General features: G+C 39.8%; 7 protein-coding genes, 1 long non-coding RNA gene and 1 pseudogene across 12 annotated transcripts in view; 5 read left to right on the forward strand and 4 right to left on the reverse strand.

The window, feature by feature from the left end:
* The first annotated feature begins 6,154 nt into the window (after positions 1 to 6,154).
* LOC127766685 (calcineurin B-like protein 3) lies at positions 6,155 to 12,864 on the forward strand. Its single transcript, XM_052291801.1, has 8 exons — positions 6,155 to 6,635; positions 6,781 to 6,863; positions 6,989 to 7,048; positions 7,307 to 7,415; positions 8,446 to 8,498; positions 9,803 to 9,883; positions 10,845 to 10,957; positions 12,404 to 12,864. The coding sequence occupies exons 1-8, from the start codon at positions 6,515 to 6,517 to the stop codon at positions 12,459 to 12,461; spliced, it is 678 nt and encodes a 225-aa protein (XP_052147761.1). The 5' UTR covers positions 6,155 to 6,514; the 3' UTR covers positions 12,462 to 12,864.
* Positions 12,865 to 16,007: 3,143 nt separating this feature from the next.
* Positions 16,008 to 16,547, reverse strand: LOC127766346 (pentatricopeptide repeat-containing protein At5g48910-like). Its single transcript, XM_052291413.1, has one exon. It carries the CDS (start codon positions 16,545 to 16,547, stop codon positions 16,008 to 16,010), a length of 540 nt encoding a protein of 179 aa, XP_052147373.1.
* A 7,486-nt stretch (positions 16,548 to 24,033) lies between these two features.
* Positions 24,034 to 29,575, forward strand: LOC127765058 (iron-sulfur protein required for NADH dehydrogenase, mitochondrial). The gene is made up of 8 exons (XM_052289858.1): positions 24,034 to 24,300; positions 24,447 to 24,570; positions 24,912 to 25,034; positions 26,556 to 26,653; positions 27,609 to 27,735; positions 27,816 to 27,901; positions 28,067 to 28,192; positions 29,115 to 29,575. Exons 1-8 carry the CDS (start codon positions 24,277 to 24,279, stop codon positions 29,283 to 29,285), a joined length of 879 nt encoding a protein of 292 aa, XP_052145818.1. The 5' UTR covers positions 24,034 to 24,276; the 3' UTR covers positions 29,286 to 29,575.
* Positions 29,576 to 41,858: 12,283 nt separating this feature from the next.
* On the forward strand, positions 41,859 to 50,381 carry LOC127766972 (flowering locus K homology domain-like). The gene is made up of 7 exons (XM_052292164.1): positions 41,859 to 42,006; positions 42,658 to 43,124; positions 45,720 to 45,966; positions 46,775 to 46,923; positions 47,016 to 47,300; positions 47,397 to 47,591; positions 49,952 to 50,381. Exons 2-7 carry the CDS (start codon positions 42,663 to 42,665, stop codon positions 50,144 to 50,146), a joined length of 1,533 nt encoding a protein of 510 aa, XP_052148124.1. The 5' UTR covers positions 41,859 to 42,006; positions 42,658 to 42,662; the 3' UTR covers positions 50,147 to 50,381.
* Positions 50,382 to 55,952: 5,571 nt separating this feature from the next.
* Positions 55,953 to 61,346, reverse strand: LOC127766638 (uncharacterized). Of its 5 annotated transcripts, none has more exons than XR_008016258.1 (6): positions 60,935 to 61,346; positions 59,926 to 60,004; positions 57,090 to 57,345; positions 56,821 to 57,008; positions 56,615 to 56,746; positions 55,953 to 56,532 (listed from the first exon to the last, which is right to left on the reverse strand). It is a non-coding gene; the product is annotated as an uncharacterized LOC127766638 (long non-coding RNA). The 5 variants fall into 5 exon arrangements; XR_008016256.1 differs by having other exon boundaries at positions 55,953 to 56,319; positions 56,402 to 56,532; positions 57,090 to 60,004; XR_008016257.1 differs by having other exon boundaries at positions 55,954 to 56,532; positions 57,090 to 57,181; positions 57,290 to 60,004.
* Positions 61,347 to 61,352: 6 nt separating this feature from the next.
* Positions 61,353 to 63,071, reverse strand: LOC127766637 (uncharacterized). The gene is made up of 4 exons (XM_052291745.1): positions 62,602 to 63,071; positions 62,441 to 62,534; positions 62,113 to 62,248; positions 61,353 to 61,834 (listed from the first exon to the last, which is right to left on the reverse strand). The coding sequence occupies exons 1-4, from the start codon at positions 62,888 to 62,890 to the stop codon at positions 61,829 to 61,831; spliced, it is 525 nt and encodes a 174-aa protein (XP_052147705.1). The 5' UTR covers positions 62,891 to 63,071; the 3' UTR covers positions 61,353 to 61,828.
* A 20,680-nt stretch (positions 63,072 to 83,751) lies between these two features.
* On the forward strand, positions 83,752 to 85,283 carry LOC127766347 (uncharacterized; annotated as a pseudogene).
* Positions 85,284 to 87,161: 1,878 nt separating this feature from the next.
* On the reverse strand, positions 87,162 to 91,307 carry LOC127766348 (protein FAR1-RELATED SEQUENCE 5-like). The gene is made up of 3 exons (XM_052291414.1): positions 91,284 to 91,307; positions 88,924 to 89,134; positions 87,162 to 88,738 (listed from the first exon to the last, which is right to left on the reverse strand). The coding sequence occupies exons 1-3, from the start codon at positions 91,305 to 91,307 to the stop codon at positions 87,162 to 87,164; spliced, it is 1,812 nt and encodes a 603-aa protein (XP_052147374.1).
* A 46,650-nt stretch (positions 91,308 to 137,957) lies between these two features.
* Positions 137,958 to 144,179, forward strand: part of LOC127767578 (calmodulin calcium-dependent NAD kinase-like) — an 8,913-nt gene continuing 2,691 nt past the window's right edge. Inside the window, exons 1-6 of the mRNA XM_052292959.1 lie at positions 137,958 to 138,192; positions 138,361 to 138,570; positions 139,671 to 139,894; positions 141,088 to 141,155; positions 143,474 to 143,716; positions 143,850 to 143,979. Of these exons, the coding sequence (XP_052148919.1) occupies positions 138,159 to 138,192; positions 138,361 to 138,570; positions 139,671 to 139,894; positions 141,088 to 141,155; positions 143,474 to 143,716; positions 143,850 to 143,979 (909 nt within the window). The 5' untranslated portion in view covers positions 137,958 to 138,158. The remainder of the gene's footprint in view (positions 138,193 to 138,360; positions 138,571 to 139,670; positions 139,895 to 141,087; positions 141,156 to 143,473; positions 143,717 to 143,849; positions 143,980 to 144,179) is intronic.

The raw sequence follows: 144,179 nt of genomic DNA on the forward strand, positions 1-144,179 counted from the left end.
GTTGAACAGGTGGTTTATACAGGTTTGAGCCCCACAAAAATGTAAACCCTATTTATATTATGTTCTTTCCTCGATATCTTTAGTTGAAATCTTACAAGATGTAGGAAGTGTTTGCTCTGGCTAGTCCTACTGAAAGCTGAGTTGGGTCCAATCTAGCAATCCCTTTCTCAGTGGTATTGGTCCTTCCCCTTATAGCTGACATTGTTTGGGGATACCACAGTGATCGTCACTTACACGTAAAGGCTGGAGCCCACATTAGTCAAATTAGGTGTATTAGTTAATTAGTTAACTAGCTCGGATATGACCATGGTTACCATCTATATTCATAAACTAAAGGTGTATGCTTTCTACGTGAGATTTACATGTTATATATTTAAACAAACATTATTGTACTATGAGTTTTATGTGTTCATATGCAATTGAGTTGCTATCTACCTTGTTTTTACTTATGTTCTTCGATTCACATATAGGGATTAGCCTTCTCGGTGAGGTCAATCGGGTTTTAGCACGGTGATAACAGAGGAGACATAGTGCTGCGATTGCAGTGTTCAAATCGTGTTGATCGGAAACCGGATCGTGTTTTTTAAGTTTCCGCTAAATCAATAGTTATCAATACCTATCGGAAGATCGGGACCTAGTTCCTCATCAATGTTTGGGCTTGCTCCGTGCTCACACTCTTGAGTTCGGGACACTGCCAGTTGAAATAAGATACTGAACCCTAGGCCCCACTGATGAGTGGCGAGGCGTGGCGCCACGTGGCTTGTTCGGGACATCTCTCTGATGCTCCTAACAGCCAGAGTGGAGATTCGGGTTCTCAATGTTTTTATTTTTGAGAGAAAGGTTCTCAATTATTTGACAGCATAGGATACGTTGTTCTCTAAATAGCTGAATTTATGTGTGCATTCTTTCTTCTTCTATAAGTGATGTGACCATCAAGTATATGCATACAACCAAGCATGAGAAATATAAAACATTTCTAAATAATACATCGGATGAATGAAGGATCTACAAATTCTTAAACAAGAGTTGGATTAAATTTTGGATACTCGTGGCACGCTTTTCAAACTGCTAAACGGTATGTTTTGTGTGAAAACTTTCTATACTAAAGTTGCTCTAAAATATCAGATTAATCATTTCTCAAATTTGTAATAATTAAAGCTTAATTAATCACACGTTTCTACCACCTTGTTTTGCGTGAAACACTTAATCATCATCTTCAGGAGATTCAAACACCACCAAAATATTAAAGTCCAATGAGTTTTGGAATCCAGTTTAACTTCAAACGGACCTAGTGCCTTCATACCAACTTCGATTTGGGTGATCTTGGACTTAATTGGAAAGCTTATCTCGCTACTTTTCAAACGCATCTGGTCTCATATCCAAATTCATTCCGAGTCAACGGGAATCGTCAAAACAAGACAGTGTTGTTGTTGAAACCGAACTTGGGCCCTATTTGGGAAGTGTCTCCCTTCACCTCCACGAATTAGCACTTAACCCTAGATCTATTTTCCTTTATAAATGTCTACGTACACCCTTTAGAACAATTGAGTTTTGTTTAGTTGAATTTTGCCAAGTGCCATTCACCTTGTCTCTAGTCCTCGTTCTATTAGTCGGCGATTATAAATTCAAAGCCTCCAATAGTTGGTGTGTTGATTTGGCAGGTCGATTAGATCTACCACTTCAATATGTTTAATCAACTATTCGCAATATTTAGATTGCATCTTATCTTGTTCTTGCAGTGTTCTCTCGTTTGCATTGCAGGGATCATCTACCGCACGTCACGGTTGGTACGATATCGTTTGTGGTGTAATGATTGCACGGTGTTCTGGACTTGTTTTGGTTGGTAGCCACGTCGTAAACATTGTAATTGATCAAAGCGAGAGTTATCCCCTCGCCGGGAGATTGGGCCAAGAGAGAGAGAGCGCGCGATATTCTTTCTGGTATATCACCACCGAGTTGTTGGGTAGAATCCGGCGCCGTTCCATAGCTTTTGGGGACAAAGATTACTGCCTCCGTTTCAAAGAACACAAGCTCTGCTCCTGCCCTGTCACTGTATCAGTGTGGCTGTGAGTTCACGAGTAGTGGAATAGTGGAAAATAGCCCATCTTTTCTGAACTTCTGTAGGAAGAAAATACGAGCATATCATCCGCTTTTTTCTCATTCAGACCGGGAAAGAGAGGGAAAAGAAACTTCACAGATGTTTGCTGATCGATTGGGTGGCAGTGAAAGATACTTTCTTGCATAGCACTTTCAGAATAAGTTTATTTTTAATCCTTCCCGTTTGTCTCAAAACAAATTTACTTCGGTATTTGTTAACATATGAAATAAATACATTAGAAGCTGATAAAGAGAAAGATAATTATATCAAAATTTAATAAAATGATAGTATCATTTTTTATTGGTATGTGTGAAATATATATAAAAAATAAACTTATTTCTGGACGGTGGGATCAGTACATGGGATCTGATCCGACAAATTGCTGAGTTTGAAATAAAATTCGACCTAAAGCTAGCTGTATCGTTTTCACATAGAATATGCCACCGCATATGGCACGTGTGACACGACATCAGAATTGTATCATCTTAATTAAGCTTTCCATGTACTGAAGATTCTTAACTTGAAACTGAAAGCATCACCATTTGAAGGTACAATTGATTCTTAGTTATTTGTTCAAAGAAAATGTTCCTTGCTCAGTTGTCAATTCTTCTACTACTACTTGACTCCATCTAGATCAAGATGGGAGAGAAAAAAAACTACTACTGGTACTTCTATTTTTTTTCTTTTTGGAAAAAAAAGAACAATTAGTACTTGACTATGTGGAAGGACTCTGTCTTTGAGAAAAAGAAATAGCAGTGAGCGTACTGTCAACGCTTCACCTAACCACATCTTAGTTATGACATCATGGGATTAGCCTGCCTAATTAGTCTAGTTTGTTGCAGCTACGCTCTTTATTATGTGGATGAAACCGCTCACAGATCCATGCATATTTGCATGGAAATTCAATGAGGTCAACTAGCTAGGTTTCGTTCCAAATTACCATCATTTCTCTGTGTGCCGTGTGCAATCATACAGCTAGTTAGCAGCCCTGATACGGATTAATCAACATTCTTTTTTCCTTGCATAATTAATTAACCTAACTCGACTCTGCATATATACTACTTGTGGTTGTGGATCGAGTTTATAACTGGCCAAAGAGAACTACGTCTATTACGCACGAGTGACTCAACACTGTCGTCATCTTTAATCAAATTTAATCTGACCGAAAAAAAAATAAATTCAGAGAGTGAAGCATGTGTATAGTATTAGTAGTGCAGGTGCAGCCACATCACATACATACATTTGTTTTTTCTTTTTCTTTCAGATGCCAATAATGCCAAATACATAAACTGGGATACATGCAGAAGATAGCAAGATTGTAAGACGGCCGGGAGAAGGCAATCTTAAACCTGTTTTTTTATACTCGGCAATTAATTAAACTGGAGTACCTGTAAATCTATGTTTGGTTTGCGGAATTGGGCCGATGGGCCAAAAGAAATACTACTAGTATAAACCGGGCTGGTCGGCTGGACGCAAGGACCAAATCTATCAGGCTGGGTGGTCTGCAAAGCAGGGAGATGGGTCGGAATCGGAAGAGCCCTCGGCATACGCCATCCAAATCCATACTATTGATTTGTCTTTTTTGTTTTTGTTGTCATCAGGTATAATCTAGTTTCGACAATTCTGCAAGTGTTTCATTTTGTACTTGTGCTTGCTTTGCTTAAAAAAAAGACAAATCAAACCAGTCGGCAAATAATTTCGATCCCCTTTTGCTCACACTCCTAAAGATTGAGCCAGGGGCACATTGGTCAGTACACATGCTAATTCTTGGCTCAATCTAGTGAAAATGCAAAAAAAAAAAAAAAAAAGCAGCTTGTTGGCAGTGGTTGACGATGGCATTTTAACAAGCCATTTTGCGGTGTGGCATTACAGCGAAACCCACTCTTGAAAGGCACGATGTCAATTTTCTCCTCATCTACATGGATCGAATTGTTTCTAAATGAGAAATTTGAAGATAAAGAAAGTTTGTATTCTGTTCGGATTTGACTTGGACAGCCTGGACAGTCATACGATAAAACAGTCATGAAATTCGCATACAGATTCCGTTTTGGACGTTTGAGTACTTGTTGAAAAGCTAATTTAATAGCCCCGTCAAGGTTTTGATCCCACCTTCATATTCCTCATGGTTTATCCACAATCTATAAAACCAGTCGATGGTTGTTGCAATAGAAGTTTCTTTCTTCGTGTCCAAGTCATGTAACGGGTTTGTTTCTTATTTGGAGGTTTTAGGATTGCTATATAAGCAATAGGTGTGCATTCATTGTAAAAGAGACTCGAAATTATGAATTAAAAAAATAGTTTCTATCTACAACCATGTGGGTGTCTCACCACCTATTCTTTCTATGATTTCACGCGATCACATAGAGGAGAATAGGATGATCATATCAAGATCGTACTTACTTTCTGCTGGGATTAAGGGTTCGATAGTTATGTTTCATATGTTGTGGTTTTGTGATGGCGAGATGAAAGGTGTGCTACATGGATAGCGTGTTATTCATCCACTTCGTCAAAAGTGCTTGGTGTTTTAGATGGTTTGGCCCATCTCTCATATCACTCATGTTTTAACCATTTATGCTTCCTTAGGAATAAACCGTTAAATATATTTTTTTAGAAACACATTATTAACTCATACGCTCACAATACATACTCACCCTTATGAATATATACACACACCATGTACCTATGAGCACACTAAAAGACTGGATTGATATATTTTGGCATATCTTGGAATTGATAAAGTCATCACGGATGTCCTATGATCACCTTTAAAAGACTAGACCTGCATAGTTTGGTATATCTCGAGATTGATGAGGTCACTATGGACACTTTACTATCGATGGTACGTCACCTATCACTAAAAGTATAATTAATCGAAAATATGAGTACCCATGGCAAAACTAGAATCCGAGTTCAATAAAATCATTGGAAGCAACTTGGGGGTGTTTAAATCCAAGGATGTAAAGTTTTGGCGTGTCACATCCGATATACGAACACACATTTGAAGTATTAAACATAGTTTAGTTTAATAATAAAACAAATTACAGAATCCGCCTATAAACTGCGAGACGAATTTATTAAGCCTAATTAATCTGTCATTAGCAAATGTTTACTGTAGCACCACATTGTCAAATCATGAAGCAATTAGGCTTAGACTCTGTTTTAAGTCCCTATCACATCGGATATTTGGACACTAATTATAAATATTAAACGTAGACTATTAATAAAACCCATTCATAATCTTGGACTAATTCGTGAGACAAATCTATTGAGCCTAATTAATCCATGATTAGCCTATGTGATGCTACAGTAAACATTCTCTAATTATGGATTAATTATGTTTAAAAAATTTGTCTCGCAAATTAGCTTTCATTTATGTAATTAGTTTTTGTAGGTAGTCTATATTTAATACTCTAAATTAGTGTCTAAATACAGAGAGTAATTTTTAAGTCTGTGGATCCAAACATCACCTTAAAAAGATTCGTCTCGCAAATTAGCCGTAATATGTACAATTAGCTTTGCTTTAAGCCTATATTTAATATTTCATACATGTGTTTAAACGTTCTATGTGACAGGATGAAAAATTTTGAGGTGGGATTTAAATAGGGTTGGATGGAAGAACATCCGGGTAGTTGTGTCGTGTCTGCGTTCTATACCCATGGTTCCCAACTTCCCTCCCTCGTTTTCCGCGGCACGCTTTTCAAACTACTACACGGTGTGTTTTTTGCAAAAAATTTCTATACGAAAGTTGCTCAAAAAATTCATATTAATCTATTTTTTTTAAAAAAGTAAATACTAAATTAATTACGCGCTAATCGTTGCTCCGTTTTTCGTGCAAAAGAGTGAGGTTCCCAACCCTCACTCCCAAACAGAGAAGATCACGAAAAGCTCGGCTTGGCGATAGCCACATGCATCCTCCGGGGTGGGCTGTTCGTGGGCCTCTCCCCACGTTGCGATGCGACGAGCTAATCATCAACCCAACAAAATTGATTAAACAAAACATTGTTATTAATAATAAAAATAATGAAGAAGTTCACAACTCACAACAGAACAACGGAAAACACACACAAAAAGGGGAAGAAAATCACGCAAAGAAAGGGAAAAAAAATAACTCGAAGAGTCCGTTTTTTCTTCCTCCTACTCGCCCCAATCCAATCCACTCCACCGTACCACTCGCCGCCGCCGCCGCCGCCGACGACGAAGCCGGCGCCGCCGCCGGAGCCGATCCCCCGCGGGCCCATCCTCCTACTTCGCGCTTCCTCGGCCGAAACCCCTACCGGGTCGAATCGCCCCGCGGCGCGCCGCTGATCCGCGCCGCCGCGCCCTAGCCATCCCGGGGACGGGCGGCGGCTGCTGCTGCTGCTGCTGCCGATGCATGGTTGGTGGTGGCGGGTAGGAGAGTAAGAGAGTAGGCGTACCATGTTGCAGTGTCTGGAGGGGGTGAAGCAGCTCTGCGGCGTGCTACTCAAGTGCTGCGACCTCGACCTCAAGCAGCCCAAGGGGCTCGAGGATCCCGAAATCCTCGCCAGGGAGACCGTCTGTACGTCCTCTCTCTCTCTCTCGCTTGCTCGTGCAGTGTACTTGAGTGTCGATTGTTTCACTTGAACTGAAATTAATTGTGTTCCCTTTTTGTTGCGCGGCGCATGTGGCATTGGGGGTGGTGGTCTGCTCGTTTGTGCGTGCAGTTAGTGTGAGCGAGGTTGAGGCGTTGTATGAGCTGTTCAAGAAGATCAGCAGCGCGGTGATCGATGACGGACTGATCAACAAGGTCAGTGGGCTAATAATGCCCATCTGTTCAACTGAAAAAGGATGTCGTTTGTTATGATGATTTCATGATTCTTATGTTATATGGCCCTCTGGGGATTGTGATCATTTTGGGTTGGTATGGTGCAGGAGGAGTTTCAGTTGGCGCTGTTCAAGACCAACAAGAAGGAGAGTTTATTTGCTGACCGTGTAAGACCAACAATAATATAACTTGCCTACCATGGAAAATATCCTGTAACTGTCTACATTTGAAGTGAAATCAATTATGAAATTAGTTTGGTTATGCTCTGTAGCATCTTGATGATGCTATACATTGTCCAAACAATCAATAGAGAATGATGTTGCTGCATAATTTGCTTTCTGCTAACATCAGTCAAACAGAGAATGATGTTGCCACATAATTTGCTTTCTGCTAACAACGAGTGCATTTCTCTCCCTGTCTTGCAGGTATTTGATTTGTTCGATACAAAACACAATGGTATTTTAGGATTCGAAGAATTTGCCCGTGCGCTCTCAGTATTTCATCCAAATGCACCTCTCGACGAGAAAATTGACTGTAAGTGTAAATATTTAGGGCATCTGGGTGGGTAGCTTAACTACAAAATATAGCGCCTTACTGATAGGGAAGTCTATAACCTAAAAATAGAAAAGGACACATCTATGGTTGAAAATAGATAATGATCACTTAACATAATGCAACATGCTCATATGTCACAAATGCTACTACCTATTATGTACTTTGCAAGTTTCCTTAAAACCGCAATGCATAGATTCAGCTTGCTCTAATTGCATAAATAGTAACTGTTCATACTAAGGAACAAATTAAAGGCTAGAAAGGCACAGTTTAACTACAAATAAGAACACTCATGCTTTTTTCTTTTTTTCTTTTTGGTCTAGTCTCCTTTGTGCTGGATGTATTAATTGTTTGTCTACTGACAGTGGCTGACAAAATTTCACAATTAGACAAATGGGAAAGTACTACATGGTGCTACAGTTAATTCACATTATGCAAACATGTACTGTAGCATCTTAGCATTAACCGAAAAGAAGCTCATAGTTATATATTGTGCAATGTAAACTATAGCATGTGAGATATCCTACCATTTTGTCTATCTGATTTCTGTTTAAATCATGTAATTTTTAACCATTACCGCTTGTCATGTATAATATACACGCCTTCATACCATGTGGAGCCGGCAAACTATATTTAAGTTAGCCCTCTTATTTACTTGATCCTCTGACATGTATTATGCAATTCATTTTTGTGCCATCTCAATGGATATAAGACTAAAATGCAACAAAACAAACAGTTCACAATATCCCTGAGATCAGACTTAACACCTGTATTTTATTACCCTTTTTGGGTTATTTTGTGCTGATCCGAGAGTGGTCTTTATTGGAAGAAATGTTAATTAGGGGTGTTAATCTCTCTGCTTGGTTGATAATGCATCACTATGCATTGAAATAAACCGGTTGCATGTTTTATTAGCATATGTTATGCCCTTTTTTTTTTCTGTGTCTCTTGCTTTTATCTTCAATGTTGTGTGTGAAAAGAAATTCTTGCATTAACTCAATAATCCTTGCAGTTTCTTTCCAGCTATATGACCTCAAGCAACAAGGGTTCATTGAAAGACAAGAGGTACTTCTCTAATCAGCATGTTATGTTTCTCTCATAAAAGTCAGCATGTAGTATCTGTGAAGGTAACTTTACAATTAGAGTAAATTTCATATTGGACCATCGTTTTTTACCCATGTTGCAACTTGGACCAGGGCTAAACTACTTTGGTCTAGTACTCTTACAAAATATTTCACCTTAGGCCCTGTTCTTCTTCAACTCTCCTTCCTCTCTTCTTCCTCTCTTTCGTCTCATAGAGCCATGTGTGCCATGGCCCATGGCAGATCTAATCAACACTGCTATGACCTGGGCATACAGATCAAAGCTCAAGCTCCATCCACAAGCCATCCCTGTGCTCTCGCTAGTTCTTCTCTGATGGAAAAAAAAATGAGGAAGTGAAAGGTCACTGTGTGCTGCTCGCTTCCTGGCAAGGGGCCTCAAATTTCCTGTACGCAGTGCCTCTACTCACTGGCTATTGGGGCTGCCATCTTCCATGGAAAGAGAGGGATCCCATTGGTGTTGGTAGAGCTCTCACCAGCCTCAACCAAGATGCTGTGCGCTCAAGCTTGAGCACCGGCCACACGGCCTCTATGGGTGTTAATCTGACACTCGAGCTCAAATCCATTCTTTGTTGGTGAGCCCAAGATCCTCGAGCTCCTCTGCCTTTGGCTGCGTCGCTGACTTGCTGGCATGGGAGGCTCACCATCGTGGGTGAGTTGACGGAGAATAAGACTGGCGGTGAATTAGGATCGGAGAGGACTGGGGTATCGGTCACTGCCATGCGGGCTAACTAGTCCAAGGTGCAAAGGTTGGTAAGAAAACCCAATCTTAATTGAAAACATCTTCAATTGCATAGTCCAATATGCAATTTAGGTAATAAAAATTAGTCCAAAGTTCAATTCACTCTTTTAATTATGATCGTACCATTTAAAAGTCCCGCTATTGGCTAGTATGCTGGAAAACCAACCAGATGCCAGCTCATTTTCTTCTGCAAGACCTCCCCTCTTCTCCCTTTGCATTTTTTTTTTACATTTTTTATGGGTGCTTTCATTGTCTTCTCTATTCACTAATGATCATGTATTATGAAAAATGCTATGGAACTAACCCAATTCAAGGCTACTTGTGGCCATATGCCTCCTTGTGGTTACCCTAGCACCACTTTCTTGAGCAGCGAATAGCATAGTTCAAAGTTTGTGTTCAGTGTAATTGATATATGTGTAAAATATTTGTGTCATAACTCAGAATACCATTTGCCTTCTGCAGATAATGCAACTGATCTTCTATCTTTTTTATGTTATTGCTTAATTGTTTCCTTTTTTGCCTATTAGGTTAAGCAAATGGTTGTTGCAACACTTGCTGAGTCGGGAATGAATCTTTCGGATGAAGTCATAGAGAGCATCATTGATAAGGTAAACATGAGTTGTTTACTTCAACGTATCAATCTGGGGATAGTTTTTTCATGATCATTCAATCAATCATGATGAGCATCATTTTCCCTTTTTATCTGTTCTAAATACAAGATTTTGCTCTCGATATGCTGATGCAAGTACCACACTTGTTTCAACTTATGAACTTATACTCTGAACATGTTTGTCTCTACAATGTGTGCTTGCAAATGGATATTGCTTTAGCTAGTGGCACTCCTAGTGTCATTTATGTTGTGTTTTGCAAATCATAGTTAAGTCTTACTGCCAAAGCTTTGTATTGACATCTTTTGCAGAAATATGATATATTTATAGCAGTGTTGAGCAATCTTACTAAGTTGCCACAAACACAAAAATTGTCTGCCTGATAACACAATTTATATTTGGACCTACAACAGTATTTGTGATGCTACATTAGTACTCCTAAATGGAAATATAGTTATATGCACATATGATTGCAGCGGCTGTAGTATGTATATCTTGTTAATTTACATCATTATTAGACTCATCGTGTTTTTTTGAAGAAGAAAATCTAGCCATACCAAAATAAGAATTATCAATTCTTTTATTTTCGTTCCTAACTAATGAGATGATTTACAGTTACTTTTTTAGTCTTAGTCTTAGTACGACTCCTTTCAAGTTTTGCATTTATATTTTGTCACATTTTTCTTTTGTGAGGCACAATGGTTAAACTATCCATAAATGTAATATTTTCTGTTAACCTTCTGGTTTCTGGTAACTGGGCATTTATTTGATCAATCATACAAAGTGATATTTTCATTGTTTTGCCAAATCCAGCGTGGATCAGGCCAGCCCACTGGCCACGCTATACAGGCTTTGTTGCTAATTGCTACCTTTGTACATTTTACAAACTGACTAGTTGCTGTGATTGTTTATATTATTCTGGCTGTTTATATTATTATGTTTATATTGCACATTTTACAAGACATTTGAGGAGGCCGACACAAAACATGATGGGAAAATTGATAAAGAAGAATGGCGCAATCTAGTTCTCAGACATCCTTCTTTACTGAAAAACATGACACTCCAATATCTCAAGTAAGATATGTTAAACTTGTCTGTGTATTTCTCTATTTGCAACTGATGATCATTTACATTTCTCCCATCTGGAGCTGTATCATAGGACACTATTGCATTTTGAGTTATGGCAAGAAGATTAAAATCTGTATGGCTCACAGGTTGCTCTTGAGCGAAGGATACTAGAGACTATTTGCGAATATTATTCCTAAATTACTAGTACAGTATCTTAGTTGTAAACAGAATATGAAACAGCATGGATTATCTAGATGATATTTGAATACAGTGAAAATAGTATGCTATCCCAGAGCATTGGTATTTAAGTTCTTATTAGTGGTTCAGATTCAACGAAGCCAGTTTGTGGTCAGCCCCTGATTCAAAAGGATATATTAAAGGATCTGTTGTCGGTATTTCAGAATTTGTCTTCCTGTGGAGGGACGCAAAATATAATTTTACACGTACAGTATTAAATACCACAAAACTGTACATATTCTGGACAAACTAATGTTTTTATTTCACAAAATTACACGTAATTTGGTAGGACATTTTGTGAAACTACGTATTTGGTGATTTTATTAAATATGATAGAATCTAAATGCGGAACCACCTATCAGACAACATATGTGTAATTATGGTCATGGTGTAGTTTTCTGATAATATTACATGTGTATGTATAATGTATTTCTCCAAAGTTTACTCCTGCGTATGTGCTATGCATGCATTTTTAGACTCTTAACTTGTTATTAAAAGATGTGGACAGGGTTGTTTCACAACAAGTAGCCAGGGCTTAATATATGATGTTAAAATCTTCAGTTGTACATAAAATAGAGAAATTGTTCTACCTAGAAACTTACCTATTTTTTTTGACTTGTGCTTTGGTAGGGATTTCCCTTCTTCGTTTCTCTGATTGTAGTTTAACTTCAATTGCTATATTGTCAACTTCGGTTACAAACTTTTTTGAATTTTCGTTTTCATTTTTGTGCAGAAAATATAAATTTAGATAATTCCACAAAGTGATTGTTAATTTTGGTTGTTTGTGTTGCTAAATATAACTTGAGAACTTCTCAGTTTTATGATATGTTTTAAATTAATACTAGTAATTGCTTTTTACCACATTTCAGAAAACACATATTTTGTTAAACCTATCAAAAACTGTACTCTTTCCAAAATAACACATGTTTCTCACTGAGGGGTAGGTCTCAGCATACCATCCACACATCTAGGTGGATTTCACATGTTATGTTTGTTGGCGTTTACCATGAATCAACAAATATTTAGTTTACTTAAATGTTTTGCAATTAATTCTTTGAAACACAGACTGAAATAAGTATTCTGATAGCTATGTCAAATAGGTGTATTTTTGTGATGATTTAGTCTGGATCCTTTTTTTCTTCCTATTTTACTTCGATTGCTCTTTGGTTACTCCATTTCACAGACCTAAGTACCTAACCATATCAACTTTGGCAGGGACATCACAACTACATTTCCAAGCTTTGTCTTCCATTCTCAAGTCGACGATACTTGAAATCTGAGAATTTCCCCCTCCAATGGAATGCCAGAAGACAGTCTCGTTGCTTTTGAGGCTTTGCAATGAGTAGTTTTTGGTTCAGCACTTCATCTGAAGCCATAAAGTTCCAGAGATGATCACATATTGCAGTGGAGAAATCAAACATTTCCGTATTGTTAATAATAGTTCTTTTTCTTGCTTTTAGCCGGTGTTGTGATATCTGTCTCAAGTTTCTTTTCCCTATTTTCTGTTTTTTTTTTCTTTCTGTTGGTTTATTGGTTAGTAGTCGATCTAATTGTTTGAAGAAACCTCCGACCGTGTATAAAGCTTCCTTCTAGTGAACTGTATTTAAGTCAGGAAGTTTTCTATTGTATATTGCAGATTAATTGAATGGCTCAGGAATTCCCTAGTTGATTTTTAAGTGTTTTACCGTCTGAATGATAATATTTTACAATCAGATTTCGATATTGTATTTTTTTTTTGGTACTCAGCCCCATACCTTTAGCATTTAAAATTTATTGTAAAATATAGCTAATTATTTCTCTACCTTTCTATCGTTCATTTAATTTCTTCGTTTTTGTCTTGATCAATCACAATCTTTACCTATTTAATTGGTTTACCCTCTAAATAATCATAATAATATTTTACAATCAGTTTTCGATATCTTATATTTTACTTTTTGCAGCAGTTGCGTTCTTTATATTGTTCATTACATGTGTATATTAATTGGCGATGCCGTCATTTGGACCCATGAACATGTTTTATGGGTCTTCACATTTCAGTCCTCACTTTTCAGACCTTTGACTTGCATAGTTTCAGTGTCAAAAGAATCAACAGTTTTTCCCGGGTGCTCGTCTTTACGACCATGCCGACCTCCTCTTGCTGACTGACACGTTGACAAAATCATGACGTCTCAAGCTCATAGATACGTACAGTAACTCATTAATTCCGACATATGTCTACCCAGTGGGGGCATTTGCGAATAAACAGCAATTTAGGCCCTGTTTAAATTCTACCCTAAAATTTTTCATCCTGTCACATCGAACGTTTGACACATACATAGAGTATTAAATATGGATGAAAAAAAAAACTAATTATACAGTTTGTGTGTAAATTGCGAGACGAATCTTTTAAGTCTAATTGCGCCATGATTTGATAATGCGGTGCTACAGAAAACATTTGCTAATGACGGATTAATTAGGCTTAATAAATTTGTCTCGCTGTTTACAAGCAGGTTATGTAATTTGTTTTGTTATTAGACTACGTTTAATACTTAAAATATGTTTCCATATATCCGATGTGACATGGCAAAAATTTTCACCTCTGGATCTAAACACCCCCTTAGACATATTATTCCACGTATAATACATTGATAATATTGTGCATTTCATGGTGTTGCGTTTAATTATAGTTGTTACCTCAGTTATTTGTAAACATTGTTCAAACTTCTAGATTGTGCTTATTTGTGCTGCACACTCCCTCACCATCGAGCTGTGCTGCTACCACCAAATTATCCCCTTCTTGCTCTTTCTCCACGTGGTTGGCTCTTCCTTTCTACTGCACGGATTGGGGGTGGCGTGGTCGACCCAAGCTCATCGCCTCCACCACGCCCTCCCTCGTCTCGTCAGGCTGCTTAGCCCCTTCCTCCTTTTCCTCTTCGTTGTCGGTTCTCTCCTTCCACCCGCATGCGAATCGGGAGTGGCATGACTGACCTGAGCTTGCCGTCGCCACTGTATAACAGCCCTTCCTCCTTCTTCCTCTTCGCTGCAGGTTCTCTCCTTTCACCCGCACGCGAATTGGAAGTGGCATAACCGTCCTGAGCTTGCCATCGCCACTGTGTAACAGCCCCCCTCTAGAACCGTGTAACCAGCCTATCTGATGGGCCACTTACACATACCACCCCACTTACACTTTCATCATCGCTTCGTATAAAAGGGTTATATGGTTGGAGCGAATAGACCTCATAAATTGGTTCCACCCTTACTAAACTAGTAAAATGGTACTAATCATACGCACACAGCTCTCATTGGTCACACAGTATGTCAGCATCCTCCCTCGCCATCGCACCGCCCATGCCGGTGCGCGGCTGCCCCCTTTCACCTACACGTGGATCCAGACGGCGGTGGATGAAGCTGTAGCTAGTGGATCTCTGGTCATAACAGCGGTGGCCTCCCTAAATCGACTCGACACACCGTCGTCTCTCTCTAGCCCTACCTCAAGCACCCACTTGCACGCCATGTACTGTCCTAAGGAAATCAAGGTCAGATCTCGTGTATTGCTTCTTGATTTGCTCGATTGTGTTGCACTGCAATCCTGTGGTTTCCTCCAATCTGATTTTTTTGCGTTATTGCATATGTTTCACAGTCGAAATCGAATCCCCTTCTTCACTTGTTTCTTATTCTTATTTCTTACTATTCCCATGCATATATGGCGCAACCATCGCAATGGCAATGGTTCTGCTTCTGCAACCATCGCAACTATTGTTGTAGCATCGCATGTTGTTCTCTTATATTATTTTCTAATGATTTTATTTTTAGGCAAAATTTGCTATAAGACACTCAAAAAACGTGTAATTGGCTGAGAGACACCGCAAAAACGAGACACGGCTAATAGACACTACAAAAAATTGTGTAATTACCTATAGGACACCGAAGACAATATTTTATAATATCTAGGTCAAAAGAGGTGAGAAATTTTTTGAAATGCAAGATTGCCACTGGCTCCATCTTCCTCCACCTGAAATCACACCTAAAAAAATTAGCAGGGAGCAGCCGCTGGCGAGTTTGTCCTGTGGAGCGGGTAGCGGCAACTGCGCGCCAAGAGCGGCCGACGGCGCGGAGGCGGACGCGGTCGGGGAGGGAGCGCGGGGGCGGCGGCGTGGAGCGCTAGCAGGAAGCAGCTGCGCGCGTGGCTGGCGACGGCTATTCGACGCGTACGTGTTCGACATCAGCACCGAAAACCATTCGACGCGTACGTGTTCGATTAACGCCTAGGCTCAGCCGGAGGAGGAGCAGAAGGGCGTCCACGGCGGCGGTGGCGTCGCCGGAGCACAGGTGGAGGCGGCGCTGAACTGCAAGAACATGGAGGCGCTCCCGGACTGCGCTCCGGCGACGCTGAACCGCAAGAACGTGGAGGCGCTCCCGGAGGACGAGACGGTGGAGGGCGGCCCAGAGGACGCGTGGGTGCCCGACCAAGAGACTGGCGTCTTCGTCCCCGCCGACAAGGCCACCGTCTCCGGCATCGAAAACCATGACCACTGCGGAGCGGCGGCGGCGGCGGCCAGCGGCTCGCCGTCGGTGCTTGACTAGGCTGTGTTCGTCCGCGAGGAGGACATGGAGGACGTCGAGAGGCCGGCCGTCGACATGGCCGCTGCCAATCACAAGCCCAAATGAGCATCAACTTCTTGCAGCAATAACCAATAAAGCCAAATAATGCCTTCTGAAATCTCATGTACAGCTAGAAGTAGAGTGGAAATCTTGCATCCTTGGTTCTATGAATCTTGTTATCTACAGTGATCAATCGATCAATCGGATAACCTGTTCTTTGATGAATCTTGTTGTGTTTTTATCGGATGGAATTTGCTGGGATTGCTTTGAATTCGTGCATGACGCCATCGATCTCGATGAGGCTACAGCAGGGGACCTTGTCGATCTCGTTCCTCCTCATCTGCCTCCTCACCTTCACCGTCTCGCCGTGCCGGCCATTCGACGCGTACGTGTTCGACATCAACACGTAGTCGTCGGCGTCTGCGTCGGCGTCGGTGGTGCGCCGCCGCATCACCCGCTCGGCGCGCTCGACGTCACCGTGCGCGCGGCATGCGATGAGTAGCGAGCCCCAGATGAGCGCGTCGGGGTGTGCTGGCATTGCCGCGACGAGCTCCTCTGCCTCGTCTAGTCTCCCGGCGCGGTCGAGCATGTCGACGACGCAGCCGTGGTGCTTGATGCGAGGTTCCGGCATGGCGTCGAGTTGCTGGAGCCCCTCCTCGACGAGTCCGGCGTGATAGCACGCCGTGAGGATGCCGAGGAGGGTCACCTCGTTCGGCGTCACGCCGGCTCGTTGCATGCCGGCGAATAGAGACAGGGCGTCCTCACCGCGGCCGTGCATTGAGAGACCTAGGATCATGGATGTGTAGGTGTACCGGCGAGACCCAGCGACCGGCGGCCACAGCAAGCCTCATATCGGCCAGCGTTCAACAGCCTCCTTGCGCACGGCCACCTCCTGCTCGTGCTCCGCGCCGCTGTCGCTGCCGCCGCCGCCAGCCTCGCGCGCAGCCGCCTCCTGCTCGCGCTCCACGCCGCCTCCCTCGTGCTCCCTCCCCGACTGCGTCCGCCTCTGCGCCGTCGGCCTCTCCTGGCGCGCAGTCGCCGCTCGCTCCCTTGCCATGGACAACCTCGCGGGCGGCTGCTCCCTGCTATTCTTTTTTTTTTATGTGTGTGATTTCAAGTGGAGGAAGATGGAGCCTGGGGCAATCTTGCCATTTTAAAAAATTTCTCACCTCTTTTGACCTGGATATTATAAAATATTGTCTTCGGTGTCCTATAGCTAATTACATAATTTTTGTAGTGTCCATCAGTCGTGTCTCGTTTTTGCGGTGTCTCTCAGCTAATTACATGTTTTTTGAGTGTCCTGTAGCAAATTTTGCCTTTTTTTATGCGTAAATGAGTTAGACATATTTTTTTTTTATGGTTTACAACTGTTGCATTTCTATTATGCGCCTCTGCTACCAAGGTTAATGTTAATATGGTTTACATTGTTTATACTGGATTAAATTTAATGATGAATTGATAATATTTTCATGAATACCATACAAGCAATAAAACAAATATTTGATGTCAAACACACATCAACCAGACATACATGCATTCTCATCACTATTGCATGCATGTTTATGTGTGTACTACTGTTCTTATGTTCTACCCATGCATGCATGGAGAAAACTTATTAAAACAACAGACACGGTTCCTTAATTAATACAAATGCAGAGATCTATAGGTGCCACTCCATATCAATATAGGAGTACATATATAGTACAATGCCGTGTGTGTGTGTATATATATAGGATATGCTCCCATATATACATATACATATATATATATATGTATATATACATGTCTATATATATATATGTATATGTGTATATATATATATATATATATGTATATATATATGTATATGTATATATGGGAGCATATCCTATATATATACACACACACGTGCATGCATATTTATTTATATGCATGCGTAGCTAGTAAAACTTCATGGATATATAAAATTAATGAATCGGGGCGCCGGTATATATATGTGGATATATATATATATATATTATCTCAGAGATTGATCATGCATAAGATCGATCTAAGGCAGCAACAGTACGTTGTCTTGACTCTTGATCGCTCTCAATATATATAAGTCTCGAGAGGAGATCGATCGATCAGTGATGGATGTTGGGATTGTTGGTGTGATCGGAAGGTCCAGAGCCTTTGGACTCTCCTACGACGTCGTCGCCGTCCGGCGACGCCACCACCAGCCGTCGTCGGCGGCCACCGTGCTGCTGCTGATCATGGCCGACGACGATCAGCAACGTAGAAGGAGAAGCCTGAAGACCGGCCTCCTCGTCGTCGTGCAGCGGCCTCGCCGCCACAACGCCGCCGGGGCAGTACGCCGGCGCCGCCGTGGCTAACAAGATCACTAGCATTATCGCCATCACCAAGGCACGCACAAGCTTGGCCAAATTACGAGCCATTGGCAAACTAATTATTACTTTAATCACCCTCTTTCGATCGATCGATCAGCTGTATGTTTTTGAAAACTTGTAATTTGTGTGTGTTGTTTTTTTTTCTTCTTGATGATGAGTAGAGATCGATTGTGTAGTGCGATGAGGCTATGGTTAATTAGCTAGCATGCATGCATATTTATAGAGAGGGATAAATAAATAATAACTATGCATATATTATTTGCTGTGTGCATGCACGTACATGTACACTAGTGAGAACTTGACAAGGAAGTATGTTGGTCAAGTTCGCACTCTTTTACCAAAAGCGATCAAACGGTAACAGGATCAGCAGATGACGTAGCCCGAGTGATGTGAGATCCAGTCCAAGCGGTGTGTGTGTGAGTTAGCGTCAACAAGTTACGTCCCCAACTGCTTTAGCTACAGTAACTTACTATGTGTTCCCCGCTAGTAAATAAGAACACAGTAATTAATATTTGTGTTTATCAGTGGAGTAAACTAATTACTTGTACCTAAATAATACTCCTTGGTCTAATTAGGTAGGCCGGACCGATCGATCGATCGATCGACATTCAACGTAACTCCTACATTGACACCCCCCCCCCCCCGCCCAAAAAAAAAAAAAAAACTCCTACATTGAACAATAAATTAATTATATATGAGCCTCTTGCGTTACATTACATCATAGCAAATTAAATCAACTTTGCATGCAAGGACGACCTACCAGGTGCCACTATATATGGAGCAACATGCATAAAAAAAGGGGCATGTCGATCAATCGAATAAGATACTCCTATTTAATTTTGAGTATTTAATTAAAACACTGAAAAATATGTAAGGTACATATATCACAATCAAATAAAACTAATCAAGTTCTATACTTTGCAATAAATATGTTGTACTTTTGACCTCGAATAATGTTATGAGAAACAAAAGTTAATTAAATATGTTTTGGAAATTCCATTTCGAAAACTCCATTATAAACTGAAAATATATAAATCAAATCACTTCTCTTTCTAGTATTGACATGATGAAATATATAATCAGAATTCGCAAGCTCACGACATTGCTGGAGAAAACATCTTTACTCCCGATTTGCAATCCCTTTAGTCCCGGGTTGCAAACCGGGAACTCGAATCTGGGACTCATCTTTAGTCCCTATTAAAATAATTGGGACTAAAGATCCATCTTTTGTCCCGATTGATGTTACCAATCGGGACTAACGATGATAGCGCACGTGGCGCTGCTACATCTTAGTCTAGTTTTTGTTTTTTTATTGTTTTTTGCTGCTTGCATTCCCCACGTCAAGTTGCTCCACTAATTCACAAATCATACTATATACTACTGTTAGCAAATTCATCCACAAATTTGAATTTGGGGGGGGGGGGGGGGGAGGAGAAGGAGATAAGGCTTGAGGACAAAGGAGCTGGCGCGCGGCTCAGGGCAGCTTTCTGGATTTTTTTTTTCAATTTTGGTCCCGGTTGTTAAACAACCGGGACTAAAGATAGTGGAGGGTCTGACACCACCTGCTATTTTTTGAACCGGGACTAAAAATAATCTTTAGTCCCGACTGTTAACACTAAGCGGGACTAAGATCAAAAAGTGTCATCGGGTTTTTGAATCGAGACTAAAGATATTCTTTAGTCCTGGTTCCTATTCAAACCGGGACTAATGTGGATTTTGCATGACCCAGCAAAGATTAATTTTCCAGTAGTGCGAGTGAACTTTTATTTTGTTGCTCACTATTTTTTACATCAAGACATTAATTAAGGAAAAAAAAGTTATTTTTCGAAACACAATATAGACACAAGCGCTCATATATATATATATATATACAAGCATGCACACTCAACACTATAAACGCACGCACATATACCATATCTCTTGTGAGCATCTTTAAAGATCAGACTACCATATTTTGATATTGAAGAAATCATCACATGCATCTTGCTATCGATGGATACGTCTTAGGTGTAAATATGTGCACCTATGGAAGACCTAGAACTTGAACCCAGTTAGACAGGTTCCACAACAAGAAGCTTAATCGACTGACGGTTCACATTTCTTTTCTTATTGTATTGGATCAATTGCCTTATAATATATAACTAATGTAATAAATAATGTGTATAATCTTTCTTAAGTTGAGATTCTCCTCCCATTTCATATTGCAAGACACTTTTATTTTTCTAAAGTCAAACTTTTTTTTAAGTTTGATCATATTTATAGAAAAACATAGCAATTAACATATACAACATCAAATTAATTTCTTTAAATCTAACATTGAATATATTTTAATACTATATTCTTTTAAAAAAATATCGTTAAGTTTTTTTTATAAACTGATCAAAGTTAAAAGTTTGACTTATAAAAAAGTTAAAATATCCTGCCCATAATATTAAAGAGAAGTACCTAGGAAGTAAGTGTTAGGCCCCCTTTGTTTAGGCTTAGACTTATTGGCTTAGACTTTTAAGTCAGCTTATTGGCTTATATAATTTATAAGCCGATGGATTTAATGTCCTAAATTTAGTGGTAGAGTCATACATCAACCTCACATAAGCCAAAAAAGCTTCTCCAACCTAGCTTTTGGCTTAATAGTGTGAGAGTGGCTTATGGCTTAAAAAAGCCAAATAAATAAGCTGCTTGTTTGTTTAGGCTTAGACTTTTCGGCTTATAAGTTGGCTTATAAGCCTAAATAAATAGGGCCTTAGTCAGATCGAATCACGATGGACAATCGATGGTCAAGAGAGTTTTGGTTCACCGTAGAAGAATCCTCTGCAGAAAGCTAGCAGTTGCATCAAATTAATGCTAGCTAAGCTAGCATATATGTGTGTGTTGTAAATATATGTCATATAGGAGTATAAAGTTAGATGTTTCGCTGCTAGTTCCTATATTATCTCCTGATGTTTCCCTGCTGGTTCTTGCATTGATAAAGCTCTCTGCATGATAGATGCTATTCGTAGGGAGTTAGAACTTCCTGTACTTTACTTACAACTTCGCCAATTAATTTATTACTCCCTCCGTCCTAAAATGTTTGACGCTGTTGACTTTTTAAAAAAATGTTTGACCGTTCGTCTTATTCAAAAAATTTAAGTAATTGTTAATTCTTTTTCTATCATTTGATTTATTGTTAAATATACTTTTATGTATACATATAGTTTTACACATATCACAAAAGTTTTTAAATAAAATGAACGGTCAAACATGTTTAGAAAAATCAACGGTGTCAAACATTTAGGAAAGAAGGGAGTATTAGTCAAAGTAGTTCCCTTTCAGATAAAAATATAGGTATGGTACTCCAAGAATGTATGAGCATGACTTAAGCTAAGCATTACGTCCTGCTTTAGGCTAATCAACGCATGAACCACGAGCTGAATAGATTAACATTTCACATCTCAATCGGAATCTCTGATCTCATGATGATGTTTTCTTTTTTACGCCTTTTGCCGACATGCACACACCTGCATAAGCAATTTCAGTGTGTTTTCTAGCTTACATACACCGCTCAGTCAAAGGATAAGAACTTAAAAATTATATTATATAAGGAGTAAAAATTCCTTTCTCATTGTACTTGGGTGGAAATGCATGCCAATATTTCTTCACCCGCAACGTACGTCAGGTTGCCTGATTGGGAATTAACTAGGGTGCAGTAAGATTAGAGTGAGGTACGATAAGAATGTAGGACAGGGTATAGCATGAAGCTCTATACGAACAGGGGCGGATCTACCTATTAGATATGGTGGGTTGACCGACCCAGTTACGATCCATGCCGTCCCACATCCCAAGACACCCCTATCTTCTTATAGTAGTTATGGACCATCAAAATTAGGTATAACAAGGTGGAAATGTCCAATAGATTAGTCGTCTCTCTTCACAACGCATGCACGCCACAAACAATATGATCGAGACAATTATGCGATTAAACTATAAATACGATATGTGTTGTGTTCGATTGCTCTTATCGAGTGAGCATCTCCGTTCTCCACCCCATCTATATTTTGAAATTGTGTCCGCCACAATATATGAATATATATGATGGTAGGCTATAAGCCATGAAGGCAACGGTAGGCCACAAGATAAAGCCTTAATTAATTAGGCTTGTAGTCTTGGGTTTTTGTCATAGTGGAGTCTAATTAAGCGGGTCTTATGTAGTTTTACCAACGTTGATATTATTTTTCCTTATCTGATTGGGATGTAATCATCCCTAGCTAATAGTACAAATAAAAGCTTCTCGTGTACATATAATTATTTTTTATGATTACTGGTCTATCTTAAAGTTATAGGGTAGATGTCATCATATTTTTATACATCAATAGTATATTGGGCTTAGCTATGTCAGATTTTAATGCTATAGCACTTTTACCGGCCGTTGAGGTTGGTAGGTTTTGTTTCTTATGTAAGGGTAGAGGTTGATATATAGTTTAGTTTAAGCTTGGTTATAGAGGGGAGAGGTTGTGCTACAGTGATAGGATACATATGAAACATGACACACGGCCATCGATCAAAGGCACGGTACCAGTGTAGAGGAAGTAGGTGGTGACTGGTGAGAAAAGTGACGGCAGCAGTGTGAAGAAGAGGAAGCTGGATTTGTGTACCAATTCACCTCCCGGCCGGGCACGCTCCACTGTTGCATCTTCTTTGCTGATTGTCATCGACGTATGGAAAAATTGGATTGGGATATCCCACACAATTTGAACAGGGACTGCAAGTTTAGCAGTCTTAGGTTTTCACAACCATCATAACAAAGATTTTAACGGCTAGGATTTAGTAGCAGCACTGTTTATTAGCACTTGCTACAGTATGCGCTATAAGATTCGTCTGCTGCAATAATATGATGAACAGTACTTTTGTGTGATCTGAGCCCTTATTATTTGATCCAACAACTGCCGGTGATCTCAATTCGGAAAAATTGGTTGGTAATTGGGAAGCGCTATATATTAATTAATCGATCCAACTTAATTACTTAATAACGCCACTGGCTCTGCGAGGTGCACTTGATAGTGCAGGTGTGTGGTTTCAACCCTAAAGTCCCGTGTTCGATCAATCCCTAACACTCTTATAGTTTCTTCTTAAAAAATGTTTGAAGGGATGTATCTCCCTCCAAATCTTTTTTTTGCCACTCCACTAATTAATTACAACTATTATTATATGCAAGATGCATACATCCAATTTTTTTTCTTATAGTTTTAGTACCTTAGATTAAATTATAGAGTAATTGCACATAAAATAATTTTCAGTTTGCACTAGATTTTGTCATATAACTGAAGGACAATCTTATAAATCATGAGTGAGACTTATGGATTTTTTTTTTTACTTTGAAACACGTTCCATAAAGTCTCATTCACATTTTATAGAATTTGATGAAATTTTCCATAGTCTGATAATGTATATCCTGGTGCTAAGTGAAACTTATTAATTTCAAAGAGACCTAGTGTAAACTGAAAGTATATGCTAAACCTGGGGTAAAGTGAAACTAGATGCACTTTGCACCTTAGAGAGGGAATTGGAGAGAGGTGGTGAGAGGAGAATAGAGAAAAAAGAAACTGTGTCTATGACCTAGGGGTTCCACGTTTATCTTTTATGGTTGTATTGCCACGTCAAATAAAGACCGGGTTAATACGGCATGTGGACGTCACTTCGATAAAAAGAAAAAAAAGTATCCTTAAAACAGTCGAGATAGTCGTTATGAATAGTTTTATTAGTTGAAGGGACGGATATACCGGTTTTGCGATCGAGGGATATAACTTAAAGAATACAACCTATATCTGAGGTAGTCAAATTGGACTTTTTTTCCCTTTTGTTTTTGTTGCAATTGGGCCAGATTGGCCGATCTTCTTCCGGCCCAAATACTCTTCGTTGTTCCCATTCACACTGCGCGAGTCGAAGTCCCAAGCGCTCGCCGCCGCCGCCGCCTCCTCTTCTCCGTCGCCGGCAGCCGGTTGCCGCCACCGCCGCCGATCCGAGCCCGACCGCCAGCCACCCGCTAGCTCCCTCTCTCGAGTTTCCAAACCCCCAAAAAGGTGGTGCCGCCGCCCCGTGTTCCTCAGGCGCTCCCACTAATAACAAACTAGAAGAAAAGGGAGGGTTTCCTGCGATTTCTCCTCGATGCTCCGGATCGCCTCTCGCGCGGTGAGAGAAGATTTCGATTTTTTTTTCCGACCATTTCCCTCTTCAAATCTGGCCCCTTCTATGCCCACTCGCTTGCTGGTGTCCAAGAACCACGAAATGTTTCTCCTCTCTCTCCCGTTCGCGTTTCATTACTGCTCTCGATGTAGGGTTTGCTCGGTGGTAGGAGATGCTACAGCGCCGCCGCCAAGAGCGGCCCCTCGATCGCCGGGGTAAGCGACATCATCGCCGTCGCCTCCGGGAAAGGCGGCGTCGGCAAGTCCACCACTGCAGGTTCTCTTTTCTTTCACCGTTTATTTCAACATTTAATTAATTATGTTGAAATAGATACAGCGCCAGGCTTGTGCAGGCAGATGCCGATTATTGAGGTGCAGAATTTCAGCCTTGTACATTCCAATGTACGTAGTATGTAGTGGCTATCAATAAGGTTAACCTGTCAGGTTTCTGAATTTTGCTGTCCATGCTCGCTAGGCATGTGTATCGAATTTGTACTCAGCCATATTCATTCAATTGAACAAACTTGGGCTAACTTATGGCGCTCAGAAGAAGCAGATTGTTTTGTGGACCTGTTAGATCAAAATTTCCCCTTATCCTAATCATTTGTTTTCCTGCAGTTAACATTGCTGTAGCACTTGCCAAGAAGTTTCAGCTTAAGGTTGGTCTGTTAGATGCCGACATATATGGACCATCCATACCCACAATGATGAATCTCCATGCAAAACCTGAAGTAAGTGAAGGTATCTGCCGTATCACTCTCAAAACATGCAACAAAGTACATAATGTTTTCTTCTTAAATTTGGATGCTACTATGCTACGATTCTTAGCTACCTTTTAGTTGTTTACTTGTTACCCCTAAAGTTTTTGTGTTTTTCTTTGTCATACTTTTGAATGTCTCACAACTACTGAACATTTATTGTTTTGTTCAACTTTCATTTGTAATTTTGATCTATCTGAATCGAACTAAACCCGAAAATTTTAATACATGTTGAATTAATAATTAATATTTACTTTATTGACATAAAACACAAGTCAAAACTACACAGAAAGCAATGACCAGAAGTCTGCCTTTGAAAAAACTGTGCCTGTTTATTGCTATATTGTTTTTGGTAATTCTCACTGAAGAAGTAATCCAGTTAATTTGTGCATGTTTAAATATTACGAAGTATTTATAAATTCTAGTCAGTCTGCAAACTCAGTTTTAAGTGTTTATTAGGCAAATGAAACCAAGGTTTGTCAACACACTTTTTTACTAATGGTGTTTCAGTTTGCAACTGAACTACACTTGTAGTTTCGTTTACTTAGGTGGTTGGGTTCAAATATTTGAGCAGCAGGAACTTGCTATTTGAGTAGTTTCAATTAGTTTGGAACTAATTGCAACACGCTTTTTGACCAACTTTGAGCATAAATTGAACTCCAGGATTCTCCAATTGTAAAAAAGGATTTGTTTTTATCACAATTATAGATATGTAGATTGACTCACTCTAGATGAAGGGGGCAATTTTGGACATGGCTAACATAGACTAGCTGACTAAGAGAGGAGTGTGCATTGGAACTTTGAAACATAGGGAGACTCCTTTCTTATTCCATTGCTAGAACATACTAAAACTTAGGCTTCATTTTTATAATGGAGGATGATTTCACCACTAAAAAAATTATCTATTATTAAGTATTCCTAGTTATTAGATAATCTTCCAAACACTCAAAATTGCAACATCCTGGTGCATGCTGCCCCTCCTGGCTGTGGCTTCCCCTATGTCCATAACAGTACTCCATCAACTTTGTGTGACACTTTCTCAATCTTGACTTACTGAGCATTCAAGAAAATGTATATCCATTCTTTCACCACATTTGCATCAGAACACACATTCAATTGGGTAATAAACATGGTAAGGAAGGGGAGAAGAGGGTGTGACAAAAGACTCTTGTTTATTCCTTGGTTGCTGGAGAAGACAACCCGATCGTTGTTATACGGGATGAGTTAACTCTTAAAAATGTCTTTTTAACTTATCCAATGCCATCTCTAAAACAGCTAACCCACCCATGTGTCACTACATGAACAGTACTATCATTTATGTGAACAATACTGCTGGCCATAGAAAGGTGTGGTGTGACTTTCTTCCATGATGCCCCCAATGGACTTGATATGACATTGTTTGGACCTTGAGTTCTTTATCTCAGTGCAAATATCTTTACCTGACATTTTGCTTGTGTTAGCTATTTCTTCATTGACTGACTGTAATTATCTCTCTTTTGTCCAGATATGAGGATGATTCCAGTTGACAACTATGGAGTACAATGCATGTCCATTGGGTTTCTTGTTGACAAAGATGCACCAATTGTTTGGAGAGGTCCTATGGTTTGTTTTTATGTGCTTCTGTTAACTTCTCATTTAAAGTGTCTATACCCTTAGTGGACGTGTATTTTTCATATAAACTATAAAGTATTTTGTCTGTTCTTTGCCCATCCTTAATGAATATAAAAAAATCTGCAAAGATTTACCATTGGAAGCATGCATATCAATGTGGAAGTAAACTATTGCAAAGTTAGAAACATGATTTAATTTTCTTCCATAAATTTTCAGCCCTCATGCACTAACACAATGATGGGCACATGGAGTACATGTTTTCTTTTGCGTAGCAACAAGCAAGTCCATACGCATGTTATTGAAATATGGTTGCTTTTTGTAATTTTTGTAATCTTCGGGACAACAGTGTTGGTAGGATAGAAAGAGCTAGTGGATGTGGATGTTTTCTTTACCTTTTCATTCCACATTTTTAGTTTTTCTCTAACAAAACTTCAATATATATTGAAATGACTAGTTAAAATTATTTAATATTGCCCCTGAAACCTTTAAATGCTGCATGTTTGATAATTCCATGGCAATAGCACATCATGATTCATGAATTGCAACAAAATAGGCTATTTTCTAGAATTTTCAAAAAAAAAAAAACTCATCTATTTGTCTATGCAAATTTAACAAACAGGTTCAATCCTACGTGTGAGGTAGAAAAAAAAAGACAAATTGTACGTGCAATACCAACAAAAATATATTATTGACATCAATACCACTCTTTTGTAGTATTCCTTTAGTTGTGCAATTGTTTGTGAAATTTTTTGTATGGACGCAAGACATAACCTCACCTATGGCTGTGATTTCTTTGAGAATTTCGTAGAGCTTCTTTGTATGATTCTCTAGGAATATGCACATTGATAATATGTTTACCTTGAAAGACTATTGTTTCATGCTTCCATTTTGGTCTATTGTTTTGTAAAATTTATGTTCCTTATACTACAACATTTCTTGGTATCAGGTAATGAGTGCTCTTGAGAAGATTACAAGGGGGGTAGCCTGGGGTAATCTTGATATTCTTGTTGTTGATATGCCCCCGGGCACTGGTGATGCTCAGCTATCAATGTCCCAAAGGCTTCGGTTATCTGGTATTTATAAGTCGGTCTGTTAAGTTTGAAATGATGGTTTTCTATAGCTTTTTCAGTATTTGGTTTACATGTTTCTGCAGGTGCTTTAATTGTTTCAACTCCCCAAGATATCGCTCTAATTGATGCTAGAAGAGGAGCAAATATGTTTCGTAAAGTTCAAGTCCCTGTACAGTCTATTTAACTTATGTATTGTGATTTTCCAATGACATAAGGCATTGTTCCTTCATGACTGATAAATAATTAGCCTCCATTTGATGCCGTATGGATGAACCATTCCATAATGTTACCCATAGTCTTACCAGCAGCATGACTTAGTGAGGCATTTTGGCAGATTCTGGGTTTAGTGGAGAATATGAGCTGTTTCAAGTGCCCGAAGTGTGGTGAGAAGTCTTACATTTTTGGGGAAGGTGGAGGTCAGAGAACTGCAGAAGAAATGGATATGAAATTAATCGGTGAGGTAAGAGAAATCTAACACAACTTAGAATTGGCATGAAGTTGTGGACTTATTCAGCTGTGAGTTTATGACAATCATCTGCACCTTACATATTTTTCTGTGAGAAAAACTGGACAGATTTTGTAGCACCGTACTGTTGTTTACATGTCTAAGTAACAACCTTTCTAAAAGACAATTTTTTTATGAACATGAAATCATTTTATCATGTTCTTGTGGTAAATTTACTAGTTTTACGCTGTTAAGGAACCGGGCGATTGTAAAATATGTATTATGAGTACCATGTTTGCACAGCTTGGTCCTATCCCTGCCCTGTGCTGCTGATTGAAGTTGACTGAATGAGTTCTGATTATATCTAGTCAATATAATGTTCTGCAACTTTATAGTCGCTAAATACTTCACTATGTGATCATGTCCACTGCCATTTATTTTGAAAATTGTCATTCTTAATTATGAAATGCATAACAAAAGTTGTAGGCTTTTTTAGTTATGAGTTATTACAACAAAGCTGTGATTTTACATAATTTACGCATATATTCTTGAAGCTTACAAAATAATAGGACTCAGAGTGACGAGACCATTGCTGATTAATACCTTAGGGTAGTGGAAAGCATTGAGAAAGATCCAGAATCTTAGTGGCTAGCACCACAAGTTGGTGGGCTAGCTAGCCTGGGTTCGAGACTCATCTCCTCCTTAATACCATTGATATGGAAGTCCTTCCTTTCATATCCACCTTTTTTAAGTAGAAAGCATTTTTCTTTCTTGATGTTTCCTTCCAACTCCATATCATTGCAAGAACTGACTTGCTAGTGAGTTTTCTAGGTTTCTTATGGTACTTTTTCAGTAGTACTGGCCCCGCTTATCCACCATAGGAGTAATTTCTAACTTCCATCTGACTATTTTCCTTCTTTTTTTACTTGTGCAATAGATACCTCTTGAAATCGACATCAGAACAGGTTCAGATGAAGGTACTCCAATTGTGATATCATCACCAGATTCTGCATCGGCACAGGCCTACATACAGGTCGCTGAGAAGGTGATCCACAGGCTGAAGGAGTTAGGCGAGGAACGACAGATGGGACCAGAAATCTTGCTTTGAGAGTTCATACCGCCCCTGTAGAACTGTTCCCGTTCCTCTTCTGGTTCGAGCTGCATCCCAGTAGCTTATAGCCTTTCACTCAAAATAAGAAGTAAACATTTGGTAACATCCTTGTCAGCCCCACAAAGGTGTAGAGGCCGGGTTTGATAATCCTTTATCTAAAAAAACATCCTTGTCACCCATGTACTTTTGCCAAATTTTGTAACATTGCAGAAATATTGTTGAATCCTGGTATAGGATCATATACTCATGTACCATTTTAGAGAAGTAAGGAATTTTCACTGCGTTTATTTATTGGGTTAATTGGATTTATGCCATTATAAATTTTCACGTTTTAAAAAATACCATTACAATTTATAACTAATTGAAACGATGCCATTATAAATTTGTTGAAACCGTATACATACCACTACTTACCCCTTCAATGAATACACATAAAAAAGTTTGGACCAAGTTGCCACCATCTTCAACCTTCATTCCATCGCAGCCCCATCAATTGAAGCCTCACTATTTGCCACACCATATTTCGTTCCTTGCGACGCTATGTGCAGGATGGACTTGCACAACAGGGAAGTCACTGACTAGCTCGTCCATTATGAGCTGCATGGGTTAGTTGACGAGGGGAGGGAAGCCGCATCAGTGAGTCGACGCGTCCAGCATGATGGGGACTGGATCAAGCTCACTATAGATTGGTGTAGAAGAGGGGAGAAGATAGAGGAGGAAGAAAGAAGGCATGGGTAATTTCGTCCAAAAAATTTAACAAATGCATTGGAAAAGTAAGTAGTGGTATATCTTAATTTTTTATAATATTGTAATGGCACCTTTATAATTAATTGTAATGGTATTTTTCAAAACGTGCAAATTTATAATGGCATGAATTGTAATGGCATCTTTACATTGACGTGTGAATTATCGAGTGCTAACATAAAAAAATCTCTTGTCTCAAAATATAGCTATTTTTGGACATCTCCCCCGCATTCTATCCTAGTCACTTCATACCTAGGGAAAAACAAGAAAAAGAACGCTGCTACTACTCCTAAAGTCTTACCACTGCAATTGGGGGTGGATAACGAGTCAACTCGGCTCGTTAACATTAATGAGCTGAAAAGCAATCTTGTCTTGTTAAAGCTCATTAATGAGCCCTATCTCACCTATATCATATTAATACTTTCAATTTTACTATTTTATTATACATTAAAAAAAATAATAAACACTAACTAATAAAGAATGCAGTAAATAGAAATAGTTTAGTTTTGATGGAATTAAAAGACTAAGCACCGATTAAAAAGCAGTGAGTATATAAATATATGGTGATATGTTTTACTAACGAGCTAATGAGCAGCTCACCATCTAAAAGGCTAGCTCAACTTGACTCATTAAGACCACGAGTTTAAACCGATCTAAGCCAAGTTCGCTACGAGCCGTTCGAGCTTCTTTTTTCCACCCATAGCTTCAATAGGCTCTATGAGCTGCAGATGCTGCAATGGGCCCGTTTGGGTGGGCCTCGGCTATTAGATCTAGATTTTCCACATTTTCCATGCTCATAATCTACAACATTGACATAAAAAAATATTAGCTCTATGGCACGCACGTGATTCAGGAACGAGTTCTCCCCTCTTCCGAATCGGGCAGCTATCCCTGCTGCCACCTCCGCCCCCAATCCCTTCCTCGCCCGCTCATCGCAGCTCGCCGTGGTTTCGTCGCCGGGGTCGTCGCTGCCTCATCCTCCTTCTCATCTACCCCCTCTGTCCTATAAAAAAAATCCATCCTAGCTACGAACCTGAACATACATGTCCAGGTTCGTAGTTAGGATTGGTCTTTTTTTGGGACAGAGTAGTAGGTAACCCTTTTCTTCTTACCTCTACGCTCGTAGGCATTCTCCGCTTGATCAGGGCAGAGGAGGGTTCACTTGTCGTGCTTCCCAACTGCAGGGGTTTGGGTATTGTGGAATTGGATGCAATTCTAGTAAAAGGAGATCTTTGGTCTTGCGATTGAGAATAAATTGGGCCTAGTCCATTATTCCAACATTAACTTCGTGAAAATTTGTGAGCACTTGCTTCTTTCCCAAAGTGATCTTTACATCATTTGTTACTCGTGGAGGTTGAGGACTCCTAGACGGCTAGGTGTCATTCTTGAGCCACCGATCTACATGTGGTTGGCCGGAAGAAGTTTGTGTAGGTCGGATCTCGCCTTCGAAAGGGAAGAGATACCACTAGTGGAAGCAGGAGTGCTTTGTGCAACCTCTTGAGGAAAGGGTTAGTGAAAACCTGGCTCTTTGTGAACTCTGCAACGGAGAGTAGAATACCCTCAAGGATTCAAACTTCGGAAACATCTCATATTGCAACAACCTCGGTGATATCCCTCTCTCCCTCCTCTAACTTTGCTTGTTTGTGCCGCTATAAGTCTAGTTGTTGTTTGTGCTAGTATTTCATTATTGTAGGCAACTAGATCTAGCATTTCTTTCGCTTGCGCATACTCTGTGATTTTAGGAATTTCTGAAAGTCCTGCTTCCGCATTTTCTTAAGTTTTTAAATTAACCTATTCATCCCCCTCTAGGCCTAATTGACCCTTTTAATTGATATCAGAGCCTAATCTCCAGATTAGGCTTAACTGCTTGGAGAGATCATGTCGGGTCAAAGGGAGGAAGGCAAGGAGGGTGAAACAAATGGAGCCAAAGTTCCGTTTGATTACTCTTCCATGACATCTACATCTTATATGAGCACCTATACCCTGCTTGGAAGCATAAGATGAAGATGCACTTGAAGTCTATTAACCCGTCTATTTGGAGAATAGTCGAAAAAGGCTATGATTTGCAGAAACCCGATGATCCCACCAAGGAGGACGACGAGAACAAGCACAAGAACGCTCAAGCCGCTAACTCCATACCTAGCGCCTTGAGTGGAAGTGAGTTCAACCGAGTGGATGGCATTGAGGCATCTTGTTCTAAGATTGTCCCAAGCAATGAACCATGCTCAAGGTGTAAGGATATTGATATTGATGCTTATGCTACTAACTCTACATCTTTGAGTGCTTTACAAAAGCAAAATGAGAAGCTTATGGGACTCTTTTACAATGGCCTTCTAAAGTTTCACATCGTAGTAAGGCCCTAAAGGAGTACCTAGGCTATCAAAGGGACAACTTCAATCATGAAGGTTTTTGGTATGTTCCTCCACCAAAAGGCAAGGTGGATAAAAGTGTGATGATCAAGAAGACCAAGGTCTAAACAACTTTGTTAAGGCCAAAAGTATCCTTCCTAATGAGTGTGCTTCACAATGTTCATTTGATTCTTCTTATGTTCTTAGGACGAATGCTAATGGTCGTGTTGTAGCTAAGTATGTTGGCCTAAGGGGCAAGAGTGCTTCTATCAAGAGAGTGCTTTGGGTGCCTAAGGCACTTGTTACTAACTTGAGAGGATCCAACCATGTATGGGTACCTAAAACTAGTAATTAATCTCTTGTAGGAATACATCTTCGGTGGAAGAAGTTGGGCGATTGATAGTGGGTGCACAAATCACATGATCGGAGAAGAGTCAATGTTTTCCTACCTTGATCCAAATGGCACTTCACAAGACAACATAGTTTTCGAGGATGATGGAAAGGAAAAGGTAATGAGATTAGGTAAAATTGCAATATCAAATGATCTTTCCATTTCCAATGTCCTCTTGGTAAAATCTCTTAACTATAATCTTTTGTTTGTTTCTCAACTATGTTCCTTGGGTTACAATTGTCTTTTCAACGATGTTGATGTGACCATGTTTAGAAGGAATGATTCCTCCATAGTCTTTAAGGGTGTTCTCAACGGAAAGCTTTATCTTGTGGTTTTCACATCACATAAAGCTAAACTTGAGACATACTTAGTGGCTAAGACCAACACGGGGTGGCTTTGGCATCGGAGGCTAGCCCATGTTGGTATGAGGAATCTTCACGAGCTTCTAAAAGGCGATGACATCCTTTGACTAACAAATGTGCAATTAAAGAAAGATAAAGTGTGTAGCGCATGTCAAGATGGGAAATTCTAATTGGAGCTCATCAGCCGGCCAAGAATGTGATGACTACCATAAGACCATTGGACCTTCTTAACATGGACCTCTTCGGACCCATTGCTTAGAAGCAATGGAGGTAACAAATATGGTCTTGCTATTGTTGATGACTTTTCATGCTTCACATGGGTGTTCTTTTTCATGACAAGAGCGAAACACAAGCAAGTCAAGAAGTTTGCAAGAAGAGCACAAAATGAGTTCGAACTCAAGATCAAAAACATCCGAAACGACAATGGCAAAGAGTTCAAGAACAAGTGCGTGGAGAGTTTCCTTGATGAAGAAGTGATAAGCATGAATTCTCGGCTCCATACTCACCTCAACAAAATGGAGTAGCCGAGAGGAAGAATATGACTCTCATCGAGATAGCAGGGACCATGTTGGATGAATACAAGACCTCGGACCGTTTTTGGGCCAAAGCCATCAATACCGCATGCCATGCCATCAACCGTCTCTATTTTCATTGTCTTCTTAAGAAGACTCCCTATAAGCTTCTTACCAGTAATAAACCCAATGTCTCATACTTTCGTATTTTCGGTAGTAGGTGCTGCATTTTTAACAAGAAGGCAAGATCTCAATGTTTGCTACTAAAGTGGAAGAGGGGTTCTTCCTTGGATATGGTTCAAATGAATGCGCACATCGCGTTTTCAAAAAAAAATCTCCGGTGTTGTTGAGATCGCGCGAGATGTGACATTTGACGAGACTAACGGCTCTCAAGTATAGCAAGTTGACTCACATGTACTAGATGAAGATAAGGACCCTAGCGAAACTATCAAGAGGTTAGCTCTAGAAGATATTTGTCCTAGAGAGCAATAACATGGGCCTCTTCCTCTACACAAGCGGAGCCATCCACATCCACCCAAGTCAATGATCTCTCACCCTCACACTTGGATCATGATGAAGGAGGCATGCACGTGCCATCTTCACCAATCAACTTTGCACACCCAAGGATACACCAAAGCATGCAACGAGATCACCCCACCAACAACATTCTAGGTGATATCAACAAGGGAGTGTCCACTAGATCTCGAGTTGCAAATTTTTGTGAATATTACTCTTTTGTAACTTTGAACCACTAAGTGTAGAAGAAGCACTCGGTGATCCGGATTTGGTGATGACAATGCAAGAAGAGTTACAACTTACCTCGGAGTGAAGTGTGGACATTGATGGAGAGACCAAGGCAAAACGTGATTGGTACCAAATGGGTCTTCCAGAACAAGCAAGATGAGAATGACGTGGTGATAAGGAACAAGCAAGGTTAGTGGTTTAAGGGTTCACCCAAATCAAAGGTTTGGATTTTGGGGAAACCTTTGCACGGGTAGCTAGGCTTGAGTCAATTCGAATTTTATTAGCCGAACAAGCAAGGTTAGTGGTTCAAGGGTTCACCCAAATCAAAGGTTTGGATTTTGGGAAACCTTTGCACCGGTAGCTAGGCTTGAGTCAATTCGAATTTTATTAGCCGAACAAGCAAGGTTAGTGGTTCAAGGGTTCACCCAAATCAAAGGTTTGGATTTTGGGGAAACCTTTGCACCGTGTAGCTAGGCTTGAGTCAATTCGAATTTTATTAGCCTTTGCTACTAACCTTGATTTCAAGCTCTACCAAATGGAACGTGAAGAGTGTATTCCTTAATGGTCCAATTAATAAGTTGTGTATGTAGAGCAATTGCCAGGTTTTGAAGATCTAAAGTATCCTAATCATGTTTATAAGCTTCACAAGGTGCTCTATGAACTTAAGCAAGCTCTAAGAGCATGGTATGAATGCCTTCATAATTTCCTTGTTAAAAGTGGCTTTAAGATTGGCATTGCCGATTCCACACTCTCTAGACCTAATTCACCCGGTAAGTTTGAAACGAAAAGCTCACTGTCATAACTTGGTTTTTCCTAGCATTTTTTTTTGCTATTTTTAATGAGACGAAAACCGTATTTTTCTCGCGTGTTTTTTTGTTTTTTTTTCTCGTGTGTTTTTTGCCTGTTTTTTCTGACAATCTTTTTCTCGCACGTTTTTGCTTGTTTTTTTCGAGTGTTTTTATTTTTTGCTTTTTTCCAATACAGGAGAATAGATAACGAAACAAAAGCCGTGTAGGAGATGAAAAAAATATGGTGGACCCTATCCGACCCAAACGTCCATTAATTTAGCCTTTTTTCGGTTTTCCAGAGTAGCTTATTTTTTTATAAACGGTGTTTTTTTCTTGTGCGGTTTTTGCAAACCATTTGTTTAACTGCGCATATCGCTCCCTATCCTTTTGTCTTCTTTGTTCATTATGATCCAAGAGTGGGGACAGCGATGTAGATGCCATGTCACCAGTATTTATCATGCTAGCTGGAGCTGTTGATGATAAACAAAAAAGTTACATTCGTTATTTTGCTGCATTATTGGAAAATGAGATGCATGTTAAGAGATGTAACATATATATTCAATTTGTTCATTGGTTGAGTTTTGCTCAAAAGATTGTCTTCAACCTTCATTTCATTGTCTTTTACAGGGAACCACAAGGAAATATGTACTACAGGTAAGGCCCTGTTTAGTTCCCAGAAACTTTTTACCAAAAACATCACATCGAATCTTTGGACATATGTATGGAGTATTAAATATAGATAAATTAAAAAACTAATTGCACAGTTAGGAGGGAAATCGCGAGACGAATCTTTTGAGTCTAATTAGTCCATGATTAGCCATAAGTGCTACAGTAACCCACATTTGCTAATGACTGATTAATTAGGCTCAAAAGATTCGTCTAGTGGTTTCCAGGCGAGTTATGAAATTAGTTTTTTCATTCGTATCCGAAAACCCCTTCCGACATCCGGTCAAACGTCCGATGTGACACCCAAAAATTTTCTTTTCGCGAACTAAACAAGCCCTAATATGTAGTATTATTAACTACACAATCTCACATTCAACCAATGAAGTAAAATGCATATAACATAGTTGTTGGATTACCTAGCATCGACATAGACGCTGAACTCTTGGACTAAAGGAGAGTTATGTGCTGTTTTGCCTTTTACCCAAGTGCTATAAGGCTGCCAGTGATTCTTTGTTACGTGTTATGATTCTTTATGGTTTATGCTATATATGTATGTGTGTGTGTGTGTGTGTGTGTGTATATATATATATATGCACTTTCGCTTAGTGATGCTAACTGAATAGGACTCAGTATAATTCAAACCAAGTCCTATTCGGCCCAAACGGAAACGAACAAATTTGTTTTTTTTCCCGCGTGATAGAATCGGATTCGATTTGTTTTTTTACTGCATCGCATTTTTTTAACCGTGTCACATATAATAGGATTTGTTTTTTTTACCGCGTCACCTGTAATTCATTTTTCTTTAGAATTGGACATATTCTTTATTTTTTTTTTGCCCTTTTTTACCGCGTCGACAGAGTTGGATACGATTTTATCGGACATATTTGAATTTTTTTATCCGTTTTTCGCCCTTTTTCATCCTTTTTTTTGCCGGCTTAAAATTTTGGGAGTATGTGTTGTATAGCCTCACTGGAAAGCTTAGGAACACATCCATATTCGTGGAGATATCTATACATCCAAATCTCAAAAGTCTACTACAACTCCACATCCAAATCTCAAAGTCTACAAATGGTTATTATATCTCCATATTTACATACTTCATGGAGAAAAATCGAACGGAGAAAACTTAAAACACGTTGTTTGTTGAGCCAAAGTTCGTTTTTCGCTCCTGTCGGATTTCCCTAATTTTTCTAGATTTCCGCGGTAGCCACCTTATGTTTATCAACGAACCAAATATTGTACTTAAAAAATATATACATCACAATAGTTGTCACGGACAGTTTTTTCATGCTTCTCAAAACATTGTTGAAAATCTCCACCACATTGCTAGTCATGAAGTTGTATCGACGTCTATCGGTATCAAATGATCTGGCCCATTTAACCTTAGGTGGCATATTGTCTTAAGTGGCCCGTTTAACCTTAAGTGGCAAATTCTAATTTTCATTAAAAAAAACTAATTCCTCTCTTTAAAAAAGGGAAAATTTGGGAAATACCATCGCAAAGATATGTGAGTTGCAAAATACCATCGTACGTGAGAATGACATGTGGGGCCCGGACCCACATGTCAATGACACATACGATGATATTTTCCTACTCCGTGATTTTTGTGATGGTACTAGGCAAATTGGCCAAAAAAAAACCTAAAATACCTCTAAGAAATGTAAAAACCCAACACGTCAGTAATAACTTGACTAGAAATAAACTAAATCATATTTTTATCTCTAGATCCCGTTGTAATGCATTGGTATGTAACTAGTAAATAGTAAATAGTGAAAGTCATAAGTCACTTCAACAATATACTATATATATAGTGCACTATGATAATTGGATTCATAACAAGTGTCAATTTATAATTTATCCAATATATATATATATATATATATATATATGTCTATATATAGTTTCAATATTATTAATCTTTATAGCATTCTAGATTATGTTTAGCAAAAAATATCTTTCCAGTTTTTAAAAATAAATACAATATTATTAACAAATATAATAATTATTTTACTCATGTGAAGGCATAGATAATATATATTACGGAGCATACACACATGAGCTAGTTGGTAGTATTCATGTGGAAGTAATAGTGTTGGCTCTAGGAATATTATTATCGAAAATAAAGAAGAACGAGAAAAAAAGAAAAAAGATGGAACAACAGAAGAATATATGGTTAAAGTTTTAGTTTCACACTGTATTATGATAAAGAACAAATTTAATAATATTAGTATATTATCGATTAATGTGAGCAACTTTTCTCCTCATGTGTGTGGGCTATACTAATCTCCTAGTTTTCTTACCTTCTCTCGAAGTTCTCCTGCCATGTTTAGGTAAGAAATGTCTTGAATGAAATAAATAAATGGTTTAACTGATTATTTTTTATGGTTGTTACTTAACTTGGGGGGCGGGTGTGAATAGGCGATACTAAAAATACATAGCACCTAATTAAAAGTAACCTAAGTCGCTAGGCAGGTGAGGGATACAACTAACAAGCAACTAGATTATATTTTGCAATCCTAGGGTGAGAAGGGCTTAAGTATGTTTCTATGGTAGAAAATTGCACGAAAGTAAATGCAATAAGTAAATGAGACAAGAGACAAGAAATTTTCCACCCGAGGTTCGGAAACTCATCGGTTTCCTACGTCCCCATTGAGACAAACCCAACTTCACCGCTCAAGCCATGAAGCCACCGAACTCCTTCGTCAAGGGGTGGGCATGGTGGGAGTCGGCCTCGAAACCAAACACACTCGAAAATGGGTTCAACCCAACCCGACCCATTCCAACCTTTTAACCGAACGTGTGCGAAGTGGACTACCCAAGCCTCGATCACTAGGGTAGTTCTTCCTTCACTCCGAACAACCTAGGAGGCAACAACCTCCAAGAATAACAAGTATCGACCCAGCTCGGAGATGATCAAGTGTCATACTAGGTCAAACAATGAAATAATGCACTTGTCTTGGCTCAAACAACTCTCCAATACCAACAAGGACGAACAAATGCTCAAGGATTGTGAGAGTGGATGCAAGGAGTGTATGCAAGTGAAGCAAGTGCCAAGAGAGTTCTCTTGCTGCTGGTAGGGGAGTATTTGTACCACTACCCACAAAAACTAGCCGTTGGGGGTGAAATCTCCATCCTCGGATACTTGCCGATCGGACCGCCATGAGGTGGTCGGTCAGACCTACCTCTCATGTAACGTTTAGAAAACTAGTCATTATAGTGCATTTAATGCATAGGTAACGGCTAGCCGGTCAGACCATCATGGGTCGGCCGGTCAGACCACCAGCAGCTTGGTCAGACCGGTGTCGGCTTTGGATCGCCAAGCCGGGGCCAACACCTCGGCTCATCGGCCACCCGGTCAGACCGGCCTAGACATGTCAGTCAGACCGGCATTTAGCCCACGGTCAGACCGGCCTCAAGGAGAAGGAAATATGAATGAAAGAATTCGAACCAAGTGACAATGCAAATGACCTAATGTGGCATTTTGATCAACTCTTTACCTAGGTCATTACCTCTCCTGACAATACGGTAAAGCTAGCAAAAATTTGATCGCCCAACACCTCGATCTATTCAAATAAACTGCTAGATTTATCACCTCCGCTCGTTAACGCTAATGAGCTAAAAAGCTATTTTGTCTCGCTAAAGCTCCTTAATGAGCCCTATCTCATCTACATCATATCAATAATTTCAATTTTACCATTTTATCATATATTAAAAAATAATAAACACTACTCCCTCTATGCCAAAATATAAGGCACAACCACTTTTCTCTCATGTCTCATAATATAAGGCGTGCATGCATGCATATATTAACTAGCACCTCTTGGTCCAATATAATTGATTTGTTTTAAATCCTATACATCAAATCTCCCAATCACATTGCTTGCATGCCTTAAGGTGATCCAACAAGAAGGTGATTAAATGTTTTCTTGGTCTTTGTGTTATGAGTGGTTGAGCCTTATATTTTGGGATGGAGGGAGTAACTAATAAAGAATGCATTAAATACAAATAGTTTAGTTTGGTGGCTCTACCATCGCTCCACCTCCAAGTCCAGTGACTCTGCCACTACTTCGCACACTAACTTTCTCTTTGGAGAATCGCTAGATCTAGCAAGGAGGATCTCGGATCTAGCATCTCTGCTCTCTGCCTGGTCGGCTCCTGCCTCCCCAAGTCCCTGTAAGGCGACAGCTCGGTCTCAGCGGCGACCATGACAATAGCGTGCATGACAACAAGGAAAGAGAAGAGACATTTTGGTGGTTAGAGTGTGCGGCTGTGCATGCGAAAGTGAAGAGGAGAAAGAGGTGTGGTGCAGTGCTTGGAGCGGCAACTAGTGGTTGCTGTTGGCATGAGAAGTTTGCGGTCGACACAATTTCCTACCAAGTTCCTCGTATTTTTTTTCTCTAAGTACTATTGCTATGTGGGTCACCAATCATTATAAAGAACTACTAGCTAAAAGGTGTGTGCATTGCAACATATATTATAAGAGATAAAAGTAAAAGCAAAAATTACAAGTTTATAGACATAACTAATTATTTAGGCATACAAAGCCGGGGATTGCTATCTGGCGCGCGCGCCAGCAACGGAAGTCACGCGCGCACCAGTTGTCACCCTGCCACCGTTTCTTTCCCTTTTCCCGATTTTCTCTCTCTTTTTTCTAGCGTTTTTTTTTCGCGCGAGTTAGCTAATCGATTCGTTTTTTTGCCATATGTTTCCTATTTTAGCGCACCTCTCACGCTATTTCCTTTTTTCGTTTTCTTTTCCGATTTTTGTTAGTTGCTAGCACACGTGTTTTTAAAAATTTTTGAATTGAAAGTTTTCAAATCTTGACTTGAAAGTTTCAAATTTTGAGTTGAAAGTTTTCAAATCAGGGTTGAAAGTTTTAAATTTTGAGTTGGAAGTTTTCAATTTTTGAGTTGAAAGTTTTTAGATGTGAGTTAAAAGTTTTCAAATCTGGTTTGAAAGTTTTCAAATATGGGTTGAAATTTTTCAATTTTTGGGTTGAAAGTTTCAAGATTTGAGTTTAAAGTTTTCAAATATGGGTTGAAAGTTTCAAATTTGAGTTGAAAGTTTTTAAAAATTTGAGATGTAAAATTGAAAGTTTTTAAAATTTGACTTCAAAAATTCAAATTCAAATCTGAGTTGAAAGTTTTCAAAATTTGACACCACCTATAGATTTTTTTTAATATGTTACTTAAAAAAATTCTTATGTTAATTATTGTTATTATCTAAAACTAAAACTAACATATTAGTTATCGTCATTACGTTAATACGTGTTTTCGAAAATAATTCAAAAAAAAAGTCAAACCACCTCTGCGTACGCGCCGGAAAAAGAAGTAAAACAAAGTGAAACCCTCCGCCGCTCCGCGTGCGCGTCGCCGGCGTGTACGCGCGAGGTAGCTTTTCCGTACAATGCCATATACAAAATAAAAGTGTTCACGTGTGAGAATCTTATGACCCCACATATCAGTAAGTATATAGATGTAGGCCCTGTTTGGATGGAATATTTTTTAGCCCTCCCTCAAATAGTCCAAATAGCTCTAAAAGATCCAAAAGGGTGAGCTATCTGAGGGCTATTTGGAAATAACCCACCCAAAAAAACTATCCCACCCAAGGAGTGCTAATTGGGGCTATTTTTGGTGGGGCCCACTGAAAAAGTGTCTTTTTCTCTTTATCTCTCTAGAAAGGTACATAAAGGCTAAATAGCTCTCAAAATAACCCTTGGATCCAAACAACTTAAGGCTATTTTTTTGGAGGACTATTTTTTTATGCTAAAAATAGCTCTCAAAATAACTCTTGGCTAGTTCTCTAAACAGGGCCGTAGTAGTAGATGTGTTGTGATATTAAAGGCAAATTCGGATAACACTTTCAGAAGTACTCCTTTTGGAAAAAAAAGGTAACTTAGATGAGGTCGTTTTTGTTTGTTTTTTTTTTTTTAACGGAGGGAGTATAGTTGTAGTAGATGTGTAACATAGCCTAGGCTTTATAGGGTAGTGAAAAAATTGAGATAAAAGGTGGGGTACTCCGAGTATATTCCCCTTCCTTCCGTTGGCGTAAAAGAAACAGAGAGATCTCCCGTCTCGTCGTCTCCTCCGCTCCTTCCGCCTCCCCAACACGAGTCGCGCCGCCGATCTCAGCAGGGGAGGGGAGGGGAGGGGATCCTGGTGAGGTGAGCATCCACATCCTCTTCCTGATTCATCTCTCTCCCACCCCACCGGGACTACTTTTGTCTGGAATTTGCTCGCGTCCGTTCGTTAAACCCTAGCTTCTCTTGTAGATCTGGAAGAAGCTCTTCTCTTAATTCCAGAGCCTTAACCTTAATACTAGTAACACTTTGTTTGTTTGTTCCCCCAAAAGTTTGGGGGTTCAACTGTCCCAGGTTGGATCCGCCCCTGCCCCCTAGCCAAATGTTTTTTTTTTAAAAAAAAATTCAAAGTCTTGGGTGTTCATGTGCCTTAAATTTATCATCGGAGGGAGGGAGTAGTATGACTCATTGAACGTAAATGCCATTATAATAGCATACATACCTGCTAAGTATTCAAGGAAGTCTTATCTCCTCTAGGTATCAAGGTTACCTGCCCATTCAAGCGTTTAAACATGAGCTGGCCACTCATTAAAACTGCTATGAAGTACACAACTGTAGAAGAGAATAGAATTCTATGTGTAACACCTCAGAAGTAATAAGGAGTAAGGTCCACAGTGGGTTTTGCCTGTCATACATTACATACATGTCTCCCTGATAAACTTAAATTTTGTATCTTCCATAAATTTGATATAGCTTGTGGTTTCAGTCTGACATTCTTGTTTTTTTCGTGACCAGCAAATATGGATGGACTGGTAGAGAATTTTGACGCAGATGATCTCGGCGAAATGCCTCAGAATCATTATAATGAAGAACAACTGATCCCCTACAGCGATGTGTCACATCCTTACAACGAAGAACCCGATAACATGGACAACGTAGAAGAGGGGAACCCATACATTCAGCAAGTGAGTTTGTACAGTGAAGAACCAGAGAATCAGTACAATGAGGAGCCATCAAACCCTTATCAGGAAGAGTCGGATAATGCATACAATGGGGAAGTGAAGCAACAGGATAGCTTGCCGGTAAAGGCTGATAAGAAATGGCCTGGTTGGCCAGGAGAGAGTGTTTTTCGTATACTGATCCCAGCCCAGAAGGTAGGTGCTATCATTGGCCGCAAAGGGGAGTTTATCAAAAAGATGTGTGAGGAGTCTAAAGCTCGCATAAAAATACTTGATGGCCCGCCTGGTGTACCAGAAAGAACAGTAAGTTCTCTATGAAATAAAAAATCGACTATACTCATTTGTTCAAGTAGTAGCACCATATTTCTTATGATGTCATGGTCATTATGTGCTAGGTTTAGGCATGTCCATGCATGAAGTCATGTTTCGTTAATTGTTGACTGCAACACTAAATTTTTTAGTGTTTTTATGCTCTCATCTGGAACTAATCAGCTATAGACTTCATGTTATAAATCTAGAATTGGGATGATTTACCAACATAGCAGCAATTCAAGCACCTCATTTCTTCATCTTACTCTTGATATTTAGGGAGCCAAAGCCACAAGTTTGGCATGCTCGATGGCTCAAATCTAAAGTTGGGCTGTAGCGCTGTTTGGTGGTTGTTTGTTGCAACCTGGAGGGCTCATTGTAACAGGGGGATATACTCATAAGAAAAATAGTTAGTTGAGCACTGGAAGTTCCCATGCTGAAATTTAAAATACTTTACTGAAGTCCTGTTGAACTTGCATGAATTGTAAGATGCGGTTACTGATTAGATATGTGGTTAAACTATGCACTTACGATAGCCTTATATGGTATTAAAATTACATTACATACAGCTGTAATGTACACAGAGGTGCAAATAATGAAGAATTTATTTAGTTTAGTATTGCCAGTGAAAATAATGGAGGATTGGCTGTGTAATTTTCAGGTAGCTTAGCTGAATTCCGGTCTTGGGTGTACTTACATGTACTTATATTACCCTTAAAATAGTGAACAGTTGGTTTATCTTCTGTGAGTAACAACTGTATAATCTACTATTGTACCTTGAGGATGATTTTATAATGCTTTAGGGGAAGCTGGCCATCTTAGTTATAGTTAATAAGATTAAAATCAAGCTTCAATCGTGAAACATAATTATTATCCCATTCCTAGCATTGGCTAAGTTCACATTTGTGAATACATCAATACAAAAGGAGAAAATATATGTCCCGATGAATGATCAATGATTTTCTTTCCCTGTACAACTTAAAATATTTAGTGTTTCAATAAAACAACTTAAAATATTTTCATGCAATGTTAGTGGAAATCGCTAAACAAATATAACTAGTAAAAAGTAATCTCAGAGCATGCATGGCGACAAGTGCATTTGTCTTGGTCACATAAAACATAGTTGTGAAAAAGAAAGCTAAAATTTTCCATGGCATTGTTGCCATGATGTTTATGGTCCACAATATCAGATGGTTTATCAAACATCTGATATATCTGCTGTACCATTAATTCATTCTCCACTGCACTTTTTAAGTTGCAAGACACCTAGCTATGAGTTTCTTCACTTTCTAAACATTCATTTAGTATCTAGGTGTAAAGTCAATATGATATCAAATATTAGCTGAACAACGCTCAGAAAGTGCAGGAAAGTAAGCTCTGCGCACACATTAATAATAACGGCTCTAAAACTAATAAGACTAGAAGATCAAACTCCAAAATTGACTACCTTTCATAATAGTAACACAAATTAATGTTTACAGGTTGTGACTGCAGTCTAAGGCCCCAAATCAAATCACCATTCCCAAAACGATGAACAGACATGGTTTTGAAAGTTGGGATTCGTGCTTCTGTGCTGCAAATATGATCTAGTATTGAGTATTGGATGAAGATTCTTTTCAAGACATGCCACATATTATCTGGTAATTCTACGACCTATTTGATCTTTTGACTGAAAGGAAATCACAATCCCACCATTGGCACAAAGTAAAAGAACAAAAAAATGCAATTTAAAATTGGACTGGATGATGAATTAGATACTAATTTATAACCTGACACATGAAAATGAATACAGTTTTTTGGTATTCCTTCTGGAATTAGCTAAAGTTTTGTACTTTCATGCTATTTAAATTATGAACTAGGGAAGAAATTAAATTTTTAATCACTTGAAAAAAGAACAAAAATATATTTAATCTTTCATCATCTGGCTTTACGATTGGATGAATAATATAATATGACCAGTGTAAAATAGTAAGGTGAACAATAACCATGGGATGTTGAATTTGGTAAAGGAGCATAGTGACAAATAAAAAGTAATGGCGAGTCTCTTGGTTGTGAATACTCCTTGAATTCCGTCTATGTTGATTGTGCTATTCAATGTTTTGTGTTTCGTGTTTCTGTAGTCATTTTAGCATGATATGATCTGTTGCTGCGGGCTGAACTGCTAATTTGACTGCTATAATATGGATTAATATAAAATAAGCTGATGTGGGAGATTATATCTGATGATATTCAGCACCCACAATTAGGTCCTTATTTAATCCTAGCGTAACAAATATTGATTGTTTAGTTTATATGTGGAAAGATTCTTTGCCTAAATATGTGCAGAGAACACTTTCAGCTATTGGGCATTGTGAAGTTTACCTAGAAGAACCTAGTTATGGTACTGACAACATTTTATCGCTCATGTTTCAGTACAGTAGTATCAGCATAGCATATTTCACCTGTTCTGGCGTTCTTGAGTTCATCTTGGTCTGCGTATTGTTTCTCATACCATTATCCAGTACATCTACTATTTAGCTTTGCCTTTGTAAAGTTTTTTTTCCCCTTTTTTACATTAATGTGGTGAACAATATTCTTTCCCATTTTAAGGTAATGATTTCAGCAAAGGATGAGCCAGATGCACCTATATCTCCAGCTATGGACGGGTTATTTAGAGTCTATAAACGAATAACTGATGGTTCAGATGGTGATTCTGGTCAACCTGAAAGAAATATTAGTAATGTAGGACCAACACGACTGCTAGTACCAGCTTCCCAAGCTGGCAGCCTTATTGGGAAACAGGGAGCAACCATTAAATCCATTCAAGATTCTTCAAAGTCCATTGTTCGTATTGTTGGTAAGGTTTTCCATATTTTTCTAGACATTATATTTCTTTCTCTTTCTCATATATCATACAATACATACATTGGATCCTTGAGGTTATATTCTCTGTCTTGCTATTCCTACATAGAGGGCATGGGAGGGAACATATTTTTTGGACTGTCATGAAGAGAAAACCAGTGATACATCTTTTAATGCCAATTTTAACTGACACACCAAATTACAAATTCACGCTTCTTCAATATGCATATAAGCATATTAGATCTCCATTTCTTCATGCCATTGCAGAATTTGGTCTAGCAAGAATAAATTAGAGCAATGTTCTGAGCTGTTAGCTGGTTTCCTGTGAAATATTGAAAACCATATTCAGGTTTTTCTTTGTAAATATTGTTGTTCTTTTGAATGCTAATTAATATCAGAGGAAATAATATTGTTTGTGATGCTTTGGCACATGTCAGTGTAAAAGTCTTATTTTATCTGTGAACCGAATGCCATGATTGTTTTTTCTGTTAGTTGCTATGGTTTGGGACCTATGTTTTGCTTATAGCTGAATATAATTATTTTTTATAGAGAATTGTGAGCTCTTTACCATTATGTTTTATTCAATTCCAATTGTTATTGTTACAACATTTGGTTGTATTATTATAAGTTTGATTGCTGTTGGTTGATCATCTGTATTGGCATGCTGTTATAGCATATGGGGAATTCTTAATTGATACGTATATTGCATGTGCATATGTGATAAATATGCAAAAGGTAGTGTTAATTATCAGTCTTATGCTTATAAAAAAATATTATTATATTATTCCATATTTTCTTTTCAGAGACTTTGCCTCTTGTTGCACTAAATGATGATAGAGTTGTGGAGATACAAGGTGAGCCTGTTGGTGTCCAGAAAGCACTGGAATCGATAGCCAGTCACTTAAGAAAATTTCTTGTTGACCGCAGTGTTCTTCCTCTTTTTGAAGGGCAAGTAAGTTAGATTTTTCTCAGGCATCTGGTGAACCTCTCAGTAAATGGGTTCATTGCAAGCATTCTTTGATCACTAAATTTTCATCTCTACAGATGAAAATGCACAATGCACAGAGGGAACAAGCAATGGCAGCTCCTCAGCCTTGGGGCCCACCTCAACCTTGGGGCCCTCCTCCAAGCCACCTCCCTCCTGGTGGTCCAGGTTATGGTGGACATCCACAGTTCATGCCCCCAAGGCCGCAAGACAATTATTATCCTCCCCCTGATGTCCCCTCTATGGAAAAGCAGCCACACTACGGTATTTCTGCCTATGGACGAGAAGCACCAACTGGTGTTTCTGCTTCTGGGAATCAACCACCATCACATGTGGCTTCTCAGGTCAGTTTTTGTTGCACTTGAGCTAAACACGATAGTACTTTTATCTTTAAAATGCTAATTCACGAGGCAGCTACTGATATGTGCATCCGTCAAAAGGTTACACACAACATGCAAATTCCTCTCTCCTATGCTGATGCTGTGATTGGAGCAGCTGGTGCTAGTATTAGCTATATTCGTAGGCACAGTGGTGCAACAGTAACTATTCAGGAAAGCAGAGGTGCACCTGGGGAGATGACAGTTGAGATAATTGGTAGTGCATCCCAAGTCCAAACTGCCCAGCAACTAGTCCAGGTATATTTTCTTGCATGCTATTCTGTTCCTTACTTGTATTTGTATTGTCCTATGTTCTGCTTCTGCATGCTTCATTTCATTGTTTTTTTCCCTTTTTTCATTTCTGCAAATTCTATTATCTAAATATGGCTCATGGTATATCAGCTATACTAAATGCACTATACATTTCTTGAGTTGTTGACTATTGGATAGCTACAAATAATTTGTTTCATCTGAAAAACATGTATGGATATTACTGCATGTGAATATGCAATTAGTAAGGGCTGAGAGGGAGGGAGAGAGAGAGTGAGACTTAGGGGCTGTTTGGTTGGTTGCCACACTTTGCCACGCCACACTTTAGCCATGCCATAGTTTTTTAGGCATGTGTTTGGTTCGCTGCCGCAATTGTGTTATGCCACACTTTCTTAACTTTGGGACCCACATGTCATGCTCTCAAATTTAGAGCTAAGCATGCCACACTTGTGGCCAACTATTTCTAAGCCACATTTATGCCACCATGCCACAACTAGCCTAAACTTAGTTATGGCAATGTTAGGCATCAACCAAACATCCCCTTAGGCTGCGTTCGTTTCAGGGGTTCCCAACTCCCCCCTCGTTTTCCGCGCGCACGCTTTTCAAATTGCTAAACAGTGCATTTTTTGCAAAAAGTTTCTATGCGAAAGTTGCTTTAAAAAAACATATTGATCCATTTTTGAAAAAAAAAGCTAATACTTAAATAATCACGTGCTAATTAATCGCTCCGTTTCCCGTGTGGGAGGGATCAGTTCCCATCCTTCTGAAACGAACACAGCTTTAGAGACTTAGAAGCCTTAAGAAAAAGGTGCCATCAAAGAGATAGACCAAATGAAAAATATAGGGTATGTTTGGAGCTGCAGAAGGGGCCTAGACTTTCTGTGCAAGGACATCTGCTTGATGAAAGCAAAAAAGAAAATAAAAATCTTGCTTTGAATGGCAACCTAGTCAACAACAGCAAAGAAATCCCATCTCTTTGTGGGGAGCCGAATTGCGGCTCCTACAGAGGAAAGCGAGAGGACAGAAAAAAAGTAGTATGCAACTGTGATTGTGGATCTTGCATGAGTCCTATAACCAAAACGTGGCTTCCCTTCTACCTGAACCTTGCTTAGGATAGCAAAGTGAGGAATCCATGTTCATTTTGATTTCCTGTGTTTTTTCTCACCAAGTGTGGACGGCACTCTTCTTGAGGATGGGGTTATCTGATGTGGCGCCTCAACCTGAAACTGAACCTTTTTTGAGATGGTGGAGCCAAGCTACTAAAGACCGGCTGAAGGAGGTGCAAAAAGGGATTAACTCTTTGGTTACCTTAGTGGCTTGGGAGATTTGGAAAACATCGCAATGATTGTGTTTTCAATGGCGCAGAAAACGAGGGTAATCTTTGGTGTTTCGCAGGAGCAAGCCCTTCAAAAGCTCCTTAGTGGGATAGCAAACCTGGGCAGCTAGTGCTCCCCGGTGTGGTCTTGGGTGTGTGGGTCTCGGTGGGAGGGCTCGGGTCCTCCTACTGTGTTTTACTTTTACTTTGTTTTCTCTTCCCCTTCAATGAAATGCAGTTCTCCTGCGTTTTCGAGAAAAAAAAAACATATAGTCCCTGCTCGCCAGCTAACCCTTGTCTCAGCCCATGAAAATATGTACATATAGATTATATACAATATGATTTGTGAAAAGAAGGAAAATGCCATGGAGAACTGATAAGATGAGGGGAAAATGTTATGGAGACCGATAAAGTGGGTTCACTGAAGATGCATGCTATAAGACTTGCAGATCAAAATGGCTTGTATTAACCTGGGAGAAAGTCAAACTGAACTTCTTTTCTGCCTTCCTTTCATGGGCTTCCAAAATAGTGGTGGTTGCTCCTGTATCAGAAAATGTCGAACACATGGTGAAGTGTCAAAAACATATTGAATGTATTTGGTGATGTGTTTTGGGCATCATTGGCACAATAACTAAACCACACATCTGGTATATCGAACACCCTGGAACGTCTTTGTGGTGACAGTGTTTTGGGGGACGGTCCTTTCGGCATCTCCCATGTATTTATTCTTCTTAATGAAATGAAGCGCAGCCCTCCTGTGTTTATGAGAAAGAAAACTAAACCACATATCGGTTGTTGCTTGCCTACCCCTTTTGGTTTGAAAATAAAGGAAATTAATCTTCATCGAATTATAGCAGTAGGGAGTAGTTTAGGAAAATATGAATTTTGTTGAAAGAACGATTAAGCATTGGCATTGTAACTACATGATCGAAGCAATCACAAAAGAGAGGAAAATGAACATGCGTTACGCCTTGCTACGATGTAATTTCCATCCTTCTACTTCTCTTAAGCTAACACCATCTGTTGCTTGCAGAATTTCATGGCAGAAGCTCCTCAGGGCCCTCCTCCGCCAGCTTCTAACCCTCCGGCTCCAGCAGTTGATCCGAGCTACGGTTCATACCCACCACCATATGGCGCATCCTACGGATCGGCTGCTTCAGGAGCAGGGCCTGCACCTCACAATGGAGGCAGCTACGGTGGCACCACCTACCCAAGCTATGGATACTAAGTATCAGCAACGCTCAGCTTAGCTTTGTGTCGGTTGATGAACAGTAGTACATTTTTGCTGCCGAATAATGACAATCCTGGATTCCTCAGTTGCGACTACCTTAAGCTCTTAGTTTACTTTTTCTACTCTTTTTGCCGTGTGTATGCCCAAGCAGTTTACTTTTGGAATATGTTTATTCTCGTGGTCTGGATTAGTTATATAGTAATCCGATGCTGCCCTTTGTCGTCGGAAACAAGTGGTTGACTGTCTTTAAACTCGATTTTGGGGTGGAAAGTGCTGAAATTTACCAAGCAAGTCGCGCATCAGACTACAGCTCTGATACCTATATCCCCTGTTAAGCTTGGTTTCATCTCTTTATTTTTCTTTTCCAAAAAGGGAACACGCTTGGTTTCATCTCTTTATTTTTTTTCTTCCAAAAAGGAAATACTTTTCTTATGTCAACAGTCTAAAGTCTAAGCTGTACTACAAGTTTTCAGGAAGCGTCGTGTAATTTTCCTCTATTTTCAATCTCCTGCAGGATGGAACCTTCCATAAACACTCTTAAAGCTGTGGCCACGGTGTATCTACATCTGCTCTAGAAGGAAGAAGACTACCAATCGGGCGCCTAATCTAGGCGTGTAAAAATCGGACGCTGACGTCAGTATGACGTTAGCGTCACGCATGCGTGCAAAACCACTTTAAACTATTTATTTTCTTAAATTATTTATCCAAATCATGATCCGATTACACCATTAAATTCGTTGCAATTAAATCTTCAAAACAAGATCACACATATATATTCCAACGAAATTTTTTTTAGTTTATTATTGATTTATGTTTTAAGTATTGCACGATGTTCTACCAAGTATATCGGAATTGTTTCACTAAGTAGATCAAAAATGTTTCGATCGTTTAAATCAGGCATTGTTTCACCTTATATAAAAACAATGTTTCAGCAAATAGCGAAAGAATGTTTCAGTTCACTATAATATTAGATCTATACATAGTGAAACATTGTGAGTAGACTAGGTGAAACATTTTTGGTGGAACGAAAAATGAAACGAATTCCCTTAATAGAGGGTTTCCAAAATATGTCGGTGATTTGTTGGAAAAGAATGTTTCGTTCACTGCAACATTAGATCTATACATAGTGAAACATTGTGAGTACACTAGGTGAAACATTTTTGGTGGAACAAAAAATGAAACGAATATCTTAATAGAGGGTTTCTAAAATATGTGGGTGATTTGTTGCAAAAGAATATTTTAATTTACTGCAACATTAGATTTATATATAATGAAACATTGTGAGTACACTAGGTGAAACTTTTTTTGAGACACGTGGTGGGGCTAGGGGAACGTGCGCACGGGAGGGGGGGGGGGGCGATCTGCTCCACCCCCGCTAGTCGCCAGGCCTGAGCATTTTCGGCTCCAGAATATAAGGATTTTTAGGGGTAAACATGATTATTATTAAGAAAGTAGGTAAAATTAAATGAGAAAGATTAGGATTGGATGGTAGTGCAAGTAGATGAAAAATTAAATGTTGGAGAGTTGTGATTGGTTGCGAAGAAAATATTGGTAAAGATGTTATATTTTTGAATAAATTTTAAAAGTTAAAAGTTGTTATATTTAGAAACGGATGGAATAAGAAATTTACAGCACATTTCGTCGAAGGGGTAGCTTAGCTTGCATTCCATCTGGTGGGTAAAGAATAAATTCCCTGTGTGGCCACGATGGGAACTCTAAATTTGTGATCGCGTTTTGACATTTTTTTAATTAGTTGGAGGTGCCAGTACGTCTGATATCGTATACCAGTCAAGTTTACTAATGCAATTGCTAACGATAATGAAGGAACGGTGCATACTTGTTCTTGTGTGTGACAAAGATGGAGGAATAATAATTAGCATGTAATCAAGCCCTAGCTGATGTCAAAAGAAAGAGCTAAAGAGAAGGGGGCATCGAAAAGAAGAATAATCAAGCTAAAAACCTGAAAATGAAAAGGAATGATCAAGTTAAAATGGGTATTAGTATAGCAATTTCATTAGTATAGCGTGCAACACTGTAAAAGCTATATAGTTGATAAGATTCTTTTACTTGACGACAGCAACCCAAAGTAAACTAAATTGATCTTTAATTTCCTTTCCTTTACTTCTGAATACCTCCCATACTGTATAAAGAATATCTTTTCGGAGGAGGTTAATTAACTTATAGATTGTGCTAACTAGCTAGTCTAGCTAAGTCATGTGAGAATATATTAATTTTAGATAGCGTTATTAAGGCCGGACAAATATTGATTAACTTTTATTTCGAAATTAATTAGTGATAATGCAATATGCATACTGCTGAAGTTCACATTTAGGTAATAGACAAGTACTCCCCCGTTCCTAAATATTTAATACCGTTGAATTTTTTAAATATGTTTGATCGTTCGTCTTATTAAAAACTTTTGTGAAATATGTAAAACTATACGTATACATAAAAAAGTATATTGAACAATGAATCAAATGATATGAAAAGAATTAATAATTACTTAATTTTTTTAATAAAACAAATGGTCAAAAATATTTTAAAAAATCAACGGCGTCAAATATTTAGGGACGGAGGAGTACTAGTTTAGCAAGAGAAAGCAGGAAAGAAAAAAATCCAGCAGTTCCGCAACAACTTGAGATTTGACCTAACTAGTTAATTGTAATCCGGAAAGAGTTAAGAAGGGGTAAAATGACTTGAGGTTTGAATCGCGAGGGAGTATAACTTTCAAAAAATGGAGTGATTACCTCCCTTTGTATGGAAATTTGGAAATAGCAGTTAATAGCAGTTGAGTTGCAATGAAACAGCAGGGAAGTGCCTGGAACTTTTTATCAACGAAAGATGCAGTGAGTAATGCGCATGCATACTGACATCTTTTAGCGACGTATTAAGATCCTATTGGCTAACTACCCTACTCTCTCAGTAAAAAAACAAACAACTACTGATTAAGAATTTAGACATATGTATAATACCCAAATTCATAAACAGAAAGTGATTTCTAAATATAAGTACTCCGATCCATTACTATTTCCCAACTAGTACTCGATCCATTTCTAAATAAAAGTACCTCTAAATTCTGAATTGCTAGGTTCCCCTCGTAATAAGCACATGATTTGATGAAAGTATTTGCATTCTCTGTCTCAAAGATGTTTATATTTTACGAAGCAAGCATAGCTCAACTGATTATATTTCTTGTGATGGAACTAGACTAGATGAGTTCAAGGTCTAGATTTGACACGGTTTTTTAGGCTAATTATTAGTTTAGTGGTAGATGATGTATCCGTCAACAGCGAAGCACCCGTGTTGACTTTGTCAATGTTAATATATGCTAGCCCAATCTTTCGAAGATCCTCATATAGTAGTGTGTACGTTCACATGGGTTTGTGCACGTGTTATGAGCATATGCATTTATACTGTTTTTTTTAAATAAAATGTTATTGTTATGTACATAATAATTTAAATAATAGAAATACTTGTATTTGGGATTGGAGATAGTATATGTGGCTAGCTGATCTCTTAATTTAATCTTAAATTAGATGCAAAGGGCCGGGCCTATCTAAAGACAACACTACTTCTTGCCATGATGTCAAGCTCCTCTATATATACCAACCACCACCCACAAGCATGGCCATCACACACAAAAACGCATGCATATGCAATACTATGTATCAGCCCAATTAATTAAGGTAATCAGGGTGTTAGACGATTGACATGGGTTTCCTCCTGAGGGTTGTGCAGCTGGCCATAGTCATTGCAGCTGCTCTCGTGATCGTCATCACATCATCAGGCAGCCACTACCGCGACAGCGTTGGAGTGACTGATCATGGTGCGTCCATGGCGGCTCGCCGTGATCAATCATTACGTCATTTGTTAGTGCCCGGCGAACACGGCGGCGCCGCCCGCCGCCTCCTCCTGGCAGCGCCGCCGGCGGCGAAGACGACGACGACGACGTCCGACCATCATCGGAACAAGCTGAACGTCGTGGTACGTGGCGCGACGCCATCCAAGGGCTCCAACGACCCCAACAACCGGAATTGATCGATCGATCTCTGATCGACGGCCGGCATTATATATGCAGATGGAGATTTGGCAAGTACGTACGTACTAATTAACTAGCTCGATCCATGAAACATGATCTGTTTGATTTGAACGTCTACTGTATATCGAAGGTAATTAATTAACCACCCTAGTAATTTAACAGAAATGTTTGTTTCTGCCAAGAACGATGATATATGCCAGATCGTGGTTTGTATGGTGTCAAGACTGACGGTGATCGAGCAGAGTATAGCTGGGCAGGCTAGCTAGCTGCTTATGCCCAGTAGTTTGTTTTTCATGTATATATATGTGTTATGTGTACCTCTTATTGTATCAAATATACTTCATACTTCAACCTTCTGATAAAATGATATACTGTTGATTTTATCGATGTATATTGTAAAACAAGGTTGATTATTAGTGATCCTCGGATTTGTTCTCTTAATTTTCCTCCCATAAAAGCAGAGGTGCAAAAAAGTTTAACTCTATCCCTTCGTATAAAAATCACACCATGGAGAAAGATACAGAATATATGGTGAAGCTGTTTCTTTATTAGATCAATCTATGTTTGCATGCATATAAATGTCTCGTCCTGCCCTCTCTGGTGTTGGTAGAAGATAATCCTTATCTCTACCCTGGTTCGTATGAGTCCCACTCCGGTGCTTTCTACTCGGAGTAGAAAGTACTCTGGGCCCTTATCATATTTAATTGTAGGGTTAGATCTAGTTCTACTCCCACCAGAATTAGTGAAAGTAGAAATGTGGATGGGTGTTTTCGTCCAGGAAAAATAATTCGCGTAGGGGTATTATCGTATTTTATCAGTCTCTTACTCACCCTATCCCTATCCTATCGCATCATCGCTATTTCACTCCATCCAGACGCCATTCCCCTCCTTCCCCGCCTCCGTCGCCGTCCATCTCCCTCGCCGCCTCCGTCGCCCGTCCTGGCGTCTCCTCCCCCTCCAGCGCCGTCGCCTTCTCCGCTCCCTCCGTCAAAGTCCTTCTTCACTGCCCTCGCCGCCTTCTCCCCCGCCTGCGTCTCCACGCCGGCTTGTGAGCCCCCTTCATCGCCGTCCGCCTCCCCCGCTATCGGCGCCTTGTGAGCCCCCTCCATCACCGTCCTCCTTCCCCGTCCCCTTCTCCAGTGAGTCGCGTCACGTCGCCGCGCCTCCACCCGCCTCCGTCGGCTCGCCATGAGCCCTCTCCGCCGCGTCGCCTCCTCCCGCCACTGCTGCCACGTCCTCCTCCCCATCAACCGCCGCCCCCTTCTCCTCTCCACCGCTGTCGCCATCGACCTAGCCACTGTCGCGGCTCTCCCCTCCCCATCAACCGCCACTCCCTTCTCCACCGTGCCGCTACCGCCGGCACCCCCTGCATCCGCCGCCCCCTTCTCCAGTGAGTCGCCTCACGTCAATCTCCTCCGCGCCACCAGCGATCCCGTGCCAATCTCCTCCGCGTCCCCCTCTGGCAACCTCCTCCTTGGCTGGTGGTAAGTAAACGGGTCAAAATTTCTTACTGTTATGATTTTGCATATAAAGGTTGTTTGTTCTTCAATCCATTGTATTGTATTTTGATTATTTGCTTGAATGGTTGGGAGCAAGGTCAGTTTGCAAGACGGTGGCATGCGCGAAGGGGATCCGCATGCCCGCGAAGGGGTTCTCGGTGTTCAGGTGCGACATTGAAGCAGATGCACGTCGGTGATGTCGACAGCTTACTTCCCTGAGTCACCCCAAAGCGTAAGGTTTCATATACCGCTCCTTCTCAAATGGATACAAATATCAACTATGAATATTATCTCAAAAAGGCATCAATGTTTGGGATCAGTCAAATACCCAAGTAGTATCTAAATTATTTAATAAGGGGAAGAGAGCATAGTAAGGTAAATGTTGGAGAGATAATCCATTTATATCATGGTTGGTAGCAGTGGACGGTCTTAATCTTGTTCAGTTCGAAGTTGATCAAAATTCTGACTAAGTCCTGCCGAAATGTTTTCATATCCTTCTACATAATGTAAAGGGAGTGCACTGGTGCAAAATATGAATAGAGGTCATTGTAGTTGCCTGTATTTGAATTTTTGGGAGATAAGATCCGCTCCAATGCTCCATGAACTTAAGGGTGTACAGGCCACACGAGATGCTACAAGAATTTAGTCGTTCTGCTAACACGTTACCGTAATTGAAAAATGTGAATATCATGTGGAAAAGTTTGAGTCACCCACCCGTCTCCTTGCTTTGGCAATTTTTGGACTTTGTTGTATTCCCATTCGGTAATATTGAAATCAGGCCAATCATGTTTTAACTGAGGGTGTTGATTCTCTGTCCCGTGTAATCCTCTCTCGATAGCTAGCAGCTGGGAAGTTTTGTGCAACGTTGGTACGGTTAAAAGATAGCAAAACCAATTTGAATTGTACAAGTGGAAGTGTATCGCTTACCACACGCCTTAGATTGGGTCGATCTTCACTGATTGGCTTTGCGAGCGAATCTAGTATTTGCACCTCACGTCACTTGGTGTTAAGAACGGCTAGATACCAGTGTGTTTGTTTAATATTAATTGGGAGGAAAATCTGCAGATGTTCAACAGCAAGATAGGGTCGTAAATTGTATTAGCCATTACATAGATAACTTAAATAAGTATTACCATGTCAAATGCTAGATAGTCGCGTGCCATATCTCTTATCCATCGATGTCACGAGGTTTGCTTGCTTCGACATGAGCTCCCTCTACATTTAGTAGACCTATTTTTAGGGCCAGCTCTAGGAAGGCCTTGCCATCTTCTCTGATTCCTTTCTCTTTATAGCGGAGACATTGGATGTATGCATCCATGACCTGAATTTGAGGTTAGTTCAGTTACATAATAACAAATATAGTTATAAAAGAATAGTAGGCTTGTTAAATAGGCGAACTTACATCATCATTCAAGAATTGTGGTTGTGTTAGTACTTTCATTGATATCTGATTAACCTCCACTTCTTCAATATGCACCATCACTTTGTTAACCTCTGTCTTATTAATGTAGGTAAAGAAAGGGTGTTCTTTTTTAGTCAACACTACAAAGGAAGGACAAATTAGTAATAGATGTATAGGAATGTTAAATGGTTAGGTATTACCTTCTGAATTTTTTAACAGTGTCACGTCCTGACTTTTCGCTTTCTGTTCTTCTCGCCTATTTGCGAAAATTCACATTTGGTTTATTCGTCTAAAATAGCTTAATGAAAATTTCGTTAAATCAAACGGTTTTAAAGTGATTAATTAATTAATTACTTTGTTCGCTTTGTGATTCTTAATTGGAGTTAGTTGGATTTAATTTGTATTTTGGAAGTGGAGCTCAATCCCTAATTCAAATCCATCCAAATCCAATATTCCTTTTCAAATCCTAAATCCTTCCCAAAAATTCCAAATACCTTATATTTGGAATTTTCCAGAGAAGTCCCTGTCTTTTTCCCTTTTTCCTTCCTCTCTTTTTCTCTATTCTGCCCTTTTGCAGTTTAGCCCTTATTCTTCTTTCTTTTTCTTTTTTCCCCCACCTTCTTCTACCTCCAGCTCTCTCTCTCTCCTTCTTGAGCTGCAGGCCCGGGGAGGCCAAGCCCCGAGCCCACGTGCTGCCTCGGCCCGGCCTCCTCCTCTCTGCGCCGCCGACCGAGCCCGCGCCGGCCACGCCGCAAGCCCACACGGCCGCCGCCAAATCCCGCAAGCCGCGCCGCCAAATTCGGAGCCGCCGCCTTTCCAAAGCTTGCGCCGTGCGCCCTAACCCTAGCTACTCCCTCCCCTATAAATACCGTCGGCCACCGCCCCTTTTTCCCCTTTTTCCAAAGCCGCCGCCATCTCCACCGTGAGCAGCCGCCGCGTTGCTTCGTGCCGCCGTCGGGAGCCGCGCCGTCGTCGTCACCATCTCCTTCCCGTGCCGCCGCCGCTGGTAAAGCCCCGAGGCTGAGCCCTCTCTCCCTTTCGTGCCACCGTTTCTCTCTCCACCTCAACTCCGGCGTCCGCCTCTCGTCGCTGTGCGCCATCTCCACGTAGTCCCGGAGCTCGGTGCTGCGCCACCGCGTTGGCCTCGACCTCCTCTGCCTCCGCCGCTGTTTGCCGCAGCCGCTGTGCGCCGTCGCCGACGAACGCCGCCGACGCCGCCGCGCTGGAGCCGCCGGTCCTGCCATGGCCAGAGCACGCCCAGGCCGTGTGATGGAGCAGCTGCTGCTTGCCTTCTCCCCTGTGACACTGACGTGTGGGACCTGCCATCCAAAATCCTCAAATAAATCTAAGCCGTCCAAATCCCTAGATCAAATCCCAGCCGTTGGATCTACATAATCCCTTCTTTTGCCACGTCAGCCCTATATCCATCCACGTCAGTGCCACCTCATCGCCTTGTGTCGCCACGTGTCGTTCCACGTCATCGAGTCCACATACACCGAGTCCACTCATACACTCTATGCCAATGACAGTGGGCCCACATATATTTTTCCTATCCAAAATTAATTCAACTAGAGGCGAACACGCGCCTTGCGCGCCGCACCAGTGGCGTCTAAGAGGGGTGTTTGCTATTACTTCGGAAAAGAGAGTGAATGAATCAGCATTACGGCATATGAGTACCAATTCTATAATGTGTAATTTAAGCTTCATAAAAAAATAAATCTGAATCTATAATATAACATGTCCAAACATCTTCAATCTTCTATGATCAATTTGCCAACACGAACAATAGAGTAGGAATTTCACATAACAGAATCTACAGTAGGAATTTTGACGACAATAGAACAAAAATTTAGAGTATGAAATATGACCTTTCACAAATCCTTTTTTTTTTTGTTTATAATAGCATAAAAGCACAAGAGTAAAATGCGTGCAATGACCTCCTTGGACCAGATGAATAGCAAGGTTGGATGCAGTTGTAATAGACAGCACAAACTTCACCCTTTTTTCTTTGGAAAAACAATAGCATAAAAAAGTATATTGTTGTTTACAAATGAGCTAATACGAATTCCTGCTGTAAATATGCTTGTATGATCAACTGAGACACTCTAAAAAAAGCACATCAATTATAAAGCAACAAGGAATAATACAGTACGAATATTTAAAAATGATATTTCAGCTAGCAGGGAGCAAACTCATCCTCCCACATTTGAAGCTTTGTGCGAGCAAGGCAATGATTAGATTAAATTATTTGCTTTCGGACTAAATCAGTGATTGTCTTAGACAACCAAGAAAGAATTGTTGAGCAAAGTTGTAGACAAATGAATCTAACGACATATTAGGTTGCCCCTTGATGAGTAATTTCATATAAGTTGAACTAAAGATTCTGATAAGAACAAAACTCTTATGGTCTTACCCACCATTACAATCTTAAAGATTATGCACACTAATGCATATAAAAAATGAAATCAAAGTTTTACACGATGAATGTACCGATATATATGTAAAACAAAATCATAGTTTTACATAATAATATGAGATAATCCGATGAAAATTGCTACAAGGAGATTCACTCTACTCGTGCAAGCGTTATCTGACAACTTGGTCAGGAGGGTCAGGCCCTGCTTTCTTTGATGAGCACAAAATATAGCTAAATCATCTGGAGAACCAGGTTTTGGAAACAGAGAGCAAACAATCTGCTGCAAGATGCTTTTTCACAAATTGAACAAATCCAGATGGATCACGTCAACTGTAAAAATATCACTCTAGTCCTAGATTTCCAATACTGAAGACCAGTTATTAGGAACAGTTCTAAAGGAGTTCTAAAGGATACACTCACCACTGAAACTGAAGCTAGTTGTTTGAGATGTCAGGTTGAGGAGATTAATGTTTATTTCTTCAGAAATGACGTTCAAAAACTGCAAGTTAACAACAAATTAGGATGCTCATGAGCTACTAAAAATACATATAAACTATAGCAGAATCAACTGATTGAAATGACAAACATGAAGTATCCATTCTTTAGAAATTGACCATGCTAGGGTTAATCATAAGAACAAAGGGCTTGAAGGGCTTATAAAATTACAAAGAGCAACTGGCTCAAGCTGGTACAAACAAGTCTCAAGATATAGTGCTATCAAGATGGCATTTAGCAGTTTAAAGTCTTCCTGACAAATCTGAACTGTGATTCAGAAATAAAAAACTAAACTTTGAATAGTTGGGTTGTCATCTGGTATGCCAGTTGGCTTTGCTTACTTCCTAGAGGTCAGTGGTTTTGAAGTCCTAGCAGTACATATTCAGAAATTCAGTATTGAACTTTCCAGTCTCAACACTACATGTTAAGAAATTCATACTGATGGTAAAACTCAAAATTTGGGTAGCTGTAGGTTTGGTGATCACACATTATAGTATATACTATGTTGAATATTGCCTTGTGAAATACTGAAGGGGAAATCATAATTAGTTTTCTATATTTTTGGTTGGTATGTAAATAGAAAGTATATGTAGATATTGCTTACTATTTTGCTTTGCTCAATAACTGTCTTATTAATTGCGACAATGCAAAATTTCAGAGAATAGTCTAGGAACAGCAAAGCAGACATTCCGGAACTCCCAACTCTTGGTTCGGTCGAAATTTTGATATGTCTTTTAGCTGTCCTGTTAATTGTCATGATATAAAATTTCTTAGAATAGTCTAGTATTTTTATGAAGCTGCTTGTTTTAGCTGTTATTGCGACAGTATTGGCACAGAAGTAGATGTCCTTAAACATGAATTCTTTTAGTTAATCTGTTTTGGCTGGTATTAAATTTTGAGAAGGTGTGATCATTGGGTAGAAAGGAAGACATACATTTGGTTATCCTGTTAGCTAAGGTCCAATGCTTGCCTCTTATTGTGCTCTCTGCAATGCCAGAGAACGAAAATGGTTAGTGAGAAACTGCCAAATATATATATTGCCACATACAAAAATATATGCTATAGTTTAACTGAACAACAGTTTATGCATACTACTTGGTGCAATAAAATAGAGTAGGGAATGCTGTTCACCAGTACAATCAAATAATGATCACGTATACAGAGATAAAGATTAGAGAACAAATAAGACTTCCCAAGGAACTATAAAAAAAACTGAAAATGGAGGGTATGTGCATTCCGGTAGCACATCAAAGATAGATAAATTACAGCCAAGAAAATGGCATGTAAGATCTGTGACTGAATTTCTCAGAGGAATTCTTCAACCATGAGTTTAATCAGTAAGGCGCCTGACAGAAATGCAGCCAAACTATAGATCAGAAAGACTGGTCTCAGAAATTTCATCAGGGAAAAATATATTCATGTAAAAGTCCATAATGGCTACGCCTACGGTACGCTACATGGTAGAAATAATGATCGATTTTGATCCAGAAAACGTATGGACTTTGTTGGGCATGTACTGAATTATCAATCATCAGGGAGTCAAGAACGAGCAGGGTGGGCTTGCCTTGTCATGCAGAACCTCAGCTCCCATACTTTCATAGGAACAGGGTAGTGGTATCTTCGACAAAGTGTCACGAAGTTGGAGGAACAACTCACGAGCACTGCTTAGTGCCAGGGCTCCGTGAGGACTTCGCGAGGTACCGGCCACCAGCGGCTTCGGCGGCAGGAGTGTAGGTCTCCGCTTGATGAGCGTGAAGACGATGGAACACTCCTCCCGGAGCAGCATGTCGTGCTCCACCGCCAAGCTCAGCTCCTCATCCATCAACAATTATCTCTAGATAGTACATGATAAGAAACAGGTCTCAGCTAATGTAAATTTTTTAGTGTTGGTAATGACAAATCTATCTCTGTATTGAATAGTTTAACAATAAATGTATCATCATAGTAAAGGATGGTTAAAAAAGCTAAACATTAATTTAATGCAAGCATTTGAACCACCCATGGAGTACAAAGTTAATCACCACAGTAGAGGGGCAAAGAAGTTTAAACCAAAATCTACTTTGGCAATTTCAAACCATAGAACAAAAATATTCAGAGAAAAAGAGAACTAACCTCATACTCATGATCGATTGCAGCTTCTGTCATAGTAAAAGCATATCTAAGAACTTCAGAAGCATCAGAGTATGAAAAAACCTTTTCTTTTGTCTCATGCTGACACGAAAGAGTTGACACATTTTCTGGAAGAATCCTATAAATCAGGAGGGGAGAAAACATCAGTTTTTCATGTGTCTATGATGATAAATAATCAGATTACTAATGCAAGTGCCAGTTCCATTAGATATAAGTTAGTAAGCTGCAACTGTAAGGGGAGAACAGGACAATAACAACATGAGCATGTAAAAAGTGAGAAAGAAAAAGAGTGGAGATTGAGATTTCAGACTTATTATTATGTGCCTCTTTGGTCCATGCCGATGACAAAGTCCTGCAGCTGTCGCTGGCAGCACACCATCTCCCCCGCTCCATTCCCAGCGAGACTACAACAACACATGCAGTGAAAAGAGAACTACACAACATCACAACACCACATTCCTCTCGTCTCACCTTCTCCCTCTCCCTCTCCCTCGCCGCCGCCGCTCAGCCATCCTCCTCCTCCGCCATAGGTCCATCCTCCACCCACCGTCGCCTTTGCCGCGCAGAGGTTCCCTCTCTGCCCTTGAGAGAGAGAGAGCCGCATCGCCGCCCGCCATGGCCGTCGAGGCAGGGAAGACGGTGGAGGCGGCGCTGGGGAAGGAGGTAACGGCGGCCACCGACCATGTTGCTGCCGAGTTCGTCGGCAGATCAGCCTGGCGACGGACGGTTCTCCTCTTCTCGCTGCAGCCACCACCTTCATTGATGCCGGCTCTGTCACCACCGTCGCTTCTTGATGGCAGCGGCAACGGAGCGCGGAGCAACGGCCGTTGGCAATGGTGGTGAAGGACGCAGCAAGGGTGCTCGGCGATGGCGACGGCAACGGAGGGTGGGTGCTACGGCGGCGGCGTTCGACAGTGGCAGAATGAAACGGAGGCGGAAGTGGCGACGCTCGGGGACGGCCGAGGCAGAGACGCTGTCCGGCGCACGGGGGGCACTCATATCCGCGTCACCCGACCACATGGACGCCGGCGGCTGGTGGCGTGAGGCAAAGGCGGAAGCAGTGGCGGTCGGCGACGCCGGCCGCCGAGGCGGAGATGGCTGCTCGCCTCGTCGACGGCGGCGGGGCGGCGGAGCCGCGGAGGTGGACGCGACGGCGAAGACGCGAGGGGGAGGTAGAGGCAGAGGTGGCGGAGCGATGGGGAGGCGGCGGCGGCTGCGGCGGGAGAGGGTGAGGGTGAGGGAGAGACGAAAGGGAGGAGGGGGCAGCGGCGGCTAGGGTTTAGGGGTAGTGAGGAGAGGAGGAAAGGAGTTTTTGCGTAAAGGCCCCTCAGTTTCCACGATACAGGGCGCGGTCCTGTTTTCTCTTTTTTGCCTCCTTCGTATAGGATATCGTAGGACTCGAAGGGCCTCAACGAAATATTTTTAAACCGAAAAATTCACAGCGAGGACATATAACGAATAACCTATAAAAGTGAGGACTTTTCTGCACCCTCCAGCGCTCCGGCACGTGTCGCGACGTGGCAACGTCCACGCCAGTCCAAAATTCGGAGGAGCGAGCAGAAGGGGGTAGGTTTTAATCCTTTAAATTAAATTTCCGAAATTAAATATCCAGAGAATATTCTCGGAATATTCCTTTTTCTTTTATCCTCGGATTTTCCCCGAATTCAAACTTCGGAGGCCATAACTTTTCTGTTTGAACTCCGATTTGATCCATTCTTCTTCCTAAATTCTTCTAAAATCGAGCTTTACCTCCTGGTTTAATTGGTTATTTCATTTGATGTTATTTAGTTAGATTTTCTTTGTGTTTTTTTGTTTTTCGTTTGCAATCGTGTAGACGTTGGAGCGGAAGAGCAGTTTGCTTCAGAAGACGCTGTGCAAGGACAATACTGGGATCAAGGCAAGTGCACTCTTTGAACATATTGAACCCATTTGTGAAATGTTTTGTTTTGAATACATGCATTGTTTTGTTTATAAACCATCGATGGGTAGCGTGACCTAATTGTTATTATTATCCTACCTTTAATAATTATTGATTGCCCATGATTCCTTGTCACCCTAGTCTTTGTGAGTTGAACATTGGGCTCAACTCATGGTAGAGTAGTTATGCTTAGCCCGCTCAAGGTTGTTTTACAAGCAAAATATAATTTTGATTAATCATATACTTATAATCACTTTTATATGAACTGTGTGGCTGTGTGCTATCTTTTCGGTAGCATGTGTTGCACCGTGTAAAACAACGGGTGGATAAAACATTTTTGACCGGGGTGATGGGTGGTTCTGTGTGAACCTGGTTAGGTGGTAATGTATCTGTGTGATCGTTGCCGGGTACGGTCTCTGTGTGAGCCTACTGTTGAGCTGTGTGCTATTGTAGTTTGGCAAGTTGCATTGGTCAATTAAGGACTTCACTTCATAAGTCATGGATCTGAGCCTAACGTGCAACCACATGTTCTTATGGGAAGAACCTCGCCCAGTAGGATTCCGAGTCTTGGCACTGTCGGCCCAGGTGGCTAGATGATAGGAGTTTAGGTTCGCCATGGGGACTTTCTTGTCTGTGTGAGGGAAAGGTGTCTCATGGGGGAAGGCAGTGTTGGGACGGAGTTTCTAAAAAGCCTTGTTACAGACTCCTTGGCCGCACACAACCTGAAGTGTGACACTTGCGCATGGCCGTTAAAAGGATGATGTATCTTGTGGGTCAAGCTGTACAACCTCTGCAGAGTGTTAATTAATCTATTCGAATAGCCGCGTCCGCGGTCATGGACATGCTCGGTGATATCTCATGAGGGGTAGTTTGTGAAAACTGGGAATGAACTATGTGCAGGTTAATGAATATAGCTATGTGGTCCTGTGTGGACGAATCCTGTGTGGATGGATAGTTGGTAATACCCGTTATTTATAACTATTGTTTTAAACCTGTTCATAAATTGTTTATAACTGCAAACTGCTGTGTTATGCAAAATAGCCATTGCCTTTGTTGTCAGCTTTGCATATGCATATTTCTGTGTGCTTGCTGAGTATTCCATGTACTCACCTTGCAATTCCTCCAATTCCAGAAGAAAGGTTCCCGCTGTTTCCTGAGGAGTTTGCTGCTAAAGACGAGGAATAGGTTGTGAGTCCCAGTTGACTGCCTGTGGCAAGTTGAATGGAGCTCCTGCGCATTTATCATATTTCCGCTGCTACTTTAATATTTTCCTTAGGCCCTTCGTGGCAGAATAAATGTAAACTTTAGCCATAAGGCTTATCACAGTCATTATTAATATTAAATATTAGGTTTCCTTTGTGATGTTGGCTGTGATATTATCTTTGTGTCTGTGTGTGCTAGCTTGATCCTGGACTAGCACTTATACACAAGAGGTCCTATTTTGGGTCCTCACAAACGGTGTCTGGCTAATCATTTTTTTTCTTCTTTTGACCTCATAAGGCGTTCTTTGGTGGGCTTTTGTGTATGTTTGTTTGGGTAAGATCTTCCTTCTCGATGTACACTAGAAAATGGTAAGTCAAATCAGTAACACACAAACATAGAATAGAAGTAATAAAATTATGGATTATGTAGAGAGTTCGTACATTCAGATATTTCATTCGGTGTTTGGTTGTTTTGTTTCCTCTTTTTTTCACCCCGTAATTCATCTGTGTCTGGCATGCTAGCTTCTTTATTCGTTTGTGCTTGAAAAGGAGGAAAGTTAGTACCATTGACATGAGCATATGTCACGATGAAATAGCATAGTACCTATTGTTTTCTTTGTCTGTGTTTGGGTTCTGACTATGTCCTTTTTATCCCTTGTTTCGTAGATGAAGTCAGTCCGATTTGTTGGTTTGCATGTTCTTCCTGTAGGACCTGTAAGCCTCTTCCTGCTTTGATTACACTGGTTACTGTTGTCCTGTTAGGTAACAATGTTCACGTTAGTATTATGATAAGTTGTAGTAACGTTAGCAAGAGAATTAAATTTCAGTTTACCTTCGTTTCGCAAACCATGTTTACATTTTGGTTTATATAGGCCTCTTCGTGATGATTTGATACAAGCTCCCTGGGATCAATTTGTTCTTGTTCAACATCTTGCAATAGCGTTAACCTTTTTTAGCGGTGTTACATAAGTAATATTGATTAACAGTATAGTTATGATCTTTACCTCAAACACATGCGTAGTATCTTTTCGATCTGGGCATTTTGAATCATTTTCCATGCAATCTAGTATCAATGATCGCATACGTGGCCAAAAATCCTTTGTGAAACTGTTGAAATTATTCTCTAAAGTTTGGATGCTTTCTTGGTAACCTTTCTTGTAAAGTGAGTTCGGCTGATTGTTCAGTGGATGTTATAGAGTGTACTAGAATAGCACAAGTGAGAAAAGGATGTCAAACATATTTTGTTAAATAGAGGTCGTATTAAAACCCCTTATATATACCTCTTCAGAAGTGCATTGAAAATCTTCATTGCTACGTGTTTTCAAGTCTTTGTCCTGCTCTTTTTCATCGGGGATTTCATTGCAATCTGTAGTTCCACTAATGTTGTCGACAACCTATGTTTTAGTCAAAAATGTGTATTAGTGATTTTACAGACAATTGATATAATTAGTACATAGTATTAAAAATGAGATAGTTACCTTCCCTTTTCCAAAAAGGTACGAAAATCGTTTTTTTCTTTTTTGTAACATCCTCAAATTTTAAACTAAAATTTGACTGCATCATGCTGGCTTTTGATTAATTTAGTGTGTTTTAAAAATCTATTTGATTTTTAATTGGTTCAAGTATTACTTCTTTAGAACCCTACTAATTTATCCTAACTATTTCTTTTATTCCAAACCTTAGTGAATTTGAGCAATTCTCTCAAATTTCAATTATAGATTATTTCCTTAGCTTATCCTAATATTAGTGAGGATTTGCTATAACTCCAAACCCTAGTGAAACCCTACCAAATTCATAGATTAAATTCATTCTTTTCTAGGGAAATATTCAAAATTTCTGAAATTCACTGTTTACCGCACTCAAGGTGCTTGATGAAATGCCCAGCCCAGCTAGAGCAGCCCAATCACTACCCAATTTTGTGCAAAGTCTAGAATTGATCCTAGGGGACCACACCCCACTCAAAATCCGTGGATTTCTTTGCCTCTCTCACCCCTTCACGCGCGCTGCCCGGTCGTCCGACTTTGCCGCGCGCTGTGTCACCGCGCGTCGGCCTCGGGGCAGCTTGCGTGTGCCCGATCGCCTTGGCACGCCACTAGCGGTTCGACGCCCTCAGACCGCCGTCGCCGCACCAATCTTGACGACAACAAAGCCAGGATAACGACCGCTGCCAGGAATCGCCGCTCGACGCCGTGCGCTCCCGTCCAAGCCGCCGCCGAGTGCGATTTCGCTTCTACCCAGGATAAATCATGCCAATTCTTGCCGCACGGTTGGATTGAAGATAGACGGTGGTATCCCCTCTCACAATTCAAACCATTCACCCCCGAGTCGGTTGTTTTCACCCTTGCTGCCGCCGCGTGTCGCGTCCGAATTGGCGCCGACACGTCGCCAGCCGATTTCACACGCGGTCAAGCCAATCCTTCGCCGGTAAGTATTCAAACGTGGCCTCCCGCCACTCAAAGTGATCTTGGCCGCCCTCTCACAGCCTCTGCCGCCCCAGCCATATCCAATCTTTAAGCTCATCCATGGTGATGACGGTGCCCGAGCTCATCCACTCCTTCTAGCCCTATAAATAGGACCCCAATCCCTTCCTTGTCCATCATCGATCAACAACAACCATAGCCCCACAACCCCGAAGCTCTGCTTCACCAAACCATCTCATCAACCACCATCATCCGTCGGTCGAACACCTTGTGCGCGATCGACTCCACACTCCTCCATCCATCCTCCGCCTTAAATACCCCTTAGAACACCTTATATCAACCATGTTCTAGTATAGTAGACCCTAACCGAAGCTCTGCGTCGAGTTTTACCTCGTCGCACCAAGCCGAGCACCGCCGCTCCCGCGTTGCTCTGTTCTTCGCCGCTTACTTTGCTTACAATCTGGTTAAAATACCTTATACTTAGATTGGGACAGTACGTAAGATTTGGTTGATTTCCGGGTGGCTAGTACTGTCATGATCGATATAAGTTTTACCAGGTACTTATGTCGAACGAACGGGTACGACCGCAGTTTCTAGAATGGGGACAGACCTAGTTATTATGTTAATTAGCAATATGGCACCTCTGTACAGTGGTTCTTATTTTTAAGTCCTCGTGTAGGAGGCAACTATAGCCGCGAAGGGCAATTTACACCATTACCTTGTACAGGTAATTGGTTTGTTGAGCTCAATTATATTTATGGTATATTTCTAAACCATGATCGAGATGACGTGGTGTCATACGATCAGTTCCCCTTAAATACCTCAGGAACGCCAGAACTCCTCTTATTGCTGTTAACATTACGTTCAGAGCATATGAGGATATAAGTTCATGGAACAGGTGTCACAATTGTTAATAACCTAATACTGGGCCATGACTAAAGCTGATGATTATCAGCAAGTCATGGACTGCGTGTAAAGCGTACATCTGCTGTAGTAGAATATCTTTGAAACTATTCGAATAGCTGTACTCATGGAATTGAGTACCGGGACTCATATGGTACCCTGGTTAGAAATCTAAAGTCTATATGTTTTATAAGTTCTTGCTATAACTCTTCTAGATTGTTTATTACTGCTTTTTGCAAAGAACCCTACTATATACTAATGCATAACATATTTCCATGATAACTTGCTGAGTATTGCGAATACTCATCCTTGCTCTTATAACCCCTTTTACAGATCTGGGTCAAGAGGAGGACCCTTATGACTATTACTACGATGACCCCAATAATTTAGAAAACCCCTAAAGGTTATACCTTCCTAGTCAGAATGTATTAGAACTTCCGCTGTATAATATTAGTACTTATGTTTAATTAAGTAAGTACCTACCCTTGTAAAACCCCTAGTAATGTAAACTTTAACGTATGCAATGAAGAACCAGTTATATTGTATGTATCAAAATTTACTGATCCAGGGATTGATACATTAATCTCAGTCGGATCTAAGTTATTAGTTTCAGGTTCCGACAGGACTGGTATCAGAGCATATGTTTTGACTATAGGATGAACCTTAAGGACTACTAACTAAGTTAAGTTTGAATTTACTTCAAGCTTACCTTTTTAAGGGGGGTAGATTTAATCCACGAACATGCATTATAATGTCATTTGTATATTTCAGGACAATGGCAGAAGAGCATGAGCAAGAACTTGTAGAAACTGCGATTACTATCCATGATAATGACTGCACTGATCAACTAATCAACTTGATGACTAAACTGAAGATAAATGATAAGCCGGAATTCTATTCACATGCCGATCAACAAGGAGAACATTAGGAATATGATATGACCGTGAAGATCAATCCTCCACGAGGTGAACGTGATATGTATTACTTCCGAACACGTCATAGGCGGGATACCGTGCGAGCTGCACTATATGATGTGTCCAGGGAGGCTTTTCTACGTCTTAATCATATTTACCAAGATAGGTTGCAACACTCTCGCTACTCTTATCATCCTATGTGAGAGCCGGGCGGAGATTATTGTACCCTCCAGAACGTGGATTATCATGAACAACCAGTGAAAGCAACTATGTCTATCTGGATGGAAGCCGCGGATGATATGTATGAAGAAGCTTTGGAACACATGGACGTACAACGTAAACGTTTGGAAGGAGCTGAACGTAGAGAAGCTGTTCTAAAACACAAATATTGTATACTTCATGAATTATATGAGGAAAGAGAAAAACAAAATTCTATCCTCAATATTTGTGTTGCAGGAGCAGCCTTTTGTCTTCATCAAATTCCAAATATGGGTAGTGATGACGAGGATGATGATGATGGTATGGAAGGACATATCTCACCAGTACGTGAAGGTGAACCACATGGGCCAAATCCTCAGGATAATGGTGAAGGAGTTTTACAAGGTTCACCACCATCACCACCTCCGTTATATCCTATTCATTCTGATGATGAAGCAGAAGAAATGCATTCAGCTATGGATATCAGTGAACCTAGTCAAGAACCTGAAGTACTCAGGCCAAATCGAGTGTTTCATATCAATGACTTAAATACTGCCCCAATTTGGACTAAATCTCCAGAGGAAGAGGAAGATCCAGAAGAACGAGAGCTTGAGATACAAGAACATCTTTCTATACATGCTGATAATCAAGAAAATAATGAAGACCCTTACTCATGCTCTGCTCCCAATATTACTACATCAACTTCTGCATCTCCTCATGATTTCTCACACTTCGCACCTGCATCGTTATTTGCTAATCCCACAGAAGGCAGTGGTGGATGGCTTGACGAATAGAAGTTATAGATAGTTAGAGGTCTTAAGTGTAGAATAGTTAGTAATCCTACTCTTCTCTAACTTTTATGTGTGATTACCTCTTCTTTTATGGTTGTGGTTTTCTTTGGTTTGTTTCTTTTGTAGCATACACCATGTACAACGTTGTTCATAAATAAAATCTATGTTTAATTATGGATGTTGACTCCCCTTTGAGAAGATATCAATTACCCCATTTTCTAGATGAATGCGGGCAATGGTAGTACGGGTGAAGGAGATACAGGAGAAATCCCTTCACCAAATCCTACCACCTTGGCAGAAGTAATGGCAAGACAAACTCAATTATTACAAGCCATAGCACAAAATCAAGGAAATAAAGGTTACAACGCACATGCATAATTTATGAGAATTAAACCACCGGTTTTTTCTAAATCTGAAGAACCTATGGATGCCGAAGACTGGCTAAGGGCTATTGAAAAGAAACTAACCTTGGTCAGAACAAACAAACAAGAGAAGGTAACCTTGCAACCCATCAACTAGGACCAGCCAATGAATGGTGGGAAGCATATCAAGCTTCTATAGAAGATCCTACACATATTATTACATGGATGGAATTTACTACAGCTTTTAGAGATGCTTTTATACCTACAGCTGTGATCAGGATGAAAAAGAATGAATTTCGAAGATTGAGGCAAGGTTTTATGACAGTACAAGAATATTTGAATAAATTTACACAACTTGCTCGATATGCTGCCTCAGACATTCAAGATGAAAAAGAAAAGATTGAAAGATTTATAGAAGGATTACGTGATGAACTTCAAGGACCAATGATTAGTCAAGATCATGAAAATTTTCAAAGCCTAGTCAATAAAGTGGTTAGGCTAGAAAATGATCGTAGAATGGTGAAAGGACTCCGTAACAGAAGAATGAATTTACAACGACAATCGCCAACTAGAAGTTCACTACAAGTTCGGAGGCCTTATCCATTTAAACCATCTCTACCCAATCCAAAGCCAGGCATGCCACCAATACTACCAAGACCTGGATTAAAAATGGAAGACTCCCCATATTATGTTTGTGGGAATATTGGGCATTTCGCGAGACTCTGCCCTAATCGTCAAAATATGGGTGGCCAAACTTCTTATCAGAAACCATCTACTACAGGTTTTATAAAGAAAAATCCTCCAATTATTAAGAGTGGACCTAATATTAGACGTGGTCAAGTACATCATATTAAAGCAGAAGAAGCTCAACAAGACCCTAATATATTGATGGGTATGTTCACCATAAACTCTAAACCAGTTACTGTTCTATTTGATTCTGGTGCCTCTCATTCCTTTTTATCTGCAAAAGCCAGTTGGAATCAGTCTTTACCTAAAGATAACTTAGATAAGGCTATGCTAATACATTCACCTGGAGGAACCGTATTAGTATCATCTATTTGTAGAAATGTACCGATTAAATTAGGAGATCAAATATTTTTAATTGACTTGATGGTACTACCTACCCAAACTATAGATATTATTTTGGGCATGGATTGGTTAGCCAAGAATAATGGACTAATCAACTGTGCAACAAGAGAGGTTATCCTTACTGATGAATGAGGAATAAATACAAGGATAATAGTTAAACCTAATCTATCCATGGAACATTATATGACAGACATCTATATGCGTATACCAAAACAAGAAGTTCCAGTAGTGCAGGAATATTTGGATATATTTCCTGAAGAACTAAGTACATTACCTCTAGATCGGGAAATAGAATTTATTATAGAGTTACTTCCTAGAACGACACCTATATCAAAAAGACCCTATAGGATGCCAATTAATGAATTGGAAGAATTGAAGAAACAGATAGCTGAGCTACAAGAAAAAGGTTTTATTCAACCAAGTTCTTCACCTTGGGGAGCTCCTGTATTATTCGTAAAGAAGAAAGATGGAAGTTTAAGAATGTGTGTAGACTACCGAGCTCTAAATGAAGTAACTATTAAAAACAAATATCCTCTACCAAGAATTGATGATCTATTTGATCAATTAAAAGGAGCAAGTATATTTTCTAAAATAGATCTTCGATCAGGATATCATCAGTTGAAAATTAGACAAGAGGACATACCAAAGACTGCTTTTGTGATAAGGTATGGATTATATGAGTTTATAGTAATGGCATTTGGATTAACCAACGCCCCTGCTTACTTCATGAATCTTATGAACAAGATATTTATGGAATATCTAGATCAATTTGTGGTTGTATTTATTGATGACATTCTGATATACTCCAAGAATGAGGAAGAACATAAACAACACCTACGATTGGTATTGGAGAAGTTAAGGCAACATCAGTTATATGCCAAATTGAGCAAATGTGAATTTTGGCTAGATCAAGTTGCATTTCTAGGACATATAATAACTAAGGAAGGAGTTGCCGTGGATCCGCAAAAGATTAAAGCAGTAATGGAATGGAAAACACCAACCTCAGTATCTGAGATAAGGAGTTTCTTAGGACTTGTTGGATATTATCGAAGATTTATTAAAGATTTTTCTGCTATTGCAAAACCCATGACTAGATTACTTAAAAGTGGACACCAGAATGCCAGAGTAGTTTTCAAAGATTGAAACATAAGCTTACTACTACACCAGTATTAATCTTGCCAAACATCCAAAAAGATTTTGAGATCTATTGTGATGCCTCTCGACAAGGATTAGGATGTGTTCTTATGCAAGAAGGTAAAGTAGTAGCTTATGCATCAAGACAACTAAGACCCCATGAAGATAATCACCCAACTCATGATTTGGAGTTAGCAGCAGTCGTACATGCGTTGAAGATTTGGCGATACTATTTAATTGGGAATCATTGTAAGATCTATACCAATCATAAGAGTTTGAAATATATCTTTACCCAGACAGATCTTAATCTTCGGCAAAGAAGATGGTTAGAATTAATTAAGGATTATAATTGGGAAATTCTATACCATCCCGGAAAAGCTAACGTGGTTGATGATGCTTTAAGTCGAAAAGCTTATTGCAATTTACAACAAGAAATAATATCAGAACAATTACAAGAGGAAATGCTTAAACTAAATTTGGGTATTATTAAGTATGGAGAATTAAGCACTTTGGAGTTAAAACCTACCTTGATGGACCAAATAAAAGAATATCAGAAAGAAGATTCTGAAATACAAACTTTTAAGGAATGGAAGGTGCATGGAAAGGCTGCAGATATTACCGAAGACTTGGAAGGAATATTATGGTACGGAAATAGGATCATCGTACCACAATCAGGAAACTTAAGGAAGATAATTCTAAAGGAAGCACATGATTCACCCTACTCTTTACACCCAGGTAGTACAAAAATGTACCATGATTTGAAAGACTTATACTGGTGGCCAAATATGAAACAACATATTGCAGAATATGTTGCACTATGTCATGTTTGTCAACAAGTTAAAGCAGAACACCAAAAGCCTATAGGATTACTACAGCCTTTACAAATACCTGAGTGGAAATGGGATGAAATAGGAATGGATTTTATCACTGGATTACCTAAAACTTCTACTGGATATGACTCTATATAGGTAATCATTGATAGACTTACAAAGACTGCTCGATTCATTCCTGTAAAAACAACTTATACTGGAGCACAACTTGCAGAACTCTATATGACAAGGATAGTATGTTTACATGGAGTGCCAAAAACAATTATTTCTGATCGCGGTACTCAATTTACTTCACACTTTAGGCAAAAATAACATTATGAATTAGGAAGTTATTTGGATTTCAATACAACATTTCATCCACAAACCGGAGGACAAACGGAAAGACTGAATCAAACATTAGAAGATATGTTAAGAGCCTGTGCTCTAGATTTTGCTGCTAGTTGGGACAAATGTTTACCTTACGCAGAATTTTCATATAACAATAGTTATCAAGCTAGTTTGAAAATGTCACCACATGAAACCTTATATGGAAGAAAATGTCGAACACCATTGATATGGACAGAAACCAGAGAAAGAAGTATATTCGGAACAAACCTTTCAAAGGAAGCCGAAGAAAAAGTTCGACTTATTAGAGACAGACTTAAAGTAGCTCAATCTCAACAAAAGAGTTATGCAGACTCTAGACGGAGAGAGTTAACTTTTGACATTGGTGATTATATTTATTTAAAAGTTTCACCTTTACGAGGGATAAAAAGATTTAAAGTGAAAGGGAAACTAGCCCCTCGTTATATTGGGCCATATCAAATAATTGCTAAACATGGAGAAGTAGCCTATCAATTGGCTTTACCAGATTATTTATCTGATGTACATCCTACATTCCATGTTTCACAATTAAAGAAATGTTTACGTATCCCAGAGGAAGAAATATCAATGAATACTGTGGAACTGAATCAGGATTTAACCTATCCAGAATACCCTATCAGAATTTTGGAAGAAGCACAGAGAACTACTTGTACTAAGACAATAAGAATGTTTAAAATTCAATGGAATCATCATACAGAGGATGAGGCAACCTGGGAACGGGAAGATTATTTACAATTGGAATTCCCGTATCTTTTCGAAGACTCCTAAGCAAATCTCGGGACGAGATTTCTTTAAGGGGGGTAGGTTTGTAACATCCTCAAATTTTAACTGCATCATGCTGGCTTTTGATTAATTTAGTGTGTTTTAAAAATCTATTTGATTTTTAATTGGTTCAAGTATTACTTCTTTAGAACCCTACTAATTTATCCTAACTATTTCTTTTATTCCAAACCTTAGTGAATTTGAGCAATTCTCTCAAATTTCAATTATAGATTATTTCCTTAGCTTATCCTAATATTAGTGAGGATTTGCTATAACTCCAAACCCTAGTGAAACCCTACCAAATTCATAGATTAAATTCATTCTTTTCTAGGGAAATATTCAAAATTTCTGAAATTCACTGTTCACCACACTCAAGGTGCTTGATGAAATGCCCAGCCCAGCTAGAGCAGCCCAATCACTACCCAATTTTTTGCAAAGTCTAGAATTGATCCTAGGGGACCACACCCCACTCAAAATCCGTGGATTTCTTTGCCTCTCTCACCCCTTCACGCGCGCTGCCCGGTCTTCCGACTTTGCCGCGCGCTGTGTCACCGCGCGTCAGCCTCGGGGCAGCTTGCGTGTGCCCGATTGCCTTGGCACGCCACTAGCGGTTCGACGCCCTCAGACCGCCGTCGCCGCACCAATCTTGGCGACAACAAAGCCGGGATAACGACCGCTGCCAGGAATCGCCGCTCGACGCCGTGCGCTCCGGTCCAAGCCGCCGCCGAGTGCGATTTCGCTTCTACCCAGGATAAATCATGCCAATTCTTGCCGCACGGTTGGATTGAAGATAGACGGTGGTATCCCCTCTCACAATTCAAACCATTCACCCCCGAGTCGGTTGTTTTCACCCTTGCTGCCGCCGCGTGTCGCGTCCGAATTGGCGCCGACACGTCGCCAGCCGATTTCACACGCGGTCAAGCCAATCCTTCGCCGGTAAATATTCAAACGTGGCCTCCCGCCACTCAAAGTGATCTTGGCCGCCCTCTCACAGCCTCTGCCGCCCCAGCCATATCCAATCTTTAAGCTCATCCATGGTGATGACGGTGCCCGAGCTCATCCACTCCTTCTAGCCCTATAAATAGGACCCCAATCCCTTCCTTGTCCATCATCGATCAACAACAACCATAGCCCCACAACCCCGAAGCTCTGCTTCACCAAACCATCTCATCAACCACCATCATCCGTCGGTCGAACACCTTGTGCGCGATCGACTCCACACTCCTCCATCCATCCTCCGTCCTAAATACCTCTTAGAACACCTTATATCAACCATGTTCTAGTATAGTAGACCCTAACCGAAGCTCTGTGTCGAGTTTTACCTCGCCACACCAAGCTGAGCACCGCCACTCCCGCGTTGCTCTGTTCTTCGCCGCCGCGAACTTTTTCTGGCTGCAATCCATCGTTTCAACCGATCTCGGTGAGTTCTTCCATTTCAACCATCTACATACTACCTAGAGTCCACTTTTGCAATCGGTTTGCACTATCATGCTGCCCTCTGGGCTGCCGACGTGAGCCCGGCAGTGGCCTTCCGAGGCGCTCGTCGGCAAGTATACTCCATGCCTTGCCAAAGGTCGGCAAGCTATTGGAATCCATCTAGGTACCTCGTAGATTCTTTAGAACCCCTTCCCTAGCCATGTCTAACTCTCATCGTCCCAATCGCCTTCACGGCCTAACCGTGCCACCGCCGCCCTAGCCGCCAACCCATCCACACATCAAATTAACCCCTCCGCCGCCGCTCACCATCGCCAGAGAACCCTAGCTCCCTCCCCTCCTCGGCCGCAACCACTTTCCCCCTCCATCGCCGCCACAATTGTCAACCCTAGCGCCGCCGGCCCGATTTGGGGAACGGCCGGAGGTAGAAGAAGAGAAGAGAGAGAGAGACTGACTGGTGGGACCCGTCTTTTATTTGATTTTCAAACTTTAGAAGCCCATATGTTCTAAAATATAGATCCAATTCTAGTGAAACTTGGACCAATATTGTTCTAAAATCATTCTCTGTCTTTTGAGCCCATTTTTTGCTATTTTTGCATTTTATTTTATTTTCCTTATTTTTGGATTTTATTTAAACTCTTTTTTAATTTAAATTTTATATGTCTAACCCTAGGTCTTGAGGATTCTCCTGACTCAATAGATAATAGTAATCAATCTCAGGACAACGAGCAAGGCAAGTTACCATATACCTTTTGATCATTTGAGCCTATATTTTGTAAATTATTTATTTATAGCCTTCTATTCAATATTCTATTTTTCTATGCATAAATCAATCATAAAAACCCAGATAATTTAGTATTGCTTACTTTGCTTACAATCTGATTAAAATACCTTATACTTAGATTGGGACAGTACGTAAGATTTGGTTGATTTCCAGGTGGCTAGTACTGTCTCGATCGATATAAGTTTTACCAGGTACTTATGTCGAACGAATGGGTACGACCGCAGTTTCTAGAATGGGGACAGACTTAGTTATTATGTTAATTAGCAATATGGCACCTCTGTATAGTGGTTCTTATTTTTAAGTCCTCATGCAGGAGGCAACTATAGCCACAAAGGGCAATTTACACCATTACCTTGTACAGGTAATTGGTTTGTTGAGCTCAAATATATTTATGGTATATTTCTAAACCTTGATCGAGATGACGTGGTGTCATACGATCAGTTCCCCTTAAATACCTCGGGACGCCAGAACTCCTCTTGCTACTGTTAACATTACGTTCAGAGCATATGAGGATATAAGTTCATGGAACAGGTGCCACAATTGTTAATAACCTAATACTGGGCCATGACTAAAGCTGATGATTATCAGCAAGTCGTGGACTGCGGGTAAAGCGTACATCTGCTGCAGTAGAATATCTTTGAAACTATTCGAATAGCCGTACTCATGGAATTGAGTACCGGGACTCATATGGTACCCTGGTTAGAAGTCTAAAGTCTATATGTTTTATAAATTCTTAGTATAACTCTTCCAGATTGTTTATTACTGCTTTTTTCAAAGAACCCTACTATATACTAATGCATAACATATTTCCATGATAACTTGCTGAGTATTGCGAATACTCATCCTTGCTCTTATAACCCCTTTTATAGATCTGGGTCAAGAGGAGGACCCTTATGACTATTAGTACGATGACCCCCATAATTTAGAGAACCCCTAAAGGTTATACCTTCCTAGTCAGAATGTATTAGAACTTCCGCTGTGTAATATTAGTACTTATGTTTAATTAGGTAAGTACCTACCCTTGTAAAACCCCTAGTAATGTAAACTTTAACGTATGCAATGAAGAACCAGTTATATTGTATGTATCAAAATTTACTGATCCAGGGATTGATACATTAATCTCAGTCGGATCTAAGTTATTAGTTTCGAGTTCCGACATTTTTTTTGTCCCAGTACTGAATTAGTGGCCTTTGACAGCAAGAATAATATATTGTCGCAGCCAATTTATCTATTCGCACTTTTTCCCAATACCAAATCTGTAAGCATTTGTACATAAGATATTGAGTATTGGTATGAAAATATGTTCATGTTAATTTTGTAAACAAACTCAATTTGTGCATTGTTTTGAAACGAACCTGTAAGAGGCATACGTTCCCCTCAATGTTTGTTTTCTTCTCTCTAAATTTTAATATGCATTTCAGTAATTGATTCAGGGTTAGACTAGACCAGTTTAGTTCCCTCATTTTGTCAATGTCGTCGACGAGATTGAGATATTCCGAGCGCACATATCTTTGAGTTGTAGGACATATGAAGGATCCAATTGAGAAAATAATAAATCTTCGAATGAAGTGGTCATCGTAGCTCGAGGAGTTGATTATTGCTTCCCATAATGCTTGTAAAGTAATTGTTGTTTGTCCTTCCTTTTTGTACAGGTTGAACAATTCATGATTATTGATTTTTGGTGCCTCAAATATCTCATCTCCTTTTGATGGCAGTCCAAGCAAACAATCGACATCATCGAGTGTCATCGTTACGAAGGTACCATTAATATTGAAGGCTTTCTTCTCCTTGTCGTAGCTTCTTGTAATCTCATTGCACAAGTTTCGGTCAATATGTATTTTGTTAATCTTTAGCAAGTTGCCAAGACCTGAATCCTCGATAGCTTCCTTTTGATGTGGACTTAGATGGAGTATTACCTCGTACATGGCATGTAGGGAGCAAACTAGAGTTCCCTGATTAACCGAAAAGAGAATAAGAGTTTAGTCCATGTGAAAATTTATGCAATTGCACATATATACAGCAGCCATGAAACCTAATGGTGCACTGTATTGCACATCATAAGGTACTATCACACACACACACTATATCCGTTTATACAATACATGCTCCTAGACTCCTATTTGTTTATCTGATTGCACATTACGAGGATATGGAGCCTGTGAATTTATGTGATGTTTGTGCAAGATATCTGAGGAAGAACATCACTGCATAATTGCTTATAGAAAATAGAGGCATCACGGTGTATAAATTGTTCTTGGCTACTTTGTATTTTTACATTTGTTAATCAGAAAGTAGTGATTCGTGAGAAAAGACTTTTGTACAGATCACCATGACATCATAGCATGGTCTATGAAATTTTGTTTTTACCTAAGAACTCATATAGACTGCACTACAAAAATAAGTCACATTGACTGTTCTACTTTTGTAATAGAAACTTTTCTAAGCTAATCACACTATGGTTAGTAACAAATAATTAAGAAGGCAGAACGAAGCATAGATCGTTGGGATATGGACTTTCAGGATTGAACATCTCAGATTGAAGAATCCTACCATGTAGCACTGTTAGTTTGCAGTAGCAGCAGATTATGTTTCCTGTTGGTCTTAAATTTTTTTTCAAGTTTACCTTCACCATGTATATAGCAGTTGCATAAGAATTTTATTTTTCTGCTCATTCATGCATGCTTTCAACGATGCTGGATAGATTTTCAAAGTGAGCAGTACAAGTTTAACTCTATGCTATGGAAATACATAGCACAGAGTCCTGCGCATTACATTAGAAGTTTTTCACACTGAAAATTCTATAGTTCGACATGGTTGGGTTTATAGCAAACGTAGTGATTCAGATGATATTTCACTACCATGATAAATGTAGTTTCTGTACTATGAAAACTTTTTCTTTGCAATATGGTGGGTTATTCCAGGTTTGTTGGAAACAGAACCTCTTCTTGAATCCTATATATCTATACAATTGATCCCCACTAAGTGCAATAAATTCTATTTTCCTGTTTTGTGGTGCAGTCACGTCATCTACATTATCTCACAGCGTTGGAGCAAAGTTGAAGGGATATTAGATCAATTCATCCCTTCAGTTGAAGATGAGTCCGTTGGATTCTAGCAGTACAAGGCCAATCATCGGATGATCAGATGTGCCTTCTCGGCTTCTCCATGTCCCGCATCCCTGTCCATTGAGTTCCCAGTCCCCACCTGTTGTCACGCATGATTGGTGACCTGCTTCAGGTAATTAATGGATACAAAAGTAGAAACTGACGTAGTAGGCTACTTGAAGAACCTCTGAATCTCTGATCCTGGCTTTATCCAGTGATATGCGCCGGGAATCGATCCTATTCAGAGCTTCTCCTGTTCAGAGGTCTTCGTGATTGTTCAATCCGATTGCAATCTATTTTGACAACAGGTATCTGGTTCGAGTGATCTACCTACGTAGCCGCTTCTCTTCCCTAATGACATGATTATTTTATATCCTGTTTTTCTATCTTAAAGTTGCAAATTTCATTTGCTTTCTTTCCCCTATGAGAATTCGGTTCAGTGTATAAGAAATTAGTTCTCCATTCCCTATTAAGAAGGTTGTTTCTGAATAATTGGGGCCTGTAATTTTTTTCATTTTCTTCGCCATAATACCATCAAGTGATTTTAGGATGAAATCGCATCAACTGATTTGGTCCACCGCTTGCCATTTGCAGTGATGCCTGGAATTCGATTACCCCCTGCTACATCCTCTATACAGTTGCTCCAGAGACTAGCCAGAGCTCAAAAGAGGCACGCAGTTTAATCAGACTATGTTCGTAAATAATCTAATCATATCTGCTATGATATATCATAGTACCTCAGACCTATTGCAATTTTTGCTTGAGGAGTCTTAAGATTTCCAGTAGTGATGTATACAAGAGCTGAGAGTGAAAATCTTATGTAAAAAGACGTACCAGTTTTTTCTTCTGTTGGCTTGTGCCCGTCATCGCTGGATCAGAGTGTTTTCGTTTGCTCCTCATCGGGGGCTCGTAATTTGGCCTGATTTTGTAAAGAAACTGAAAATGTCTCATCTATCGACACACACACACATATATATATATATATGTGTGTGTTACGCGTAGAATAAGCTCGGTACAGAATAATAGGAGATCAATATGTTAGACGTTTATTAGCTATTCTAAATCCGCGGCTACGAAAAACAGAAAATTCGGCAGAAAAAAATATAAGCGTAATTCGGCAGAAAAAAATAACATATAATTCAGCAGAAAAAAATTCGGTAAGACTACGGAAATTCTGTTAGACTTCTATTACCTAATCTCGGCTGTGATCGGTACTGTTAATTGTAAAAACCTCGTGTATTTAAAACAGAATAATAGGAGATCGTTAATATAACACAGGAAGTTCGATAAGTTCCGACAAGATTTTGAACCCGTTGTTTTAGGACATCATTTTTATTTGTCCAAAATAATCCGTTGCGCTATAATATACGAGCGATCGACCGGAAAACCATGTTTTTTTTAAAAGCGACCCGGTCCGGACGGTCGGTGACTTAATTTTTTATTTGTCTAAAATAATCCGTTGTGCTATAATATGCGTGCGATCGACCCAAAAACCATGTTTTTTTTAAAAAAAGCGACCCGGTCCACTTAATTTTTTATTTATCCAAAATAATCCCTTCGCTTTATTCTATGTGTGGTCGACCAGAAATTATGTTTTTTAAAATCGACCTGGTCCGAACCAACTCGAGTAGACGTGAAAAACCATGATTTTGGATCATGCAGGTAGATATATCGATAGAAAATGGAACAACGAAAATATTGGAGCGATCAAGTTGTGCACGTTCACATGTTTATCCGGCCGATTGTACCGGCAACAGTACAAATAGAGATGGATTCCAGGAAAGTAGCTATCTGTTAATATGCTTTTCTTGTTGTCGCTAGATTAGATACAGTCATGAAACCTGCCGATCGCCAGGAGTCTCCGGGTGAAGACGTCGGCAGCGACGCACCCGACTGGGGATTCTTCAGCGCCGTGGTCGACGGCCAGAAATTTTTTTGAAGGATGATACCACTTGCACCGATTCAGATGACCCTGTCGTTACGGGTGTTATCGATGCTTTCTGATCTCCACCGATTCTTCAAAGAACTGTAGTAGTTTGCTCACATTCCTGTTGTCATATATGTTTCTTTTTCTATAATTCTCATTGTGTACTCCAATTTTATTTTGGTAGATAGTCTGCACATCTGTGTCCATATTTTTCATCATAAACTTGCCAATTTTATAAAATTGCCAATCCATGTACTAAAAATTAGATTCTAGTTACACTAAGCACGCACGTGTGTTTTTTATCCACCGTATTAGCACAAATTGATATTTACACAGTGACAATATAAAGCAAATAATTGTGATTGTTTTTTTAGTATGTGATTTTGCATACGAAAATAAATGAATGTTTATTTTGTGATTTTGTATATGAATAATAAATGAATGTTTTTATTTGTTCAGGTCTCTGGTTTGCAAACACAAATTTTGCTTTCACTGGGGAACCTTTCTAGCCAATTTTGTGAAACACAAAAGATGTTGATAACGATGGTCCATGATAACGCTAAATTTCTGGAAAATATTAATAATAGAATGACAAACGTTGAACACAATCAACAACTACAATTACAGCAAGTCACGGTACATTTTCTGAAGATTTATGTTTGTTTTTTCCTCAAGGTAAAATGCTTTTACACAGATCATTCTATTGTGCAGGATTTAACTCATGGAGAACAACATTTTCCAAGGAAAAGATACATCGAGGTAGAGTATCCTACCACTATAGGAAAGAGGGTTCGAGGAGTCAATGGTAGGGCCGTTGTAAGTAACAAGAAGTTTGATTGTTACAAAAGATGTTTAGTAGATGATAAGGACGACTTCGATTTTGTTTGCACTACGGAGGAAAGACACATTATGTTGCGTATATTGTCTGCAAAGCCTACTGAGAAGATCATCCATATTAATGATGTCATTTTGACGAAGGCCGATTTTGAATGTCTTGTACAGGCTTATCCATATGACCATTACGAAAAAAACATTAGCACAAAGGTAAGCCTATGCACTATTTTTGATAAAGTTATTGCAAATTTGTCACTAAGTAATGCTTCATAACTTGCATTGTGGATGCAGATCATTAATGTGTTTGTCAAGCATTTTGGACAAACTAGACCAATTAAATGACATAAACATATTTACCAGGCCTACTTAGAGAACCCATCAGTTGTGCCAATGCTTATCAACTATGGCTATTATGATGGTGTCGAGCTAGGAAACACAAATCAAAATATGTACAAATCCGCTGCAGTCAACTATGTGAATAATGATATGGTAAAACCATGACTTACAAATTTTAATTAATCTTATTATTTAACTATTTTGTAACTTCTATTGGTTTGACATAAAGATTTTCCTACCAATAAGAACTTCAATAGGCCGTTGGTACCTCGGAGTTCTGGACTGTACCAGAAAGGAGGTGTGTGTCCTTGACTCAATGGACACAACTGAAGATGACTTGAAAGAACTTAAGTTTCTGGTACTTTTTCCCAGAAAGTATTAACATTTTCAATGCAACCAAGTTTGCAGTATATTGATTATTACATATTTATTTCATGTAGATGAAAGGCATCCGCAAATGTGTCTGACTTGTCCTCGATGAGAAAATTGTAGAGAACACTAGGTGGGAAGATTACAATGTTCCAACTTGGAAAATCAGGATAAGATATAACTTGCCTAACAAAAAGGGCAGGTACATGATATGTACAACCCAGTGAGCTGACTTTGTCTTTAATATTTATTTGAGAATAAATTTACATCTACTCGTACAGGACATCCAGTGGGCTGTACATAATCAAGTTCATGGAGTTATGGACGGGAGATTCGCTAAGCAAACAATTTTATCAGGTATATATGTTGTACAATTAGCACTGAAGCCTTCCTCTTTATTTCATTTAAAACTAATCATATTCTTGTCAAATACACAGGAAGACATAGATAACTACAGGAGAAAACTTGCAGCAATCTTGTACATGTCTCCGTCGAACAAGCTTCAAAACAATATCGTTCTACCTCAAACGGAAATGTTAATGATGGACAAACTACGAACGGCAGGCGTATGATTGAAAAAGATTTTTTTAGGGTTTTGATAACTTCAGTTCATTCAAGATGTATTGTCCATGTCAGAATTTCATGCTGACTAATAATAATTGAGCAATTGTGTTCGATTATTTATTGTGATATACTGCTATATTTTTTTCCTGAAATGCATTGCACTGTTTTGGCTTGGTGGTGTTCAAGCAGTACTGTATTTACCGTACCGAAAGCAAACTATTCTGTATTTACTGTATCAACTACTGGCATGGCACTAGTTGATAAAAATTTATTTAATGATACTCTATTTGGATATTTATTAAATGGAACTCTATTTGGTTATTCACATCTCAGATGCCTTTTGTTCAGTGCACAAAAACTGCATCATCTGGACTAAAAAGGTTGCCTTCCATCTGGACTAAAAATGTTGCCACTAAAAATATTGCCAATGAAGTTGCTGAGGTAATATTCCTAGGGCATGTGCCCGGTAGAAAATAACCATGTATATTTTTTAATATACTAGATTCAAGGTATCACATATCATTGTTGTCGCCTGTGAAAAATGTCTTGATCTGGCTCTTAAATATGTTGAGTGCTGTTTGAAGGTAAATATTCCTGAAAGGATTACTGTAATATGTGGGGCACTTTGCTTAAAGAATAAGTGTTGCTTCAAGTAAAAATCAGCACAATCTGCACTTTGAGCAGAATGAGCCGCACAGCAACAGCATCTATTTAAGCAGCAGCAGTACAGTTTTAGCAGCAGCACTTTCAGCAGCAACAGCAGTACAGTTTCAGCAGCAGCAGCAGCATTCCAGTTTGAGCAGCGGCATTACAGTTCAGTTTCATTCCAGCAACAGCAGCTCAGTTTCATTCCAGCAACAACAGAGCAGTTCCAGCAGCAGCACAATTTCCAGCAGTAGCAGTACCACAAAATGAAGTCACCATTCTAATATTTAAAAAGGCAACTAAATTTATTTGTTCATTACACTCCTTTAATAATAAATAAGCAGCAATGAACTCATGCATTTGCTCTGAAACAATGCTCTATATATGCTGTCTTATGCCCTGAATTCTTCAGTCTTTCAGTTTCAGAGTGTAATGCAGATGCAGAGATGCCATATTCAGGAAGACAGGTGCATTGCCTGCAGAGAGTTCAGAAGTGAGTCCAGGAGGGAAAAAAAAATGTCCCGCATCAACTAATTAGCTCTCCCAGTAAATAAATTGAACATATGGATTTACCCTAGAGTGAATGAATTTTTCCTTATCAAATTTAAATTCCATATTGATATCATATTGCCCAGTACAGTAAAGTGGTCAACAAGCAGCAGTCCCAAATGCAATGTTAATAGAAGGTATAAGTTCAGTACAGTGAAAAGGAAAATGCAGAGCAGAACATCCTCTGACTAATAATGCCAAAAGGAGCCCCATCCCCCATGACTAATAATGCCAAAAGGAGCCCCATCCCCCATCTAGTTCTACAGAAAGCCGAATTACTATCAACAACCATTTCTTAACTGCTAAACAATTACTATGTTCCAAAAAACATAGTCAGTACTATTCGATGTGTGCATAATATAGGAGAGAATTATGACAGATGACAGTTAGAAAAAAGAGTTTACTATGCAATTGTTGATACCTATCTGGTTTTCATTGAATTCAAAACCAAGGGAAATTGATGAACATACCTTGTGTTATAATTTCATTGAGAAGCTAGAAAAGCATCTGAACCCTGTACATGAATCAAGAGTTTAAGTTTAACTAAAGACAGTATCCAGGATTATACATGACCACTAAGGTTCATTATTTTAGACGTGTGGAAGACACCTTCACATACTGCCAAATGATCAACAATCATCAGCCTGAAAGGCTTAAACAGACATCACAGGAGGTGTCACAAATGGTGTTTATGAAGTTGTTTAGTTGATTAATTATCAGTTCAGAAGTCAGAACAATTATTAGTTCATAATGCGATCATACTAAAACAATCTTGCCGCTAGATGTTGGATACAATCTTCATAGTTGGTTGGAGAAAATAATGATTTTAACAGGTTATAAGGCAGTCAGCTTCATACATCACTTCTAGGTATCTTTTTAAAAAATATTACTATTCAGATGACAATACAAGAATATCTATTTGTGCGTAAAACTACATGAATAGTTTCATGTCTAAATTTAGCCAAATTAAATGGAGACGAAAATCACCTTTCAGGCTTTCGCACTGTTGAAGACAAGTCCCACATGTGGGCATTATGGATAACAAAAAAATGCCTGCATAAACAAACAATTTATCAGTAAGGTGCTTTCGATTTTTTGTCATTAACGTGACAAATTGAAGAGATGCTTCAATTTGTATATGTATGATTAATGTTAAACACGGTATGAAAGCCACATATACAACCAACATGAAAAATTAGCTTAATAACTCTAAACAAAACTCAGCAGTAAAGAAACTTCCATTTTATCAAGTGGGAGTTTTCTCTCAACTTCCAGGGATTTCTATGAGCAGAAAAAACTGCTACCTATGAACCAGGAACAATAATGATTCAACAAAAACTGTCTAAGAAAGTTTGTTTCACAAGATTTCTAATCCAAAAGCAAGCACCAGGGCAAACACTTAATATGCACATCTTGAGAAAAGATTAAATTAATCCAATAAAAAAACAATGCCATTAATACAAAAGATACAAAGTTTGTGAGCCAACAATAACCTTATTGGTTATTTGTGTGCAATGTCTCACGGAATGGCCTTCATCTCTTCGATGGAGGTCCTTTTGCCCTAATATCATCAGGATCAAGGACTCTCTTCTCTAATGGCTAGTTACTACACGAAAAGTGAGTTGGCATAGGACCAAAATCTCCGGCCACGATGTTCTCATGGGATGATGATCCTTTATCCAAAAACCCCTTTAAGAAATCCATCGCCTTTTCTGTCTGATCAGGGTTCCTAGCGGCCTCAAAGAAAGCATCACTACCCAGATTTCGGAGGCTACAATAACGAACCATGTGTTCAGACCATACATTAGGATCGGTATTCCTGTCTGACCTAAATGTCGCCTTTGCTCCCATTGTCCACCTATCCACGACACAAAAATGAGGGATGGTGTCAAAACCAAGGAACTTGAGTACAACAAAAATGTGTGAGCAAGGGATGTCTTCGCACTCCATCTTCCGACAGTGACATTCCACACCTTCCAATGCCTGGCCTTTAAAAGTAACCCTCACTTCATCCCACACCTCATTATCATCCTTCAAACCAACAACATACAGTGACGAACCATCTTGATTAGTCCCACTGATGACTTCAAGTCCAGCAATTAGCCGTATCTGTGCACGGACTTTCTTGAACATGACTGTTGTGTATATACGGGTAGCGTCTTTCTCCAATGGGTCGGTGTCTATTCTACAAAAAGGGACCGAATTGGTAGACTTAGCATCCAACTGGGCCTCCTTCTTACGCAGACGTTGTATGCACAACTTAACATGTTTGACTAAACACATTAGTGACATGTTTCTCTTCATAAGGGTGTGAAGCTTTGAGTTCAATGACTCGCTACATTGGTTGCTGCGCATACCCAACAAGTATTTCCCATCTGTATAGGCAGCTGCCCACTTCTCCCTTAGTCGGTACATCAGAGCGATCCATTGTCCATTTCCTATGCCTCCATTCTCCTTAAAATCAGCCCAACGTCTCTCAAACTCCTCATCCATACTCTCATAAATTAATTTTCTTAGCTCATCGAGTTTTGGCTTTCGCAGGTGACGACTCATATTCTCCTCTATATGCCAAGTACACAATCTATGGTAAGCACCCGGCATTACCTTACTGATAGCCTTCGCCATTGCTAGGTCGCCATCAATAATTAATGATTTTGGATGCACTTGACGCATTGCCTCCAAAAAAGTCTCAAGGGGCCAACAGTAAGAGTTGATAGACTCATTGGATAGAATTCCGCACCCAAAACTTGTTGTACTTCTATGGTGGTTAACTCCTATGAAAGGAATGAAAGGAAGATTGTACTTGTTCACACGGTAAGTGCTATCGAAAATGACAACACCACCAAAAGCAGCATAGTCTAAACGTGATTCAGCATCTGCCCAAAACACATTACTAAGACGCCCTTCCTCATCCGTGGTGTATTTGAAGAAAAATTCTGGATCTTCTTCTTGCTTCCTTGTTAGATATTGCAACACATCTTCAGCATCACAACCCTTGATATTCTTCATCTCGTACCGAGTAAAGAAATTATAAAGGTCCTTCATCACAAAACCAACCTCGCCCGACTCATCATGGTTATTTTCCATAACCTCCATGATTTGAAAGGGCCTAAGGCCACTCATGCGAAGCTCAACCGCTTGGGCTTTCTTAGAATCACTCATCACACGATGAACTCCTAAAAAAGCAACATGGTCAGGATTTGCAAGTTCGTGCGTATGTTGGTTATAAAACTCCTTAACAAATCACACCCCCTTCTCCTCGTTCCGCTCAATCTCAAGCTTAGCTAAGCAACCACAGCGGGTCAGGGCCCGTGGCTCCCTTTTCTGGTCTGTCCTCTCAAAGTGCTTCAACTCCTTGTACCCTTCACATGAGCATATGAATTGCCTCCATATAATCTCACCGTCTTCCGCTTCAAGTTGTTTTTCCTCACACTGAAACCCTTCCCCTTTGCATAGTCTAAATAGAATCTGTAACCTTCCTCCTCGCTTGAAAAAACCATGGTACCCATCATTTTATACTCTTCCTGATCCTCTAGGCTCACATAGCTCGAAGTCATTATGTCAGACCTCACCTACGGAAAAGTACAAAAAACAAACAGAACAAGCACCCAAATATATGCTTAGGTCGTTTATACCTCATAAGTACAAAAAAAACAGTACAACCATCAACTGCATAAATTCATTGGCACTCTAAACTATTGAACAATTACTACAGTTCCCCCACAATGGCGGCAAATTTTGTATGTACGATAAAAGAACTAAGGAATGCACTAATAAATTAATTCAATGTAGTACTAGTAGTACTGATGAACTAGCTGGAAATGCTGGATGCTTTAACCAGTTGACAAGGCAAGCATTTGGTAGAAAAGATCAAAGATCAATTGCACAAGATATGATTTAACTTGCCACCTTTGCTGAGGTTTTATGCTGGACTTATATCAGTAACACATCAATTTCTGCAAACTATTTTGAGTGGAATTTCAAGTGACAGGTGTATTTCATTTGCAGCTCAAGACCAAAATTATTGTTCAGTTTTCTTTCAAAAAAAATTATTGTTCAGTTTCATCGTTCATGCTTACAACTCAACATACAAAATCGATTTAATAAATCTCCTATTCAATTTAACATCCGCAAATGTAGATTCTCTAGTATAGTTACAAGCTAGTATACACAGCTATTTACAAGCAAGTATATGGATTTATAGAGGAAAAATTCAGACAAGTTCACCTCTGAGGAGAGGAAGGGGAACAGAAAGTCAGGTGGGGGGGGATGGACACCTGAGGATTTCGCCGCGCCGAGCCGCTGGCAGTGCCGCCGCCTGCCGGTGCCTGCGTCGGACAGATGCGCTGCACCGCGCCACCGGCCGCGACTCCACCTGCCGGGAAGAATAGCCGCCGGCCACGCCGCCGACTGCCGGTGCGTGCCTTTGACCTGATGCCATGCATGGTAGGAAGACGGCGGAGGAGGCAAGGGTGCTGAATTGGGAGGAGACGCCAACGGTGCCAGAGGTGGAGAGGGCGGGGCCGATGGACATCGACGGAGGGGGCGTGGGAGACGTACGGGGACGGAGGGAGCGGAGAAGGCGGCGAGGGAGGCAAACAAGGCGGTGACGGCGGGGGATACGGATGGCAACGGAGGGGGCGGACAAGGCGGCGAGGCCGGGGGAGGAATAGCGAGGTGACAGAGTCGGACCTGCGTGCGACAGAGTCGGACCTGATGCGATGCGAACCAAAGAAAACATCCCATGCCAAAATTACCCCTAAACGATATTAGAAGATTACTTACCTGCCCTTTAAAATAAAGGGTCGAGATTAATTCTACTTGGAGTAGAATACTGCAAGTAAATTGCACCGGAGCATTAGCCGGTTCGTATTGATCTTAACTCCCAGAGATTTGTTTCCTAATACATATTACTATACATGCGCGACACATGCCCACACCTATGATTATGCTATCTTAGCACCACACTCAGAGATATATGCCAACAGTAAATGGCTTAAGTAAATTCCAATTGAAACTACATCCGCTTATATACAATTTCACACTAAAATTTGAACTGTGATGGGTAGAGGTATACCCTCACAACTAGGAATAGACCTAGGGTCCAGGCCACTTGGGTCAGGCCTGGGTGTTCAAGCCCATGTAATCTCAACTAATTTCACCGCGTGCATGTATGGGCTAAAAGCATTTGATGCCAGTTTGAGACTAGCCAAATTTTGGTTTTGTCCTTGACCACGGTTTCACCACCACACTTTTAGTTCTTTCATGGTTTTAGCATGACGGCCATAGGACAAATTAATTAATATGATAATTAATTAGAACTACTATTAGTAGCGTAGTGCGCTCCTAATACTCAAAGCGCCAAACATGCATCAACCCAGGCCCACCCCACCCCACGTCCTGTCATCCCACTCCTACCGTTATCGGAGTAAACGATTTACTTCTATCACGCGCCTCTACAACCCACCTTTATTTGAGTAAACGACTTACTTTGATAATAAAAACAACTCCCCTGCTTTCAATCCCACCGCACTCCCTCATCGTGCTCCCACCATTATCGGAGTAAATGATTTACTTCGATAAAAACAACTTCTCTGCTTCCGGTATATATTCTATTTTTCCCGTACCCAACCAACCACTCTCGCCCCCACTTCATTTTTTTTTCCTTTTTTTTTCGATCTGAATCGATCCACCATCCCAACCCACAGATCGGTGACACACCATGGAGGAGGACGACGACACCATGGCGGTTGATGGTGGTGGCCTACGAGTGGTGGCCGGTGGCGGTTGAGGCGAATGCACTGCTTCAGGCCTCGCTGCCGGACGCTGGGCAGCACCTTAACCAACAAGGAGGTGTCACCTGGGCCAATAGCAACAACCAATGCCTGCTCCGCGTCGGCAACATTGATAGAACAAACAAGTAAGAAAATGGTACTCTGATTTGGATCTGCATACTCTCCTTCAACTTCACGTATGAAGTCCCAATTTTTTTTTAAAATCAAATTAATGTGCAATCTCCAATATTACCTGATCTCAATTGATGGGCTGCACAGGTCTTACATTTGCACATTGTGCTCCATGTGGCTGGCCGCAGAGGATAGGGTGGAGTCCGTCGGTGATGGAGGTTGTTTGCTATTTTTCTTTTGCTCATCATATATATTGACATGAACGAGAATGTTTTTGCATTTTTTTTCGTGCTTGCTACATGATGGATGTATGCTATTGCACAACACCGAGCTCATCTTTATACCACACCGCTACATTCTTACATGATTCCATCGTCGACTACTGCTCGCCACCCGGTTGTCCTCTCCACTACCAGTCACAAGACACATACCATCCTCTTCATCCTTATAGCAAGATCCAGCAAAGCCACCAGATGGATTTTTGGCTGAATTTTTTTTTTCTTTTCTAGTTTGATTCACCTGTGAGTAATTTTATCGCTTGTGTGTGATTGAGCCTGTAATTTTTTTCATTCATACGACTATTTTGTGATACAGATCAACAATACTCTTAGTTTCAGTTTTTACTCTTATACTGTATATTGAACACATCAGTAAACATATTACTACACAGTGGCTACGAGATCATGGTTATATCGAGAGGAAGGTGCTAATTGTTTTACTCGCAGACCACGAAATCTCAGTTTTTACTCTTATACTATGTATTGAACATATCAGCAAACATATTACTATACGGTGGCTACGAGATCATGGGCTATATCGAGAGGAAGGTAATAATTGTTTTACTCACAGACCACGAAATCTAAAAAATATTTATAATATTGGTAAAAGAATTACTAGCGTTGTAAGCTGGTAGTAATTCTTTTATGACCATCTAGGTATAGCGTCATACAATGTGGAGGCATTCATGCGAGTAAATTTGTTATTTTTGAATGAGTAGATGTGAGAGGCTGGGAGTAAATGAAAAACTCCACGGAGTAAATTCGTTACTTTTGAACCATGCGGAGATACTAGAAAAACGGAAAACTCAGAAAGAAAAGCTAGACGGTAAATATTTTACTAAAACACGAAAAACAGAAAAACTACATAGAAGAAATAAAAAACAGAAAAATATGGAAGGTTAATATTTTACTTGGATGGTTAATATTTTATCGGGCCCATTGATAAAGCACGGATGAGATGGAAAAGATAAAAAAGAAACACGGAAGGCGGGGTGGTAAAAAAACGAAAAAAATGAACCGAGAAAACGTGGGATGCGGAGGAAAGGTGGTGTGCTAAAAAACGAGAAAACCGGAAGGAGAGAGCGTTGTGCGGTGCTCGAACTAATATTCCGCGCTGTAGCGCGTGGATTAGCACTACCATTAATTAAAATATTATCTAACTCAGTGTTTTACGTATTTCATCTCTCCATATTTAAGTTGGAGTGACCTATCTAATTTTCCTCAACCAAAGTTGTTTTATGTTTTTTTTCTTATATAGTTCAAATTATTAACTATTTTCACTGTTCTGTTGCAGTATTTTTATTCTAAACATATCTCTAATAAATTACTCCCTCCGTTTCATATAATAAGTCGTTTGACTTTTTTCCTAGTCAAGTTTGACTAAGTTTATAAAAAATATATATGTATTTTCAACACAAAACAAATATATTATCAACATATATTCAATGTTAGATTTTATGAAACTAGTTTAGTATTTTAGATGTTGCTAATTTTTTCTATAAACTTGATCAAACTTGACTAGAAAAAAAAGTCAAACGACTTATAATGAGAAACAGAGGGAGTAATAAAAAAATATATAGGGCAGCAGGATGGATTGAATTGTAATTTCCATGTAAATCAATCTCGTCATATATGCGAGGATTAAACTTTTTGGTTTGAAAATGTTACTTATACATTACCACTGACCATTTTATATAGTAGATGCAAGAAACCTCACAGGTTACTACAAGAATATTATGTGATAATTGTAGAAATTAGGTGCAAGATAGGTTTGATTAACAGTATGGTTAACTTTTTTTTTGAGAAAACAATGTGATTCAATTTGCACATTTGATCCATCAGGTTAGAAACAATTAAAATAATGATGTTATCTATGAGACAAGGGAATTAATTTCAACCACAGATTGATAATAAAAATAACACAAATAATTAAGGCAATGTGGCTTGTGAGAAAAGCGGAGAGGAAGAAGGGAGACAATTTACACCATAGTTTAATTATCTGAGAGCTAAACACAATTAAGGTGGTGTGGGTCTGTGAGAGAAAAATGAAATTGCATTAACTGCACACATATATTGTGTAAATTATTCGACATTATACATATATTGTGTAAATTGTTTCATAAATAATTTTTACATCATCCACCGTTTGAGTTTTACATCCCCTCGCCCATAATAGGATCATAAAGGGGCAAACAAAATAAAAATCTGAAAGCAGTTCAGATAGTTCCTTTTCAAGGACAAAAGGTTCGCATGCCTTCTAATTTTCGTTGAAAAAGAAGCCACCAAACATTCAACATTCAGGGCTCAAACAACAGCAAAACGTAGCCCGGTCACCACAACACGTACTCGAGTCACAAGTACTCTTAAAAAAATGTGACTTATATGACATCATATCATTGTTCATTGACGAAATATTGGTGAGAAATCCTTTTGAAATCTCTTAGAAATATTTATATGATGAGAGTTTATCTTGGAATGGAAGTGTACAGTATAGTTAGTGCGATCGATTAATTAACATAATAGTTAGCATGATTACAGCCTTAATTAAACTAGGGTAATTAAGTCGGTACGTATATATTTCTCCTAATTAATTGGCTCTCTCTTGGCACTTACAAATTAAACACCCCCCCCCCCAAATAAAAATCCATTAATCTGTAGTGAGATGGAGACTTTCACCAGCTACCAAATGCTAAACAACCATACATATGCATATGCCCGTGGATCATGTGTTAGCTCAGCAAATTAATTAAAACGCGGTTAGCGACGTGCTTAATTAAGGAGTATTATATATACACGGGCGTTTACTTATGAGTTATGACCTTTGAGCCATGCATGCAGCAAAAGCACATGTAACTTCATTAAAGTTTTATTCCTAAAGAAAACTTGCCGGTGCTAGGAGGAACCAGCACCGAAATTGTCACACTGAACTTTTTTACATGCATGCAGCTTTCGTACATATATAAAGGCTGCCGAGTGCCGACCAAAATCCGGGGAAAAAATGTGGTCAAAACGATTAAATGAATAATTACCGTTCAAAAAACCACTAAATGAATAAGAATTTTCAAATTCTTTTTTAAAATAATACAAGTATCAGCAACTTAAATGTTAATTCAAGCACTGCAATAGAACTTTTTTACAGACGGGTAAAATGGCATTTGTAGATTTATCTAACAGAACGACTATAACAGATTGTCTATAGAAATGTTGTACATACGGCTTAATTAAGTTCCTCATGGAACAGTTATATATAAAAAGGGCACCTTCAAATATATATATATTTTTATATTGAAGGTTAACTCAATAGGTGGGCAAATGACCACCCCACAGCTTTTTATTAGGAAGAAAAAGTCTCAGCCAAACCGTCCAAGAAAGCCACAAATTCTAAAACCCACACGCGTACTCGCTCCTATGGATTAGATCTTAACTTATGCTTTGTGACTTCTGCCTCTACACGAGGGTCCGTCCTCTATAGTCATTTCTTACATGTTTCTATGAGAGACCAACGAGTGACTCTTTTAACTAGGCTTGAAATTCACCCTCGTGAAGCGTCAAACCCTAGACCTAAATGTACTACTTGACTACTGTAACCGCTAAACATTGAAGGTTAATACTGTTGGTGATTACATATTAAATTAACAAATAAAGAATAAAAAACATTGGACTCCGATTTTTGTTCTGCGCTATATATTGAATTCGTTAATTTCATATATATCTAACGAATAAAACCAAGATATTTTTTATCTTGAATTTACACAGTTCTACAATATCACACTTTACTATGTGTGAGATTTCTTTTGAAAAGAAAATGCAAATATGACCTCTAGGACGATGTATTTTGACTGGATCCAAATAGGAGTACGTCATATCTAATCCTCACCAATCGATGTTAGGTTCATTCAGGTGTGCAGGAATGTATAAAGTACACCACATTACTTTCTATGCATGGTTTAGAAATACCACACTACTAGAGATCGGAAGGCTCCCGTGTGCTCAGAACCCATAGGAACGGGCCAAAAACACACGGTAATGACATTACCGAGTTCTAGCCCACGGTAGCGCTCACACGGCGGCTTCATCGGTTTATGACTTCCCGTTATAACCATCTTGTACGGTAAAGCAAGAGCTCGTAAAAGGAAATTAGATTTTACATGTGCTTTGGTATATTAAAATGGAAAAACTGGTCAAAATAATTTGAATTTAAGTTTTTACTATGTATGCACTTTAATTTTACAAAAGTGGCTATAGAGCCATGCGTAGCACATGTTCTTCAATAAGGGTGCGTGAACGCACACATGCATGTATATCAGTATATGGTCTAGTATTGTCACTAGCTAGCTCTGTGCTGCATGTAGTCCGTCTTGCTCGAAGTGTGCTTGTTGGAGCAATTTGCTTAATTAAGCAGAGAATGCACTCGAGCGTCATCCCACTAACATAAAGTAACCTGGCCAGGATAACATTACTAGATCCTACTCATTTGAATGTGTCAATTTCCAGGTGTTGACCTATATATAGTTTCTTTTCAAAAGAAAATGATGTGGCATGTAAAGCGGCCAAAGGAATTAAGAGAATCTTCTCTGTCGGCTGCTTGAGGTTGAAAAAAAATAATATGGCTTTTTAGATGACATTTGGACAATGGGTTTGTACAGTACTCCCTCCGTCAAAAAAAAAAAAAAAACACTGATTTTCGTGCCCAACGTTTGACCGCCCCTTCCCGGCATAGGTCCGGCCGCCGCCGCCGCCGCCGCTGCCCAGCATAGGCCCGGCCGCCGCCGCCTCTCCCCGGCAGGCCTGGCCGCCGTCGGCCGCTTCTCCGGCAGATCTGAGGAAGAGAAGAGAGGAAGGGGAGAGGAAGAGACGAGACTGAAAGAGGAAGAGATGAGGAAGAGAAGGGAGAGATAAAGAGTGGAGGGGAGGAAGAGATAAGAGGGTGATGACTCAGATCGATGCGCGCGCGCGGAGAAATGATGGGAGAGAGAGCGAGATGTGGAAAACTGATTTGTAGTCCTGGTTGGTATAAACAACCGGGACTAAAGATCTGATCTTTACTCCCAGTTGTTTAAACCAACTGGGATTAAAAATATTAGGAGACCTGCCATGTCGTGCCAATAAATAAACCGGGACTAAAGATCATCTTTAGTCCCGGTTGGTAACACCTACCGGAACTAAAGATCATTGCACTTTTAAACCAGGACAAAAAATGCTTTTTAGTTCCGGTTTTTTAAGCAACCGGGACTATTGTTATTTTTGAGCAACTGACCAAAGATGGTTTCTCCAGTAGTGACTCCTTACAAAAATCTCGACTGAACTCGAAACCTAACTAAACTAGCAACTCAATTGCTCTCAAAAGCGATACAGGAAACCTCACGCTCCCTCTCTATTTATAAAAAAACCTACAACTCAAAGTAGGTGTAGAACTCCTATTTATAATAGGACTCAATGCCTCATATTCCAAATCTTCACAATTTACTAAAACCTGCGGCCGCACACCCGACCACAAAAAAAATCCCGGCTCTGGTTCGGACTCCTTCCCGCGCCAATCCTTTTCCTGCTCGGTCTGGTGCTGGACCGCGAAGTCACCGAACCACCGAGCCACACCGTCTGCACCGCTGCTGCCTTGCTTCTGCGTGGACAGCCATCCACCGAGCCAACTCCAGCAAGCCACGTGCAAGACGACTCCAAGTCAACAAGCCAAACTACACAAGTACAGCACACATACATGCTCACGTACATGCATGCATGCATGCCATGCTACATACCTGCACGCTACAGTACCTCGTGTACTGTAGCACCATTTACTTCTCCCCGATTTCCTTCGACCAATTTTATTCGCAAACACCTACGCTTGCACGCACACCTCGTGAAGCCCGTTGCGAAGATCTCACCCACACGGTGTCCATCTACCGTGTGCCATCTCGTATCAAACTTCGTCACCTGGTATCCTTGATCGTCTGGACCTCAACTCCTCTCTGAGTTTAGTCTCGATCCCCACTGTTGACCGAAGTTGACCTCTAAGAACTCTGACTCTAGTCACCTTCTCACATGGTATCTCGACCGCACTAGACCTCTGCTCCTCCCTGAGCATAGTCCCGGTCCTCACCATTGACCAAGACTGACCTCAAGTCACATGCACACAATCAAATAAAACAACCGTTTCTGGTCACAGATATCACAACCTAACCCACATTAGTCACGCGCACTCACACCAACATTCACACATATTCTCAAACCAATTCTTTGATTAAATCATTTACATAGCCAATTGTTCATCACAAATATTAATCATGACAATGATTTCACAGGTCAAGGTTGCTAACTATGGTTGCCCCCTGAGGTTATTAATTTGTCAGATAGAGACCACTTTTTTGCGGCTCTATCCCCACTATGCTAGATAAGATGCAGTCGAAAATCATGGAGGAGGTGGTGGCTGAGATGAGCCTAAGCTTGAGGAGTAGAGCCACAATAGTGGCTCGCCAATCCCAAGGTCCATGACGGAGTCCATGGTGCAGGTGGAGCTCTAGGAGTGGGTAGCGGTGAAAGCCAAGATCGCATAAAATGTGACTTACAGTGACTTCCCATAAGAATAATGAGGGCATCGATCTGAACTTGTGTGGTAAGGAGGATGGTGTAGAGCCAGCCCCCTTAGTTCATTTAAGTGTTGCACATGCCAATAGTTGTTTTTGCCATCACTGCCGCTTAAGGAGGTGAGGTTTGCAGAGGTAGTGGAAGAGCTCAAGCAAGAGCTTGGAGGAGGAGTCAGTCGAGCTTTGTGCCGCTTCCGCCAAACTCTAGCACCAGCTTTAAGCTAGAGAGAAAGGACAACCTAGGGAGGAAGGACGAAGAGAAGCGAGTGAGATGGTTGTTAGGTACCACAAGTTTTTAAATTCTTTTTATTTGTCTTAATAGCTCAGTAGACAAAAACCACCCTAATTTCTACCTACGAGTAAAAGTGAACGGTTTTGAGACGATATTATATGCGCTACCAGAGTTAAGAAAGTCCTTAATTTTAGATAAATGCAATCGTTGAGGAAGGTGACATAGTGCGATACTTAGTGGCATATAATGAAATATTTTTTTAATTAACAAAAAGTTAGAAATAATATGTATGGCCGGTTTACAATGTGAGCTAGCAGGCATGCCAGAACAACAAGTATGTGTGATGGTGGTGTGACTTCATCAGAAATAAAAGTTTAATATGTTTGAGCTATTTAAGTGAAGAGTTAGTTGGACTTAATCTTATAATTTACATATAAGTATTTGATACAGCTTCTGCCTTAGCAGAGTAGAGGAGCGACGAAAATGCCGCTTCACCCTCACAATATGTTTTTTTAAGAATGGAACAGTGGCTCCACTCTACTCCCTCCGTCCTTAAATATTTGACGCCGTTGACTTTTTTAAACATGTTTGATTGTTCGTCTTATTCAAAAACTTAAGTAGTAGTAGTATATTTAACAGGGAATCAAATGATAGAAAAAAATTAATAATTACTTAAATTTTTTTGAATAAGACAAACGACCGAATATGTTTAAAAAAATCAATGGCGTCAAATATTAAGGGAGGAGTATATTATTTAAGTATCTTAGAAGTGTTTGATATAGCTTTAGTTTTATGGGATTTTTTTAGTAGGAGCTTTACCAAATGAACCCGTTGTACTTTAACAAATGTGTTTTACTAAAAATATGGTGCCATATTTTTTTAGTCGCTTTTACTCATTTTTTTTCCTTATGTTACTGCTACCTCTCTTTGTTAATTATATGTGAGTACACGTTTCCATTCGCCAAGTTCTTCTAGGGTTTCATGTAGTTAATTAATTACTTCTAATCGTTGTTTTCATATAAATTTTCATTAATCTCACGCGTATCGATACACAAAATCATCTCTAGAGAATTCGTTTCTCCTGATAGTTACCACCATATATACGCTCGTATTTTCTGTGCTGGCTGATTGGCTCGTCTACATGTATGCGTCATACTCATATTAAGCTAGCTGGTCTTTAATTAATTAAGTCTCTGACAGTACGTCATGGTCTCCTGTTTGGTCGGCAGGGGAACAAATTAACTAAAGTCACAACAGAGAAAGGCCCTAACTTAATCAGACATGACGCATACGTGTTACAAAAACAACTGATAAATTATTACTGCCTTGGTGGACGACTTTGAAACATAAAAAAGCAAGTGATTGGCTGCCGAAATCGTTGAATACCCCTCCATCTCTGAAAAACGGCAAATTAATGTTAATTTGAATCTTCCACTAAATTATACCAAGCTAATTAATTAAGTTTACCTTTCCCCTTAATTAATCCCCCTTGTTTTCTATTCCTAATCTACGCGTAATTAAGCCATGACCTGATCAGCTCGGACAAGATCAGCCCTAGCCCGTACATCGTCTATATATAGCCTAGCTTAATTAGCTAGCAGCATGCATAGGCAATTAGTGATCTAGCTTGCTAATTAATTACGTAGGTGATCACCTGCAGCAAGCAGACACACACACACACACACACACACAGTCACACAGAGAGAAGAGCAACCAGTAGATCGAGCTTCTATAATATATATCGATCGATATGATGAGCATGAGGAAGCAGATCTTGGCGGTGGTGTTCATCGTCGCCGTCGCGGTCTCGCAATGCGCCACCGCAGAAGCAGCGGCGGCGGCCGGAGGGATGAGGCCGCGCCGCGCGGCTGCGGATTGGCATGTGGCCGCCGTGCGCGCGTCGCCGCCGGCGAATGTGACGACCAACTTGGGCGCCGGGTCGTCGGGTTGCACGCACGACCCAAACAACTCCGGCGGCAGTAGTTGCCACTAAAATTAAGGAGCAGCGGCGATTGCCAACTCGATCGATCGATCTACCCAACAGATCATTAACTGACGAGTGATCTGATCGAATTTTTAAGTTACAGAGATGCATGATGCATATCTATAGCTAGATCTCGTCGATATGTGACGTATAGACGCATGCATGATCATTTTATGTGTCATTAAGTTGACCGATCATTGTGTGTGTACTAGCTTAGTAGCAACTAGCTACTAATGTACTGTTTGCATGCATACATATACATAATTAGCTACAAGACGTTTTAACTTTGGTCAAAGTCAAACTGTTTCAAGTTTGGCTAAATTTATAGGCAATATATTAATATTTTTAGTACTAAATTAGTTTCATCAAATTAATAGTTAAATATATTTTCATAATAAATTTATCTTAAGTTGAAAAATATTATTATTTTTTCTACAAACTTGATCAAACTTAAAGCAGTTTGACTTTGACCAAATGCAAAATGTCTTATAACCTAAAACGGGGGAGTAGTTTGTCTAATCTTTGCATTTGTTCTTGTTCTCTATCCTTCTAAAGATGTATTGTTGTAATAGTGTGCATCAAATGAGAAAAATAAATAATGGTTTTACTGATTCAATTCTAAGTAAATAATGAACTGTGCTTGAAGATTGAAATTTGGATGCCGGTGTCAAATCCGGTCAACACGAACGCCTCATGTCTCCTCCGCTGCTGGGTTTATGTTTTGTTCAAATGTGACACGTTTCTTTGGCAATTCGATCGATCGTTTACTTGCTTGCATAAAAGTGTTCAAACAATATTATATTGTTAGTACACCCCTTCACTTTTGTCGTGATTATGGAAGTTGTGCGCAGATGTGCACACAACACTAAGAGTCACCGCACATATACATATTCTTAGTTGATTTTATCGGCTTGCTGCTGATAAGGATTGGAAGGAGATAAAAACCACTAGTTTTCCTTACCAATCAAGAAAAGAAACAAAGTTCGAGATTAAGTCCATTTTCTGTGATCGGTACAAATGAATTTGAAACTAATTTTAAGATAAACCCCTGAGCCCCACCAGCGTCCCTATATAAGAAAGATGAAGAGAGGCAGAGGGACAACCCGAGCTCTCTAAATCCTAAATCCCTAAAACAACCGACACTAAAAGGGGTTTGTTGGGTGATCTTTGCAATTTCACGTTTCATCAACAGAGAAGCCGATGTCCTCAAGAAGAACCAGGTAGGGGTGAAAACGATTGGAATTGGTCGGAATCGGTAGCATCTCTTCGGAAACAATGCTTGATCAGCCGGCAATTGACCATATTTATCATTTAAACTACTCAGTATCGACAATAATACAATGCAGAAAGAAATTAGAAAAAACAAAATTTAAAAATAGCCAAAAAGGTACGGTCGGAACCCCTTAAACGGAAACGGCGCCTGGTCGATCAGGAATTTCTGTGACTGTTTTCACCCCTAGAACCAGGAGAAGGAGACCAAAAGATTAAGAAGAAGAGAAAAAGGAAGAGCATCAACAAGCAAATTAAATTGACTGACTTCAATGGCATCATTCTCAGGTCAGCTAGATCAATAATTTCCTCATTAGCAGGGTGATCATGTTTAGGCTACGTCTTTAAGATTATGTGAATTAGACTTCAACACATATATTCCTAGCTAGTGTATAGATCTTTTTAATACAATCAGCCAACTCTACGAAGAGATATAATAATAAATCCATAAGCTCACCAAATTCATATCAAATAGGACAGACAGTGGATGTTTTTCCCTTTTATATCTTCTAGTTATTTTTGTGTTTCAAATTTTGTACTAGCAAGTACAAAATGATCTACATGTTTTTATATGGGTAGAGCGATTATTCACTCTTGTATCCTTACACACATACGTATAGTACTTTGGCAACATGTTGCTAGGTGCTCAGAGAATGTTTTTACTAAAAATATGGCACCACATTTTTAGTTGATTTCATTCAACTTTTCTCTTGATGTTTAATTAAATCTTAGGTTCTTTCCAGGGCCATCCCTATCAATTTGGGGGCCCTCATGTGACAAATTTAAAATGGGGCCTTATGTTTAAAAATGCAAATTCTATGATAGACCAAGGCTATATATTTTCAACAATACATGGGGTCGACAAGTCTCTATTAACATTGTCTTTTAATTACTTGATCTGCATCGCAGTTAGTGGCCCTTCAACCACATTAGGAAAGTGATCCTGGCCGTTCATCCGTTGACCTGATCGGTCTCGACCTAGCCCGTACATCATCTATATATATAGCTACCTGACCTAGCTTACCTAGCAACATGAACCTGCAAGCAGAGTCAATTATAGTGATCTCTAGCTAGCTAGCTATAGGTATGCTAAGCAAGCACACACACACAGCTATATATAGAGAGAGAAACACTAAGACACCAACAGCTAGTATCTTCTAAATTTGATTTCGTCTCGAGTGATCGATCGAGAGACCGAGGATGAGCATGAGCAAGCTGATCAGGCTCACCGTGCATGATGGCGGCGATCGTCGTCGCCGTGTCTCCTTGGCCGCGCGATGCGATGCCGAAGAAGCGGCCGGAGGCCGGAGCGAGGCCGCCGCCGTGGCGCGCGGCGGCCGATTATTGGCATATTGGCCGTGCGCGCGTCGTGGTCGCCGTCCACGGCGAAGACCAGCTCGGTGTATAAAAATCATTAAATTATCATATTATTTAATTAAAATACTGTCTAACTATGTGTTTTGTGAATTTGATCTCTCCATATTTATGTTGGAGTGACATATTTAATTTTCCTCAACCAAAGTTGTTTTCCTTTTTTTTTTCTTATATGCATGGTTCAAATTATGAACAATTTTTCACGGTTCTGTACATAGTATTTTTATTCTAAATATATCTCTAATAAATAAATAAAAATTTATGTAGGGCAGGATAGATTGAATTATAATTTCCATGTAAACCAACCTCGTCATATATGCGAGGATTGAACCGTTCGGTTTGTAAATCAAGCTCATTGCAATAGATGCTTAGGGGATGGGCATGTTGCAAGCCAATGTTATTCGGAGTTTAGATGTCGGGCCTGTTTTGCTTATGGGCATTTGGCCCAATCCTGTTTGGCCCGGTCTAATAAAAGGAAAAAAATCTGGGTAGTTAAGGGCAAGCTTGCTTCTACCCCTTCATCTTCCATCTCTCCTAGTCACATCACCAGGAAACCCTCTTTGGCGATCCAATCTGCTTCACCTGTTCATCAATCTTCTTCCATGGCGAACATCAACATCAACCCTGGGCGCTTTGTTCAAGCGGGACAGCATATCCAAGAAGGTACCCCCTTGAGAATTCCAAGAGCAGATTTAGTCCTCCCTTCTCCGCAGCGGCAGCATGAGTCATACCTCCTTGCTCAGATTGAACCAATGGTTCACGAAGATGAGTTGGATGTGTATCATTTGCAAATCAGAAATTATCTGCAAAATGAGTTAGGTATTGCTATCACTCACTGCTTCCCCCACCCATTGGTTGTTGGTAGGGCTGTCAAAAAACCTCGAGGCTCGCGAGCTGCTCGAGCTCGGCTCGTCCTAGGCCCGATTCGAGCTCGGCTCGAGCTCCAGACGAGCCGAGCCCGAGCCTCTCCCTAAGCTCGCGAGCTTTGTCAAGCCGAGCTCGAGCTTCCAACGAGCCTAGTAATATATGACTTTTGTTGTTATTTACTCCCTCCGGTTTTATTTTAATTGACGTTTTGGACAATGACACGATCTACAAGATATATCTTTGACCTTATTTTTCTATTATAATATATATAATAAATAAATGTATGTTTACTTTTATTATAGTGCTTTAAAAGACAAATCTATATATGTTGTTCTAGTTCCTTTAAACTAAACATTTTTAAAGTTATTGATGGTCAAAGTTATAAAAGTTTGACCTCAACCTTGTCCAAAACGTCAATTAATATGAAACCAGAGGGAGTAATAAATTTCGGTCAAATAACAAAATATGTTATTTGTATGCCTTATATTGACATCATATATTTATTTTATTCTTTTTTCCTCTTCTATATTAATATGATGAACTAGAAATTAATTATTTTTTAAAAAATTATCTTTGAAATATATATTTTTTTACTTAAAAATCAAGCTCGGTAGTCGAGCTTGAGCTTGGTCGAGCTCGAGCCCAGCCTGTCGGAAAGCTCGAACATTTTATAGGCTCGGCTCGAGCTCGGCTCGAGCTTGTATCGACCTCGAGCCTAGGCAGACGAGCTCGCTCGACCTCGGCTCGTTGACAGCCCTAACTGTTGGTTTGTTTGCTATTATATCAACCTTGAGTAGAGATACTTTGGTGCAAGCTATTGGTTTTCACTATAATGGAGTCAATGTGGTGAGATTCACAAACCATGATAGGGGTTTAAACTGGCGAGCTGCACATGCTGATAGAGTGGGTTGGATTATGTTTTTAGGCTATCCCCTTGATTTTCACACACAATACTACATTAATAGAGCGGTTAGCCTATTTGGAAAGTTGGATTAATTCTAGGAAGGGTGATGATTCGTGCTTTTTTTGATGATGTGGACATGGTTCCAAGGAGGATAGTGTTTAAAGAAATTAATCAGCATGGCAGTCAAGGTCAATCCTGGACTTTTGGTGTGTTTGTGTTGAACAATGAGTTTGCTGATGCTCAGCCACCAGATGAGGAGCTTCCATAGGTTGGGCCTCTTGGTAATGATGTCTCTGATGCTAATCCTCATAATGCTTCTCCACAAGGTCAGAATGTGGACAATAATGTGGATCATGCAAATTGGGAGCAGCATGAAGAGTAGCAGGCTAGTGGAAATTCTGGTGTTAGTTCAAATTATGGTTCTATTGGTGCTTTGCAGTTGGTCCTAATTGAACAGGTGCTTGAGCCTGTTTTGGAGGAGATTGTTTTGTTAGCTCATGAACCCCAGTACTATATCTCTGATGAGACTATGGGATTGATACAGGAATTCCAGTTGAGGAATGAATTGCTGCCGAAACTTGCAAAGAGGTGCAACGATTTGGCTATTCCTAAGCCTGTTGTTTGTCTGGCCCCTTTCACTACCCTAGTGCTGCCAAAAAGGAAAGCAGAATCTGAGTTGCTGCCAACTTTCAAGCGTCAGCATGTGGGTGAGGCCTCAAGCTGGGTTGTTGTGCGGTATGAAGGCCCAGAAATTTTAATGCCTACGCCTTTGTCTGTTTTACCTCCTCCTGTTGAGGATTTGTCTCCTGATGTTGGACATGATGGATCTGGACCTTCAGTGCAGAATAGTGGTTTGGAGCTGGTGCCTTTTGTTGATCAGCATGTGGAACCCTCTACTCCAAAAGTCTCTGTGCACTCTCTTCCTCCAAAAGCCCATGTCAAGAAGAAAGATGGGAAGAGGATCCTTTATGATTCTGAGAGAAGGCAGAGTGCTAGGTTGAGGGCATCTGCTGAAGGATGTCTGAAGCCTGATCCTAGAATGGGAATTGGAAAGCCCAGAGGCAAATCTACAAGGAAGCTAAAAGAGCTGGCAGTTATTGCTAATTTATCTACAGAGGGTGTGCTTAATGACTCTGATTTTCTCCTTGATTGCTATGTTAATGATACCGGTTCCTTTACTGATTCTTCCCCATCTGATTGCTCTGTTTCTCTCTTACAAAAGATGGGGGGTGGAGATGTGCGGCCTCAATCTTGAGGATGTGGCTGAATCGAAGCTTCAGGGGGAGAAGCTGCTGGAACTCCCAAGACCCACAGATGATGCAGAACAATCAAGCAAAAAGGGTTACTACTGCTGTGGAGTCTTTTTGTAATCTTTGCTTTTGGCTGCAATCTAGTAAGACTTATCAGGATAGCTTTGTTGTTTCTGTGTCTGCCTTGTCCTTGGTTTGTTTTCATAAATGAATAGCCTGAATCATCGTGATTGGAACTTCTTATGCTGGAATATTCGAGGAATGAATTCAGTTCATAAATGGAATGCTCTGAGACAAGCTATTGATGATAGTCATTGCGATATCATTTGTCTGCAAGAAACGAAAAGGGATCATATTGATAAACAGTACTTAAAAAATGTTTTGCCGAAGAGATTTGATGATTTCCTTTTTGTTCGTTTAAAGTGGGGGCCTCTGGAGGCATTCTAGTTGCTTGGGTTAGTAGGTTTTTTGTTGGAACTTTACAGACAAGTACTAACCATGCTATTATTATCAAATTTTCCTCAAGGCATAATGCAGATTGTTGGTTTTTAACCTATATATATGGTCCTTGTGTGGGATAGGAGAGAGATGATTTTGTGAGTTGGTTAAAAAATTTCCAAATTTCTCAGAATGAGGCATGGCTGTTTTAGGAGACTTTAATTACTACAGATCAACAGCAAATAGAAATAAGCCTGGGACGGATATGAACGATATCCTGATTTTCAATGACATTATAAATACGATTAGTCTTTTGTAACTTCCTTTAAAAGGAAGATCTTTCACTTGGAGTAATATGCAGCACAACCTTCTTTTGGAACAATTGGACTGGTTTTTTACTTCAGCTTCCTGGACTCTCTCATATCCAAACACAACTGTGATCCCTCTCTCTAGAGTCATTTCAGATCATGTGCCTTGTGTGGTAAAGGTTCAGACCAAGATTTCTAAGAGTAATATTTTTCGTTTTGAGAACTTTTGGGTTGATGTGGAAGGATTTTTGATCCTGGTTTCGATGATCCAGCGAAATGCATCTCTCGTAAATTAAAGCTTCTCAGGAAGGCTTTGCTTCAATGGAGTAGAAAATTATCAAGACTGAATTCTTTGATCGACAATTGTAACATAGTGCTCCATTTTTTTAATCTGATTGAGGAATGTAGACTGTTGGTGCTTGCTGAGTGGAATTTCAGGGAGATCATCAAAAGACAGATCTTAAAATTTTTTGGCCATAGGAGAAAATATTGGAAGAAAAGATGTACAAATAGATGGATGATATTGGGGGAGGAAAATTCTAAATTTTTCCATGCTATGGCCACTGAGAGGTTTAGATGTAATACTATCTCTCATATCTCTGACAATTTGGGGAACATGTTAGTCTCACGTCAAGATAAAGCTAATTTGTTTTTTCAGACTTTCAAGAGCGGAATGGGCTCTTCTATGGAGGCAAATATGGCTTTTGACCTGAGTGATTTTTTTGGCAGAACAGTAGACCTATCTTATTTGGTGGATCCTTTTTCTACACAAGAAATAGATGATCTAGTTAAAAGGATGTCTGCCGATAAAGCACCAGGTCCTGATGGTTTTAATGGTCGTTTTTTTGAAAAAATGTTGGCCCATTGTAGCCCAAGATTTCTACAGGTTAATGGCTCATTTTCATGCTGGCTGCACTGATCTTTAGTCAATTAATTCCTCTTTTATCACTTTGGTTCCAAAGAAGGCAAACCCTGATTCAGCAAATGACTATAGGCCTATTTCCCTAATGAATATTTGTCTCAAGCTTCTCACTAAGGCTTTGGCTGATAGGCTTCAGGGGGGTCATTACTCAGCTGGTTCACCAGAATCAATATGGTTTCATTAAGGGAAGAACAATACAAGATTGTTTAGCATGGACTTTTGAATACATTTATTAGTGTCAACAGTCAAAGAGGGAGATAGTTATTATAAAGCTTTATTTTGAGAAAGCCTTTGACTCAATTGAACATGGAGCAATCTTACTAATTTTGAGACATATGGGTTTCCCTGCCAAATGGCTACATTGGGTGGACATGTTTTTTTCATCAGCAAGTACTTCAGTTCTTTTAAATGGTGTGCCAGAAAGATCTTTCAAATGCAAAAGGGGTGTAAGGCAAGGAGATCCCCTTTCCCCCACTTCTTTTTGTTTTAGGAGTGGAGCTTCTTCAGGTTATAATGAACAAAGCTGTCTAGTTAGGTTTAACTTCTAAACCTATAAGAGAAGATTTGGATATTGATTTTCCAATAATACAATATGCTGATGATACCATAATTCTAATGAAGGCTGATCAAAGGAATTTTTTTGCCTCAAAGCTCTACTCAACACTTTTGCTCAGTCTACTGGCCTTAAGATAAATTTTAATAAGTCAAGAATCTATCATTTGAATGTGGAGGAACAAAAGGTTGAAAATTTATCTGGTCTACTTGGCTGCAAAGTGGGTACTCTTCCCTTCACCTCTCTGGGTTTGCCAATGGGAACAACTAGACCAAGGGTTGTGGATTTTGCACCATTGGTGGATAGGATTGAAAGAAGGTTAACAGCTAGCTCTGTTTTTCTCCCTTATGGTGGTAGGCTAACTTTGATCAACTCTGTCCTGTCTGCAATTCCAACATATTACATGTGTACTTTGCAATTGCCGAAAACTGTAATTTTAGCAATAGATTCTGTTAGGAGGCATTGCTTGTGGAGAGGCTCTGACTTAACACAAAAGAGAAAACCATTAGTGGCTTGGAACAGGGTTTGCATGTTGAAGAAAAAAGGTGGTTTGGGTGTCATGAATCTGCACATTCAATATGTTGCTCTGCTGTTAAAACATCTTCATAAATTTTATGCCTCAGAAGATATTCCATGGGTAAATTTAATCTGGGATTCATATTACAAATCTAAAGTACCATATGTGGTAGCTAATAGGGGATATTTTCGGTGGAAAGATATCATAAGTTTGATTGACATTTACAGAGCAGTGGCACAGTGTTCTGTTGTCAATGGTAATACAGTCACTTTTTGGGAGGACATGTGGAATGGAAAAGTCAGATGTCAGCATTTTTAGAGTCTTTACAATCAATGCCTTTATAAAACTGACTCTGTGAAAGTTTTTGTTCAAAGGGAGTTAGAAGATTGTTTTCAGTTGCCCCTCTCATTGCAGTCATATGAAGAGTTCTTAGTGTTACATGATGAATTGCAAAGTCTGGTACTATCTAATGCTCCAGGGGATGCGTGGTCTTTCATTTGGAATAATAGTGCATATTCTTCGCAAAGGTTTTATGGCCTGAATTTCATTGGACTCTCCCCACCTATACCTTTTGTTTGGAATTGGAAAACTAAGTGTATCAACAAGATCAAAGTCTTTATGTGGCTTCTTTTTTGTGATCGCGTTAACACCAGGGACATGCAGGATAGGAGAAATTGTGCTCAAGAGGATGCAAATCTAACTTGTGCTCTTTGTGCTTTGGGAGTGAGGGAGACTAGAGAGCATCTGTTTTCTACTTGCCCTTTCAGTGATGAGTGTTGGAGGAAAATTGGCTTCACTTGGAACTCTAATTTGGAATTTTTTTCAGATGTTGGTTTTGGCAAGATTACACTTCAGAGGAAAAGGCTTTCTGGAAATTTTTTCTATTGCATGTTGGCATATTTGGAAGCAGAGGAATGCTTTAATATTTCAGGGTGTCAATCCTCATCCTTCTGATTGGTTCAGCAAGTTTAAGGCTGAAGTTCTCCTACATGGGTGTAGGATGAATGAGTTACTTTTATCTTCTGTTCTTACTTAGTTACAATCTTTGTAATACTAGACGTTTTTGTATTTTTGTACATATTTTAATATATTAAAACTACTGGGTTTTCCTTGGTAGTATTTCTTTCAAAAAAAAAAGGTTACTTATACATTACCATTGACCATTTTATATAGTAGAGATGCAAGAAACCTCATAGGGTACTGCAAGAATATTATGTAATAATTGTATAAATTAGGTGCAAGATAGATTTGCTTAACAATGTGGTTAACATTTTTTTGAGAAAACAATGTGATTGATCAATTTGCACATTTGATCCATCATCAAATAGGTTAGAAACAATTAAGATGATGTTGTCTATGAGAGAAATTAACCACAAATTGATAATAAAAACGATACAAATAATTGAGGCAATACGGCTTATGAGAATAGAGGAGAGGAAGAAGGGAGACAATTTACAGCATAGTTTAATTATCCGAGAGCTAAACACAATTAAGTTGGTGTGGGTCTGTGAGAGAAAAATGAAATTGCATTAACTACACGCATATTGGTGCCAACTATGGTTGTCTTCTTCTCCTTTCTTTCCTAACTCACCTCCATCGTTTTCCGCGTGTATGGTGTATTTTTTTACAAATGTTTTCTACAGAAAAGTTGCTTTCAAAAATCATATTAATCTATTTTTCAATTTTTTAGGCTAATACTTAACTAATCTCACTCGAATCACTTGCTTTGTTTTTCATGCCAAGAGACAAGGTTGGAAATGAACCTGGTCTCCCGAACACAACTTATATAGGTTATTCGACATACATATTGTGTAAATTGTTTTAAACATACTCCCTCCATTCCAAAATATAAGGCACAACCACCCTTGACCCAAAGACCAAGAAACAATTATTATCACCTCTTTGTTTGAATCAATCCAACTAATACAATACATGCATCCAATAGAATTAAACATTTTCTCCATACTCAAAGTCGTTTAGGACAGCGACACGGTCTCCAAAACACAACTTTTACTTCTTGTTTCTATAAAAATATTTATTGAAAAATGATATATGTATACTTTTATGAAAGTATTTTTCAAGACAAATCTATTCATATAATTTTTATATTTTCAAACTCAACAACTTGAGAGTTATTTATGATTTATATTTTCAAGGTTTGACTTAAACATTGTCCTAAACGACTTCCTTTATTAGTACGGAGGAAGTATGATTTAAAAAATAATAATTTAGGAGAGAAGATATGCTAATTAATTGTCATGTATGCATGCACGTCTTATATTATAAAATACCTTTAAAAAAAAGAAGTTGCGCCCTATATTTTGAAATGGAGGAAGTAATTTTTACATCATAGACCGTTTGAGTTTTACACCCCTACCTCGCCCATGCATAATAGGATCATAAAGGGGCAAACGAAGAAAAAAAATCTGAAAGCAGTTCAGATAGTTCGTTTTTAAGGACAAAAGGTGTCCCTATGCCTTCTAATTTTCGTTGAAAATGAAACCACCAAACATTCAACATTCAGGGCTCAAACAACAGCAAAACGTAACCCGGCCACCACAACACGTACGCGAGTCACATCTGTCTAAAAAAATGTGACTTATATGACATCATATCATTGAAAGTCATACCTTTGTGGAGTATGACGAAATATTGGTGAGAAATCCCTTTGAAATCTCTTAGAAATATTTATACTTATGATGACAGTTTATCTTGGAATGGAAGTAACATGGTAGTTAGTGCGATCGATTAACATAATACTAGTTAGCATGATTAAAGCCTTAATTAAACTAGGGTAATTAAGTCGGTACATATATATTTCTCCTAATTGGCTCTCTCTTGGCACTTGCAAATTAAACACCCCTCCATAAATCCATTAGTCTGTAGTGAGATGGAGACTTTCACCAGCTGCCAAATGCTAAACAACCATACATATGCATATGCCCGTGGATCATGTGTTAGCTCAGCAAATTAATTAAAACGCGGTTTAGCGAGTGCTTAATTAAGAAGTATTATATATACACGGGCGTTTACTTATGAGTTATGACCTTTGAGCCATGCATGCAGCAAAAGCACGTGTAACTTCATTAAAGTTTTATCCCTAAAGAAAACTTGCCGGTGCTAGGAGGAACCAGCACCGAAATTGTCACACTGAACTTTTTTACATGCATATGCAGCTTTCGTACATATATAAGGCTGCCGAGTGCCGACCAAACATTAGTACAAAACGATTTTAATAGATGAGGAGCTATTTAGATTACAGACGGACCGCACATAAAAATCAGCTAACCATTTTCGCGTGCGGATCCTTAAGAGATCCGCACCCCTTAAGAGGTCCGCACGCGAAAATCGATTTTCGTATGCGGGCGTCTTAAGGGCCCGCACATAAAAATATGCCTATTTTCGTGTGCGGACAACTTTAAGAGGCCAACTCTATAAGTCTATCCTTCCTCCTCTTTCCCCCTCAACACTTCAAAATTTCATCATTATCCAACCATCCTCATCCTTATTATTTCTATCCTCTCTCACTCTGTCACCTCTCTCTCACTCCCACGTGCGGCTCGGTGGCGGGCTCGGCAGCGTGCGCGCGGCGGCGGGCGACCGGGAGCGGCGTGCGTGCGGCGGCGGACAACCGCCCCCTGTCCGGATCTGGCGGAGGCGGCTGCCCCCTGTCCGGATCTGGCGGAGGCGGCTGCCCCCTGCCAGCATCTGGCGGAGGCGGCGAGTGGGCGAGCTCGGACGGTGAGGAGGTGGTGGATCTTGCTACCGTGACGGCGATGGTGACCACGACCGCGAGTAGGGCAGCGGCGGCAGCTTTAGGGTTACGGTTTTGTTTTTTGGATTTTTTTTTTTGGTTTTTTATTTTTACATGCGGGCGTCATAACCACCCCGCACGCGAAAATTAGATTTTCACGTACGGGTGTGCCACCCACACGCAAAAATAGCGATTTTTACAGAACACTATGTTACAGAACGGTTGGAAAATCCGCACGCGAAAATCACTCTTGACGGCACGCGAAAATCGATTTTGTACTAGGGAAAATCCGGGGAAAAAATGTGGTCAAAACGATTAAATGAATAATTACCGTTCAAAAAACCACTAAATGAATAAGAATTTTCAAATTAAAAAATACAAGTACCAGCAACTTAAATGTTAATTCATGCACTGCAATAGAGTTTTTTTACATAGGGGTAAAATTAGGGGTGAAAATGGATCGGATAATATCCGATTCGATCCGAATCCGTCCGAAACGAGGATATGGTATGGGCTTGTAGAATTCCGACAGATATGGATGCGGATGCGGATGAGGATATTGTATCTCTACAATCCGGCGGATGCGAATTATTTGACATTTCTATCGGATTATCCGATAGGCCGTTTGCCGGCTAATCCGAAATTTATCAACACATGTAACCACTCTATTTATTGCATATAACATAAGTTGGTCCATCCAATAGCCTAATTCATCAATTAACCTAGATTTCTTAGTTTGAGGCTTTCACCGTCTCATGTCACATTTGCATAGCTGTGTTTTTTATTATGGACATCATGTATTTATGTTGTTTAACACTTAAGTATATAATTATTGCGATGGGTCGTTTATTGATTATTGTATTATTGTTCATTGCTTTGCTAACTCGATGTTGTATTGAGTGCATACACACGTAACATCCGATAAATTTAATCCATTTCCGAACCGATTCCGCACCATTTCCGACATCCGAAACAATCCGCTCCGCATCTGCATCCGTACACTATCCGCACCCGCTCCGAATCCGCTTAAAAAATATGGTTTAAGATATGGTATGACCACAATCCGTCCGAATCCGCTCCGTTTTCATCCCTAGGTAAAATAGCATTTATAGATTTATCTGACAAAATGCCTATAACTAATTGTCTTTCGGAATATTGCAAAATATGGATTAAGTTCCTCATGGAACAATTATACGTAAAAGGGGCATCTCGGAAAATATAGTTTTTACATTGAAGGTTAACTCGATTGGTGGGCGAATGACCGCCCCCACAGCTTTTCATTAAGAAGAAAAGGTCTCAACCAAACCATCCAAGAAAAAGCCACGAATCCTAGGCCCCACACGCAGACTCATCCCCTATCGATCAGTTATTAACCCATGCTTTGTGACCTCTACCCCTACACAAAGGTCCATCCTCCATAGTCAATTATTAATACATATTTTCATGAGAGACCAACGAGTGACTATTTTAACTAGGCCTAAAATTTACTATCGTGGGGCGTCAAACCCTATACCTAAATGTGCTACTTGACCACTGTAACGATACGCTACATGTTCTTTCACTACGTTGAAGGTTAATATTGTTGGTGACTATCAAATTAACAAACAAAGAATAAAAAACATTGGATCCCAATTTTTCTTTTTTTGACCGGGCCCCCCAAATTTTTCTTGTGTGCTAATTTCCTATATATCTAACGAATGAAACCATCTCGCGAATATATTGATTCCAGCTAACGATGACACTATGACTTCAAAAGGTATTTTTGATCTTGAATAATTTACGCAGTTCTATAATGTCACACTTTACTATATGTGAGATTTCTTTTGAAATATTTTTTTTTTTTTGCAAATATGACCTCGCTCTAGGACAATGTATTTCGACTGGATCCAAATAGGAGTACGTCATATCTGATCCTCACCAATTGATATTAGGCTCATTCAGGTGTGCCGGAGTGTATAAGGTATACCACATTGCTTTCTATGGTTTAGAAATAGCGCCCATGATTAACACAACTAGAGATCGGAAGGTTCTTGTGTGCTCGATCAAAACCCATGGGAATAGGCCAAAAACACACGGCAACGACGTTACCGAGTTCTAGCCCACGTTAGCGCTCGCACGGCGGCTTCATCGGCTTCATCGGTTTACCGTGTGTACTTCCCGTTATAACCATATTGTAAGGTGAAGCAAGGGCTAGTAAAAGGAAATTAGATTTTACATGTGCTTTGGTATATTAAAATGGGAAAACTGGTCAAAGTAATTTGAATTTTACTCCCTCTGTTTCAAAATATTTGCCACCGTTGACTTTTTTAAACATGTTTAACCGTTTGTCTTATTCAAAAACTTTTATTAATTATTAATTCTTTTCCTGCCATTTGATTCATTTTTAAATATATTTTTATGTATATATATAGTTTTACATATTTTACAAAAAGTTTGGAATAAGACGGATGGTCAAATATGTTAAAAAAAAGTCAACGACGTTAAATATTTAGGGAGAGGGAGTAGTTTTTACGATGTGTGCACTTTAATTTTACAAAAGTGGCTATAAGGATGCACGAACGCACGCGCCGCACACATGCATGTATTAGTATTTTTCACTAGGCTCTGTGCTGTCGTCTTGCTCGAAATGCTTTGTTGGAGCAATTGCTTAATTAGGCAGAGAACGCACGCGAGCGTCATCCCACTAACATAAAGTAATCTGGCCAGGATAACATTACTCGATCCTACTCATTTGAATGTGTCAATTTCCAGGTGTTGACCTATATATAGATTCTTTTCAAAATAAAATGATGTGGCATGTAAAGCGGCCAAAGGAATTAAGAGAATCTTCTTTGTCGGCTGCTTGAGGTTGAAAAATACATATGGCTTTTAGATGACATTTGGACAATGGGTATGTACAATATTTAACACCCCATCCATTAGGTGGTGGCTGATATGAGCCTAAACTTGAGGAGTAGAGCCACAATAGTGGCACGGCACCCCCCAAAGTGCAAGGCAGAGTCGGTGGAGCTCTAGGAGTGGGTAGCTGTAAAAGCAAAGATCCCATGGAGCGTTACTTCCCATAAGAATGAGGAGGACGTCGATCTGTACTTGTGTGGTAAGGAGAATGGTGCAGAGCCAGTCTCCTTAGTCGATCATTGTCGCTGAAGGAGGTGAAGGCTTGCAGAGGTAGTGGCAGAGCTCAAGCTCGAGCTTGGAGGAGGAGACAGTGGGAATTTGTATCGCTTCTGTAAAACTCCAGCACTGGCGTTATGCTAGAGAGAGGACAGCCCAGGGAGGGAGGAGGAAGAAATCAGTGAGATGGCAGTTGGGTACCACAAGTTTTTAATTTCTTTTTAGCTGTCTCAATAGCTCGGTAGACAAAAATCACCCTAATTTCTACCCAGGGTAAAAGTGGACAGTTTTAATAATTGATATTATATGCGCTGCCAGAGAGTTAAGAAAGTTCTTAACCTTATATAAGTGCAATCGTTGAGGGAGGTGACATAGTGCGATACTTAGTACTTCCTCCATTCCATAATGTAAGATTTTCTAGCATTACCCAAATTCATATAGATGTTAATGATTCTAGACACATATACAAAACATATATATTGTTCAATGGATGAATTTAGGTAAGTCCAAAAAGTTTTATACAATATGAAACGAAGGGAGTGGCGTATAATGGAATTATTTTTCTATTAACATAAAGTTAGAGAAAATATATATGGCCGGCTTACAATGTGAGATAGCAGGTATGTGTGATGGTGGTGTGACTTGGTCAGAAAGAAAACTTTAATATGTTTGAGCTATTTAAGCGAAGAGTTCGTTGGACTTAGTCTTATAATTTACATATAAGTATTTGATACAACTTCTATCTTAGTGTTAACAACCAAATTTGGTAAGCCATGAACTAGATTCGGCATCGGGATCGAAGCGGATTTGATAGAGAATTGTCTTCTGAAAACAGAGGGCGCATAGGCTACGAGGGCATCGGCTAAAGACTGCATCGGCTGACATAGATCAGACAGAAGACAGCCGACGTAGCCGATCTCGTTAAGATGGTTATATAATTGTCTCCGGGGTTGATCAACGTGCTATGCAAGGATTGCCGCGATTGAGATAAGCTCACGGATAGGCAATTGTATCTATTAATTAGGATATTTTAAATAGTTTCTTTAGAGATATGTTTCGGCAAGAGTCTGCCATGAAAACTTGTTCGTATTTTAGAGTTTGTTAGAGATAAGAGTCGTGTCTGGTAAGGACCTGTCATGTATCTCGGGTATAAATATAACCCGATCCCATGTAAACATCTAACGACAGTTCAATAACACTTTCGGCGCATCGCCACCTTTTTCTACTTTCGTTGTTTCGATGAGTTCTTGCTTTCGGGTTGAGCTACATCGATTTCGATCTTCAACAAGAGGTAAAACTTGTCATGACGGCTTGCATTCTCGGGATTAGTGCTTTCATCTCTATGACACTCTAATCTTGGTTATGTAAATCGTCAGGTTATCATATATGCTTCATAATCTTTATTATCATAATCTAACCCTAAACCGGCCAATATCTATCATTGGAAGGCAGCCGATAGAGTTAGATATCGTTATTAATCTAGATTATATAGCATATCTATCATCTCTTAGAGGTTTTCATCAACCTGTTTAGATCTTATATTTATTCTTATGCATAATGCTGCATCGGTTGAGTTCGATCTATTAAGTAATATTCATAACTGCAATATCTAACTTGTCTTATGATCATCAATAGAGATAGCATCGGGGTTTCAGCCGATCTTACCTGATTTAGCTACTTTATTATTTATATGTCTACTTGATATGCTAAGTCCCCTTTTATATTAAGATCTTGTTGCATTAAAGTATATTAAGCTTACTGTTTGATATATTTTGTCCGTTTTAATATCTTAATATAGAGTGGTATCGGAGTATTAGCCGATACATGTTAGATCTATCTGATCGGCTGCTATGAGTGTATATATAATCTTTGTCTTAAAGTACTTTTAAACGTAAGTGATTTATACTGTCTCAACTCACTATTCGATATATCCCAATCACTTGGTTTAAATATATTTCGAGAAGAAGATTATATATCATTGATATCTATAGCCGATCGAGTAGATTCAACTTTATGGTGCTATAATCTTCATTGCTGATCTATTGCCAATAACATCGGCTTAATGATTAATGATATGTCATCGATCCCTAGCGGCTATCGTTTATGGATTTAACCTCGTTTTTCTTGTTTTTCCTTCTTGTTGATTGCAGGATCAAATCAACTGGCACGTCTTTGAACCCCAAAGTAAGATTTAGGACCTGAACTGTAGTTAAGCAGATCTCCCAGACCAGTGTGTGTTTTTCGCATCAACACTTAGCAGAGTCGAGGAGCGACGGAATGCTGCTTCGCCCTCACAATATATTTTTTAAGAATGGAACAGCGGCTCTACTCTATATTATTTAAGTATCTGTTTGATATAGCTTTACTTTTACAAGATTTTTTTTAAGTAGGAGAGCTATATCAAATATTGAGCCCGTAGTACTCTAACCATATGGAGCCACATTTTTAGTCGTTTTTATTCATTTTTTTGCTGTTGTCTATGCTACCTCACTAGAACGGATACCCTCATCTCAATCGTGCGGTAAGCCCCATCTCAATCGGGCACAGCGTCCGTCATAGGCTAGAAGTCACTGATGTGAAGAGTTATCTCAATCGGGCAAACGGCCGTCACGAATGAATATATCTCAATCGGGCCCTAAGTAAAGCCCGTCACCAATAGCTTTGACCAAGACGACCAGTCAAACTATAGTCCGTCACAGATGACCAATCTCTATCGGGCCACAACTAGCGCCCGTCACAGATGACTACTAACCTTTATCGGGCCTAAACTAGAGCCCGTCACAGATGATACTCATTTCAATCGGTCCTAAACTATAGCCCGTCATAGATGACTGATGACCTCAATTGGGTCTAAACTAGAGCCCGTCACAGATGACTGCTGACCTCAATCGGGCCTAAACTAGAGCCCGTCACAGATGACTAGTGACCTCAATCAGGCCTAAGCTAGAGCCCGTCACAGATGACCACATCTCAATCGGGTATTTATTTATGGCCCGTCACAGATGACTATAATCCACAAAAAAAATAAATTTTATTTTTTGGCTAGCCTCAGGCCTTTGCTAGCCATGCCCGCTGCAAAAATGACAGAAACAAACAAAGATATCCAATATCCCCAGCTCCCCAGCATCACCCATTCATACATATGCATTCACATACACAGACATCAACATATTTCACACAACCACACATTCACAGCCATCTCATATTTCACATCCATTCACATATTTCACATCCATTCAAATATTTATCATATTTCACCTGCAAAACCGAGTTAATTGGATCAGATATTTATTTAGCAAGTCTTAACATAAACATATGAAATATGTACATAAATATAAGCATCATAGTTACATCATCACAGTTGCATAATAAGTGTTCATCATTGCCTAAACATAGAAGTTCAACATTGTTCATCATTTTAGTTTAAGCCTAAACATTCCTTTGGGGTTAATTATTTCGCGGAGGATGAAGCTGGCTATCTCCTCGCGAACCTCCTCAAAGCTGGTAGTCAGAGACTTGGTTATTGTGCCCTACATTGTCATAATTCCAGATTAGTTGATCGATCATATATAAGTACTAAAATGTAGTTAGTCTATCACAATTGAGACCACTGACCTCAAACTCAGCCAAAGTCTTCACCTTTTCCCTATACAGAAGTCGCATGTTGTGGCACACATGGAATCCGCACTGGTCACCTATTTGTTGCTTCACCGGGAAGTATTTTTTGTGGATGAGGGTGTCATGTCCTGTCTTCCTGAGGCCTCCTCTTTGCACGTATTGGGCCCACGCTTCATCTATCGCTAGTTGAATTGGGGTCCAATCATATGCGTTCTTATCAATTCTGGAGTTCAGGTAATGACATGTACTCCATTTAGGTGTTATGACCAGAAGGATCCAATGGGCACTGCGGCATTAATATAGTGAAAGTTAATTAAGTACTCAAGGAATGTGTCATGCTGTTGTGTATATTTAGTTAACACACTTACTATTGATTATAGGCACACATAATGTACTCCTTGTCTCGGCGGGACCACAAGGTGTCGTAGATGTAGTTGACCATTCCTTGACGGTCATTCTGGAGATTTGTGACAGTGACCACTTGTGGATCAAGGAAGGCAACTTCCGGTGCATGCTTCTGACACCATTGCCAACTTAACCTACACACAGGATCAACGATCTTGTAAGCAAGTTAAACCGATTGTTATTACCAAAATGAGTTGGGCGACAATACTTACAAGGAGTAGCACTTAAGGAGGCTTGTGTCCACCGCTCGGAGCCTGTAGAGGTCGAAAAGATCCTTGAAGTCGACCACAATATAATTTTTTGGACCAAGGAATGGCTTTCCATCGTGCTGTCCAAGGATATCGGTAGCTTTACTTGGCTTCCTGGCGTTAGATTTCTCCATGTAGTATAAGTGAAGGTCCTTGCAAGCGGTGCCCATTGCGGCAAGCACGTCATCTCCAACCAATGGCATGCCTAGTTGGAACTCCTGTGGAGCGACGTATTTCTTCTTGACCTCTTTGCCCTTAGTCTCTTCCTGGCCCTTGCCCAGATCTAGCTTTCTTGGAGCTAGAAGCGAGCCCTGCACCTTTCCTCCCCTTCCTCTCCCCTTTGCTTCGGGTTTATCGAGAGTAATTCTCTGAGGGAAAGAGTGTGCCTTCCTGCTCTTCTTCATCGGTGGGGGTTCATGAATCGCCTTGCTGTTGGCCTCCGTTCGGTCCTCCCCAAAATCCGTGTCGTACTGCAACTGCACATCGTAAGATTGTGCATGACGATCTTGAGAAGGAGGGGCTGAAGGAGCAGAGGCGGGTCTCTTTGGTGGACGACCGCCTGGTGCAGTGGTTGGCCTCGCTGTAACCCTGATCTCAATGAGGTCCTTGGGCCATTGGATGAAGGTACCACGGGCATTTCCTAGTGAGAGGACCTCGTCGTTCGGTGGATACTTCAGAGGGAACAGCTCGTATTCGGGCTTCACCGAGTCGACTTGAACTTTTGCACAGTCGGCCCTGAGTTGCGCTCCATGCACTCTTGTCTCTGGGGTCGGCTTGTACGCAAGTCCCTCGGCTGCTAGAACAGTGAAGGTCGGCATCACCCTAACTGTGAGGGTGCAGCTCGTTGGTTCCTGCGATAGATTAATCAATTTTTTTAGAATATTATATATCATATGGATTCATTACGTCTTTCATGTATTGAGTAAGTTCACGGTTACCGTTATGTGGTCGACGGCGCTGTCGACCGATGTTGGATTTTCCGCCAACTCAGTTGATGCGCAACTGCTGCGTTTTTCGGTGGGACTTCCTAACTCTTTGTGTGCAGCAGCAGCGGTGGCCTGGGGGATCTGTTGCTTTTCTCGGATCTCTTGCCTAATCTTGGCCCTCATCGACTCGAGCTTTTCGTCGAATTCAGATGTCAGCTCAGCTCGTATCGACTCCCGGATCTTGGCTTCAAGGCGTGCATCTTTCTCCGCCTTGTTGGAAGTCCGCTTCTTGTACTGCCACGCGTAGTCTGGAAATCCATACTTCCAGGGAACAGAAGACCCAACGCCCCGTGTCCGTCCACGGTGTTCCTTGTTGCCCAACGCTTTCGTGAGGAGGTCGTCCTCGCGTCTTTGAGAGCAGGCCTCTTGCAAGGCTTGTTGCTCGGCAACCAACTCCTTCTGCATTACAATTTAGTGGGGTCAAATAAACTGCACGATGGGAAACAATGCGAAGATCTAGTTTGACTAGACACTTACTGTAGCTTCGTATACTCGTTGATCTTCTGCATTTGGCATGAAGATTGTGCCATCATCATGTTTCTGGTACCTAGCCCTAGCCCAGTTCCTAGCCCGAGGGTGTGGGATATCGCCAAACACGAGCGGTGTGCACGATTCCTCCGCTTCTTCATCCTCACGCTGCCATTCCTCTTCCTTACCGGCATATCCGGCGGTACCAAGCCGGTGCGGATGCTGGTTCTTGGTCTGGAGCAAGCGATATGCCTCATTTTCCTACGGCAAAGCCCGATTGAGATAGATTAATCTCTATCGGCCGTAAACTAAGGCCCGTCACCAATGACTCATTTTCCATCTTTCATTTGTGGTGAGTGCAAAATATATAGCAGTTGTGTAATAATTTATTTTATTAGTCATAATACATTTTCGGATAGTAAAAGATTTCAAATGGAAATATGGTCAACAACAAAGTTGTAGAGCCTTTCAAGATCTACTATTTTTATTTTGGTCATTATTCTATATAATTTTTTTCCCAACAGCTTGAAATTGATTTCGACAATATGACAAATCTAATTAACAGCATTTGTAAATACTAAATGATTTCAAATTGAAATATGGTCAATAACAAAGTTGATCCTCTCATCACGATCTACAACTTTTATTTTGGTCATTTGTAATAAAACAAAATTAGCCATATTAATGACTACACATATCAAGTCTTTGCAATAAAACAAAATACTTCATTCATTACAATAGATAAGTACAAATGCATCAGTCACAAGGTTATGCCTTCGGTATGATCTGAACGAGCATATGCCACAGGCTCTTGGGGATCATCGTCAAGGTCAATGTCCGGTCTTACATGAAGATTATGGTTGTATTCTTCTTCATCGACGACGTTGTCAACTCCTACAATTCGGCGCTTTCCATCCCTCACGATGTGCATCTTCTTGTTTGAAGGGTCTTTTATGTAGAATATCTGCTCGACCTATTTCGCAAGTACAAATGGTTCATCGGCGTATCCCACCTTAGATAGATCTACTAAAGTGAAACCTTCCTTGTCGGCTTTGACACCAGTGCGTAGATTCACCCAACGGCAGCGGAACAAAGAAACCTTGAACTTGACGTAGTTTAGCTCCCAGATCTCCTCAATGCGGCCGTAGTATGTGTTTGACCCAACTTGATCCTGGAATGCATCTATACGGATGCCGCTGTTTTGCACTGTGCTTTTGTCATCTTGTTTGACGGTGTAAAATGTGTATCCATTTATATCGTATCCTTGCCATGTGTCTATGGTCTAAGACGGTCCCATCCCCAACAACTGTACTGTCTCATTTGGGACATCCGTGGACATTGTCACACGATTCTTGAACCATTCGTTGAACCGAGAATTATGTTCTCTGTTAATCCATGCATCAGATCGCCCCAAGTTCTCATCTCGGATTTTCGCTAAGTGCTCCTCAAAGTATGGGCCAACTTCTGCCATATGTTGGAGCATAGTGTAATGAGCCTGCGCGTACGACGCTTGATCGGGCCTAATTCTTTTCCTTCCAATTGTGCCAACACCTGACAACCTTCCCTCGTGACGAGACGCTGGAACTCCGATAGGATCGGCATCGGACATGTAATTGACACAGAACTCAATAGCCTCCTCGGTCGTGTAACCTTCAATGATGCTCCCCTCGGGTTTAGCTCTGTTACGAACGTACGACTTCAGAACTTCCATGTACCTTTCAAATGGCCACATTTCCCTTAGAAAAGCCGGGCCACATAGTTTTATTTGCTTCACCAGATGAACAGGCAGATGAACCATTATATCAAAGAAAGACAGTGGGAAAAACATCTCCAGGTGATAGAGGGTATTCACAATATCGGTCTGCAGCCCATCTAGATCTTCTGGATCTATAACCTTCTGTCCAATTGCATTGAAGAAGGCGCACAGACGTTGGATCGTGTGACGCACTTTCGGTGGTAGAATGCCTCTGATAGCAACTGGCAAGATTTGTGTGATTAGCACGTGGCAATCGTGAGACTTCATTCCAACAAGTTTTAGATCGTCCAATTTAACATACTTACTTATCCTCGCTGAATAGCCCGATGGAACTTTAATATCCTTCAAGCATGATAACATTGCGATCTTCTCATCCTTCGACAGTGTGTGGCAGGCTAGAGGGAGGTACACTTTACCTGTCTCTGCATCTCGTATGGGCTGGAGTTCGCTGCGAATATTCATGTCCTGTAGATCAAGGCACGCGTTCAACCCGTCCTTTGTCTTCCCGGGAATATTCAACATCAGGCCAACCAAACTCTCACACACATTCTTTTCTACATGCATGAGATCAATGCAATGACGGACATCAAGATCTTTCCAGTAAGGTAGCCGCCAAAATATGGATTTTTTCTTCCACATACCCTTCTCCTTTGTCTTGCTACGTTTTCTTTTCTTCCCAAACACATTGCTTATGTCCTTGACCATATTGTGGACCTCATCTCCGGACAAATCTTTGGGAGCAGGCTGAAGTTCTCTCTTACCATTAAAAATTTTCTTCTTTCTTCTAAATGTGTGACGTAGCGGGAGCCACCTCCGGTGACCCATGTATACCATCTTTCGTGATTTCTTCAGCCACCGGCTTCGTGTATGTTCCTTGCAATCGGAGCATGCCTTCTTTCCTTTTATAGTTTGTCCGGAAATATTACCGAGTGCAGGGTAGTCATTAATGGTGCAGAACAATAGAACTCTTAGCTTGAAGTTCTCCTGACCATATGCATCCCAAGTTTCCACACCTTCTTTCCAAAGAATCTCCAGATCATCGATAACAGGCTCCAGGAATACATCGATATCATTGCCGGGTTGCCTTGGACCTTGGATTAACAAGCACAACATAATATATTTCCGTTTAAAGCATAACCATGGCGGGAGGTTATAGTTCGCAATAAGAACTGGCCAAGTGCTGTGAGTACTACTCATATCACCGAAAGGATTCATGCCATCCGTACAAAGACATATCCTCATGTTTCTAGGGTCGGCAGCAAAGTCTTTGTGTTTTCGATCTATATTCCTCCATTCAATCGAATCCGCTGGGTGTCTAAGCATACCATCATTCCTTCTTTCCGTGGCATGCCAACGTACTAGCTTCGCTTCGTTTGGGTTGGCAAAGATTCTCTTGAAATGATCAATGATAGGTAGATACCACACAACCTTTGCCGGACCACCCCTCTTTGACTTATTTCCTTCGTCAGCACTTTTCTTTCGCTTGTATCGAGAAGCCTTGCAGACAGGACAAGCATCCAAGTCCGCATATTGCTTGTGGTACAATATGCAGTCGTTGGGACAAGCGTGAATTCTACGGACCTCTAACCCCAGTGGACACAGAACCTGCTTTGCTTCGTATGTCGTCTCGGGCAATGTGTTCTCAACAGGAAGCATAGCCTTCAAAATTCCTAAAAGATCTGTGAAACTCTTGTCTGTCCATCCACTACTTGCCTTCAGCTTCATTAGGTCCAAGGTAACTGACAACTTAGTGTGTTTTGCTTTGCATCCAGCGTACAAAGGCGTCTCGGAATCACTTACCAACCTGCTGAATTTCATTCCATCTCTCTCATTCTGGGCTGGGTCCTCAACGTCACGTAACATGTCTTGCAGCAGATCGTGATCCACATCAACCATTTCACCGCCCAATGGAGAAGGTATAAACATGTCATGCTCATTTTCATTTTCCTGATTATGCGCACCACTTCTGTCTGCTGCTGCTCCACTTCCTGATTCTTGCTCTCCATGCTTCACCCAACATGTATAGCCCTCCATGAATCCTCGTTGTATCAGATGACCGTGTACGTCCTCTCCGCTATCAAACATATTCTCGTTCTTGCAATCTGCACATGGACAACACATGTAATCACTGTTTGTTCTTATCCGATCCTCCTCTGCGGCGTTCATAAAATTTATTACGCCCTTTCGTTACTCCGTAGAATGACGTTTCAAATTTTTGGCATACATCCAACTTCGATCAATTGCTAAAAAAAAAACAAATTAGAGGCACATATTATAAGATCAGTATTGCAAAAGTAAGACGTGATGAAATTGCTCAATTAATGATTTATATTACTCACTTGATTGATCCATTTTGATCACTTTTGGGAATTTAATTTCTGTTTTCCTTGGAAAAAGGACAAAAAATCGCCCCCTACAGCCTCCCACCAAAATAGTGAACAGTGGGATACAGTTACACTAGATGGTGGGGGGTATTTATACTGTGCAACAAATATCTGTAACGGCCCTAAAACAATCAACCGTGACGGGCATACAAGTAATCTCTATCGGGCCTTAATAAGAGGCCGTCAAAAAAGAGTGTCATCTGTGACGGGCAATAAACTTATCTCAATCGGGCCTCTAGTTGGAGCCCGTCACAGATGACCCTCATCTGTGACGGGCTTTTTTTAGGGCCCGATTGAGATATGGAACCCTCATCTCAATTGGGCCTCAACTATAGCCCGTCACATATAAGTGTCATCCGTGACGGGCTTTAGTTTTATGCCGATATACCATGGCTGTGCGACAATATCTCAATCGGGCGAAACTTCGGCCCGATTGAGATTACTTCCTTGTGACGGCCCGCAAATTCCAGTCTTGTTATGGGCCGTCACAGATGGAAGGATCTGTAGTAGTGCCTCTCTTTGTTTAATTATATGTAAGTATGTTTCTATTCGCCAAGCTTTTCTAGCTTTCAAGTAGTTAATTAATTACTTTTAATCGACGTTTTCCTATACATTTTCATCAATCTCACGCGTATCGACACACAAAATCGTCTCTAGAGAATTCTTTTATTGTCCTGATACACTCGTATTTTCTGTTCTGGCTCGTCTACACGCATGCATCCATGTATTCGTCATACATATTAATTAAGCTAGCTGGTCTTTAATTAATTAAGTCTCTGACAGTACGTCGTGTGGTCTCCAGTTTGGTCGGCAGGGGAACAAATTAACTAAATTAAGTCATAACAGAAAAAGGCACTAACTTAATCAGACATGACGCATACGTGTTAGAAAAACAACTGATAAATTATTACTACCTTGTTCGACGACTTAGAAACATATAAAAAAGCAAGTGATTTTGGCTGCCGAAATCTTTGAATCTCCCCTCCATCTCTGAAAAAACGACAAATTAATGTTAATTTGAATCTTCCACTAAATAATTATACCAATTTAATTAATCCCCCTTCTTTTCGATTCCTAATCTCCGAGTAATTAAGCCACTAATCAGCTCGGGCAAGATCAGCCCTAGCCCGTCCATCGTCTATATATAGCCTAGTTTAGCTAGCAACATTATGCATAGGCAATTAATTAGTGATCTAGCTTGCTAATTAATTACGTGATCACCTGCAGCAAGCAGACACGCACATACAGAGAGAAGAGCAACCAGTACTGTAGAGCTTCTATAATCGATCGACGATGAGCATGAGGAAGCTGATCAGGCTTACCGTGATCTTGGCGTTGTTCGTCGCCGCCGTCGCGGTCTCGCAATGCGCCGCCGCAGAAGCAGCGGCGGCGGCCGGAGGGATGATGAGGCCGCGGCCGCCGCGGCGCGCGGCTGCGGATTGGCATGTGGCCGCCGTGAGCGCGTCGCCGCCGGCGAATGTGACGGCCAACTTGGGCGCCGGTCCGTCGAATTGCACGAACAACCCAAACAACCACGGCAGCAATTGCCACGGCAGCTAGTGGCGATTAATTGCCAACTCGATCCATTAACTGCTGGCGTGTGATCTATCGAATATTTTCAGTTACAGAGATGCATGCATATATCATCATCATTAAGTGGACTGATATATCATTATTTCTTTAATCATTTGTCTCCTGTCAAAATTTTGTGTACTAAGTAGCAACTTGCTACTAATGTACTGTTTGCATGCATGCATATATATATAATTACTTACTAGTTTGTCTAGTCTCTGCATTTGTTCTTGTTCTGTCTTTCTAAAGATGTATTGTTGTAATGGTGTGCAGCATATGAGAATAATAAATAATGGTTTTCCTGATTCAATTCTAAGTACATAATAAACTGTGTGCTTCAAGATTGAAATTTGGATGCCGGTGTCAAATCCGGTCCACACGTACGCCTCATCTCCTCCGCTGCTGGATTTATGTTTTGTTCAAATGTGTGACACGTTTCTTTCGCAGTTCGATCGATCGTTCACTTCCTTGCATAAAAGTGTTCAAACAAAATTATATTTTTTGAGAAACACGGTACAAACGCAGACGCTCACAACGCGCGTACACTTACCCCTATGAACGTACACACGCACACCCTACCCCTATGAGCATCTCCGGAAGACTAGGCCGGTATATTTTGAGATTGACGAAGTCATCACGGGCGGACGCCTCGCTGTCGACGGGTACGTCGCCTACCCTAAAAGAATAATTAATCGTAAATGTGAGCATCCGTGTCTTTTAATAGTACACCCGTCACCTTTGTTGTGATTATGGAAGTTGTGCGCAGATGTGACACGTACTACGAGTCACCGCACACGTATTTACATATTCTTGGTTGATGGCTTACTGCTGATAAGGATTGGAAGGAGATAAAACCACTAGTTTTCCTTACCAATCAAGAAAAGAAACAAAGTTAAAGATAAAGTCCATTTTCAGTGATCAGTACAGACGAATTTGAAACTAATTTGGAGATAAGCCCCTGAGCCCCACCAGCATCCCTATATAAGAAAGATGAGGAGGAGGCAGAGGGGACACCCCGAGCTCTCTCAATCCTAAATCCCTAAAATCTAAGTTGCCCGATCGACCGACACTAGAAGGGGTTTGTTGGATGATCTCTACAATTTCACCTTTCATCAACCGAGAAGCCGATGTCCTCTATTTCTCCTATGGCGAACCAGGAGAAGAAGGAGACCAAAAGATTAAGAAGAAGAGAAAAGGAAGAATATCAACAAGCAAATTAAAGTGACTCACTTCAATGGCGTCATTCTCAAGTCAGTTAGATCAATAATTTCCACATTAGCATGTTTAGGCTAAGTCATCGAGATTATGTGAATTGGACTTTTAACACATATATACATAGCTAGTGTATAGATCTTTTTAATACAATCATCCAACTCTACGAAGAGATATAATAATAAATCCATAAGCTCACCAAATTCATATCAAGTAGGATAGGCAAGTGGATTTTTTCCCTTTTATCTCCTAGTTATTTTTGTGTTTCAAATTTTGTACTAGCAAGTACAAAATGATCTACAAGGTTGTATATGGGTAGTGGGATTATTCACTTGTATCCTTACACACATAAGTATAGTACTTTGACAACATGTTGCTAGGTGTTCAGAGAACGGTTTTACTAAAATATGGCACCACATTTTAGTTGATTTCATTCAACTTTTCTCTTGACGTTTAATCAAAACTTAGGTTCTTTCCATGGGCATCCCTAGCAATTTGGGGGCCTGTGACAAATTCAGTAGAGCAACTCGTTCTAGCCGATTTAGTAGAGCAGACAGGAAGAAATTTGAAAAAAAGAAATAGAACAAAGAGATCCTAAATATATCGGAATATATCAAGTTAAATTGAAACACACATTTTTTGGGGCCCATAATTTTCGGGGGTCTTGTGCAGTCGCTCACCTTGCACTTGCTCAGGAACAACCCTGGTTCTTTCCACCTAGGTAAACAATGATTAAAAAAAATAATAGAAGTGTCGAGACATTAGTTGTTGATACATTTATCATCGTCCCACCAAAGTTCAGTGCAGAATAAAACATATATAAGGAGAAAATAATAAAAGATATGTTATTAGAGAGTCAAGTGGATCATTTTAATAGTTTGACGGTGTAAATTGAGTTCTAAAAAATAGTTTAGGGTTACTACTTCAGTTCTTTGGCGAAATTATTTGAGGGACTAGAATGGATTTTTTTTTCATTGAGAAAAATGTTTATTGCAACAGTCACTACTACTACAGTTTAGATACATCGGTATATATATCCATATATGTATGCAATCGTATCGGGCACAGGGGTTCAATCTTTTATTTTTGGTATTTGTATTGGGGGAACCGATATACCGAAATTTCCGAACAAAATTTGGTCAAATATAAACAAAACAGTGCTAAATTCAAAAAAAAGAAAAAATATTAAAAATTTTGGTCAAAATAATATAATATTAGGAGGTCGATAGAACCGAAATTTTGTTCTAGAATTTTAAACCCTGATCTGGTAAACATAATCATCTATAGAGAATTCATTAATTTGTCGAGAAAGCTATCGCCACACAGTCGTATTTTCCGTGCTGCAGGCTCGTCGGCTACACACGCATGCATGCATGCGTCATACAAATTGAGCTAGCTGGTCTTTAATTAACTAATTAAAAATTTATTAAGTCTCTGACAGTACGTCATGGTCTCCTGTTTGGTCGGCAGGGGAACAAATTAATTACTAAAGTCACAACAGAGGAAGGCACTAACTTAATCAGACATGATGCCTACGTGTTAGTAAAAACAACTCATAAATTATTACTCCCTCCGGTTCTATATTAATTGATGTTTTGGACAAGTTTGAGGTCAAACTTTTATAACTTTGACCATCAATATATTTAAAAATATTTAGTTTAAAGAAACTGGAACAACATATATAAATTTATCTTTCAAAACGCTATAATAAAAATAAACATGCATTTATTTATTGTATATATAATAATAGAAAAATAAGGTTAAAGATATATCTCGTAGACAGTGTCATTGTTCAAAATATCAATTAAAATGAGAGTGGAGAGAGTACTACGTTAGCTTGTTCGACGACTTTTTTGAAACATTAAAAGCTAGTGATTGGCTGCCGAAATCTTTGAATCCCCAATTCCATCTCTGCAAGACCGACAAATATATTGTTTGAATCTTCCACTAAATTTACTCAAAAGCTAGCTTGGGTTTCCTCTTAATCCCCCTTCTTTTCGGTTCCTAATCTCCGCGTAATTTTGAACCACGATCGAGCGACCGATCCTGGCCGTTCATCCGTTGACCTGATTGGTCTCGACCTAGCCGGTACATAGCTTAATTAGCTATAGCAAGAACTGCAAGCAGAGTCAATTATAGTGATCTCTAGCTAGCTAGCTAGCTAGGTATACTAAGCAAGCACACACACACACATAGCTATAGCTAGAAACACTAAGACACCATCAACAGGTAGCAACCTCATCTTCTAAATTTTTTGATTTCGTCTCGAGAGATCGATGATGAGCATGAGCAAGCTGATCAGGCTTACCGTGATGGCGGTGATCGTCGTCGCCGTCGCGCGCGGTCTCCTTGGCGGCTTGGCCGCGCAATGCGCCGGCGCGGCCGATCGAAGAAGTGGCCGGAGCTGGCTGGAGGAGGCCGCCGCCGCCGCGGCCGATTGGCATGTGGCCGTGCGCGTCGTCGTCGACGGCGAAGACCAACTCGGGCTCCGTCGCGTCGAATTGCTCGTACGACCAACACAACCGCGGCGGCGGCAATTGCCACCCCAATGAAGCGGCGGCGATTGCCAACTCTACCCAACAGATCGTTAATTAATTATTTAATTAACTGACGAGTGATCGATCGATCGATCAAATATCTACATAATTTTTGCACGATGATCTTCGATTATTGCCTCCTAGCTAGCTAGCTAGATCATCGTCGTTACCACCTATATATATGTTCCTCATATCACTAATTAAATTGATCCATCATTATTTCTTTGTTTCACTCCTGCCGTAGTAATTAATCGGAAGTATAAATAGCTGTGTGTACATATATACTGTGTGCGTGAATCGATCGGCATGCATGCATGCATAAATTAGTTGTCTAGTCGTTGATTTGCAATTCTTTTTATTGTTGTGTTTCCATAATGATTTACTATTGTTATATGGTACTCCTCTATAAAAAAAAACAAACTCTGTAGATGAATCTGGACATCAGAGTTTGTTTTTTTAGGATGGAGGGAGTACTCCTTAATTAAAAAAACAATCCTACGGATGTTAAGATTAGGTTTTTTTTAGGGACAGAGAATGTATACGTATGCTAATAAATAGTGATTTTGCTGATTCTAAGTATAGTGAATTTTGCTTGAAGATTGAAATTTGGATGCCGGTGTCAAATCCGGTCAACACGCCTCCGCTGCTGGATTTGTGATTTGTTCAGATTTGGCACGTTTCTTGTTTCTTTCGCAGCTCAAACGATCGTTGACTTGTTTGCACAAAAGTGTTCAAACAAAATTATTTTTATAATTACACCCCCATCACCTTTGTCGTGATTATGCAAATCATGCGCACACAACACTAAGATAGATAAGCCGCACATACATCCCTACTAATGTATCTTAATTATCAGTACAATCAGCTAGCTAGCTCTACAAAGATAGAATATACTGTATATGTGTATGAATAAATTCACAAACCTTACAAAATTCTTATCGGAACAATCTTGCTCGTGCATAAAAAATTCTTATCGGAACAATCTTGCTCGTGCATAAAAAAGCGAGTAATGTATCGGATTTAGTATACTTGAATAGTAGAGTCACATACTCAAGCATACTCCTAGCCATGGATGGGTCCAGGGCAAATAGGGTTTGAGCCCTCGGCTTGGCTCCAAAACCACATTTAAATCCTTTAGATATCGTTAAAAAAAATTACAAATATAAATGTCTAGCCAAAATTGACTATTATGTCCTTGCATACTTTTTTAGCTCCACCCTGCTCTCGACTCTCATATATTGTATGTCTCATCTTGTTAATTATATGAGATGTCTTTTTTGGAACATAGTAATTGAGTAATCACAAGAATCTTACAAAACAATAATGAAGTACATTTCCTAGATCAATTAATTATCCTTAATTTGGATCAATTTGGAGCTTCATTACTTTTATCTGCCTTTGGACGTAGCAAATGTGGAGGGGAAAAATAGTCCTCTAGTAGATACTCCCTCCGTTTTACAATATAAGTCATTCAAGCATTTCCCACATTCATATAGATGTTAATGAATCTATACATATATATGTCTAGATTCATTAATATCATATATGTCTAGATTCATTAATATCTATATGAATGTGGGAAATACTAGAATGACTTACATTGTGAAACGGAGGAAGTATGTTATATTCTTATGGAATCCATGGCAAAGGGAAACTTAATTTCCTCTATTTATCCTATGCTCCAATCCTTCACTCCAAATTAATGGATGAATTCTACTGCAAAATCTCATAGGAATTTAATTCCTCCATTATTCCTTAAGAAAAATCCTATTATCATCCAAAGGGGCCCTAATTCATCCATAAAGATATGGATGCATATATATTGGCTATAACTGGGATGATTAAATGTTATTCCATTGATTAAAAAATGAGAGGGTTTTTGCATGTCTTTAAGTAGGTCTTTCGATCCGTGTTAACTAGATGATCCCCGTGCTTTGCTATGGGATATATGTTAGATATTGGAGAAATGATGAAATGATTTTGATTAAAATATTATAAAAATGATTTCAGAATGATGATTTAGCATGTGTATGTTTAGTTTTAGAATGAAATAAATTGTAGATATAATTACTATATGCTTACATGCTAAGCTTTGTGTGCTTAATGAGTTCATGTGGAATGTTTGCATGTAGATTTTAGGGTGCTAATAAATACTATGCTTGCATGTTGAGTTTTAGATGTTTAGTGGGCATTAATTAGCTTTATTAGTTTGATGGAAAGAAGAGATTAATTGGTATGAATGTAGGCAAATAGCTAGCAATGCAAGCCCATGGGCTCGTGACATATTTTTCCCAGCCTTGTACATGATCCAGCCCATGATGAGGCCAGCTTCTCCCACAAATCGGTCCGCTGCATGCATGCATGCATGCATCACGTGTTAAAATAAGTCTACTTCATGTCCCTCAGCTTTCCATCGAGTGTAAGTCATATCTCTGAACTACATTACAAGAAATTTTAGTCCTGAACTTACAAAACCGGGTAAATTAGATCCAATAGCAATATGGATAGTTCGTTTCATTGATGTGCCATTGTAGTCATAAAAAAAAATAAAAAACATGTGAAGCCCACATGTAAATGGACACCTCACCTTCTTTCTCTACTTCCCTCTCTTCTTCTCTCTTCTCTTTTCCATCGTCTCCTCCATGCCAACGAGCTACGCCTAGATCGCCACCTTGTTGCCTCCATCTCTATCTCGTCTCCATCCGCGCCAGCGAAGCCGCCGCCCTCTTCTGGCATGTCGGCAGGCGTGCCCTTGCCGTCCCCTCCCTTAATCCCCTCCGTGTCGCCGCCCTTCTTCTCGGGTGGTCCGACACCCCAATGCCACTGCCATATACACCCTCCCCACCATCGACTGGCAGCGGGGAGGACGACATAAGGTGGGAAGAAACCTGATGATGAGGGCGGCTCAGGCTTAGTGCAGAGGACGATATGCAGTGGGAAGAAGCCTGACGGCTAGGCCTCGAGATCCCAATGACAATGGAGGCATGAGAGTTGGGGCGCGTGAAACAACATTAACGGCGGGCGGCCTGACGATGACTTGCGAGCGACATGCACAGAGAAGGTCGGGGTAGAAAGGCCGGCGAACGGATGGAAACGGTGCGGAGATAGTGGCAACTAGATGATATCTAGGCGCAGCTTGCAGCATGGAGGAGATGAGGAAAAAGAATAGAGAAAGGGCCAGGGGAGGTAGAGGAAGAATGTGAGGTGGCTACTTACATGTGGGCCCTATATTTTTAAATTTTATTTTTGTTGACTAGGATGCTACGTACGTCAGCGCAACTTACCATCCATACTGCTATAGGATCTAATTTAATCCGGTTTTGTAAATTGAGGAGTAAAAATTTTCGGTATTGCGATTAAAGGATGCGACTTAAACTTAACGGAAAGACGAGAAGTAAACTGGACTTATTCCTCACATGTTTGCAAGAATTCTGCAGGGCCAGATGAGCAGCCAGCTAATAAGCTATCCGCACCTTGTCGTTTCTACTGTGTCCTGCATGCATATTTATATGTTTCCTTTTCTTTAATTAATTCGCCCGTTTTCTGCGTGGACACATTTGTTAGTGACCACTGACCACGACCGTGCAGTCGTGTGCGCACAGCCATTATATATATTGATTATGGATGAATTACCTGCTCCGGTCAAAAAGGAAAAACGTCAAAACGAGCTTAATTTCAAAGGGCCTAGGTTATATTTACTTGTATCCCCGACGCCGACCAGGAATTAAAAGATATCAAAAAAATCGAAAGGCACGAGGGGACGTAGTATATATTGATTCCAATTTTCATAGACTCTGGCCTTCCGACGATTTATTTTGAATTTAAAGGTCAAACTTTATGGAGTTTATCAAACACTTGATCAAACTAATCATTAGTCCAGCTAGCATATCTTCAATCCCTCTGGCAATGGCGAAGCTAGCAGCCCCGATGAGCCGGCTCGGACGACTAGAGACGACTAATAGTATTTTCCGGTGATCCATCACTTCTTCTGTCAATAGCAAGCGGTAGAGGAGACGAGCTAGCCCGGGCGGCCACTCGACTAGTGTGGGAGGTGGCCCTACCACTATCACCCGTTGATAAATATTTAATATTTAATATAAGAGTTAGTCATTTTTTAAAAAAATTGATCACTGAAAATTTTCTAAATATTTAGTTAAAAAATTTATACGTAGATTTGTTTCGAAAATATCTGACATAATATTTTTTTTATATTTATAAAATTAGTAACCAAAGTTTCTGAGATTTCTAAACATCAATTATTTTATTTATTACCCAAGGGAGTATTAGAATATTGATCATGTACCTACGATTAAAGTTGAATCTCGAAGATCCTCCAAAATACAATATATAGTGTGTCATTCTAAAGATTGTGTCGATATTAAAATAATTCTTTTCTGCAAGAGGGAATGGTTTCACAAATATAATGCATTAGTGCAGCGTGGAGGTTTCTCATCGATCGGTATGGGATCCAATGTCTCATTATATAACTAATTCATCACAGAAAGATCCAATAATTGATTTGGAGGCACACCAATGAGAACAACCGGACTTGGTACTTTACATCACAAAAATTAAAATTTGGTTGTATATATGCATAATCAACACCGCATGCACAAATTGAGCACAATAATTTATTAATTTACAACCCCAGCTACCCTCCCACACATGCACACAAAGAAAAAAAACATTGTGATGTTCAATGATGACTTAACGGAAAAAATACATATACATTTTTTTAGGGTAAATACATATACATTTTCTTCATGACAATATTTAATTGTCATAATGGAATGTGCAACTTGTATAAAATGGCTAATTAATCTTGTCCGACAGAAACATCATTTGTCAGAATGTCATTGATCGATGAATAGCAAGGGCTGTAGTGTGTTTGTGTGTCGCCCATACTGTTAATCGAGATTAATTAATTAGCACGAAGAAGGAAGAGAGAGCAGTTAGCCACGGCTTTAACTCGAATATATATATTTTTTACTACTAACCACGAACCAAGCAACCAATCTTATGGCCCCACGGAGAGCCGGATCTCACAAAGTCAAATGCCACATTTCTCTCATGCTCATCCGACCGGAGATAGCGCGATAAACAACAGTTAATTAATTTTGATATTTAACGTACGGTCGACTGAAAAAACATTTTGAGTAGTCACCATATGTAGGCTTGAAAGAGACAAACAACCTATCGAAGAGGGGAGTGGTACCAGTGTTAATTAAAAATTCAAATATTTTTGCAGATTAAAATTAAACTGTACCCACAACGGTGTTAAGACCGGCCTCCAGCTGATCTCGAAAACTACTGTTGGTTTCAATTAATCATCCACCATACTGATGTGACCAGCCGAAGGGGTCTAATTAATTGCCATATACTCCCTCCGTCGCAAAATATAAGTACACTACTTTAACCAATACTATAATATCTATAAAGTTAAGATGCTTTAAATAAAAAGAGATTGCATATTATGATAGTTTGTTTAATGATAAATCTAGTTACATTAATTTTATATGATTGATTTTTTTATTTGTTAGATAAAAAATATTTGACTTAGTAATATTTTAAAAATACCTATATTTTAGAACTAAAGGTTTAATCCCTAGTCTTAACAGCTAGACACTGTTGATCTGACCGCGGGTCTTGCCCTGATACTTCGTCAATTTAAACACAACCTTCATAGTATCTTTCACGCCATCGTAATAGACAATTGTTGATTACAAACTACTGGTCACCATCATTATTTCTGGCACTATACTATTATGGTACCAATGTGTACCAGGATGCTTGCTACCACGGAATATATATGGTGTAATGTTCATTTCATAAGCAATTTAAAGTTCATCTTTTTTAAAAAAAAAAACACGACACAAACATAGACGCTCATAAAGCGCACGCATACTCACCCCCTAAGCATCTCTAACTAGACCAACATATCGATTGACGAAGTCACCGTGAGCGTCTTGCCATCGACAAGTACGTTGCTACCACTTAAAAATAATTAGCCGTAAATACGAGTATGCATGTCAAGTCTAACACTTAAACTTAGGTGGGCTGGTATCACCACAAAGAACCTACCTAGTTAAGTTACGCTCACTTTACAAAATTGATATGTTTTTAAACACGCAAGAATAAAGTTTACATATTTCCTCTATTTTTTAATAGATGACATCATTGACTTTTAAATATTTGACCATTTATCTCAAAGATTTTATGCAAATGTATAAGATATAATCATGCTTAAAGTATTTTAAGTGATAAAACAACTCACAATAAAATAAATTTTAATCACGTAAATTTTTGAATAAGACAAATGGTGAAACATGTGACAAAAAGCCAACAACGCCATCTATTAAAAAAACAGAGTATATAAAGACATGCGAAACATAAACAGTATACCGTGCGAATACACTGAGCTACCGGCTAATACAGCGTATTCATTAGCCCATAATGAACTAACGTAACCTTCCTACTTTACGTTAGAAGAATATTATTAATGTATACTCATGCAAAAATGAAATAACCATGTGAGTTGCTGCTGCGTACGTGTTGATCTAATCTAACGCTGAAAAAAAAAATAAAACGATCGATCAATAAAAAAACCAATCGCTTAATAAACCGGTGATTCCCATAATTAATTAATTAGCAATGCAGCATCGTCGATCATTGACCCAAATTAACAATCCAAACAACGACTCCAGTTAACGCCTCGTTAGTTGATTAGGTTTTCGAGAATAAGTAAAAGACGAGCAACAGCTACAGGTAGGAGTAGTACGTAACATACATGGCTGATCACTACAATTAATACTGGCGCCACATCGCTCTCAGCCAGCGTTTCCAAGCGAGGAGGTAGGAAAAAAAAGGAAGATATCTTTTTTTTTCTGAGGTAGCAACTAGAGCTATGGCAAGCAGCATCTTGTCAATTGGTATAAATACTCCTCGCTTTCAAGCCAGGAGCCATCACAGCTTTATCACCGGCATCCAATCCACACATATAGTTACCTCCTTTGCCTTTGGAATATTTGGTATTGGAGTATACCACTGAGCAATTGCAACCATTCCATTCCATTTCATTCGATCCATTCTAGCTTTCTTATCTCCTCCAGCATTTTGGAGAGAGCTCTATCTTTCTGCTACTTTGCTTGAGAAAATTTCCATGTTTTCATCTTCAGCCATGCAGCAGCTCAAAGGCAAGATTGATTGATTGATTTTGGTTCTTGATTATTCCCAGTCTCTTAGCTTGCAACGACAAGGATCCTTTTCAGGCATCTGTCCGGATTGTGGATTCTGTCTGATTTTGATTCTTATTTTTTTTCCTTTTCTTGCTATGTTCATTTCTTTCCCTTTTTTATGATCAGACGATGGGTCGTCTGCGAGGCAGCTGCAGCTGCTCGTCGCCGCGCTGTCGACGGCCGGAGCTGTGGCGGCCGCCGCCGTCGTGCGACGCAGGCACGGGAGGAAGGCCGCCGCCGAGGCGGCGGCGCCGGTGGCGATGAAGGAAATGCCGAGGCTGGAGATGGCGGAGTCCGGCCGCGTCGAGCACATCGAGAAGTTCTCTCACTACGTCGGTCAGTCGCCATTTTTGTCCTTGTCTTTCTTTCTCCTGTTACTGCCTCTGCTTCCATGGAATTCAGTTATCTTTCCTGTCCTTTTCGTTTTCAATCGTTATCTCTTTTTCTTTTCACATTGACTCCAAAATCATGGACGGATTCAGTCCAAACTAGGAATGGAGATCCAAATTAATCGAATCAAATCAGAATGGGATTGAAGCCCGGATGATTAAAAAAATTGTTGAAGTATTATCTGTTCTGCATGTCTTTCTCGCTGACGTGGTCTGATATTTTTTATAGAAATTAAATACATGCATATAATTAATGAAAACAATATTTGTGTGTATACTTGATAGGCGCTCTCTCTCTTTTAGAAAAAATATCGATAGCTATCAGCAGGATAATTAAACCTTATACACAATTAAGGACAGTGGTGACACACTGACACTTGTTATGCCTACATATGAGAGTGCCATCTCACTAGCTAAATTAATTAGATATCTAATACTCCCTCCATCTACTTTTGATAGTCATATTTCTAAATCTGAAGTTTCTATTTTTGATAGGCATATTTCAATCCAATAAACTATCATCTTAATGACTTTGTCAAATTTAATGCATGACTCTCCATTCTTCCATGCAAGATTGGCTACATGGGCATCGAGAAATGTAAATATTAATGAATCGCTTGTTTACGAGGAATGACTAGTAGCATGTTTAAATGGATAATAAGTAGAATTATTTATCCTTGATCTATATGTTAAGATAAAATATGATTATCAAAAATAGATGGAGGGAGTAATATCCTGGTGACTCGAACTGCCTAGCTAACCGGGCCCCAGTTGTCGAGATCAACTCAGTACACAAGCACATGGCAAGCTAGAGTCAATGGTAGGAGACGCGTCCTCATCACGGCCGTTGAATATACATCGGACGGATATCGTGACAAAAGATATGTATATACAGTCGTAATCAGGCGCCCTTGAAGATAAGGAAAACTAACCAGAAACTATATGTATATAATATGCGTGTTTTGATTTTTCTATTGCATATATAATATAAGTTTCATGATCGTTAAAATTCTTTTTTTTTACTTTAATGGATATTTATGTCTGCAGCTAGGCAGATGGGGTTCCAGGACATAAATGAGTGCCCACAGCTGTGCAAATTAGCAAATAACTACCTCAAGAGGACCAAGAATTGCATGGATGACATCGATGACCTCTTCGCGAATATCCCAGATTCGGAGTCCCTTTATGTCAAGTTCATAGAAGAGCTAGATAAATGCATTCTTGGATATTTTGCGTTCCATTGGGACCATGCTACCGCTCTGATCAGCCAGGTATAGTATTTATTATACTCCCTCCATCTGTTTTTGATAGTCATATTTCTAAATATGAAATTTCTATTTCTGATAAACATATTTCAATCCAATAATCTATTCCCTTAATGACTTTCTCGAATTTAATGCATGACTTTCCATTCTTCCACACAAGATTAGCTACATGGGCATCGAGAAATATAAATATTAATGAATCGCTTGTTTACGAGGAATGATTAGTAGCATGTTTAAATGGATGATAAGTAGCATTATTTATCATTGGTCTATGTGTCAAGATGAAATATGAAAATCAAAAGTAGATGGAGGGAGTACCATGTGACAACTGGTTTTCTGATTTTTTTTTCCCTGGCCATTTACATGGAATTAAGTTTCACTTTTATATACAGTAAGTACTACTAGTATCCAAAGTTTATTTTGGAAAAAAAATAATACTACCGTGTGGATCGGATGGTTGTTTCAAAAGAATATATATAACGTATGGACTACTCTTAACATTTGTATTACTCAATTAGGGTGTACTTATCACGTGCACAACTAAAATTAATCAAAAGCACATGCATGTTCGATTATCGTGTGTAAGCACACGCTAACTGCTTATATACCTTGCAACATTAGTTAATTACGACAGATGACTGACACTCACTATCCAAATTTATGATGTCCATTTTTCCACAAAAATATTTTCTTCAGTCCAATTTTTTTCTGTCCAAATACCAGCCAAATAAAATTAGAACAACATCAATATATTGGTCAACTCTCACATAAATATGTTTAGCATAGCTTCTTCTTAATTAGTAATTCGTGTTATAGCAGCAGGTAGTTATTAATTAATTAGCTCTCTTGAGAAAACATCAAAGGTGAATCCAGAAAATTAATTAATATATATCCCGTGCACGTTCTATTTGTATCAATATTGGCGGATCTGGAAGCAAAGGGAATTGTAGGGAGACGTACGCACGTACAAATATGTACGTGACAGAAAATTTATTCTTTTTACACAGAATTAATGAACACATTAGTGCAGCTATAGTGTAATGGCAGTACTACCACTATATAGATTAATGGGCACATCTAGCATATACAGTACACGTACGTGCACATATATATCAACGTAACTGCCATAATTTTTCCATGAACTAATTAATATATCTCGTAGTATTATGTTAATTAATTATATGCATATATATATGCAGGCCTTGACCGTAGACTGTGGCACCGCCAGCAAGAAGAAGCTAAGGAACCTCGTGTTGGAAGCTACAAGGTAAATTAACTATTGAACTTAATTATATATTGAACCTTTTTTTCGCTTTGTTTTCTTAGAAAAGGGGGCTTAATTAATTAATTCATTTGTTCTGTTAGCTAGTTACTCCCTCCGTCCCAATATATAAGAACCTAGGATCAGATGGGACGTTTCCTTCCAGATTCGTAGTACTAGTAAACGTCCCATCCGGTTTTAGATTCTTATATATTGGGACAGAGTATATGTTAATTTAAATATTCACCGTGTTGTCTTGCCGATACACTTAATTATTCTAACTTGCATAATATTCTAGAAAAAAGATTAATCACTCAATACGCGAGCATGAATTAACTAAATGCTGGAGTAATTAATATAACTGAAAATGCGTTATCCAGAGATGTAGCTAATGACTTTTAATGCGGTGTTACCTGTTAATGACTTCCCTAAGTCGTTATAATTAATTCCCAAAAGACTATTTAATTTCATTAGCATGTGTGATCCAATATATGCGTATCTTAATATATCACTCCAATGTTTTGAGATACCTACGCCGGCCAAACCATTAGGATTTCGCCTCAACATTTTTCCTTTTTGATTAATTAATCTGACCCGGCCAGGCAAAGACTTTATATAAATATATGTCTCCCTCAAGAGTCTTAAGTATATAGTAATACGTACCAATCAATATGGAGTCATCAGCTAGCTAGCCAAGAAAAGATAGACGCAAGCTAGCCATTCGATCCATTAGATCGATGATGCAACGAAAATGAACTTTGAATTCTCTAGCAACAATTTTATTTTCGTCCCATCATATTTACATGCCATAGGTACGTACATTTTAATTATCTTAAAAACTGGTCAACTAGACACTGAAAATGACTACGATAAGGTTGCGTTCCTTTAAGAGGTTTAGACTAAGCTTAGCACACGAAACAAGACGAATAATTAAGATATAATTAAGTATTAATTATTGTAAATAAATTTATTTGATTTTCAAATATATAAGATCATTTTTTTACAAAACATACATTTTAGCATTTTGAAAAGCGTGTTTGTAATAAGCTAGTATCTGAAAATAGATGAGTCTAATTAAGTCTTCACAAGAAATGCATTTCATTTTGATTATCTTTTAAAAAAAAGTCAACTAGACATTGAAAATGACTAAGCTAAGTCTTCACAAGAAATATATTACTTTCACATGCAAAGAACTTGTAGTATTATAGACTTTGCATGCTTCAAAGATCCATACTTTTCTTTACGGAAAGAGGTAGTGTAGGAAATATTCATTTTGGGATTATCATAGAATTCAGAAACTTCCAAGGAAATTATATATTAGGATTCAGGACCTTGGCCTTATCTCTGTAAACCATATATGCATTGGGGCTACTACACATATAAATTGTGGAGCTAATTAATTGATTAATAGCTACTAGTGGGTAAGGCTCACCATCTCTTGAATTGTAGATGCCAATCCAAACACTATCGATATGGTATCGATCTTTGCTGTTTGATTTGCAAAGAGATTAATTTGTGGAGATGATTTTTTTTCTGGCCATCTTAATTTACGTCGCTTTATCGATCTCGATCGATCTGTTGTTAATTGGACCCCCCCCCCCCCCCCCCCCTAAACAAACACTTACAATTAACATGGACCATTTGCCATCATAGCGTGCCATGTGCTTGGATACAATTAACACATTCACATCAACTTCTCTACTTAATTACCTGCATGCCTGACCAACAAATTAAAAGACAAAATGCAATAAGATATATACTTATCAACCAGTTAACCAAATTCCCCTCTCTTACTCTCAATACTAATCCATATGGAACAGGACAGACAGGCCAGGTTAGTATGGTTGTGCCATCACGGCAGAGATCACTTGGTGGGCCACCCATCATGTGAGCATCCACGTGGAAATGCCATACAAAAGTTTTGTATGATAGTGATCTGTGTGAGGTGTACATGATCTTTTCTGGGCCCCTGCATTTGCATATGCATGGCCAATATAGGATCATAATATATATACTATATTGGTAGCCAATCTTTCTTTCAGTTGTGTTTTGTTGGGCTTAATGAATTATTACATTGGTTGTTTGCTAGTCATAAGCAGGTAGTGATGATTTAGTCCTTTTAAGTGAAAAGTAGGAGTAACAACCAAGATTTCATGTAGTACGCACAATAATGCAACACAGTGTGACAATAATAATCAAGCTTGACTTTTTGTTTCTTTTTTTTGAGACAAATTAAGGCATACTTTAAAATGTAGGATTTAGTACATGTAAAAGATAGATCATGTAAAATTTGTGTGTGTGAGAAACTGAGAAAAAAAATGCAGGAAGCAGAGATTTGAGCGGGTGACGAGGGACCTGAAGGTGACGAGGGTGTTCTCGACGCTGGTGGAGGAGATGAAGGCGATCGGCGTCCCGGCGGCGGCGATGAACGGCGACGGCGAGGAGGAGCCGCACTGCACCGACGTGATGGCGCCGGTGGCGCACGACGAGCGGAGCCCCGTGCTGCTGCTCATGGGCGGCGGGATGGGCGCCGGCAAGAGCACCGTGCTCAAGGAGATTCTCCAGGAGTAAGCAATGCAAGCTTCGATCGCTCTGTGTTTTTAATTATTTGCTTAATAATTAATTAATTAATTGAACGGCATTTAAATTGCGCAGTTTCTAATTGAATAATTTGAAATGATTCAAATGTAAAATGTTCAGGCCACTGTGGTCCAAGGACGAGGCGAATGCGGTGGTGGTTGAGGCGGATGCGTTCAAGGAGACGGACGTGATCTACCGTGCCATTAGCTCCATGGGCCACCACAACGACATGCTCCAGACTGCTGAGCTGGTAATTAATTACTACTAACTCACACGCATATATATATATATATACATAGAAATTATTACTTAACAAAGCTTTTGCAAAAATATAATCATACCGTCGAAAAGCTTATAGTATCTATATCTTTAAAAACAACAAACCTTTAAGTAGTTAAGATAGGTTTCTTCATTCATCTGATCATCTGCCTGTAGTACTCTGGCTACAGT

This window comes from Oryza glaberrima, chromosome 3 (genome assembly GCF_000147395.1).
Source record: "Oryza glaberrima chromosome 3, OglaRS2, whole genome shotgun sequence".
In the NCBI taxonomy this organism is placed as follows: domain Eukaryota; kingdom Viridiplantae; phylum Streptophyta; class Magnoliopsida; order Poales; family Poaceae; genus Oryza; species Oryza glaberrima.

Excerpts from the sequence above, each read along its gene's own strand:
- LOC127766685 (XM_052291801.1), top strand. The coding sequence starts at position 6,515 with ATGTTGCAGTGTCTGGAGGGGGTGAAGCAGCTCTGCGGCGTGCTACTC. Across the intron at positions 8,499-9,802 it reads GGTTCATTGAAAGACAAGAG|GTTAAGCAAATGGTTGTTGC; the intron begins GTACTTCTCTAA and ends TTTGCCTATTAG. Across the intron at positions 10,958-12,403 it reads ATGACACTCCAATATCTCAA|GGACATCACAACTACATTTC; the intron begins GTAAGATATGTT and ends CAACTTTGGCAG.
- LOC127766346 (XM_052291413.1), bottom strand. The coding sequence starts at position 16,547 with ATGCACGGCCGCGGTGAGGACGCCCTGTCTCTATTCGCCGGCATGCAA.
- LOC127765058 (XM_052289858.1), top strand. The coding sequence starts at position 24,277 with ATGCTCCGGATCGCCTCTCGCGCG. Across the intron at positions 26,654-27,608 it reads TTGTTTGGAGAGGTCCTATG|GTAATGAGTGCTCTTGAGAA; the intron begins GTTTGTTTTTAT and ends TCTTGGTATCAG. Across the intron at positions 28,193-29,114 it reads ATATGAAATTAATCGGTGAG|ATACCTCTTGAAATCGACAT; the intron begins GTAAGAGAAATC and ends CTTGTGCAATAG.
- LOC127766972 (XM_052292164.1), top strand. The coding sequence starts at position 42,663 with ATGGATGGACTGGTAGAGAATTTTGACGCAGATGATCTCGGCGAAATG. Across the intron at positions 43,125-45,719 it reads CTGGTGTACCAGAAAGAACA|GTAATGATTTCAGCAAAGGA; the intron begins GTAAGTTCTCTA and ends TCCCATTTTAAG. Across the intron at positions 47,301-47,396 it reads CATCACATGTGGCTTCTCAG|GTTACACACAACATGCAAAT; the intron begins GTCAGTTTTTGT and ends ATCCGTCAAAAG.
- LOC127766637 (XM_052291745.1), bottom strand. The coding sequence starts at position 62,890 with ATGAAGGTGGTGGCTGCAGCGAGAAGAGGAGAACCGTCCGTCGCCAGG. Across the intron at positions 62,535-62,601 it reads GGGAGAGGGAGAGGGAGAAG|TCTCGCTGGGAATGGAGCGG; the intron begins GTGAGACGAGAG and ends GTGTTGTTGTAG. Across the intron at positions 62,249-62,440 it reads AAAGAGGCACATAATAATAA|GATTCTTCCAGAAAATGTGT; the intron begins GTCTGAAATCTC and ends CCTGATTTATAG.
- LOC127766348 (XM_052291414.1), bottom strand. The coding sequence starts at position 91,307 with ATGGTGTCGTCGTCCTCCTCCATG. Across the intron at positions 89,135-91,283 it reads TGTCGTCGTCCTCCTCCATG|GTGAGGTCTGACATAATGAC; the intron begins GTGTGTCACCGA and ends ACTTTTCCGTAG. Across the intron at positions 88,739-88,923 it reads TTCATATGCTCATGTGAAGG|GAGTTCATCGTGTGATGAGT; the intron begins GTACAAGGAGTT and ends TTGCTTTTTTAG.